The sequence below is a fragment of the Lactuca virosa genome, chromosome 4, assembly GCF_052849685.1.
Source record: "Lactuca virosa cultivar CGN04683 chromosome 4, Lactuca_virosa_CGN04683_v6, whole genome shotgun sequence".
In the NCBI taxonomy this organism is placed as follows: domain Eukaryota; kingdom Viridiplantae; phylum Streptophyta; class Magnoliopsida; order Asterales; family Asteraceae; genus Lactuca; species Lactuca virosa.
The window spans coordinates 369,286,988-369,431,166 of record NC_136429.1 but is presented as its reverse complement, the minus strand read 5'-3'; the positions used below and the strand labels follow the sequence as shown (position 1 = coordinate 369,431,166).

General features: G+C 39.8%; 1 long non-coding RNA gene across 1 annotated transcript; it reads left to right on the top strand.

The window, feature by feature from the left end:
* The first annotated feature begins 3,855 nt into the window (after positions 1 to 3,855).
* On the top strand, positions 3,856 to 6,282 carry LOC145168997 (uncharacterized). The gene is made up of 4 exons (XR_013742227.1): positions 3,856 to 4,332; positions 4,970 to 5,024; positions 5,288 to 5,344; positions 6,082 to 6,282. It is a non-coding gene; the product is annotated as an uncharacterized LOC145168997 (long non-coding RNA).
* The last annotated feature ends 137,897 nt before the right edge of the window (positions 6,283 to 144,179 follow it).

Genomic DNA, 144,179 nt, shown 5'->3' with positions numbered 1-144,179 from the left:
TACCTTTTCTAAGTTTTAGTAGAGCCATGTTTGGGATATTGTGGTTCTAAGAGGAATGACTTCAGATCTGGAACCATTGAGGGTTCCCATGGCATAAAGGTGCCAACTTTATGGCCATGGGAGTCCCATGCATCATATAAACCTCATTTTAGAGCCTTTTGAGCCAAAAACCCCATGCATGATTGTCAAGTTTGTAGCTTTACGTGTAATATGGACCCTAGGAGGCCAGATATATGTTTTGGATGGATTAGGACCATCTGAAATCGACTAAATAACTTTGGACATAGGAGGACTCGGCGAGTCGCTTATGTGACTCGAAGAGTCAGGTAGCATTTTCCCTAAAACCCCCTTCTGAATCAAGTAGTGTGTTGAGTTGGAAGAAGATTTAGCCAGTTGGGTCCATTATGGACCTGAAGATCATCGTACTCGACGATTTAAAGGATGAACTCGGCGAGTCCAAGGCAATATCCCAACTATATGAAGATGAACTCGAAGAGTTCAAGGATGAACTCGGCGAGTCAAGGACTAAACACCTTAACACAGATGAATATGAAGTCGACGAGTTCAAGGATGAACTCGGCGAGTCAGTTGTAGCAGGTCCCGACTTTGTTTAGAGGAAAACTCGGTGAGCCCTTGTAAGGCTCGGCGAGTAGGGTCGAAGTCTTGGCGTTTCATGATTACGGAACTCGATGAGTTGTGGGGCCAACTCGGCGAGTTGAGTCAACTGGATGTTGACTTTGACCAAGGTGTTGTCCTTGACTTTGACTTTGACCTGAGTTGACCAGAAAATGGTAATTAAGGAAGATTGTTATGTGTAGGATCTGAGAGGGGTTGATTCCGGCAGCAAGGACAGTTCGGACACTTTACAACATTGAGGTGAGTTACCTTCCAGTAGGATTGGGTCTACGGCCACAATGTCGACCCACTAGTAGGAGTTGGTTGATAGATGATTGTCTTTGTGCTAATTATATGGGTTTGCTACTACCTGGTATGTTTTAGGTGATTAGCTTGATATGATATATGTGATAGTGGTAGTACGTGGATTAGTCCCGGTTACCGGTTGAAAGACACCGAAGGGGTCGTCAGAACCCACGCATGTCTACTAGTATGTTTATGATATGTTCTTATGTGGTAGTGGTCGGGGTGAAATAGTCCCTGGTTACCGGTTGAAAGATACCGAAGGGGAGGTCAACTCCCGGTTACCGGTTGGAAGATACCAAAGGGGAGGTCAGCTCCCGGCTACCGGTTGAAAGATACCGAAGGGAAGTCCAGCTTCCGATTATGCCAGTCTGATGTCGGTTGAAAGATACCGAGGGATAGGCAGTATATGTTTATGGTATGTGGTATGATGGGGGAACTCACTAAGCTTCGTGCTTACAGTTTATGGTTTTGTTTCAGGTACCTCTTCATCGAAGGGGAAGGAGCCGTCACGGTAGCAGCGCATCGCACACACACCCGGTTTCCGCATTGTGATGTCCTTGGGATTGTACTCTGACATTATTATTATTTCATAACATGTTTTTATGACATTTGACTTATGGGTTATGAGTTTGATATGATATTGATGTCGTTTTTCAGTAAATGGTTTTATAAATTACTTAATTAAAAACGATATTTTTGGTCTTGAAAATTGAGATGTTATATATATATATATATATATATATATATATATATATATATATATATATATATATATGGCTAGGTTAATGTGTTTCTTACATTTATTGTGTGCTACCATGCACCAATATGAATTTAGTAAAATTAAATAATTATTAATTAAATAAAGATAGATATTAAATGATTTCTATAATTATATGTATATTAAATGATATCGATAATTATAATTCTCCTTTTATGGAAACTAATTAAATTTGTAATTTATGTCAGCAATAACATTCTTTCAGAATTAATTCGCATCTAGGGTTTTTTTGTATAGGTTCGTCTTTTGTTTCAGGACTCACTCAGTTAAAATAAAATAAAGTTGTATGAAATATGAAGAACAAGAGTGTATTATACTAGAATACATTCTTATTCTGCTAGAATACACTCTCATTTTTCTAGATACAAATTCATTCTGAAATAATATTATTATTGACATTAATGACGAATTTAATTGGTTCCATAAAAAGGAATTATAAGTATGGATATCATTTAATATACATATAATTTTTACAAAATTCTTATTGGTGTATTCTAGCACACAATAGATGTGACAAACATTTGAACCTACATCTCTCTCTCTCTCTCTCTCTCTCTCTATATATATATATATATATATATATATATATATATATATATATATATATATATATATATATAGGAGGGTTCAATTGAGAAAAAAAAAGTTTAGATTGAGGGAATCATTCTCAGCCACAAATTTATTTCGCCGCAAAACACTTACACGCACCGACGGAAATGGGTAACAGAGACACATGTGTTTTCCAACCAAACATGTTTCCTTAAACTATGCTAATGATTACATTAATAATACACAAAAACATACTTTTTTTTTTGCTTTTTTTAGAAAGCTATTTTTATCGAAAAATTATTTTAAATATATCAAAATTTATAATTTTTTATTCTCTATAAATAGACATCCATATTGATATAGTTTTAAGATAAAATAAAAAATTTATTTTTTTTAGAGTTTCAGCTCTCGTTATTCATAAGTGAGTACAAATGCATTAGATTTTTATTACAGTACATTCGTTATTCAGTTATGAATAAAACGTATTCTTAACTTTTTATAGTTTAAGTATCGTTCATATATTAATATAACACATAATAAAGTTTTCTTACCTAAAATATATTTTTTTTACATCATCTTTCGTCATATATTATATTTATATATGAATAAAACGTGTATTAGTTGTCGTGGTATGTTATATTTATATATGAATAAAACATTTATCAGATTTTTGTTACAGTTAATTTGTTATTTATATATATGAATAAGTAGTATGTTAATAAAAGACGAAGTATTTTGAAAATTTGAACTACTTATTCATATATAAATAACAAATGAACTGTAACAAAATTATGATAATTGTGTTCTTCGTATATGAATATAACTTGTGAGGAAAACTAATACATGTTTTATTCATATGTGAATATAACATGTGACGAGAGTTAATGTAAATTGTAAAAAGTTTATTATATGTTAAATTCATATATAAATGATATTTAAACTATAAAAAAAATCATATTTTTTTTATTCAAAAGTGAATAACGAATTTACTATAGTAAAAAATATGATGCATTTTTATTTACTTATGAATAACGATAGATGAAACTATAAAAAAATAAAATTTTTATTTATCTTAAAACTATATCAATATGGATGTCTATTTATAGAGAATAAAAAATTATGAATTTTGATATATTTAAAATCATTTTTCGATAAAAATAGCTCCTTAAAAATTAAAAAAATGAAAAAACTATGTTTTTGTATATATTAAAGTAATGATTAGCATAGTTTAGGGAAACATTTTTTTGTTGGAAAACACATGTGTATTCCTTTCCCATTTACGATGAAGGCTTTTGCGGCAAAAATAAATGAGTGACTGAGAATGATTTCCCCATTCTCAACCTTTTTTATTTTCTCAATTGAACTTATATATATATATATATATATATATATATATGATCATTTGAGAACTTATAGTTTCCGGAGAACCCGAGAACTAAAAATGAAACGTTGGATCAATTATTTAGATGGCTTAGATGCTCGGTGGCGAACTTTGTAAATATAACTAAAATAAGTGCTATATTAGGTTTTATTAAGAATAATCAGGGGGTAATATCGGTATAAAAAATTGATCTTAAACAACATCAAACCGACGTCTGATAGTTTCTTTTCCCCAAAATTCAGACTTTTTTATCCCCAATTCTGTCCCTCTCTCTCTCTCTCTCTCTCTCTCTCTCACACACACCATCATCGTCGATCATTCTTTCAATCCATCACCATCCTGAGGAATACATTCTCGCCTCCATTGTCGTCCCGCCATCGATTCATCGCCTTCATAATTTTCTCCCTTCTGTCTCCGTCGATCGTCCTGATTCTCTAAACATTTAGCCAAACGAAAAGCGATTAATTTGTTCAACAACATTGTCTCTTCAGATGTCGCAATGTATTCCTTATCTCATTCATTTACTTTCATAAGATGATTCGCGTCAGGATCCAATGAGAACGACGTTGTTCTCGTTGGATAAGGTCTCGGTGGATACATCGTCGCGATTAAGGCTGCTCGTTTAGGGCTTAAAATTACCTGTAATAAGAAGCGTGGTGCTTCTGTTGGTACTTGCATCAATGTTGGTTGTATTCATTCTAAGGTATTGCTTTTATTCTTTTCATCGATATGTTTTTTTTTCTACTATTAATTTCATGTATCTGTGTTTTGTCTCTATGAATGATTGTATCTACTTTCGTCTATATGTTTCTATGTGATGTGTTCTGATGTCTAGGTTTTTGCATTTCTTAAGTGATTAATTTATGTGTCTTTGATGGTATGCCAGTGTCTTAAAGTCAAACCTGAAATTGAACTTACAAATCCCTAATTCATATGAATTTATAGCCTACACTCTTTTTTTATTGCTTCTAAAACATAATTCATTTAACCGTACTAAATTAGGGTGACTAGAATTTTTGTTTTTGATTTGGATTTGAGGTGTTTCTTTGTTATAACAAGTTTTTGTATGTTCATCTGATCTATTTCTTATACTAAGCTTGTGTATTAGAGATTTGTGTATTTGATTGTTGAAAATAATTATACGTGGAGATCTTAAACTCATCATAATCTAATAGTTTCATTGATTCATTTATTTGATTTATTTAATTTATTTTGTTTGTGCTAAACGTGATGTTTATGGTTGAAAAGGCTTCAAAGAATCACATACGGTATTTCTTTTTATATTATTAAATTTATTAATATTTTCATTTTCTAACACATGGACTTATTATTATTAACAGGAAAAGTAAGACATTGTCACCACAAAACCTGGATAAACATGCTAAAATATTAAAGGTATGTATAAAATAAATCAATTTTTGTAACAGGTGTGTGTATATTTTTTATATTAGTTGGGAAAAATATGTTATACTCATAACTGCGATTGATAGCAAAAAATGTTTGGTTGCTATGTCGAAATGGAATGAATTTTATTATAAAATTTGTATATTATGAAAAAAGTTATATTTGTCATTCCAATGGAATTAGTAATTCAATTCCTTTGCATAATTCCATCATACCAATTACCTAAATCCTCCCCTCTTGTTGTTGATGACTAGCTGAGCTGAGCTGCAACATCTAAATGTTGAAGAATCAAGACTTGATAAGTGTATAAGGTAAACACAACAACACCTTAACTCTATGGAATTTGATCATAATACTCGAAAGTGTGTATCTTTATGTTGTTTTTTTATGTGGTATATTCACATGTGAAAATTCACATGTGAATATTCAATGTGAAAATTCACATGTGAATATTCAATGTGAAAATTCAAATGTGAATTTTACGTAGTATATTGACATGTGAATATTACATGAATTATATATAATTCACATGTAAATCACAAGTGAATCACATATGAATTACATGCGATTCACATGTAAATCACATGTAAATCACATGTAATTCACAAGTGAATCACATATCAATTACATGTGATTCACAAGTGAATCAAATATGAATTATATGTGATTCATATGTAAATCACATGTAATTCACATATTAATTACATGTAATTCACATGTAAATCAAAAGTGAATCACATATCAATTACATGTGATTCACATGTAAATAATAAGTGAATAACATATGAATTACATGTAAATCACAAGTGATTCACATATAAATTACGTCTATATGCACACATGCATTTTGTGTGAGTGTTCTTCGTTAATTATTTTTTAAAACTTTCTTGTAAATTTCACATTTGAATTTTAAAAGATACAATCACATTATATAATCATATGTGAATCTTATATGATATAATCACATGTGAATCTTAAATGATATATACATGTGCATTTTTGTGAGTGTTCTTGATTTAATCAGTTTCTTTTTTAAATTTTCTTGTAGATTTTGAAGAATTTGTAGAAAATATTGAAGAGGTGAAAAGTGATAAATTGAAGAAAATATGGAAATCTTGATATGAAGAAATAATAACATTGTGTATCTTCGTAGTATTTTTTATTTTTTGTACTTTATTTTGTATCGAATAAAATATTTGTACTATTATGTTCACAGATTGATTAATAAAAATGAGATTTTTTATGATTACTTACGAATTTTATAGTATAAGAAATATGCATATATACATTTGAAAAAAATATGCATATCTGCACCTAAAATGCTGATTTTTTTAGTTAAAAAAATTAGAGTTTTTTTAACTATTTTTTTTTAATTTACTGATTTTTAAAAATTTACTTTTTAAAAAAATTGCAGTTTTTTTTTGAAAAAATTACAGATTTTTTTAAATGCATATCTTTAAACAAATTGCAGTCTTTTTTTTTTAAATGCGTTTTTTTTAAATTGCAGTTTTTTTTTTTTTTGAAAAAATTACAGTTTTTTTGGAAAAAATGCAGTTTTTCTAAAAAAAAATGCAGTTTTTCTTTTTAAAAAAAAAGATTGTAGTTTTTTTTTTTTAAAATTGTAGTTATTTTTAAAAAAAAAAATTTCATTTTTTTTAAAAATTCATGTTTTTGAAAATAATTCAAAAGTCTCCATTTTTTTTAAAAAAAAATCGAAAATCATTTTAAAAAAAAATCGGAAATTTGATTTATTATGTTTATTTTTAGAACTTTTTATTAATATTTCCAATAACAAAAAAAATTAAACATTAAATGAAATCGGTAAGATGACGATCATGCCCTTAATGAGTTAATTTTGATCTAACGTTCCACCTTTAGTTTTAGTTTTTCTCAGGAAACAATGAGTTCTCAACCACCGTTATATATATATATATATATATATATATATATATATATATATATATATATATATACACACGTTCAGGTTAATTTGAGACCATGCTAATTTTGTGAGACAATGAGACTAAATCTAAAAATAATTTTAAAATCCAAAATAAAAGGAAAATACAAAAATTCTTTTTTTTTTTTACTATTATATTTGTCACTTTAATTACCTAAAAAAACATTAAATGAAAGGGTATATTCACTTTATTTATATATATATATATATATATATATATATATATATATATATATATATATATATATATATATATATATATATAATGGGAATATATTCAATCCTATCAACACTTTGCCGATGGCAACTTCTTTTCACTCCATTATAAACCATAACTATTAAAAAAAACATTATAATCAACCTAGATATCAAAAGATAATCTTGTGATCTAAAATGTGATCCCGTATATGGATAACAATTAAAAAGGTGGCTATCGGAAATAAAAGATATTCTTTATAAGCAAGTAACTTAATTAACTGAGACTCTTTTTTCTCTAAAGATTTTGCTATCATTAGAAAACAATCCATCAAATTTATACAAACTATTACTTAGTTCTCGAGACCTGCTTAAAAAAGACATAAATGGAAATTTATGGAACTAAGAAAGAGAAATTAGTTGATATTCTTGAGTTTTATTAGTGGAAAAAATAGAGAAGAAGAAAAAATGAGTACGAAGGATAATCTTTTTCCTAACTACTGCATTCTAATTTGGAAGAATTTATATAAAAGAAAATTGAATCTTAGAAATAAGACTTGAATATAATTGATTTTCTTTTCATCTTAACTCAAGAAAATATAAAAGATTTATTACCCTATCATTTCTTTGAAATTTGGGAACATGAAATTCAATCTATTTTGTATTTATAATTTTTTTCCCTTGGTTCTTTCTCGTTCTTTTTTCTTATATTTGCTAAAACTCGACTACACAAATTAAATGTTGTTAGGTTCTTGTACTTCTATTTGATCCTCTACTTTCATTAAGAATATTAACTGAAAAAAAAAATTGGCAAAAGGGTAATGCAAAAAGGTAAAAGGGTTCCCTTTTTTCTAATAATTATTGATAGACTCGGTGAAGTGGAGCATAAATGTCATGGATGTGCCAACATTAAGGAACTTTAACATAGAAAAAGCGAATGAAAAGCGATGACTCATGCTCACACCACTGTTGATGTAAATTTTATATTTTACCAAACAAAAAGAGCTTGATTTGGCAGGATTTATAGATCGCGTTTGGGATACAATGTAATTTTTAATTATATTTAGATAAAAGTTGTTATAATTGAGCTTGAAGATACAATCAAAGGTCGTATAGGTATTGAGCTTTCGGATTATGTTTGCAATAACTACGTGTTAGTCGTTGATTTTTTAAACATTGAACTTGTAGATGCAGTTTAAGATACAATCAAAAGTCGTATGGTATTGAGCTTTGGGATTAAGGTTGCAATAACTTATTTTTCTTCCGTTTGAGCATTCCTGCTTGACCAGAACATTAAACAACAGGTATTAAATATATGTTGGAAATTATGAAGGTATAATAGCAAGTTGGCATACGCAATTGTCTATAGCTAGGAGAAGAATCCTCTTTAAAAAAAAATCATGCGGGGAAAAACGCTCTCTAGGGCAGACAGATGGTCGGAAGTAATCCGACGAGGGCAGAAGACTCACGGAGCAACAACAACAATGTTCGTCACAAACTTACCAGAAAGAATAAGAAAAGAGGAGCTGTGGAAACTATTCGCAAAGCATGGAACGATTAGTGACATATACTTTGCAAGGAAGAAGGATTCAAGTGGGAGATGGTTTGCCTTCATCATATTCTCCGGAGTAAGAAACGAGACAGACATGGAAGCTAGGCTACAAGGAATCTCACATGGGGAAAATATTGATGATAAATATTGCAAAGTTCGAGAGGAAGGAGACGCATAAGAACAATAGGGAGGAAACATACACAAGGAGGAATACATATATACATAGAGTTTCAACCGCCGCCTGGAGGGACGGAAGAACCTTTGCAGCAGTGACGGCGGGAATAAACACATCCTCACCACAAAATAATAAAACCACACCCCCCCCCACTACACTCTTCTCTGATCCCGCTTCGAACAAATACTTTTATGGAGCATTGGCTGAAAAGTGAATTAACCCTAGTGGATGAAGTCTGAAGTTATGATCATCTGACAAGCCTAATGGCCTCAATTTTGAATGGAGACGATGGGAGTGATAACGGTCACATTTACACAGTCTATCACACGTGTACACACGTGTCCCTGAAGAGCTGGAGCATAATGCTCAGTCAATTCCATATTCCATACAATTAGAATTACCGTTGTATAATGCTTTATATATAGGATTACTATAACTCTATGCAAATGTATTCATTGATAAATTACAAATAGAAGTTGAGAGCATTACAACTTACATGGTATTAGAGGTTCAGTGATTATTATTATTATAATTTTTTTTTTCGATCTCTCTTCATGGCTACAAATCAGCTTCTTCTTGGTCTGGCGACTACTTCTACCCCCCTCAACCTTCAATTTCCATCGCTCAGTAGCTAATTTGATCCAAAGGTTTATCGACAAACTACACTCTGTTTTTGCGCTAAAGGACTTGGGTAATCTGCATTATTTTCTTGGAATTCAAATTCAGCAAACATCAGATGGTCTATCTCTGAATCAGACCGGTTACATTCGAGATATTATTGATCGGACACACATGACTAATGCAGCTCCCATCTCTACTCCAGCGGATTCTAATTCTAGATTAGTCCTTGCTGGTGAACCTTTTTCAGATCCCAGATTGTATCGTCAGGTGGTAGGTTCCCTGCAGTATGCCACCATCACGAGACCAGATATAGCATATGCGGTAAACAGGGTATGTCAATATATGCATTCTCCAACCACTCAACACTGGCAAGCAGTCAAGCGCATACTTCGATATCTCAACGGTACCCTCGAACACTGTCTCCACTTTAAGCCAACGTCCAAGAACTCTCTACATGCTTTTTCTGATGCGGGTTGGATGTCGGACAAAGACGATAGTCGTTCGCAATATGGGTTTGCCATATATCATGGCTCTAACTTGATAAGTTGGACCTCAAGGAAGCAACGTGTTGTAGCGCGTTCCAGTACGGAAGCTGAGTACAGATCCATGACTTATACAGCGGCTGAATTACTTTGGTTGAAACAACTGTTACATGAGTTAAAACAGCCGCTACTGCATCCTCCATTGCTCGTTTGTGATAATGTTGGCGCAATTTTCATGACCAAAAATCCAGTAATTAGCACTAGATCAAAGCACATTGCATTGGATTTTCATTTTATAAGGGAACAAGTTGACTGTCAACAACTCAAGATTGCACAAGTGTCTTCTAGTGATCAATATGTTGATATCTTCACCAAGCCTCTTCATAAAGACCGCTTCTCTTATCTTCGTCTCAAGCTTCAAGTTCGTCCCTCACATGAGCTTGCCGGGGGGTGACAACGGTCACATTTACTCAGTCTATCACACGTGTACACACGTGTCCCTGAAGAGCTGGAGCATAATGCTCAGTCAATTCCATATTCCATACAATTAGGATTACCGTTGTATAATGCTTTATATATATAGGATTACTGTAACTCTATGCAAATGTATTCATTGATAAACTACAAATAGAAGTTGAGAGCATTACAACTTGCAGGGAGATACATAGCATAATATCTAGGAGGATTAAGAATTGGTATAAGATTCAGGAATCCTTCTGATGTGAGGAACTTCATGGAGAATATGGGATTTTGGAGACTATGGTTCAAATGGATCGATAGAGGTGATAACGTAGAAATTAAAGAGGACGTGATCGCATGGTTAAAAGTGGTAGGACTCCCTCTCCATCTGTGGGATGAAGGAAATTTTTGAGCCATCACTCGGAAATTGGGGGTGATATCCAACTCGATAGAAATAAGCATGTCAAGGATGGATGTTTCACACATGAAGATATGTGTCCTTACTACGTCACTGAACAGAATAAACGAAGAAACCTCAGTTGTTGCAGACAATAGAATATTCAAAATTGGAGTATATGAGGTTGATGACGACTTGAAACCCTTTTCGACATATCAAGATGACAGTGACTCTGAACCAGAAGACGAAGACGATGAGGATGTCATCTCTAATACTGTGATTGATGATGACGAAACCAAGTCAGTTGCTATGGAGGAGATGTTGGACGAAGGAGAAATAGGTACAGATTTCGAGTCGGAAAGAGTTCCTGAATCGTAGTTCAAAGATAATACTCAAGCAACCATAGATGAAGAATCTTCGGCAGCCTTACTGGCGGGCATTCCCGGTGTAGTGGAAGACGATGCAATCATTAATGATAATAGGGGACTGGGAAATCAACATGGGGAATCGGTCCAGAGTGACGAAGACCAACAGTCACAAATAAATATGTCTCCTGGAAACCTGGATGGCTTGATGGATGAAAATGGAAAGGTTGATGGAGATGAGCCTAGGACCCCACAAATGTCCCTTGGAAAAATAAGAGAGAATTACTTCCGGAAGGAGGTTTTGGACCTTTTCCAAATTTGGGCCTGAGAGTGACAGATGAGCTCAATAGTTTAATGAACATAGAATAGACCCTAATAGATCATATTTAAAACGAAGAAAGGTCTGGCAGGTCTCGGTGAACCCAAATAATATCCAATCCTTCCCTACCCACAATAATGATCAGATAAACCATGAGGTTCCAAGTCCCGAGTCGCGTCAATCTTCCTCCCTGGACCTCAATCGAACTCCTTACAACGCATCGTTTCCCACTCAAATTATTAGACCCCCCATCATTCCCCCTATCTCAGAAATTGAGAAAACTGTTGAAGTAGGCCGTCTAGTGGGATTTGAGATAAATGTGGGAAATGAGATTTTGACTGAAGTCATGAGTGTGGATGGAGAGCAAATCGTTGATCAAGGAAGTTAATGTCTATCAATATTTTGGGCAGAGGAGAGAAGCACAAACTCGATTGGGTCAGGAAATTAAGGAAGAAAAACAAATTGGCATTAATAGGTATCCAAGAAACGCCACTTCAAGATGGGGTGGACGAAATAACTGTAGCAAATGGATGGGGTGATGACAATTATGGTTTTGAATGTATTGAAGCAACTGGTAGATCGGGGGTATTCTTACCATATGTGATAAGTCTTATTTCTATTTTACAGAGTCAGTCAAATCAAGATACTTTTTGGTGATTTTTGGGAGATGTCAGGGTTTGGGTCTGAACATTGCAATTGTAAACATATATGCTACACAAAGTATTATTGAAAAGCGAAATCTATGGGAGAGTTTGCTACAGTTAAAGAGGTCAAGGGAGATGATGTGGATATTCATGGGGGATTTTAATGCAGTGAGATGAAGAGATGAAAGGGTAAACTCTAGCTTCTGCATTAACTCTGCCCGAGACTTCAATAAGTTTATTCAGGAGAGAGGACTGCACGATTTAAAAATGGGTGGATTCAAGTTTACATACTTCCAACACTTTGGAGCAAAACTAAACAAACTGGATAGGATCCTCGTATGCCCGGAATTTGTAAAAAAGTTCTCGCAAGCTTCACTGCTCTTCCCAGGGAACAATCTGATCACTGCCCAATCCTCCTTGAATTGAGCTCTTTGGATTTTGGAACTATCCCATTCAAACTATTCAACTCATGGATCCTCCAACCAGGGTTTAACAGGGTCGTGTTACGGGTGATCTCAGAATTTATTGGATATGGGGCACCAGACTTATATTTTCTTAGCAATTTAAAATTCATAAAAAGTAGAATTAGAAGTTGGAGGGCGATGGAACATCTAAAAGAGACAATGGAGATAGCGAAGACCAAAGAAAGAATGATTGAATTAGATAAAAAGGCTGAAAGAAATTGTTTGCAGGAGAATGAAATCAACGAGTGGGCTAGAATATCTAGCAAACTCGCTGAACTGCAGAAACTGGTGAGTATGGACATAGACAAAAATCAAGAGTAAAATGGTTGGTAGATGGGGATGAAAATACCCGATTCTTCCACAGGTTTGTTAACAATCGAAACCGGAAAAATAACATAAATGGTCTCTTGATAAATGGTATTTGGTCAAGTCAACCGTGTGAGATTAAGGATGAAGTTCTTAATTTTTTCTCTTCAAAATTCAAGGAGAAATGGAAACAAAGACCGGAATTCAGAAGTGACAAATTCAAAAAACTCTCCCCTGCTAGCAACGTGTTTCTGGAAGGTGACATATCGATAGATGAAATGAAAAGGGTTGTGTGGGATTGCGGAAACGATAAGGCTCCGGGACCGGATGGTTTCACCTTCAAATTTATAAAAAAATATTGGGAATTTTTTAAGGCGGATATTATTGCATACGTAAAACATTTCGAACAGTGGGGTAGGCTATCCCGGGGATGCAACTCTTCGTTCATAACATTAGCGGCTAAGATCAAGGATCCGTTATCCCTTGGGGACTTCAGACCCATTAGCCTTATCGGATCTTTGTATAAAATAATTGCAAAGATCCTAGCATCAAGAATCCGGGTGGTGATGGGGGAATGTATCGATGAAGTACAAACTACATTCGTTGAAGGACGTAATATTTTATAAGGGCCTCTTATAGTTAATGAGCTATGTTCATGGGGGAAGAAGATCAACAAGAAAATTTTACTCTTCAAAGCGGATTTTAATAAAGCTTTTGATTCGGTGAGTTGGAATTTCTTGGATTCCATGATGCGACAGATGAACTTCGGAATAAAGTGGAGGATTTGGATAAAAGGATGCTTGGAGTCGGCTAGAGCCTTGTTATTGGTGAATGCTTGTCCAACAGCGGAATTCCAACTGGAAAAAGGAGTTAGCAAGGAGACCCTTTATCACCATTTCTCTTTATATTGGCCATGGAAGGTTTAAATATCGCCTTAAAGGAGGCAATCACAAAAGGTGTTTTTCAAGGTATATCTATTCCGAACTCCAACATTAAACTATCGCATCTATTCTACGCTGATGATGCCATTTTCATTGGGGAATGGTCCAAATAAAATATAAAAAACCTTGCAAGGATACTTAAGTGTTTTCACGTGTCTTCCGGATTAAGTGTCAACTTCAATAAATCCAAAGTTTTTGGCATAGGTGTTAATACCCAAGAGCTTGAAAATTGGGCACTACCTCTAGGATGTGAGCCTATTACATTGTCATTCACATATCTTGGGATGCCTGTGGGGGCAAACATGAATCGGAAAATCTCTTGGAATCCGATAATTGAAAATTTCAGCAACAAAATTTCTAGTTGGAAATCAAAGACCTTGAGCTTTGATGGGAGGGTGACTCTTGCAAAGTCGGTTCTTAGGAATCTTCCCACATTCTATTTATCAATTTTTGCTGCCCCCTCGGGGGTTATTGAGGCATTGGAGAGAATAAGGAGAAACTTCATATGGGGAGGCCCAAATAATGAATCAAAAATTTGTTGGGTAGCTTGGGACATATTTCTTGCCCCTAAGGAGGTGGGAGGTCTAGGCCTTGGATCTATTAAGGCAATGAACTTAGCCTTGTTAGCAAAATAGAAATGGAAATTCTTCCATGAGCGAAACTCGTTATGGGTGGGGATTATAAATGGTATTCACAATATTGGTTTGTTCCCTTCGATTCAGATGTCATCCAGGTACCTAGGTGGTGTATGCAAAAATATTGACAAATGTAAAAATACTGTTGGGATTTTAAACATTGCAGATACTGATGTTATACGGCGAAACCAATGGGGGACTGGATAGGATTCTGACTTCGCAATAGATGGAAAATTTCTTGTTGCAGCCTTAAGAGGAAGGATTGATCGGGCAACCCATTTGATCCCTGACGGAGCTTTCATGTGTAGTAACTAGATACCTGCCAAGGTGAGCTGTTTTGTATGGCGAGCAAGAATAGATCATATCCCATCAGCGAATGCTCTTATTCAGCGTGGAGTCCAGGTTCAGGATTTAAAATGTAGTGCATGTATCTCAGGAAATGATTCAGCAGATCATATGCTGGTCACTTGCCCTTCTACAACTACACTTTGGAACCGGTTATGGAATTGGTGCAGTACATACCTCACCAACTGTCTAGTATCAAGGAGATCTTAAACTTTGCATCCGCGTGTGGACACTACCCAAAAAGAAGAGAACAATAAACTCAATCATTTTCGGAGCACTGTGGGGTATGTGGAGAGCAAGGAATGATCGAATTTTCAATTCAATGTTTACCACCCCGGAACTTGTGTTTGAAGGTGTTAGATAAATGGTTTATGTATGGATTAAACATAGGTTGGGGAAAATAAATTTTGTATGGGGGGAATGGATAAATTCTCCGTTTTCTTTTATATAATCTTGACTGTAATGCCTTTGGCTCTCACTAGTTCCTTTCTAGTGAGTGCCTTTTAATAAAATTGTCGGTTCCAAAAAAAATAGCAAGTTGGGTATTTTCCTTTCTCCCACATTGCTGGAGGAAGAAACCTTCTGTAGGTTTATAAGTATTTTCCCTTGCTAGACTTCAAGCGCTTTAGTGGAACAAGGGAATGAGCCAAGCCTATTCACATGCGTCCCCAGACTAAAACTATCCGATGCTATGAGTGCGCATTGGTCGCTGAGAGTTGATGAGCTTTTAGTTTTAGCAGTTTCGAGATCGGTCGAGTCGGACCGAATCCGGTTTGTTCGGAATATTCTGGAAGGCCCGGTAAATGGCTTGATTGGAGAGCAAGGCGTTGCCCCAGTGTTTCTAGGGGCCGGCCCAAGAGAGTTTTTTGCTGCCTTCTATGTTTTTCGAAATCTATAATTACAACTCTCTAGGAGTCGTATTTTCTGCTTGAAAATTAACAGCTCTCTCTCTCTCTCTCTCTCTCTCTCTCTCTCTCTCCCTCTCTCTCTCTTTCTATCTTGGCGATTTTTTCTACTTTCTGAGTATTCAATTTGTGTTTATCATTTTCCATTGTTGTTGGAAACTCGGTAAATCTACATTAAATCCTGGGGTTTTACTATATTGCTTACAGTCAATAGAAGCGAAATAAAAACCTTTAAGGATAGGAGTTCGATCCGTGCAGTTATTCCACGGTCAAGATCAGCCGTCAACATGTCGGTTTTACATTATTGTCTTGTTTTTAATTTCGTCCAACAATAGGATAGTCTGCTTCTACACCTTTCTTATAATCAAATCTGATCGAGAATGATTGATTTGATTTCTAGAAGAAACTTGGTAATTATAATAATAATAATACAATTATTTATCGCAATTAATCAACATATAATTCTCAATATTATTTGTCTGTTTCCTTACGTGTCTATTAGATTTGATTTTCATCTTAAAGGTTTTTCTTGTTTATCATTAATAGACTAATGGAAACACAAATCCCATGCAAGTCTCCACTTCATGAACCAAGACTAGTTTGCCAAACATGTCCAATTCAATGGTCAGAACTACACCCGTTGGGCCAAAAAGGTCAAGTTCATGCTTTATGTGCTGAAAATGTGGAGGTGTATTGCTTATTATCAGACTCCTAATCCTAAGCGAACCAAATTAGGAGCACGAGCTAATAAGAGTATGTTTATTGGATATGCTCACAATAGAAAGGCTTACCAATTATTAGATATTGAATCAGGTGTTGTTGTGGAATCCAGAGATGTGAAATTCTTTGAGGACATGGTTTCTAGGGATGATGAAAACTCTAGTCATACAACACCTACAAGTACTTCTCAAGAAATACTCCTACCTAACTCCTATTGTGGATGAACCAAGGAGAAGTACTAGGGCTAGAATAGAGAAAAGTTTTGGAGACGGTTTTCGAAGGAACACAAAAGAAGTGACAAGAGAGGTCATCTTTTCCATTAACTTGGATGATGATCCTAAGACCTACCTCTAGAGATGCACCTTTGTGGAAGGAAGCCATCAATGATGAAATGGACTCAGTTATGTGTAATGGAGGTTGGGAGTTAGCTGATCTACCCAATGGGAGGAGACCCGTAGGATCCAAATGGATATTCAAGAGAAAATATCATCCAGATGGATCCATATATGGCTATAAAGCAAGATTAGTTGCTAAAGCCTACGGGCAACAAGAAGGGATCAATTATTTCGATACATATGCCCCAGTTTCTAGGATTAGTTCTGTTAGAACTATCATAACAATATTAGCTTTGAAAGGATTGTATATTTATACAATGGATGTGAAGACAGCCTTTATGAATGGTTATCTCAAGGATGAGATTTACTTGGAGCAACCTGAAGGTTTCGTGATACCACTGTGAATGCTTTTGGATTTCAACACAACTGTGCTGACAAGTTTATTTATTCCAATTACACATCCGATTGCATAGCAGTAATATGTCTTTATATTGATGATATGTTGATCATTGGCACTCACCTAGAAGGTATTCTTGAGACGAAAAATACCTATCCTCGAACTTTAAGATGAATGATCTTGGAGAAGTTGTTACAATTCTTGGTATCAAGGTGAAAAGGACAGGCGGTCAAATTTCTCTGAGTGAATCTCATTAAATAGAGAACATTTTGACAAAGTTTCAACATTTGAATATTAAGGAATTAAATACTCCTGTTGATTCAAGTGTGAAACTAAACGTGAATTGTAGATGAGCAGTGGCTCAACTAGAATATGCAAGTGCAATTAGGAGCATGATGTATGCTACACATTGCACTCGACCTGACATCATATTCGCTCTAAGAAAACTGAGTCAGTATATTGTCAATCCAGGGACGGAGCACTGCAAGGCAGTGGGTAGAGTATTAGGATACTTGAAAAGGACAAGTACTTTTGAGTTGACGTATTCGTCATGAAATGGAATACTAGAAGGGTATTCTGATGCTAGCTAGATAGATCTAACCAGTGACTCTAAATCTGCAAGTGGTTGGATTTATACTCTAGCTGGCGTTGCTATTTCTTGGGTGAGAAAGAAACAAACATGCATAACTCATTCAACGATGGAATCAGAACTAATTGCCTTAGCAGCAGCTGGAAAAGAGGCAGAGTGGATTTAAGATCAACTTATGGATATTCATCTGTGGGATATTCCAATGCCTTTAATACCTATGAACTGTGACAGTGAGGCCATACTTTCTAATGTATATAATGCAGTATATAATGGGAAGTCGAGACATATAGGTCTGCGACACAATTTTGTGAGACAACTAATTGAATGTGATACTATCACAGTTGTCTATGTCAAAACAAGTATGAATATCACATATCTGTTTACCAAACCTCTGACGAGAGATTTGGTTACATCTACCACAAGAGTCATGGGTCTAAAACCAAAATAGAAACGCTTAGTGATGGAAACCCAACTTGGTATTAGTGCTCCTAATTCTCAAGTTTAAAGTGTAACAACGACGTCACTAACGATAGAAGGTACTATCATTAATGATAGATCCATGTGAGGTAGGATCGCATGTCACTGCCGAGAATGAGGTGGACTTACAACTCTTAACAAAGTTTTGGAGATATCTAAGCAACACAGATGTTGTAAAAGTTTTCCTATATGATCTAGAGTTGGTGCCACCTCAAGTGACGATTATTGGTTTATCTTCTAAAGGATTATTAAAAGGATTTATAGCATATAACCTTATTAGTGCCCAGGGAGAGCGCAAAGACAACACATGATGTGTGGGGGAAAACCGGAGAGGTCACAAGGTTCATGGTTTAAACCTATAATTAGATTGATTTATCGTAATTAATCGACATATAATACTCAATATTATTTTTCGGTTTCTTTGCGTGTTTATTAGATCCAATTTTCAACAATGTAAAAGGTTTTTATTGTTTATCATTAACAAACTAATGGACACACAAATCCCAACTGCTAGTCTCCACTTCATGAACCAAGAGTTTGCCAAACTTAACCAATTTGATGGTCAGAACTACACCCGCTGGGCCGAAAAGGTCAAGTTCATGCTTCATGTGCTGAAAGTGTGGGGGTGTGTTGCTTATTATCGGACTCCCGATCCTAAGCTAACCAAAATGGGAGCACGAGCTAATAAGAGTATGTTTATTAGATATGCTCACAATACCAAGGCTTAATGATTATTAGATATTGAATAAGGTGTTGTTGTGGAATCTAGAGACGTGGAATTATTTGAGGACAAGTTTTATAGGGATGATGAAAACTCTAAACATACAACACCTACAAGTACTTCTCGAGAAATATTCCTACCCCTCCTATTGTGGAGGGACCAAGGAGAGGTACTAGGGCTATAATAGAGAAAAGTTTTGGAGATAATTTATATACTTATTTGGTCGAAGGAACACAAAAAAGTGATAAGATAGGTCATCTTGGCTATTAACTTTGATGATGATCCTGTTGGATTAGGTGTTTAAGCCCATAACTATATTTGGTATGTACATAAATTGATTGTAGCACAGTCCTTTTGGGTTGCCCTCAAGAGTAGCAACTGGGAAGAATGATTTTAGAGAAAGAGGTTGATTTTTTAATTTGATTAATAAATTGTATTAAGTAATTTATTAATATATTATGAGAATAATATATTAATTAGAAATAGTATTATTTAATTAATATTTAATAAAAAACAATTATAATTAATTTTGGAATTAAATGAATTAATTAAAAGTGCAGGGACTAAACTACAATTTTTCAATAGTTGAGCAAGAGACATTCTAGAACCCTCCATAGGCATGGACAGTTTTGAAATGCCTTAGGGTTTCTAGAATAGTCCTTATTGTATAATCATGAAAGTGGATAATTACCCGGTTTAAGATTATCTTGGACTTGAGCTTATCTAGAATTTCCTGACTGTAGTATATAAAGGGGTTTACCCTAAGGATTTTGGCCACTGGTTATTAGAGAACCTTAGCCGAAATTTTGCCTCCTCTCTCCTTCTCCTTAATCTCCTTCAGTTGCTAGTGTTAGGTGTGATCCATTAAAGGTGTGAGAATTGTGACACTTGTTCTCAAAGCTTCAACAACATCAAGAATTAGATTGTTATTGCTTAATAACAATCAAGCTATGTTTTGTATCCCTTTATAATGTAATTTTTGATTATATGCTAGTATCCTTGGGTTTACTTATTGTTGTTCACATGGTATGTTCAATTAGAGAAAACATAGATCAATTTTTAGGGTTGCATGCACACATAGGATTATTGGTATGCTCAAAACCCATCAGTGGTATCAGAGCGTAGGTTTAGTTTTCTATTGAGATGATATTAATGTGAACTTGAACAAAGAGGTTTTAACAGAATTGTGTTGTGCTGTCAGATCCTAAAATGCGATTTGCATTTTCCAACTCGACACAGCGTGGAGCTCCTCCAACACGGCGTGTTGATCTGCACTTTCCAACGGTACACGGCGTGATGATTGCTCACCACGGCGTGTTATGCTGTCAGATCCTAAAAATTCAATTTTTTCAAATATCTCATGGATTGATAAAGATAATTACCTTAATATTGTTTTAATTGGATAAAACTAAATGTTTTAAAATGTAATTTGATGTCCATATCTTGAATTCATGATTGGTTATATTAATTTAATTAATTGAACATTAATTTTGAAATTTTAAAATATAACCTAGTATTTTTGAAAAGTTTTAAAAATACACCCTTATATTATATGTAACATTAAAAGTTTAATATTACTAAATATAAGACAAGTCAGTCGAACCGCTAGTACGCCTCATTCACGAAGTCGATCTATAAGGGGAGTTTAAGAAAACGGCCTATAAAATGACCGTCATTGGGTATCCACTCTTACCCACCGCTCCCTTGATTGGTGTAAGGTCGTTAGCCGAACGGGTTTGATATGACACTTAATCATCATTAATAAGTATACTGAACTATAAAGTAACCAAATACATTTTACAATAATTCCCAATCTTAGTTACTTTAGGAAAAATGTGAAATTGTATGCTAACCCATGAAATTACACATTACACCTTATTGGTCTTTAGTGGAGCGCGTGTGGTTAACCGAAACACTAATATGGACTAATAATGTTGGTAATAGGTATCTCGTAAATTATCGTTGATTAATGGAGCGCGTGTAGCTAACCGACACATTAAAATGAGATGATAAATGACATCGAGAGTACCAAGTTAATTTTCATGGTTATTCACATCTTGTTTGTGATCCTCAGTATCCTAGTCACAAATAGAAGAGCATAATCGAGATTAAACACAACATTGAAAAGTTCAATGATTCTCAAAAGATGTAGGAATTTCATTCAAAACTTAATTCGTTAAATTTTTGTTTTTGATGGTGAAATTTGTAAATCGTCATTTACCTACCTTTATATAAGTTGCAATTAGATTACGACATCCCTTTTCTAAGTTGTAAATTATTTAGTTGGATCCTAGCCTTGATATTTCATTTGGGTGTTATATTGAGGAATTTTATTATCTAACTAAAACGTTTTTTTTCAGATTTGTACTCTACTACTGATGCTTTTGGTTCCTCCTCCAACAACAACAACAACAACAACTTCTCTCTCTTGAACATTTGCGCAAAGGTGCAATTAGATGGAACCAACTACAATGACTGGATGTGCAACATAAAGATGGCGCTTCGCTTTGAGCATAAGGAATACGTCCTCTAAAAGCCACTCAATGAGGTCGATGAAACGAAGGCCACTCCTGAAGAGATAGCTGCCTATGAAAAACACTACAAGGATGCAATGAAAGTTTCTTGCATCATGGTGGCTAGTATGACCCCATAATTGTAGAGACATTATGAGGATTACTGGCCGTACGAGATGAACAAGGACCTTATGGAAAAGTTCCATAAGCGAGCTTGTCAAGAAAAGTACGAGGTGGTAAAGTCCCGCATGGCGTGCAAGATGAAGGAGGGTGAATCTGTAAGTAACAACGTTTCAAGAATGCAAAGATACGTGGATAGACTTATCAAACTAAATGTGAATTTTGATGAAGAGTTGGCAATCGACATTGTGTTGAACTCCTTGCCAAGTTATTATGATCAGTTCATTTTGACCTATCATTTGAACAAAAATGAAACTACTTTGTCATAATTGCACAACCTCCTGAGAACAGCTGAGGAAGGAAGGAATGAAGGGAAAAAGTGTTGCCTCCTCACCTCCTGCTGCTCCGGTTTTGGCCATTGGTCAAGGGAAGGGGATAAAGAGGAAAGGCCCTCCCAAGCAGAACTGGAAGGGAATGTCCCAAGCTAGGTCATCTAGTAATGGACCCAAAGGAAACTCCAGTTCCGCTGCTCCCCTTGTTTCCGACCCAAAGGAGGCCACTTGATTTTACTGCAACGACAAGCGGAATTGGAAACGAGGCTACCCGAAATACTTGCAAGATATCAAGGATGGAAAAGTGAAGCCAACCTCGGAAGGTATTTACACTATCCTATCTTAAAAACTCATCATATTCTCATTCTTGGATCCTTGATACAGGATGTGGTTTTCACATTTGTTCTGATTTGCAGGGGCTAAGAAGAAGTGAGGACATGGAGCATGGGAGAATGAACTTGATCATGAGCAATAGGGGATCGTCACCTGTTACCAAGATTGGAGTTTATAACTTATTGCTTAGTAGTGGGTTATGTTTAGACTAAAATAATTGTTGCTACTCGTCAGAAATGACACGAAACATCATTTCATTTTATGCTTTATATACACAAGGTTTTAGATATTCTTTTGATAATGAGAATGGATCTGTTTATGCTTATAAAAATGGTGTATTTTATTTTGAATCTTTACCTTGTGATGGTGTGTATGAAACTATGATGGTTGTAGACAATTTAGGAAATAGTGTTTTACAAATTGATTCTTCTAATGGATGGAGTATTGGAATCATTTGACTTAAGGTCGAATGATACATGCGAGTCTTGTTTTCTAGGTAAGATGACAAAATCACATTTCACTGGTTCAAGTGAAAGAGGTGAATGATTGTTGGATCTCATACACACAGATGTGTGTGGGCCCTTCAGATCCACCACAATGGATGAAAATCGATTCTATGTGACTTTTACTGAGGATTATAGCAGATATGGTTATATCTACTTAATCAAGCATAAGTCAGAAACCTTTGAAAAATTCAAAGAATTCAAACAAGAAGTCAAGAATCAATTGAGAAAGAAGATAAATTTGCTTAGATCCAATAGAGGCGGTGAGTATTTTAGTATAGAGTTCCACAAATACCTCAAGGAATGTGGAAGAGTTTCACAATTGACTCCTCCTAGAACACCACAACTTAATGGTGTGGTTGAGAGGCGTAATCAAAACTTGTTAGACATGGTTCGTTCCATGATGATTCGAGCTTCACTTCCAATCTCCTTCTGGGGGTATGCCTTAGAGACTGCCCCCGTTATTCTTAATCTTGTCCCAATAAAGAAGGTTGCCAAAACACCTCACGAAATGTGGACGGGAGAAATTTCCCTCGTTTGGACACATCAAGGTTTGGGGTTGTGAAGCTTTCGTTAGACGAGAGACTCACGGCCAGCTTGAACCTAGAACTGAGAGATGTATTTTCATCGGCTATCCACAGAAGTCCTTTGGATATTTTTTCTATAGACTTGGTGAGAACGTGGTCTTTGTAGCATGAAGGGGAGTCTTTCGAGATAGAAAGCTCATATGCAAAGAAGACAGTGGGAGTACAATTGATCTTGAAGAAATTCAAGAGGCAAACAATGAAGGAACCTCTAAAAATACTAGCACTCAACCTGAGGAAGAAATTCCAGTTGAACCTGTTGATGAGTCATTACCTCTTAGGCGTTCTGGTAGGGTTAGCGTTCCACCTGTGTTGTATGGTTTCCATATAACAACATAAGGTGATACGTTTATCAGTGATAGTACACTGGTAAATTTGGATGAACCTGCTAACTACAAGGAAGCAAGGGCAGGCGCTGAGTCTACCAATTGGAAAGAGGCAATAGACAGCGAGATCAAGTCCATGTATGACAACGAAGTTTGGAATTTGGTTGACAATGTACCAGGTCGTAAGACAGTTGGGTGCAAATGGATCTCCGAGAAGAAGACCGACATGGATGGAAAGGTACATACATTTAAAGCTTGACAGGTGGCGAAGGGATTTACTTAAACCCCAGGGGTTGACTATGAAGATACATTCTCACCAGTAGCTATGATAAAATCTATTAGGGTAATGCTTGCCATAACTGCGTTTCATAACTATGAAATCTGGCAGATGGATGTCAAAACCGCTTTCCTTAATGGGAAGTTGGCTGAAGATGTTTACATGAGTCAGCTAGAGGGTTTTGTGGATGCAAAGTACCCCAATAAACCGTGTAAGATTGAGAAATCAATCTATTGATTGAAACAAGCTTCTCGCAAATGGAATATTTTGCTTTGACGAGAAAGTAAAAGAGTTTTGTTTCTCTAGAAGTGAAGATGAATCTTGTGTGTATGTCAAAGGTAGAGGGAGTATAGTAACCTTCCTGTTATTGTATGTTGATGAGATACTTCTTATAGGAAACGACGTTCCAACCATGCAAGAGGTTAAGTCTGGGCTTGGAAAGTGTTTCGCTATGAAGGATCTGGGAGAGGCTGCTTATATTCTGGGAATAAGGATTTTGAGAGATAGGAGTAAAAGGCTAATTGGACTTAGTCAATGTAGATACTTGGATAAAGTACTTAAACGTTTTAGTATGGAAAATTCCAAGAAGAGAGAATTGCCAATACAGAGTAATACCAAACTGAGTAAGACTTAGAGTCCGAGTACCGATGCCGAGATAGCAGAAATGAGTAGAGTTCCATATGCTTCCGTCGTTGGATCGATCATGTATGCTATGACATGTACTCGTCCTGATGTGGCTTTCGCTTTGAGCATGGTTAGTCGTTATCAGGGAAATCCGGGTAGAGCTCATTGGATAGCGGTTAATAACATTATTAAGTATCTGTAAAGAACTAAGGATTGGGTCCTTGTGCTTGGTGGCAGTGATGACTTGAGAATAACTAGGTATAGTGACACCAGTTTTCAGACAGACAGAGAGAATTTTCGTTCTCAATCTGGTTGGGTGTTTACCCTAAATGGAGGAGCTGTAACTTGGAAAAGTTCCAAACATGAAACAGTGGTTGATTCTACTTGTGAATCAGATTACATTGCAGCAAGCAAACCATCAAAGGATGCCATATGGTTGAAGAACTTCATCGGAGACCTTGGAGTTATGCCAACCATAAAGGAACCAATGGAGATTTTCTGTGATAATGAAGGAGCAGTTGCCTTAACCAAGGAACAAAGAGATCATGACAGATCAAGGCATATCGATAGAAAATACCATTTCATTAGACATAGAGTGAAAGAAGGTCACCTCATCGTGAAGAGAGTATCGTCCGAGGAGAATCCAACAGATCTCCTCACAAAGGGTCTGAGCAAGATTAAGCACATTCAACATGCAAGGAGCATTGGTCTGAAGGATGATATTAGTTTTAGTAGTTAGATAGATATTTGGAAACTTGTAACCAAATAAATGTAATTGACATTCGATGATTGAATAATGGAGAATTATTTATGAGCATTGTTTACTATCTTTTGTTGATTGTTTATTATTGTGTTTCATTTTTTTTTGCATGTTTTACTTCTAGAATAACTAGATTATTCAAAACATCCACAGTCGATCATACTTTTGGAAGTAAGTAGTGAAACAAGACTGTCATAAATTGGATTGTAGATTTTCTAAAGGGTTTTGACATAGTAATAGTTTGTTGCAACATTCATGAGTGCTTTAACATAGAGATTTAAGTATTGGATTAACCCACGCTCAGAGAATTACTTCATGGAATCTTATCACGAGTAATTCTGAGACGATAATATCTTATAATATTTAAACGGAGATATATGAGCTGTTGTTTACGAATTGGTTGTGAATTGATAATGCATAAATGCATCAGTAACTTGATGTTATAAAACGTATTGTTGTGCATGATTTGATGAGTAAATAGTACAAGCATATGAGTCAAAGTTTATCTGTTCCTTTTTTCCTTTAGTGGAAAAAGCGATATCTTGGGCCCCTTGATGATTTGGTGTTGACTTATAGTGACGAGCCCAACCAGGACTAGATTGATGTGTTCGATTAGTAGTTATTTGTCCTTACAAATCAGAAATCAGGAAACAAAATATCGGATGATGAGAATAATTTTTTTTCCATGTCATTTGTCCACATGATATCTTGCAGAAAAGAGGATTATATGATCACTTATCTTAGGACACATAACTGACTAGGCCATAGTTCAACAACGGCTTTGAGAGCTACAATTTGCTTGTCAATTTTGGAGGATATATTGGCAACTATAGTTATTGGACGTATCCACGTGGGAGACTGTTGGATTAGGTGTCTAAGCCCATAACTATAAATGATATGTACTTAAATTGATTGTAGCACTGTCCTTTTGGGTTGCCCTCAAGACTAGCAACTGGGAAGAATGATTTTGGAGAAAGTGGTTGATTTATTAATTTGATTAATAAATTGTCTTAAGTAATTTATTAATATATTATGAGAATAATATATTAATTAGAAATAGTAATATTTAATTAATATTTAATCAAAAACTAATTAGAATTAATTTTGGGATTAAATGAATTATTTAAAAGTACAGGGACTAAACTGCAGTTGTTCAATAGTTGAGCAAGAGGCATTCTAGAAACCTCCATAGGCATGGACAGTTTTAAAATGCCTTAGGGTTTCTACAATAGTCCTTATTGGATAATCAGTAAAGTGGATAATTACCAGGTTTAAGATTATCTTGGACTTGGGCTGGTCTAGGGTTTCCTAACTGTAGTATATAAAGGGGTTTACCCTAAAGATTTCGGCCACTGGTTATTAGTGAAACCTAGCTGAAACTTTGCCTCCTCTCTCCTTCTTCTTAATCTCCTTTAACTGCTATTTTTGGGTGTGAGCCATTAGAGGTGTGATAATTGTGACACTTGTTCTCAAAGCTTCAACAACATCAAGGAATTAAATTGTTATTGCTTAATAACAATCAAGGTATCTTTTGTAACCCTTTATAATGTAATTTTCGATTATATTCTACTATCATAGGGTTTACATATTGTTGTTCACATGGTATGTTAAATTAGAGAAACCATAGATCAACTTTTAGGGTTGCATGCACACATAAGATTGGTGGTATGCTCAAAACCCATAAGATCCTAAGACCTTTATTGAAGCCATGACCTCTAGAGATGTTCCATTGTGGAAGGCATCCATCAATGATGAAATGGAATCAATGATGGGTAATGAAACTTGGGAGTTAGTTGATCAACCCAATGGGAGGAGAGCTATAGGATCCAAATGGATATTCAAGAGAAAATATCATCCAGATGGATCCATATCTGCCTATAAAGCAAGATTAGTTACTAAAGGCTACAGGCAGCAAGAAGGGATCGATTATTTTGATACCTATGCCCCATTTTCTAGGATAAGTTCTAATAAAACTCTCATAGCTATATCAGCTTTTAAAGGATTGTACATTCATCAAATTGATGTGAAGATAGCCTTTCTGAATGGGTATCTCAAGAAGGAGATTTACTTAGAGAAACCTGAAGGTTTCATGATACATGTGCAAGAAAATAAAGTGTGTAGACTTATTAAATCCTTGTATGGGTTGAAGCAAGCACCCAAACAATGGCATGAGAGATTTGAAACCACTGTGACTACTTTTGGATTTCAGTACAACAGTTCTGAAAGGTGTATTTATTCGAAATACAAATTCGATTACATAGTAGTAATATGTCTTTATGTTGATGATATGTTGATGATTGAGACTCACCTACAAGGTATTCTTGAGACGAAGAAATACCTATACTAGAAATTTAAGATGAAAGATCTTGGTGAAGTTGTTACAATTCTTGGTATCAAGGTGAAAAGGACTGGTGGTCAGATGTCTCGTAGTCAATCTCATTACATAGAGAAAATTCTGATAAAGTTTCAACATTTGAATATGAAGGAATTTAAAACTCCTTTTGATTCAAGTGTGAAACTAAATGTGAATTCTAGACGAGGAGTGGCTCAACTGGAATATGCAAGTGCAATTGGGAGCATGATGTATTTTACACATTGCAGCTGACCCGACAGCGCATTCGTTGTACGCAAACTGGGTCAGTAGACTGTCAATCCAGGGACGGAGCACTGGAAGGCAGTGGGTAGCGTACTAGGATACCTGAAAAGGACAAGTACTTTTGAGTTGACGTATTCGTCATCAAATGGAATACTAGAAGGATATTCTGATGCTAGATGGATAGATCACACCAGTGACTCCAAATCCGCAAGTGGTTGGATTTGTACTCTAGATGGTGGTGTTATTTCTTGGGTGAGCAAGAAACAGAAATGCATAACTCATTCAATGATGGAAGCATAGCTAATTGCCTTAGTAGTAGCAGGCAAAGAGGCAGAGTGGATTCGAGATCTACTTATGTATATCCGTCTATGGGATATTCCAATGCCTTTAATTCCCATGTACTTTGATAGTGAGGCCATACTGTCTAGAGTATATAATTCGGTATATAATGGGAAGTTGAGACATGTGGGTATGCGACAAAATTTTATGAGACAACTAATTAAAAGTGGTACCATCATAGTTGTCTATGTCAAGACAAGTAGGAGCTTGGTAGATCTGTTTACCAAACCTCTGACAAGAGATTTGGTTACATCTACCACAAGAGTTTAGTGCTCCTAATTCTTAAGTTTAAAGGGTAACAACGAAGACACTAACGATAGAAGGTACTATCGATAATGATAGATCCATGTGAGGTAGGAAAGTATGTCATTGCCGAGAACTAGGTTGAGTTACGACTCTTAACAAAGTTTTGGAGACATCTAAGAAACAAATATGTTGTAAAACTTTGCGTATATGATCTAGAGGTGGTGTCGCCTCAAGTGAAGAATAGTAGTTTATCTTCTAAATGGTCATGAAATAGATTTATAGCGCATGGTCATATTAGCGCTCAGGGAGAATGCAAAGATTACATGTGATGTGTGGGGGTAAACCGAAGACGTCACAAGGTTCACGGTTTAAATCTATAAGGATACCATTGAATTGGTCTCCTTTTGTTTGTTCTCATTAAACTAGGGTTTAATCTTCGTGACACCCAAGTCAAATCATCCGTTTGAGTGAAAGGAAACTTTCCAACTTGGTGGCGGATTGTTGGAAATTATGAAGGTATAATAGCAAGTTGGTTATTTTTCCTTTATCCCACATTGGTGGGGGGAGAAACCTTGTGTAGATTTATAAGTCTTTTCCCATGATAGGCCTTCAAAGGCTTTAGTGGATCAAAGGAATGGGCCAAAACCACACATGCGAGCCTAGCCTAGCCTCGCACTAGCCGACGTCACGAGTGCGCGGAATGGAACGATTTAGGCACACTTGGCACATCGCACGACACTTCAGTCGCTAGGAGATGAGGAGCTTTCATTTTTAGCAGTTTCGGGATCGGTCGAGTCGGACCAAATCCAGTTCGTTTGGAATATTCTGGAAGGACGGTAAATGGCTTCCTTGGAGAGTAAGGCATTGCCCTAGGCTTTCTAGGGGCCGGCCCATGAGGGTTTTTTGTTGCCTTCTAGGTTTTTCGAAATCTTTAAATATAACTCTCTAGGAGCCGTATTTTCTGCTCGAAACTTAACTGCTCTCTCTCTTTCTCTCTTGGTGATTTCTTCCACTTTTTGTGTATTCACTTTGCATTTATATTTTCCATTGTTGTTGGAAACTCTGTAAATCTACATTAAATCCTAGGATTTTTCTCTATTGCTTACAACTAATAGAAGCGAAGTAAAGACCTTTAAGGACAGGAGTTTGATTCGTGCAGTGATTCCACAATCAAGATCAGCCATCAACATGTCAGTTTAATATTATTTTCTTGTTTTTAATTGCATATAACAACAAGACAGTCTACTTCTACTCCTTTCTTATAATGAGATCTGATCAAGAAGGATTGATCTGATTTCTGGACGAAACTTGGTAATTATATTAATAACAATTATATTTATTTATCGCAGTTAATCTACATATAATTCTCAATATTATTTGTTGGGCTTTTTGCGTCTCTATTAGATATGATTTTCAACAATATCAAAGGTTTTTATTGTTTATCATTAACAGACTAATGGAAACACAAATCCCAACTGCTAGTCTCCGCTTCATGAACCAAGAGTTTTCAAAACATGACCAATTTGATGGTAAGAACTACACTCGCTGGGCCGAAAAGGTCAAGTTCATGCTTCATGTGATGAAAGTGTGGGGGTATGTTGCTTATTATTGGACTGTCGGTCGTAAGTGAACGAAATTGGAAGCACGAGCTAATAAGAGTATATTTATTAGATATGCTCACAATAGCAAGGCTTATCGATTGTTAGATATTGAATCAGGTGTTGTTGTGGAATCCAGAGATGTGGAATTCTTTGAGGACAAATTTTCTAGGAATGATGAAAACTCGAGTCATACAACACCTAAAAGTAAGTCTCAATAAATACTCCCACCTCATCCTATTGTGGAGGAACCAAGGACAAGTACCAGGGTAAGAATAGAGAAAAGTTTTGGAGACTATTTCTATTCTTATTTGGTCGAAGGAACAAAAAAAGAAAGTGACAAAAGAGGTAATCTTTGCCATTAACTTGGATGATGATCTAAAGACCTTACTAAAGCCATGTCCTTTAGAGATGCTCATTTGTGGTAGGAAGATATCAATGATGAAATGGACTCAATTATGGTTAATGGAACTTGGGAGTTAGCTGATCTAACCAATGGGAGGAGACCCATTGGATCCATATGTATATTCAAGAGAAAATATCATACAGATGGATCCATATCTGCCTATAAAGAAAGACTAGTTGCCAAAGGTTACATGCGGCAAGAAGGGATCGATTATTTTGATACATATGCCCAGTTGATAGGATTAGTTATATTAGAACTCTCATAGCAATATTAGCTTTGAAAGGATTGTACATTCATCAAATTGATGTGAAAACAGCCTTTCTGAATAATTATCTCAAGGAGGACATTTACTTGGAGCAACCTGACGGTTTCGTGATACCTGGATAGGAAAATAAAGTACGAATACTTATTAAATACCTATATGGGTTGAAGCAATCTCCCAATAGTGGAATGAGACATTTGACACCACTGTGACTGCTTTCATATTTCAGCACAATGGTGCTGACAAGTGTATACATTCCAAATACACATCTGATTACATAGTAGTAATATGTCTTTATGTTGATTATATATTGATCATTGGCACTCACCTAGATGGTATTCTTAAGATGAATAAATACCTATCCTCGAACTTTAAGAAGAAATATCTTGGTGAAATTGATACAATTTTTGGTATCAAGGTGAAAAGGACAGGCAGAGAGATTTCTTTGAGTCAATCTCATTACATAGAAAAAATTCTGACAATGTTTGAACATCTGAATATTATGGAATTCAACACTCCTTTTGATTCAAGTGTGAAACTAAACATCAATTCAAGAAGAGCAGTGGCTTAACTAGAATATGCAATTGCAATTGACACCATGAAGGTTGTATGCAAACCGAGTCAGTATATTATAAATCTAGGGACGGAGCACTGGAAGGAAGTTGGTGGAGTACTAGGATAACTGAAAAGTACAAGTACTTTTGAGTTGACGTATTCGTCATCAAATGGATACTAGAAGGGTATTATGTTGCTAGTTGGATAGATCACACTAGTGACTCAAAATGCACAAGTGGTTGGATTTATACTCTAGCTGGTGGTGCTATTTCTTGGGCGAGCAAGAAACAGACATGCATAGCTTATTCAACGATGGAAGCAAGGCTAATTTCCTTAGCAGCAGCAGGCAAAGAGGCAGAGTGGATTCGAGATCTACTTTTGGATATCTATCTATGGGATATTCCAATGCCTTCAATACCCATGTATAGTGACAGTAAGGCCACAATATATAAAGTATATAATGAGGTATATAATAGGAAGTCGAGACATGTAGGTTTGCGACACAGTTTTGTGAGATTGGTAATTGAAATTGGTACCATCAAAGTTGTCTATGTAAAGACAAGTAGTAACTTGGCATATCCGTTTGTGTTAACTTCTGAAGAGAGATTTGGTTACATCTACCACGAGAGTTATGGGTCTAAAACCATAATAGAACCGCTTAGTGATGGAAACTGTAACACCCCGACTCTCAGGTATGAACTTTACAGCCTTATGTTCATTTTGAAAGGTCTACTTGACGAGTTGGATGCCATGAATCGTCGAGTAGGAACGAATTTGGATGCGTTTCTTAAGTGACCAACTCGACGAGTTGGAGGACGCAACTCGACGAGTTGGAGCTGGAGGATGAAACCCTAATTTCCAGGGTTTTGCACCCTATTTAAAGGGTCATTAGCCTCCCTTAGCCTCCCTTACCCCCCCCCCCCTTTGAGCTCAGAAACCCTAAATCATATTTACCCTCCATAATTGTGTGTTATTAAGCTTGGAAGGTGGATTTTGGTAAGAAGAGCTTGAAGTCCAAGGAGCTTGGAACAAGGAGAAGTTGTGGATCCGAATTCTACCCCATCTTAGCATCACTTTGATGGTAACAAGTCCTTACCTTGGCTCTCCCTTAGCTAGATCTCTTCATACATGGGTTTAGAGCCATTTTTAGTGTATTGTTGTGGTATTTCCGGATTTGGGGCAAGATCTGAGGTTGTAACTTTAGATCTGGACTCCTTTAGCCCCTTATTGTAACAAAGTTCTAGTCTTTGTCAAGCTATGGTGTTCTCCTTGCCTTGAGCTTCTTCTTTATCTTAGTTTTGGCTTTTAAGACCTTGCATGCACGTAAAGTTTGCAACTTTACGTGGTAACTAGGCCCTAGGAGACTAGATCTACCAACTGGAACTGTGGAGTAGCTTAAAAATCATCTGGACAAGAAATGGCTTGCATGAACTCGACGAGTCGCATAGACGACTCGGGGAGTCCAATGAAGGTTTACCATGGTTAGCTTCTGCATTGACTCGGCGAGTCAGTTGGGGGACTCGACGAGTCAGTAGGGGTTTTCCCCGACTTCTGGACACGCATGGACTCGACGAGTTGGATGGAAAATCGATGAGTCAGTTAGGGTTTCATGACTTCCTGAGTTCTTAAGGAACTCGACGAATTTCTAGCTCCACTCGACGAGTCAGGTCAACATGGACCGTTGACTTTGACCAAGGGTTGACCAGTTAGACTTTCAGGGTATTTTGGTAATTAGGATTTTGATGGACTTGGTCCTATGGTGGTGGTAGGTGGTTGAGTTCGTGGCTACGATTCGAGAGTTTTTCCTTATCACTACAGTTCAACATCTGTGAGGTGAGTTTCCGCACTATACTCAAGGGTATAAGGCACCAAGGCCGGCCTTTTGGATTGTTATCCTGATATGTTATGCTAGTATGAACTGTTAGATTAGTATCCTGGTAGATTGGATTTTATTATGTTGCTATGATCTGTTAGATCAGTATCCTGATAGATAGGATGATGTTATGCTAGTATGATCTGTTAGATCGGTTTGTTTGTCTATAGACTCCTATGTGATTATCTGATATATGTGCACATGTTTGATCGGTGGTTGAGTTTCATCTACTTTGTGCGAGAGCCAACAGACCTGGGCATTCCAACCCGATGGTTGTGGGTCGTGAGTATTCCATCCCAAGGATGATTGGACTCGTAGTATGAGGGCATTCCAACCTGATGGTTGTGGGCCTGGGGTATTCCATCCTGAGGATGACTGGACCTATAATATGTTGGCATTCCAACCCGATGGTTGAGGGCCTGGGGTATTCCAACCCGATGGTTGAGGGCCTGGGTTATTCCAACCCGATGGTTGAGGGCCTGGGGTATTCCAACCCGATGGTCGATTGGACCAATAGTATGCTGTTTGTGTTTGTGTTATGTTGATGTGTGTATGGGTATTTTGGGGGAACTCACTAAGCTTTGGGCTTACAGTTGTTGATTTTGTTTCAGGTACTTCTGATGATCACGAGAAGGCGAAGGCGTGATCGTATACCTCCTATTGTTTATGATTTGATTCTGGGATATTTTGACACTGAACTATTTTGAAACAACTTTTGGTAATAATCAATGGTTTTGAAATGTTTTAAAAAGTCTAAATTTGGCTTGATTTTTTATGGATGTTACAAGTTGGTATCAGAGCCTTGGTTTGAGTGAATTGGAGGAAACACTCGTGTGTCTGCAGTCTCAAACCGAGGACAAGATTTTTAAAATGATTTTCTTAAAATGTTTTCAAAATAATAAAGGGGGATGTAAGTGTACGATCAGCCGGAGCTTGCAGATAGACCCCAAAATACCTTACGAATCAGTTGGTTTATGTGATATGTTAGAACATCATGCTAGTACTAGGCTAAGGATCTTCAGGAATTGCGTGATAGAATTGCCTGTTTATATGATGCCTGATAGCCTAGGGTCTTTCCGTATATGAAATTGACATCATTACTGTAGTTGCTTAGTGTATGCATCACGGCCGTACATGATTAAGATCTTATAGCCTGAGAATGTTTGGTTTGGCCTTATTTCCTGTTCTTGTTTGATGAAGGGCTTAGGGTAGGATCAGGTATTTGAAAGTCTATAGGGTCCAGTGTTATATATGACTAACATATACGAGTACTGTAGGGTTGGTGGAGGTTTCATGGATGGGCTGTTCGGGATGAGTCTGCCAGTTGTGAGATAGTTAGCCTTCCTCTAGGAGCGAGGCTTGAGCGATCACCATGCATATGTATATTGTTGGGGTGTTGTGATGATACTTGAGACAAATATGGGTAGGTGTGGAAGGTAGTATGGGCCCGTACTACTGAAAGCACAGGACCCATACGCGTAGCAAGGAAGTCACAACCCCTAGGGTTTAGTTGGGAGTTGGTTCCTTATTATTTATGCGGATTATTTGATATCTTCCTGGTATATTTTTAGTATGGTGGTTACGAGGCGTTTTGTGACTAGATCCGGATCGGGATCAGGGCAGGCAGATCAGGATGCCCGACAGCGCCCGAGATTATCAGCCAGGATGGGCCAGCGTTGATAGAGGATCATGTCAGGGAGATCATCCGCAAGGAGGTAGTCGAGATTGTCCGGGGTCAGATTCCGGAGATGTTTGGGTCTATTAAGACCGCTATGATAGAGTATTTTGATGACAGATATGCAGCCCTAGGTGAGACGGCTGCCGCTGCAGCTACAACGACTGTAACAGCAGCAGGGGGAGGAGCCAGTCGGGCTTTTCAGTATCGGGACTTTGACAACACGAAGCCCCCTTCTTCTGATGGGACTCATGACCACATCAAATCCATGAGGTGGCTATCTGATGTGGAAGGGTGTTGCTTCACGTGTTCATGTCCTACTGACCAGAAGGTCAGATGTGCCCTGAACCTGCTGAGGTCTGGGGCAAAGGACTGGTGGTGGTTGATGACTGAGTCGTATTCTGATGACCAGAGGGCTGCGGTTACTTGGGAGCAGTTCAGGGATATGTTCTGCACTCGCTACATCCCACGGGTCGAGCGAGAGCGGCTAGCTCAGGATTTTCTGGACTTGAGACATGATGGTGAGACAGTGGCGAAGATCACCCACATGCTCACAGAGAGGGCGATATTCTGCACGGAGTTTTCTTCTGAGCAGGCTCAGATGACACGTTATCTGAGCATGCTCAAGACTGATATTCGACAGTTTGTGGCGACCCAACGTTGTGATATGCTTCTGGATTTACAAGAGGCCGCTAGGCGGCGTGAGTTGGAGATTGAGATGCAGTTTAGGGAGCAGCGGCCGGCCCCGACACAGTCACAGCCGGCGCCAAAGCGGTCCAAGACCGCTGATACTAGGTCTGTAGGACAGTCGGGCCACACTTGTGGGAAGTGCGGGAAGGCTCATTCGGGGGTTTGCCGATCGGGGAGCGGGTGCCACAAATGTGGAAAGCAGGGCCACATTGCTAGGGATTGTAGACAGCAGACTCCAGCTTCTGGGGTCAGATTATGTTATCATTGTGAGCAGATGGGCCATATGAAGGCCGAGTGTCCCCTACTAGCCGCCAAGCCGGCGCAGGCTCCTACGCCGGCTACACTAAGGATTACTGACAAGAGTCAGGGTAGAGCAGCGCCTCCGAGGGCTCAGGGACGCGCCTTCCAGCTTACAACAGAGGAGGCCAGGGCAGCACCAGACGTGGTTGTTGGTATGTTTCTATCCCTTATCTTACTGATTTTATCAGTTTTATGCTTATATGGTTGTACTTGTGATTAGGTACGTTTTTAGTAAACTCCTTACCTGCTTTGGTATTATTTGACTCGGGGGCGAGTCGGTCGTTTGTTTCTCAGTCTTTCGGTAGGGAGTTCGGGTTGCCAGTGGGAGAGTTAGAGTGTCCGTTGCGAGTCTCCATCGCCAACGAACATGGAGTTTCCGCTTCTTCGGTCTATCGGGGTTGCATATTGGAGATCTTCGAGGTATCTTTCTCGATAGACTTGATCCCGATTCCCATGGGGGCTGTATGTGTGATTGTGGGTATGGACTGGCTTAGTCGCTTTGGTGCCATGATCGACTGCGACGGTCAGCGAGTGGTAGTTAGAACCCCAAGTGGGGGAGAACTGATTGTTTATGGCGAGGGCACCAGATTGGGATCAGGATTTTGTTCGGCTGACAGGGCTCGACGGTACATTCAGCACGGGTGTGCAGGTTATCTAGCGTATGTGGTGGATACGCGGGTCAGGGATCAGGTTTCAGTATCAGAGGTTCCAGTGGTCAGAGAGTTTGCAGACGTGTTCCCGGAGGAGTTACCAGGAGTGCCTCCGGAGAGGCAGGTCGAGTTTAGGATCGACCTATTGCTAGGTGCGGCCCCTATCGCCAAGGCGTCCTACCGGTTGGCACCACCATAGATGCAAGAGCTGTCATCCCAGCTGCAGGAACTGTTGGGCAAGCAGTTCATTCGTCCGAGCAGTACTCCGTGGGGAGCACCTATTCTCTTCGTCAGGAAGAAGGATGGTTCACACCGGATGTGCATTGTTTACCGGGAGTTGAACAAGTTGATGGTGAAAAACCGTTATCCACTCCCAAGGATAGATGATCTTTTCGATCAGTTGCAGGGAGCATCTTGGTTTTCCAAGATAGACCTGAGGTCCGGGTACCATCTGGTCAGGGTTAGAGAGGAGGACGTGGAGAACACCGCATTCCGGAATCGTTATGGACACTACGAGTTTGTGGTGATGCCGTTTGGGCTCACTAACGCGCCAGCAGCATTTATGGACCTAATGAATCGGGTCTGCAGACCGATGCTCAACCGCTCGGTCATAGTGTTCATAGATGATATATTGGTGTACTCCAAGACTCGAGAGCAGCATGAGGAGCATCTTCGGGAGCTATTGGGAGTTTTGAGACGAGAGCGGTTGTATGCCAAGTTCTTGAAGTGCGAGTTTTAGTTTCAAGAGGTCCAGTTCATGGGACACCTCGTTAACCAGGAGGAGATTTTGGTCGATCTGGCCAAAATCGAGGCGGTTATGTAGTGGGAGGTTCTGAAATCTCCCTCAGATATCAGGAGCTTCTTGGGATTGGCAAGATACGACTGGAGGTTCATACATGATTTCTCCAAGATTGCAGTACCCCTCCCTCGTCTGAAGAGGAAGGGGGTGGATTTCCGGTGGGGCCCCGAGCAGCAGAGGGTGTTTGAGACCCTCAGACAACGACTATGTGAGGCACCAGTCTTGACTCTTCCAGAGGGAGTTGAGGACTTTGTAGTTTTCTGTGAAGCATCCATCACAGGACTCGGAGCGGTCCTCATGCAGAGAGGATGGGTGATACCCTACGCATCGCGACAGTTGAAGCCGCATGAGACGAGATACCCCACTCACGATCTGGAGTTGGGAGCGGTGGTATTCGCTCTCAAGATTTGGAGACATTACCTCTATGGGGTCCGTTGTACCATCTATACGGACCACAAGAGCCTGAGACACATCATGGATCAGCTAAACCTGAACACGAGACAGCACAGATGGCTGGATGTAGTCAAAGACTACGACTATGAGATCCTTTACCACCCATGTAAAGCGAACGTGATTGCGGACGCTCTGAGCTGCAATTTAGCTGGATCTCCTACTCCAGTGATATGCATGGGGATAACAGTGGATTCTCCACTTGTGGGCTTGATTAGGGAAGCCCAAGCAGAGGGTATGTGTGACAACCGTCAAAATTCGAGTCGGTTCTAGATTTGACTAGACTTAGTTGCACATATAGGCACTACACATACTAGACTTAGTAACTAGAAGCTAAGTTATAACCTACTAGAAACTTGGAAACAATTAGAATCAATGGATAGTGTACTTAGATTTCATATTGATATGTGAATTCTACATCTACTAAGCTGTAGTGACTATCCATATTTGGGTCACTCTTTGACTCGAACAACATTTCATGAATCATATACGCACATCATGCACTTGACCTAGAAGTAGAAGTTAGTTCAAAGTCTCATAGAAACTTAAGTCAAAGTTGAAGAGTAGGACTAGTATACTTGATTCCTCAATTTCGCTTGAATCTCGGAATCACTACATAGAATGCCAATAAACCGCTAAAAATAAATTACAAACATTATTTATAACTATAAAAGAGTTATAATACCATAAAATAATTTGAAGTCTCAAAAATACAATTCACTTTGATATCCAAAGATTTATTAAACTCCAAAAACCCTAAAAACCCTAAAACCTAAATTTTATAAAGTTTAACATCAAGAATTATATAAATTTTTTTATGAAACTTATAATATTATCTTAAAATAATCAAGTTGGGAAATATAACCAAGGAGAAATAAAATTTAAGTCATTAGTATTTAACCTTATTTTCTAAGCCAAAAATCAAGGTTTTGTGAAGGAAAATTAGGATAAAGCACATATTTTATAAAAACTTGATATTTTTATAAAATAAAGCTATATTTTATAAAATTTAAAAGAGGGAGACCCTCTCTCCATTCAAAATTCGGATTCCTCTCTCTCTCTCCTCTCTCCCCTCTTCCCAAAACACTCAATCAATTCCCCTCCACACTCCATTTCTCCATACTTCACTTTCTCTCTCACACTCCCTCACTTTATTTTCTCTCTATTCTCTCTTCCTCTCTCTAGGAACCACGAAAACTTCCAGAAAACAAGTCCAAGAACACACCTCAAACACAAAATCTTCATCATCTAGTGGTGTTCATTAAGGTAGAACACGATTTCCTTTCATTTTCCTTCAAGTTTTTAAGGTTTTTCTTGCATTTCCTTCTTCTTCTACACCTTTCTCTTAGAAAATTTGTGTGAATATTCATTCACTTCAGTTTTGATGATGATGGTGGTAGGATTTCATCCAAAAACAACATGCATGTTGTAGATGGTGAAGTCCCATGACCTAAACCTAAGTCAAAATCAAGGAAATGCACTTTTCTACATGTTTTGGTGGAAAAACACCACATGCATCCAAAGTTTTCTTTCAAAAAAGAATTTTGAACATTTCAAACTCATGAATGGTCTTCAAACAAACATGCATGTGATTATCTTCAAGCTTAGAAGCTAGATCATCAAAGTATGTTGTTAAAAGCTTTCAAAAATGTTCATGAAGGATTTATTTCCAAATAAATATCTAAAACTCCTTTTCTGACCAAATCCGATTTTTCCCAGATTCCCACCAACAAAATGAGATGTTCTACAAATTTTCAGAAAATAATTCATTTTTTTCGAATTACTATAATTAATGCAATAAATTAGGGCAATAATTCATATAAAATACTTTCTGAGGTCTATAAATCCTAGCTAAATTCGTGGATGACCCCTATGCTAAATCAAGACTTCTCATTAAGTTTCATCGGTTTTTGTTACTGATTAGCGTGGTTTTGAATTTTCTTTTTGTTTAGCCCCAATAAATCATAAAACCACTTTAGACAATTTGAAAAGGCTATCTAATAATTTTCGCAGCTCTTACCCTATTATTAAGACTCAACAAAATATTTTCAGAATTTTTAATAATGCATTCCTATTTTTCCCCGATTTTTGTATTTATAATGGCCTAAAAATAGAAAAAATAGTTCTGCTCATCCAAAATTCATGAAACTTAACCCGAACACCTTGTAATACATTTTAATGCTACATACAAATTTTGATGATTTGTCTCTTCTGTATACTATTTTTCTCCTATTTTCTAAGATTAAATACACTTAAATACACAAAATCGGATTCCAGAAGATAAAAACCACCTTTGGGATTTTTCCCAGATTGTTTACACTGTAAATGAACTTTACAAAAATTTTGGTAATTTACTTTAACTGTTTAATAATTATTCTCCAATTAATGATTATTTAAGAGGATTAAACAAGGAAAAATAGCAACACTAATTGAAAAATATCTTTTATATCTTTCACAGCTTCTATATATGTAATAACAGTGTTACAAAACTTTTGGACAATTTTGGAAACTGTTTTCGATTTATCTCCATCTTTATTAGAATAAATGCACAAAAATCATAAAATTGGGTTAAACAGTTTATAAATCCATTTTTATATGTTTCCCAGATTAAGTATGTGTAATCGCAGTAATATAAGAAGTTTGGGGAATTTTCTTAACTGATTGCTATTTTTCATGAATTTATCTCTATTTAGAGAATTAAATATAAGAAAATTGGTTATACATATCTATAAACCATGAAAATTTATCTGGAAGTCTTTTAATGTAGTTAGAACCAAAATCTGAAGTTTGGTAATTTTTATTAACTTTTTACTATTTTTCCATGATTTTATGATTATTCAAGGAATTAAATGGTGAAAAATAATTAGACAAATCAAAAAGTCAAGAAAATTTATCTTAAGGTCTTTGACTTTAATTAAAACTGAAATGCAAAGTTTGGGAAAGTTTAGAACTAAATTGATTTAGTTTTTGAATATTTAATCATTGGAATACCTCTTAAAATGTTAAATATTAACATTTCAATAATGAGAATTTTCCACTTAAATTGTTATATAACAATTGATTCTTTGAAACTTAATTTCCATAGAAAAATGTTTGTAACTTATCAATATTAAATTTTGACACAATATTGGCATAATTCTATTGTAGTAGTATGTATACTAGTATTAGATTTCAATTAGGGACTCATTAGTGTGTAACATCGTTGTAGGAAAACGATAGTGGTACCAGCGGAGCGTAGATCAATGCATCATTTGCGTCATCTCAATGCATATTGTGAGTATTCACGCACTCCCCTATTTTCAGTTTTTATGTTTTGGGGTGGAAAAGCATGTCCCGGAAAACTATTATTTGGTCGTTGTATTTAAATTGATTTGTATCAAACATGATTGCTATTTTATTGCTATATCTCTCTCTATGTATGTCTATGCAACACGGAACATGAGAACTTATCGTCTTAAGGCCCTTCCCTTACACTTTTCTCTAACCATTAACTCTTTGAGCCAATGGTCATTGTGGATAGCGCTATTAGGAATTGACAACTCCTCACTCGCCCGATTGCTGGAGTGCATGATACCATATAATCTATGGAACGATAAGCATAGATCTTGATAGGGCTTCAGTCATAGGCTTGGTTGAGAACTCATTGTTTGCTCATACAAATACAAACTTGTTATTTATTATGGCAATAAACTCGTTTATCAATTATAGCAATCAACTTTGTTTCTCATTATAGCAATGAACTCTGTTTCACATTATAGCAATAAACTTGTTTATTAATTATAGCAATGAACTTTGTTTCTCATTACAACAACGAACTTTTATTACTGAAAACTTATATACATGTTTTAGCAATGAAATTGTTTGCTCCTTGTAGCAACGAAATTGATTGCTCATTTTAGCAATGAAACTTGTTTACTCGTTTGAGTAACGAACTTTATCTTCCATGAGGATATGAATGTTGCATCTTATTTGGGCAACATACTTTATCTCTCATGATGACAAAGAACTTTGTTTTTTTTTTTACAAACTTATTTACTCATTTTAACAATATACTTTTATTATTGGAAACTTTTATCAAAACTTTGATTTCAATTCATGAAACCAATATTATTTTGTTTATCTGTGAGTACTCACCAACTATTTTTATAGTTGACGCTCGTTTTACATGCTTTTTCAGGAATCATCGAGTAAGTGGCACTTAGGGACACTTCACTTTTAGGAGCATTCGCATGTGTTGTATTTCAATTTACATTGTAATTTCTTTTAAAAGTTATTCAAACCCATCGTAAATTTGTAATGATTTTTAATACTATGGTTGGTGTTGTCTTTTAACTTTTGCTATGAAACCCTTTATACTGCCACGCCTCGTGTTTTCGCTTTAGCGGGGTGTGACAGTATGCGTCAGGAGAACTGGAAGCTTGAGAGGATTAGGGGTTAGAACACCCGGTTTGTGCATGATGGTCGGGGATTATTGACCCGTTGCGGTCGGGTCTTGGTTCCGATATCTGGAGGGGTCAGACAAACTATTTTGGAGGAGGCTCATAAGTCTCGCTTCTCTATTCACCCGGGGGCCACCAAGATGTACCGGGATTTGCGATTGAGTTACTGGTAGCCGTGCATGAAGCGAGATATCTCTTGGTACGTGGAGAGATGCCTGAACTGCAGGATGGTCAAGGTCGAGCACCAGAGGCCGCATGACAAGCTGCAGCCTCTGGAGATTCCCATGTGGAAATGGGAGCAGATCACAATGGATTTCATCACCAAATTGTCGAGGACGGAAAAGTAGTTCGACGCTATATGGGTCATCATGGATCGATTGACCAAAAGTGCTCACTTTCTGCCCATTCGGGAGAGCTCATCGGCCGAGAAGCTGGCCGATGTGTATATACGTAAGATTGTCGCTCGCCATGGGGTTCCGGTCTCCATCGTTTCAGACCGTGATGTTCGGTTCACCTCCCGTTCCTGGAAGGAGTTCCATGAGGAGCTGGGCACGCGACTGCACTTCAGTACATCCTATCATCCGCAGACTGACGGCCAGCGTGAGCAGACCATACACACTCTCGAGGATTTGTTGAGAGCCTGTGTTATTGACTTCGGTGTGAGTTAGGACTCTTACCTACCCCTTGCAGAGTTCTCCTATAACAACAACCTTCACTCCAGCATTGGTGCTTCACCTTGTGAGTTGTTGTATGGATGGAGATGCCGCATCCTAGTGTGTTCGGGTGAGGTTGGTCACAGGGTAATGGGTCAGACTGAGGTAGTCCTGCAGACTACCGAGATGATTCAGCAGATTAGACAGCAACTACAGACCGCACAGAGTCGGCAGAAGAGCTATGCCGACCAGCGCCGATCTGAGTTAGAGTTCCAGTTCGGTGACATGGTACTCCTGAAGATCTCACCCTGGAAGGGAGTGATTCGCTTCAGGAAGAGGGGAAAATTAGGTCCCCGGTATATCGGACCATTCATGATCGTCGCCAGGGTTGGTAAGGTGGCGTATAGATTGGATCTCCCTGAGGAGCTTAGCCAGATCCACAACACTTACCATGTATCACATTTACGGAAGTGCATTCTGGATGAGGAGGCAGTAGTGTCATTAGATGATAGTCAGATCGATGAGCGCCTGAATTATGTGGAGAGGCCGGTGGCTGTTCTTGAGAGGAAGGTGAAGGTTTTACGGGACAAAGGAAGTACCCTTGGTAAAGGTACAATGGGAGCACCGGAGGGGATCTAAGTGGACTTGGGAGCCGGAGGCTGAGATGCGGGAGCATTACCCGCAGTTGTTCACCGCAGCGGACTTCGAGGATGAAGTCTAGTTCAAGTGAGGGAGAATTGTAACACCCCGACTCTCAGGTATAAACTTTACAGCCTTATATTCATTTTGAAAGGTCTACTCAACGAGTTGGATGCCCTGACTTGTCGAGTAGGAACGAACTTGGTCGTGTGTCTTTAGTGACCAACTCAACGAGTTGGAGGACACAACTCGACGAGTTGGATCTGGAGGATGAAACCCTAATTTCTAGGGTTTTGCCCCATATTTAAAGTGCCATTAGCCTCCCTTACAACCCCCCCCCCCCTTGTGCTCAGAAACCCTAAACCGTATTTAACCTCCCTAACTGTGTGTTATTAAGCTTGGAAGGTGGATTTTGGTGATAAGAGCTTGAAGTCCAAGGAGCTCGGAACAAGGAGAAGTTGTGGATCCGAATTCTACTCCATCTTAGCATCACTTTGAAGGTCACAAGTCATTACCTTGGCTCTCCATTAGCTAGATCTCTTCATACATGGGTTTAAAACCCTTTTTAGTGTATTGTTGTGGTATTTCTGGATTTGGGGCAAGACCTGAGGTTGTAACTTCAGATCTGGACTCCTTTAGCCCCTTATTGTCACAAAGTTCTAGTCTTTATCAAGCTATGGTCTTCTCCTTGCCTTGAGCTTCTTCTTTAGCTTAGTTTTGGCTTTTAAGACCTTGCATGCACGTAAAGTTTGCAACTTTACGTGGTAACTAGGCCCTAGGAGAATAGATCTACCAATTGGAACTGTGGAGTAGCTTAAAAATCATCTGGACAAAAAATGGATTGCATGAACTCGACGAGTCGCATAGACGACTCGGCGAGTCCGATGAAGGTTTACCATGGTTGGGTTCTGCATGGACTCGACGAGTCAGTAGGGGGACTCGATGAGTCAGTAGGGGTTTTGCCCGACTTCTGGACACGCATGGACTCGACGAGTTGGTTGGATACTCGACGAGTCAATTAGGGTGTCATGACTTCCTTAGTTCTTAAAGAACTCGACGAGTTGCTAGCTGCACTCGACGAGTCAGGTCAACATGGACCGCTGACTTTGACCAAGGGTTGACTAGTTGGAATTTGAGGGTATTTTGGTAACTGGGATTATGATGGACTTGGTCCTATGGTGGTGATAGGTGGTTGAGTTTGTGGCTGCGAATCAAAAGTTTTGCATTATCACTATAGTTCGACATCTGTGAGGTGAGTTTCCTCACTATACTCAAGGGTCTAAGGCACCAAGGCCGACCCTTTTGGATTGTTATCCTGATATGTTATGCTAGTATGAGTTGTTAGATTAGTATCCTGGTAGATAGGATGGTATTATGTTGCTATGATCTGTTAGATCAGTATCCTGATAGATAGGATGATGGTATGCTAGTATGATTTGTTAGTTCGGTTTGTTTTTCTATAGACTGCTATGTGATTATCTGATATATGTGCACATGTTTGATCGTTGGTTGATTTTCATCTGCTTTGTGCGAGAGACAACAGACCTGGGCATTCCAACCCGATGGTTGTGGGCCGTGAGTATTCCATCCCGAGGATGATTGGACTCGTAGTATGAGGGCATTCCAACCCCATGGTTGTGGGCCTGGGGTATTCCATCCCGAGGATGACTGGACCTATATTATGTTGGAATTCCAACCCGATGGTTGAGGGCCTGGGGTATTCCAACCTAATGGTTGAGGACCTGGGGTATTCCAACCCGATGATTGATTGTACCCATAGTATGTTGTTTGTGTTTGTGTTATGTTGATGTGTGTATGGGTATTTTGGGGGAACTCACTAAGCTTCGGGCTTACTATTGTTCATTTTGTTTCAGGTACTTCTAATGATTGCAAGAAGGCGAAGGCGTGATCGTACACCTCCTATTGTTTATGATTTGATTTTAGGTATTTTGACACTGAACTATTTCGAAACAAGTTTTGGTAATAATCAATGGTTTTGAAATGTTTTAAAAAGTCTAAATTTTGCTTGATTTTTTATGGATGTTACAGAAACGCAACTTGGTATTAGTGCTCCTAATTCTCAAGTTTAAAGGGTAACAATGAAGTCACTAACGATAGAAGGTACTATCATTAATGATAGATCCAAGTGAGGTAGGATAGAACATCGTTGCCAAGAACGAGGTTGAGTTACGAATCTTAACAAAGTTTTGGAGACATCTAAGCAATGAAGATGTTGTAAAACTTTTCCTATATGATCTAGAGGTGGTGCCGCCTCAAGTGATGAATAATGGTTTATCTTGTAAAGGGTCATGAAAAGGATTTATAGCGAATGGCCATACTAGCGCTCATGGATAATGCAAAGACGACATGTGTTGTTTGGGGGTAAATTGGAGAGGTCACAAGGTTCATGGTTTAGACGTATAAAGATACAATTGAATTGGTTTCTTTTTTAATCTCAGTGACACCCAAGTGAAATCATCTGTCTGAGTGAAAGGAAACTTTCTAACCTGGTGGGGGATTGTTGGAAATTATGAAGGTATAATAGCAAGTTGGCTATTTTCCTTTATTTCGTATTCGTGGGGGAAGAAACATTGTGTGAGTTTATAAGTCTTTTCCCTTGATAGGACTTCAAAGGCTTTAGTGGATCAAAGGAATGGTCCAATCCCACACACGCGTGCCTAGCCTAGCCTAGCACTAGCTGACACCACGAGTGTGCGAAATGGCGTGATTTCGGTGCACTTGGCACTTTGGACGACACATCGGTCGTTCGGAGCTAAGGAAATTTTATTTTTAGCAATTTCGAGATCGGTCGAGTCGGACCAAATCTGGTTCCTTCGGAATATTCTGGAAGGTTCGGTAAACAACTTGCTTGGAGAGCAAGGCGTTGCCCTAGGGTTTCTAGGGGCCGACCCATGAGGGTTTTTTTATGGCTTCTAGGTTTTTTAAATCTATAAAGATAACTCTCTAGGAGCCGTATTTTCTGCTTGAAAGTTTACAACTCTCTCTCAATCTCTCTCTCTCTCTCTCTATCTCTCTCTCTCCCTCCCTCTCTCTCTCTCTTGGTGATTTCTTCCACTTTTTGAGTATTCACCTTGCGTTTATCGTTTTCCATTGTTGCTGGAAACTCGTTAAATATGCATTAAATCATGGGGTTTTACTCTGTTGTTTACAACCAATAGAAGTGAAGTAAAAATATTTAAGGACAGGAGTTCGATCCGTGTAGTTATTCCATGATCAAGATCAGCCGTCAACAGGTCAGTTTTACATTATTGTCTTGTTTTTAATTTTGTCCAAAAACAGGATAGTCTGCTTCTACTCCTTTCTTACAATCAGATCTGATCGAGAATGATTTATTTGATTTCTGGACGAAACTTGGTAATTATACTAATAATAATTAGATTTATTTATCGCAATTAGTTGACATAGTTCTCATTATTATTTGTCGATTTCCTTCAGTGTCTATTAGATTTTATTTTCAACAATCTTGAAGGTTTTTATTGTTTATCATTAACAGACTAATGGACACACAAATCCAAAGTGCTAGTGTCCATTTCATGAACCAAGAGTTTGCCAAACTTGACCAATACGATGGTCAGCACTAAGGATGCGAATTTGGCCCTGAAAATTGAACCGAACCGAACCGAATTAGGCCCAAATAAGCAATTCGATTCGGGTTGCAGGTATCTATATTATACTTATTCGGTTCTCGGGTTATTCGGTTCAGATTACCCAAATAAGATCTTATTTGGTTCTAAATACCCGACCCGAATAAGCATTCCTCGTCCCCTTTCTCTTATCGACAAAAATCAAATCACGATTCAAACTTTTGTCCTTGTTGTTCATAATAGAAAAAAACCTACCCTCATTCTCGTCATTTCAAAATCGACCAATATTATCTACTATTTCCAAACTCGAAATCACATCTGTCAAAATCGACTCTTCCTATTTTATCTAAGGATTAACGAATTCCTAATTTGTCTAGTCATGGAAAATTAGGCTTCAACTCAAGAAAATCAAGTAAGAAGTTAATTCTCATGATGTTAATCTACTACATAAATGCTATTCTTTTAATGTGTTATTGTGTTATGTTATTCTTTGAATGTTTGACGTTGGTGTATAAAAGTACATTGCTATTCTATTATTAGGGTTGTTCGGGTTATAAAATCCTAATACGGTTTATTCCATTTTTTTCGGTTATATTAGGTCCTTAATCATATTGTACATGTTATTCATGTTATTCCGGTAATAATCGAACCGAACCGATTAATACACGAATCGAAACGAACCCGTATTGGTTAATCGGTTCGGTTTTTGGTTCATGTAATTACCCTTATTCGGTTTTTTAGGTTATTCGGGTTCGGGTCGGTTCGGTCTGGGTCCAACCTGAATAACATACCTACTCAGCACTACACTCGTTAGGCCGAAAAGGGAAAGTACATGCTTCATGTGCTAAAAGTATAGGGGTGTGTTGTTTATTATCGGGCTCCCGATCCTAAGCGAATCAATTTGGGAGCACGAGCTAATCAGAGTATATATATAGGATATGCTCAAAATAGCAAGGCTTACCGATTATTAGATATTGAAGAAAGTGGTATTATGGAATTCAGAGATGTAGAATTCTTTGAGGACAAGTTTCCTAGGGATGATGAAAACTCTAGTCATACATCACCTACAAGTACTACTCGAGAAATAATCCCACCTCCTCCTATTGTCGAGGAACCACGGAGAAGTACTAGGGCTAGAATAGAGAAAAGTATTGGAGACGATTTCTATTCTTATTTGGTCGAAGGAACACAAAAGTGACAAGAGAGTCATCTTTGCCATTAACTTGGATGATGATCCTAAGACCTTTACTGAAGCTATGATCTCTAGAGATGCTGTTTTGTGGAAGGAAGCTATCAATGATGAAATGGACTCAATTATGGGTAATGGAACGTAGGAGTTAGCTGAGCTACCCAAGGGGAGGAGACCCATAGGATCCAAATAGATATTCAAGAGAAAATATCATCCAGATGGATCGATATCTACATGTAAAGCAAGTTTAGTTGCTAATGGCTACAAGCAGTGAGAAGGGATCAATTATTTTGATACCTATGCCCAGTTGCTAGGATTAGTTATATTAGAACTCTCATCTATCTTAGTGAAAGGAAACTTTCCAACTTGGTGGGGGATTGTTGGAAATTATGAAGGTATAATAGCAAGTTAGCTATTTTCCTTAATCCCATATTGGTGGGGGAAGAAACCTTGTGTAGGTTTATACGTCTTTTCCCTCGATAAGCCTTTAAAGGCTTTAGAGGATCAAAGGAATGGTGGGATTTAGGCACACTTGGAACTTCGCACGACGCATCGGTTGCAAGGAGCTGAGGAGCTTTTATTTTTAGCAGTTTGGGGATCGGTCGAGTCGGAACGAATCCTGTTAGTTTGGAATATTCTTGAAGTCCCGGTAAACTGCTTGCTTGGAGAGAAGGACGTTGCCTTCGGTTTCTAGGGGTCGGCCCATTAGGGTTTTTTTCTGCCTTCTAGGTTTTCCGAAATCTATAAATACAGCTCACAAGGAACCGTATTTTCCACTCGAAAATTAGCAGCTCCCTCTCTCTCTCTCTCTCTCTCTCTCCCTCCCCCCCTCTCTCTCTCTCTCTCTCTCTCTCTCTCTCTCTCTCTTTCCCTCTTGGCGATTTCTTCCACTTTCTGAGTATTCACTTTACGTTTATCGTTTTCCATTCTTGTTGGAAACTCGGTCAATCTGCATTAAATCCTGGGGTTCTTATAGCCAGTATAAGTGAAGTAAAAACCTTTAAGGACAGGAGTTTGATCCGTGCAGTTAGTCCATGATCAAGATCAGCCATCAGCTGGTCGGTTTTACATTATTGTCTTGTTTTTAATTTCGTCCAACAACAGGAAAGTCTGTTTCTACTTCTGTCTTATAATCATATATGATTAAGAAGGACACGTCTGATTTCTGGACGAAACTTGGTAATTATAATAATAAATAGATTTATTTATTGTAATTAATTGACATATAATTCTCAATATTATTTGTCGGTTTCCTTGCGTGTCTATTAGATCTGATTTTCAACAATCTTAATGGTTTTTATTGTTTATCATTAACATACTAATGGACACACAAATCCCAGCTACTAGTCTCCACTTCATGAACCAAAAGTTTGCCAAAATTGACCAATTCGATGGTCAGAGCTACACCCGCTAGGCCGGAAAGGTCAAGTTCGTGATTTCATGTGATGAAAGTGTGGGGGTGTGTTGCTTATTATCGGACACCCGATCCTAAGCGAACCAAATTGTCTGATGACCCTAAGAGAGGTTATCTTTGCCATTAACTTGGATGATGGCCCTAAGACCTTTACTGAAGCCATGGCCTATAGAGATGCTCCTCTGTGGAAGGAAGACATCAATGATGAAATGGACTCAATTATGGGTAATGGAACTTGGGAGTTAGCTGATCTACCCGAGGGGAGGAGACCCATAGGATCCAAATGGATATTCAAGAGAAAATATCATCCAAATGGATCCATATCTGCCTATGAAGCAAAATTAGTTGCTAAAGGCTACATGAAATAAGAAGCGATCGATTATTTTGATAGTTATGCCCCAGTGGCTAGGATTAGTTCTATTGGAACTATCATAGCAATATCAGCTTTGAAAGGATTTTAGATTCATCAAATGGATGTGAAGACAACCTTTCTGAATGGTTATCTTAAGGAGGAGATTTACTTGGAGCAACCTGAAGGTTTCGTGATACCTGGACAGGAAAATAATGTGCGTAGACTTATTAAATCCTTGTACGAGTTAAATCAAGCTCCCAAACAGTGGCATGAGAGATTTGACACCACTGTGACAGCTTTTTGATTTCAGCACAACAATGCTGACAGGTGTACTTATTTTAAATACATATCCGATTAAATAATAGTAACATGTCTTTATGTTGATGATATGTTGATCATTGGCGCTCACCTAGAACGTATTTTTGAGTCGAAGAAATACCTATCGTCAAACTTTAAGATCAAAGATCTTGGTGAAGTTTATAGAACTCTTGGTATCAAGGTGAAAAGGACAGGTGGTCAGATTTCTCTAAGTAAATCTGATTACATAGAGAAAATTCTGACAAAGTTTCAACATCTGAATATTAAGTAATTCAACACTCCTTTTTATTCAAGTGTGAAACTAAACATCAATTCTATAAGAGCAGTGGCTCAACTAGAATATGCAATTGCAACTGGCAGCATGATGTATGGTACACATTGCGCTCAACCTGAGATTGCATTCGTTGTAAGAAAACTGAGTCAGTATACTGTTAATCTAGGGACAGAGCACTAGGAGGTAGTGGGTAGACTACTAGGGTACCTGAAAAGGACAATTACTTTTGAGCTCATGTATTTATCATCAAATGGAATACTAGAATGGTATTTTGATGCTAGCCGGATAGATCACACCAGTGACTCGAAATCAATAAGTGGTTGGATTTATACTCTAGCATGCGGTGCAATTTCTTGGGCGAGCTAGAACAGAAATGCATAGCTCATTCAACGATGGAAGCATAGCTAATTGCCTTTGCAATAGTAGGCAAAGAGGCATAATGGATTTTAGATCTACTCATGGATATCCGTCTGTGGGATATACCAATGCCTTCAATACCCATCTACTGTGACAGTGAGGCCACACTATCTAAAGTATATAATTTGGTATATAATGGGAAGTCAAGACATGTAGGCATGCATCACAATTTTGTTAGACAACTAATTGAAAGTGGTACCATCAAAGCTGTCTATGTCAAGACAATTAGAAACTTGGCAGATCCGTTTACCAAACCTCTGACGAGAGATTTGGTTACATCTACCAAGAGAGTCAAGGGTCTAAAACCATAATAGAATGTCTTAGTGATGGAAACCCAACATGGTATTTGTGCTCCTAATTCTCAAGTTTAAAGGGTAACAACGAAGTCTCTAACGATAGAAGGTACTATCATTAATGGTAGATCCATGTGAGGTAGGATAGTACGTCGTTGTCGAGAAAGAGATTGAGTTACAACTCTAAATAACATTTTAGTGACATCTAAGCAAAGAAGATGTTGTAAAACTTTGTCTGTATGATCTAGAGGTGGTGCGGCCTCAAGTGAAGAGTAATGGTTTTATCTTATAAATGGTCATGAAAAGAATTTCTAGCGCATGGCCATATTAGCGCTCGGAGAGAACGCAAAGACGGCATGTGATGTGAGGGGGTAAGCCGGAGAGGTCACATGGTTCATGATTTAAACCTATAAGGATACAATTGAATTGGTCTCTTCTTGTTTGTTATCATTAAATTAGGATTTAATCTTTGTGACACCCAAGTGACATCATCTGTTTGAGTGAAAGGAAAGTTTCGTACTTGGTGGGGGATTATTGGAAATTATGAAAGTATAATAGCAATTTCGCTATTTTCCTTTATCCCAAATTAGTGGCAGAAGAAACCTTGTGTACGTTTTTAAGTATTTTCTCTTGATAGGCCTTCAAAGGCTTTAGTGGATCAAAGGAATGGGCGCCAATGATCAACATATCATCAACATTCTAGATGGCCCGGTAAACGGCTTGCTTGGAGAGCTGAGGAGCTTTTATTTTTAGCAGTTTCGGGATCGGTTGCGTTGGATCGAATCCGCTTCGTTCGGAATATTCTAGATGGACCAGTAAACGGCTTGCTTGGAGAGCAAGGCGTTGCCCTAGGGTTTCAAGGGGCCAGCCCATGAGGGTTTTTTGCTGCCTTCTAGTTTCTTGAAATCTATAAATACAACTCTCTAGGAGCAATATTTTCTGCTCATAATTTAATAGCTCTCTCTCTCTCTCTCTGTGTCTTTCGCTCTTGGCGATTTCTTCCACTTTCTGAGTATTTACTTTGCATTTATCGTTTTTCATTGCAGTTGGAAACTCGGTAAATCTACATTAAAGCCAATAGGAGCAATATTTTCTGCTCATAAGTTAATCTCTTGGCGGTTTTACCATGTTGCTTACAGCCAATAGGAGCGAAATAAAAACCTTTAAGGACAAGAGTTCATGTAACATCCCAAAAATACGGATAAAATTTTGTTTTTAAATTCATTTGAATCATATGATACTAGTAACAAAATAGTAAAAAGTGTAAGATAGAAACATGTTATAAGAGTACAAATTCCCAAAATCTCAAAATGTGAAAACCATAGGGTGATGCGGTGCGATCAGGCCGGGCACTTCCCCTGTGAACTGGAAGTACCTGAAACATAAACTGAAAACTTTAGGCACAAAACTTAGTGAGTTCCCCCAAAATACCACATACCATACAAACATAAAACCAAGCGTATATGGGTTCTTACAATCCCCTTCGGCCTATTTCAACCGGATACTATCATGCATTTTTGGTTGCTTTCAATTGTAACGCCCGTAGATCAGGGCTAGTCAATTTAGAGGCAATGAGTGTCGAAAATGAATTTTCGGCAAAAGATTATTTATAATAAATAATCTTAACCAAGTTGTAGAATATTTTTCAAGGTTTCCGTACATATAAAGAACTCCGAAATCTGAGTTATAACGAAGAAGTTATGGCCCGTCGAAGTTTTACGGCAAAACCGGCACGGCACCGGGAAGCGTAAATAGTGAACTTACGATGGAGCGACTTTTAGCCTTAGTGATCTAAACAAAAGTCGTAGAAAACATTAAACTGAGAGCGTCCATAAAAAGAACGCCCAAATCTGACTTCGTATGAGGAACTTATGATTTTTCGAAGTTTCGGCTTAGCAGTGTACAGCCCGAAACTCGAATTTTAGTTCGAGCGGTTTTTGGCTTACGCGACCTAAATGAGAGTTGAAGATCTCATTAATAGGAACTCAACGGTAAAAAGACAGACAAAAATGGAGCTCGTATGCGAAAGTTATGGACGAAGCTTAGTCTCTACTTTTCGAGCGCGACGAATTCGATACAGTTTTGTAAATCCGAGATAGAATGAGAATTAGCCAACGAGGTCTAAATGAGAGTTGAAGATCTCATTAATAGGAACTCAACGGTAAAAAGATAGACAAAAACGGAGCTCGTATGCGAAAGTTATGGACGAAGCTTAGTCTCTACTTTTCGAGCGCGGCGAATTCGATACAGTTTTGTAAATCCGAGATAGAATGAGAATTAGCCAACGAGGTCTAAATGAGAGTTGAAGATCTCATTAATAGGAAATCAACGGTAAAAAGACAGACACAAACGGAGCTCGTATGCGAAAGTTACGGACGAAGCTTGGAGACTACTTTACTATACAATTCCTATAAATAAGAGATGAACTCTTCATAATTTCCTCATACCTTCAAACCTTTCTTTCTCTCTCTAACTTCTCTCTAACCTCCCTAAACCCCTCCCAAGTCTAGGGAACCTCCCTAGCACGAGAAGAAAGCCCCGGAGCGCCCGACGGCTCCGAGAAGAAAAGCTTTCGGCTCGGAAACGCTACTCCAGTGAAGACCGGTTTTTAATAAAAACTCGTTGTAAGTGAGCTACGCCTACACTATATTTAATATAACTTCTAATTAATTATAGTAACATTATTAGGACCTTAAAACAATTATTTGGGATATTATTATGAGTTATATAAGAGTGTTGTTTAACGCTTATATAATAATAATAATAATAATAATAATAATAATAATAATAATAATAATAATAATAATAATAATAATAATAATAATAATAATAATAATAGCTAGACTATTAATTAGTCGCGGTTAACGTTAGACTAAACCCTAGTGGTATTGATACTAGGTTTTGTCGAAGGAAATTGTTTTAAGAGTAATGAAGCGCTGTCTGAGTTTGGAATCATCACTTTAACAGGTGAGTGCATTGTCCCTTTCATCTTACACATAGATATGAAGTATTTTATATAAATTACGTGCTATGTGTGCATATTATCTGAATACTTGCTGTCTATGATGGATGAATGATTTTATACATGTTTTAAATGATTTAAATATATATTTATTTTATATCTACAAATACGTTGGGATAAAACATGGGTAGATGAAATAGTTGGTGTGTGATGAAATAAAATGATGAGAGATAGGTGATGATAGGAAGGTGATGATAATTAGGTGATGGATAGGTGATGATGAATCGGTGATGTAGGATGAAAGATACTATAACCTTGTCCGACAATTTGGAGATGTAGTCATCTACTAGAGTATAGATGGCGACCACGGAATATTCTAGACAACCCATGGAAACACCAGCAGACTTATAACCTGTAGGTGATGAATTACGAGTCCAGGTGATGTGGTGACTGTATATTCATGCGATGATACTCTAACCCTTACTATGAATTACGAGTTCAGGCGACGTTGTAACTACGTATTCATGTCTTAAGAACGAGCATATAAGGAAATGTGAGGTAGAAAGATGAGAGGTAAATATGATATAGGAGATGACCCTTAAGATAATTCTTTAAGGAATATTAAAGAAGATAACGGGGATGGGTAATCGGGTTGATTGTTTGATGTTTAAATATAATAATTATATTATTGTGGGTTGAAAACCCTATGTACTCACCAGGTTTCCCAACCTGACCCACTCCAGCTTATTTGTATCACAGGTGTCGATACGAAGCTACTTTGCACTGAGAGATTTAAAAGAGATGTAGATCACTAGTGTAAATGAATGTAAGTTCTGTTTATGCTTATGTTTTTGTATTGACGATGACATCCAAAATGTTTTAAATGAATAAAAATACATTTCTTCGGAAATGCTTTGATAACGTATTTATCATGTTTTCTGGGAACAAATTCCGCAACATTTTAATTAAAAGAAGTACTCTGATTTTTATAAAGCATAAACAAAAATCGGTCTTTTCTGGCCGTGAAAATGGGGATGTCACAGTTGGTATCAGAGCATTAGTTTAAGCGAACTAGGAATAAGGATTTATTTCTAGACTTAAACTTAGAATGCTAAGCGATGATCGTGAGGAGTGTGTCTAATATATTTTAGGAAGTACACCTGAATAGACACGGGCACTAGCTCATTTAGGGAAGATGTCTAAATTGCTTTTATGTGCTTAATAATTTGTGATGCTTTATGCTATCGTTTGATCGGATCTATGGTCTGTTGCCGACCGGATCTGGAAATTTTATGTGTTCAGATTTCTAAACGTTTAATTACGATATTAGAACTGACATATAATTTTTTTTGAAGTAATAAGGAGGAATACGCGTATAAACCTTCCTCTATATATATTCTCGTCTCGATACACCAAACGACTGCTTTGGTGTGCAAAACATCATGGTGAAGACTCGTAGTGAATTGAGTAAATGGAGGAAATGAGAAGGCTTACGATACTTAGTGGTACCTATCAGAAGATATCGTAAGAAAGATAGCTTGCCTTTAGAACGCGTCTAAGAAATAATACGTCTAGTACGGGAGAAGTACACTTTCGATTAGCAGAAATAAAGATTTTTTGTATAATCCATGAAGTTATCCCATCGTCTGACATTTCCATTACCAACCGAGTTGAAGCAGAATTGATGATTGAAGATACGCATGGAAGAAGTCATAGTAGAGTCTATGGGAAATTTTATGATTGTTTGGACACATTTTTATGTGTTAAATTGTTTTTGTGATAGTAACTTGGAAAGCTGCGAGACAATACTTGGGACGAGTATGAGTAAGTGTGAATGGTAGTAGAGGCCTATACTACCGGAAGCACAGGACTCACGCTTGGATCAGGGAAAGTCACAAGGTTACCAAGAAGCTAGTAATTGATTTCGTTTTATTCGAGTATGTCGTTACCATCGAAGATGATTGTTATTCCGACCCTAGTGGTCATATCAAATTGAGTTCGACTACGATAAGTAGGTTACATGGTTCAGAGAACCAAGTTTGATGTAGCGTCCGACTTAAACCAAAAGATTGAAATCAAAGCGATCAATAGAAGTATCGCGATTGTCGCTAAAAAGGCTTGTAGCTAGAGATACTAAGTTTTAAGATGTGATTATGTCACATTAGAACATGAAGGAAGGTATATTCTGTTCTGGAATTTAACTCTAAGAGATTTGAGTTTAAGCACACGATGAGAGGTCATTAGAATATGACACATCGGTACGTTGTAGTAACAGAGGAGCTTATCTTAAGCTTTCTAAGAAGAAGAAGGAGTCTCCAGTAAGGATCGAGATTGTGACTTGAAGGTCATAATTTGGAGTCCAACGTGAGATAGGGAGCAGGTGCAAGTTCGAGCACCGCTTGCAGTCAAGAAGACCAAGAGTTAGATACACATTTGAAGGAACATAGAAGTTACGATTAATACCTAGGATGAAGAGATAACGTATGGAGTCATTATACAACCCTGTTTCGTTGATGATTCCGGGACGTAATCATCCTAAGGGGGAGATAATTGTAACACCCGTAGATCCGGGCTAGTCAATTTAGAGGCAATGAGTGTCGAAAACGAATTTTCGGCAAAAGATTATTTATAATAAATAATCTTAACCAAGTTGTAGAATATTTCTCAAGGTTTCCGTACATATAAAGAACTCCAAAATCTGAGTTATAACGAAGAAGTTATGGCCCGTCGAAGTTTTACGGCAAAACCGGCACGACACCGGGAAGCGTAAATAGTGAATTTACGATGGAGAGACTTTTAGCCTTAGTGATCTAAACAAAAGTCGTAGAAAACGTTAAAACGAGAGCGTCCATAAAAAGAACGCCCAAATCTGACTTCGTATGAGGAAGTTATGATTTTTCGAAGTTTCGGCTTAGCAGTGTACAGCCCGAAACTCGAATTTTAGTTCGAGCGGTTTTTGGCTTACGCGACCTAAATGAGAGTTGAAGATCTCATTAATAGGAACTCAACGGTAAAAAGACAGACAAAAACGGAGCTCGTATGCGAAAGTTATCGACGAAGCTTAGTCTCTACTTTTCGAGCGCGGCGAATTCGATACAGTTTTGTAAATTCGAGATAGAATGAGAATTAGCCAACGAGGTCTAAATGAGAGTTGAAGATCTCATTAATAGGAACTCAACGGTAAAAAGACAGACAAAAACGGAGCTCGTATGCGAAAGTTATGGACGAAGCTTAGTCTCTACTTTTCGAGCACGGCGAATTCGATAAAGTTTTGTAAATCCGAGATAGAATGAGAATTAGCCAACGAGGTCTAAATGAGAGTTGAAGATCTCATTAATAGGAACTCAACAGTAAAAAGACAGACAAAAACGGAGCTCGTATGCGAAAGTTATGGACGAAGCTTAGTCTCTACTTTTCGAGCGCGGTGAATTCGATACAGTTTTGTAAATCCGAGATAGAATGAGAATTAGCCAACGAGGTCTAAATGAGAGTTGAAGATCTCATTAATAGGAACTCAACGGTAAAAAGACAGACAAAAACGGAGCTCGTATGCGAAAGTTACGGACGAAGCTTGGAGACTACTTTACTATACAATTCCAATAAATAAGATATGAACTCTTCATAATTTCCTCACACCTTCAAACCTTTCTTTCTCTCTCTAACTTCTCTCTAACCTCCCTAAACCCCTCCCAAGTCTAGGGAACCTCCCTAGCACGAGAAGAAAGCCCCGGAGCTCCCGACAGCTCCGAGAAGAAAAGCTTTCGGCTCGGAAACGCTGCTCCAGCGAAGCCCAGTTTTTAATAAAAACTCGCTGTAAGTGAGCTACACCTACGCTATTTTTAATATAACTTCTAATTAATTATACTAACATTATTAGGACCTTAAAACAATTATTTGGGATATTATTATGAGTTATATAAGAGTGTTGTTTAACGCTTATATAATAATAATAATAATAATAATAATAATAATAATAATAATAATAATAATAATAGCTAGACTATTAATTTGTCGCGGTTAACGTTAGACTAAACCCTAGTGGCATTGATACTAGGTTTTGTCGAAGGAAATTGTTATAAGAGTAACGAAGCGCTGTCTGAGTTTGGAATCATCACTTTAACAGGTGAGTGCATGGTCCCTTTCATTTTACACATAGATATGAAGTATTTTATATAAATTACGTGTTATGTGTGCATATTATCTGAATACTTGCTGTCTATGATGGATGAATGATTTTATAAATGTTTTAAATGATTTAAATATATATTTATTTTATATCTACAAATACGTTAGGATAAAACATGGGTAGATGAAATAGTTGGTGTGTGATGAAATAAAATGATGAAAGATAGGTGATGATAGGAAGGTGATGATAATTAGGTGATGGATAGGTGATGATGAATCGGTGATGTAGGATGAAAGATACTATAACCTTGTCCGACAATTTGGAGATGTAGTCATCTACTAGAGTATAGATGGCGACCACGGAATATTCTAGACAACCCGTGGAAACACCAGTAGACTTATAACCTGTAGGTGATGAATTGCGAGTCCATGTGATGTGGTGACTGTATATTCATGCGATGATACTCTAACCCTTACTATGAATTACGAGTTCAGGCGACGTTGTAACTACGTATTCATGTCTTAAGAACAAGCATATAAGGAAATGTGAGGTAGAAAGATGAGAGGTAAATATGATAGAGGAGATGACCCTTAAGATAATTCTTTAAGGAATATTAAAGAAGATAACGGGGATGGGTAATCGGGTTGATTGTTTGATGTTTAAATATAATAATTATATTATTGTGGGTTGAAAACCATATGTACTCACCAGGTTTCCCAACCTGACCCACTCCAGCTTATTTGTATCACAGGTGTCGATACGAAGCTACTTTGCACTGAGAGATTTAAAAGAGATGTAGATCACTAGTGTAAATGAATGTAAGTTCTGTTTATGCTTATGTTTCTGTATTGACGATGACATCCCAAATGTTTTAAATGAATAAAAATACATTTCTTCGGAAATGCTTTGATAACGTATTTATCATGTTTTCTGGGAACAAATTCCGCAACATTTTTATTAAAAGAAGTACTCTGATTTTTATAAAGCATAAACAAAAATCGGTCTTTTCTGGCCTTGAAAATGGGGATGTCACAGCAATCCCCTTCGGTCTATCTCAACCGGATATTGTCAAGTATATCTCGGAGCTTGCAATCCCTTTCGGTCTATTTCAACTGGATACCGGGTCTATTTCATCCCCTACCACTTCAAATTAATATCATAACAAAGAATCACAGAGTCATCAAGCAAATACATGCATAACTAATAGTTGTCACGAAGAGAATCATCATACTACATAATGAACTAGTGGGCTGACATTGGTGTCTTTGACCCACAGATACAGTAGAGGAAACTCACCTCTCGACCGATAATCAACTACTACTGCTCACACGATCAGCTACACCAGTGCTACTCCACACCTAGATCATCATACAAGGTAGCCCTAGATTTACCCTTCAAAGCCAAGAATTGAACAAAAGTCAACTTTGATCCAAAGTCAACGCCTAGGGTCAAAGGTGAACTTTCCCTTAGTTCACCTTCACGTCGTGACCACCAAGGATCTTGGACCCACTCAGCGAGTCGACTCTGTTTCTCTCGTCCAACAGGATCCTCGGATCGGGACAACCACCCTGATCACGTCATGAGATTCCATTTCTCACGTCATGAGGTCGGTTCTTACCAACTTTGAGCATTAAGCTCTTAGTCCTTTAAGACATACTTTGGGACTTTCTATAACACCTTCCTCGACTCTAAGGACCATAAAAATTGTAACTTTTCAGTCATGCATGTCCAATGCATGAATTAGACACGAACTAGGTCAAAAGAGGGGTATTAAGATCAAGACTCAAGCTTGGAGTCCAAAACCCATACCAAAACTCGGATCCAAGGGCTCACATATAGAAGATGTCTCAATGATCCATAAAGTTGCCAAATTTATGGATCTCATTCATGTTAAACAACCCAACCATGCGAAGAAAGGTTCCAAAGCCTAGATCTAGCAGGCTTAAGGAAAAAAAGATGAGAGCTTTATGGTTTACAAATGCTCACAAGCTCAGCAATTCCAAGTGGTAGAAGCTAGATTGCCAAAATGAAGCACCATAAGAGCCTTCTTCCACTTCAAAGCACCAAAAACCTCCAAGTAAGCTCTTGAAAATCACCAATATTTTCCCAAAGTCTCATAAAGGTCGAAATTAGGTTTTTCAGGGGGCTAGAGAGTGAAAGAGGCTGAGGATGGGCGATCCTAGCCCTCTCATTCTATTAAATACTCGAAAATTAGGGTTTTTGGTCATTAGGCCTGCCTCACGTCGTGAGACCGTATGCCTCACATTGTGAGGTTAGAGAATACGGGTCAAATGGTTGATGGGCACTCTCACGTCATGACCACTAATGCAAAACTCAAGAATTTAAGTACCTTAAGGATTCGAAAATTAGTGTTTTTGGTCATTAGGCCTGGCTCACGTCGTGAGACCGTATGCCTTACTTCGTCCTCGAAGTCCACTGCTGGAAATAACTTTGGGTAATATTCCATCATAAAATACTCAAGCTCCCACGTTCATTCTGAACCCTTTCTGTGATGCCACTGCACCTTCACTAAATCTACGACCTTCTTCCTCGATGCCTTCGTCTTCCTGTTGAGGATCGCTACTAGTCTCTCAATGTAGTTCAGGCGATCAGCCACCTGTATATCCTCCAATGGAACCATTGCATAATCATCAACCAAACACTTCCATAGCTAAGAGACGTGAAAAGTACTATGAATTTGACTGAGTTCCTCCGAGAGAGCCAACCGATACGCTACCCTGCCCACCCAGGCTATAACCTTGAAAGGATCGATATACATGGGGCCCAACTTGCCCCGCTTCCTGAATAGGATTAAACCTTTCCAAGGTGACACCTTTAGGAGAACTATATCCCTAACCTAAAACTCTAGGTCTGATCGGCGCCTATCGTGTAACGCCCGCAGATTCGGGCTAGTCAGTTTTGAGACAATAAGCGTCAAAAAAATGAACTTTTGATAGAATATTATTTAGAATAAATAATCTTAACTAAGTTTTAGTATATGTCACAAGGTTTCTGTACATATAAAGAACGCTGAAATCCGAGTTATAACGAAGAAGTTATGACCTGTCGAAGTTTCGCGACAAAACCGGCACGACACCGGGAATCATAAAAAGTGAGTTTATGATAGAGTAGTTTTTATCCTTAGGATTCTAAATTAAAGTTGTAGAGTACGTCTCCACCTTCGGGTGGATATAAAGAACATCAAAAACGGAGCTCGTTTGCAAAAGTTATGGCCTTCCGAAGTTGTAGCTGTCTGAGAGCATGCTAAAATGTGATTATATCACATTAGAACATGACCCATCGGTCTGTTATGATAATTGAAGTAAAGAACTTCTCTTAAGATTAGTTTGTTTAAGAAGAAGTAAGAGTTTCCAATAAGGATCGATTTTGTAACTCGAAGGTTACGATTGAAAGTCCAATATAGGATATAGAGCGGGTGCAAGACTGAGCATCGCATGCAGTCAAGAAGTCCAAGAGTTAGAAACTCATTCGAAGAAACATAAAAGTTATGGTTATTACCTAGGATGAAGAGAAAATGCATGGAGTCATTATACAAGCCCTGTTTTGTTGATGATTTCGGGACGTAATCATCCTAAGGGGGAGATAATTGTAACGCCCGCAGATTCGGGCTAGTCAGTTTTGAGACAATAAGCGTCAAAAAAATGAATTTTTGATAGAATATTATTTAGAATAAATAATCTTAACTAAGTTGTAGTATATGTCACAAGGTTTCTGTACATATAAAAAACGCTGAAATCCAAGTTATAACGAAGAAGTTATGCCCTATCGAAGTTTCGCGACAAAACCGACACGGCACCGGGAATCATAAAAAGTGAGTTTATGATAGGGTAGTTTATAGCCTTAGGATTCTAAACAAAAGTTGTAGAGTATGTCTCCACCTTCGCATGGATATAAAGAACGTCAAAAACGAAGCTCGTATGCAAAAGTTATGGCCTTCCGAAGTTGTAGCTGTCTGAGAGCATGACACGTGTCAGAAACCCTAATCTGAATGGGATCACAACGTGAGCACTAATTCTCACGACGTGAGGAGTCAAAACGCCACATTTCAAGGCTAGAATGCAGATGGCAAGTCTACGGAACGGGCTCACGACGTGAGGAGTCAAACGGACACCATGCAAGCCTAGAACGTAGGTGGCGAAGCTACAGGGTGATAAGGCATGGCTCACGACGTGAGCAATGAACTCTCACGACGTGAGAGGCCAAAAATCACCCTATAAATAGCAAGTTCAGCCCTTCCTCTTCTTACACCAATTCCTTTCTCTCTCTCGCTCGTTTGCTGAAGCCGTTTCCGCTTCCCGAGCCTGGCGATCACGAACCGCTGACCGTTTCTAGTTAGATTCTATCAACTCATGCTACTAAGGTGAGTGCATATTATTTTCATCTTACACATAGATATGAAGTATCTTATATAAATTACGTGCTATGTGTGCATATTAGCTGTATACTTGCTATCTATGATGGATGAACAATTTTATACATGTTTTAATTGATTTAAACTGTATATGTATTTTATATATACAAATATGTTGGGTAAAACATGGGTAGATGAATTAGATGATGTATGATGAAATAAAAATTGATGAGAGGTATCGATGATAAGATGATCTAGTCATCTAGCAGAGTATAGACATAGTTATTTTTTATTAATCCGGGAGTATGGATTAGGTATTTTTGAACTATGTGTTCATCCGATAAGTATCATGTACAAAGTTCTTCTTTTTGACACTATTGTGTGTCGGGGTACGGGAGCGTACGGGAGTAATTTATTAGTATTTTCCCTATACTTTTTATTTTGAAGAGCTTTGGAGTCTTCGTTTCTTTTATGAAGTGATCGGACGAGCTTCATGTGTCAGCGTTTCCGTTCAGGATATTCAGACCACTGCTAGGCAAAGTTCGATGCTGGATTGGGTGAGTCTGGGGGTAAAATACCTCACGTTATTCAGACCACTGCTAGGCAAAGTTCGATGCTGGATAGGGTGAGTCTGGGGGTAAAATACCTCACGATATTCAGACCACTGCTAGGCAAAGTTCGATGCTAGATAAGGTGAGTCTGGGGGTAAAATACCTCACGATATTCAGACCACTGCTAGGCAAAGTTCGATGCTGGATAGGGTGAGTCTGGGGTAAAATACCTCATGATATTCGGACCACTGGTAGGCACTGTTATCTAGATAACTACCCCTGACTTAATTGTCTTGTGGTTCTTTCTTTTATGAACGAAGGTTCGTGGTGAAACTTATTCCATTCCCCTCATTTGATGTCTTTATCGATCCTCGTTTGCTGCTAGGGAATTTCCGAAGCACCTTCGTCAGTTTGTTGTTCATATCGATCCTTTAGGCTAGATCTTGTAAGATCATTGTATAGGATTAGTACGTGGGGATCGACGTACGTTAGTGCTTTTAGTATAAACCTTGGGCAGCAATGGACTTCGTGCTTATTCCTTAGGATAATCCTTAGGAATGAAGGATAGATGATTCTTAGGGTAGATCTTTAAGATTAAAGAAGATAACGAGGATGGGTAATTGGGTTGATTGTTTGATGATTAAATATAATAATTATATTATTGTGGGTTGAAAACCCTATGTACTCACCAGGTTTCCCAACCTGACCCACTCAAGTTTATTTGTATCACAAATGTCGATACGAAGCTACTTTACACTGAGGGGTTTAAAGGAGATGTAGATCAATAGTGTAAATAAATGTAAAGTTTGTTTATGCTTATGTTTCAGTATTGACGATGACATCCCAAAGTTTTAATATGAACAAAATACATTTCTTCGGAAATGCTTTGATAATATATTTATCTTGTTTTTCTGGTAACAAATTCCGCAATATATTTATTTAAAAATATACTTTGATTTTCAAATAAAGCATAAACAAATCGGTCTTTTCTGGCCGTGAAATTTGGGGATGTCACATATCGATATACCTCTTCTGATGACTATGAAATGTCTGAAATCCACTCTGAACCTACTGAATCAACCCTGTGGTCTTGGTACCACTTCAATTCTCCCCATGACTCACTGAACGACCTCAACCCATCATATCGAGGTCCCACATTTCCTCCCATAGAGCATCCCAAAAGAAGGTCGATCGATACTGGCGTGATAGCTATTATTATATGAAAATTCTGCTAACAGAAGATACGTATCCCAACTACCGCCGAAATCCAGAACACGCACCCATATCATATCCTCTAATGTCTGGATGCTCCGCTCGCTCTGACCATTCGTTTTCAGGTGAAAGGACGTGCTGAAATGCAGACGATACATCACACAATTCGAATTGCATGACTTCAACTTTCTATCCAATTTGAAACTTGGCGATGAAAACTCTTTTCACTTGGTTAAATATGACAATACCACAAACGATATCATAAGATTCGTATCCACAAATAATGTTGTTATTATTAGAAATGTAACCAACACTTTCATAAATGCCATTTTCAATATAAACTAAGGCAACCAGATGTACCAATATTTCACTTTTATTGAAAATAAATGAAAATTTGTAACTTGTCCTTACAACGCATAAATGAAAAACTATGTTTCTAGACATTTCTTGAGAGTAATAGTAATCTATTAAATTATCCTAACTCCCAAGTAGTAGCTCCAAATTCCGATCATCGAACCATGTAAGCGAAGTCCACGATCAGATTTAGCTCACTCTGCTTAAGCTTCCTTCTTTCTCTTGATTCTGCAAAAACATCAAAATGTGATCATAACATCATGTATTAAGAGTCTATGAATAGGAACCTTCTAAAAAGTGGAGTTAGATACTGGATGTACCTGAGGTAGAGTCACAGAACTTGACTTTACTATCTATGCGATCTTTCAGGTACTTTGGGCAGCTTCACAACCAATGTCCCTTTAATTGGCAATAGAAACAAATTGACTATTTGGAGTTAACACATGAAACTATCTCAGAACTCACCTTTCCCTTTACCATACGATCAAACTGTTTGACCTTGGCCAACCCATTTCCATTGGGAAGAGAAATCTTTTATGGACCGCCATTTGTCACCATTGTTAATATGCATGGAAATTTTGGAATCAGACCTTATAAGAATCTCTGCTTCAGATGTGTTCTTAAGCATTTCTAATTTAGCAACAATCAACATTTGGGTAAGATCAATTAGGGTCACGTCGAGGTTCCTCATATAAAAGTTCTCAATGAACTATTCATATGAATTTGGAAGAGAAAGAAGAACCAAATCAATGGCTTGCTCCTTTTGGGAAAACGACATCCATCTTATCCAACTTGTCAATGTACGACTTCATTTTCAGAACATACGCACACACAAAATTTCCATCTTGATGTCTACATGCCAATAGGGCTTGAGTAGTTTCGTATCTTTCACCTCGAGGAAAACGCGACGTTGGGAGAGTCACTGGAGGTGGAGGTGGAAAGGTTGAAGAAGCATGACATCCAGTTCCACCATTTCCTGAAGAAGGGAGGACACTTTCACCTTGATCAGAATGTGGAAGATCATCTTCAGAAGGAAGAGGAAAACCATTTCCAAAAGAATAAGGAAGACCATTATTATCTTCGTAAGACATCTAATGTGGGAAACAAGAGAATTCAAGTTAGTTGATTTAATCCTTAATTATTAACACAATTTTTTTTTAAATTAAGGCTAGGATCCATATTTTCGATTCGAACTTTGAAAAGGGATGCCGTAATCAAATTCGAATCTATTTTAGGTAGATAACGCTTTTACCAATTTCAATATTATGAAAATCCTAGATCTTTTTAGATTAATTGAATCTTATCAATGACATATTTAATCTCTGATTATGCTCTCACTTTTGTGACTAGGATGTCGAGGATCACAAACGAGATGTGAATAACCATGCAAACCCGCTTGGCAACCTTGATGTCATTTATCATCTCACATAGGTGTGCCGATTAACCACACACGCTCCATCAAGAATGAAAATTTTCAAGATGCCCATCATATCTCTTTTATAGTCCCTATTAGTGTGTCGGTTAACCACACACACTCCACTAACGACATAGAAATCATGATGTGTGTTTTTCATGGATTAGCATACTTTTCACATTTTTTCTAAAGTAACTATATTTGGGATTTTGATAAAAAAAAAGTTCTAGTACTTTTAATAACATTTTACTTTAAATTGTAACATCCATAAAAATTCATAAAATTTAAACTTTTCAAAACAACCGTTTTTTCTAAAGAAGTGTTTACAAAAAGCATTGTTCCCAAAACATTATTTAAAATCGGAATCAATTTCCACATAGTTTTCAAAACATTCACATTATTAGAGTTTCCCAGAAATCATAAGTCCAATAATGCGAGGATGTGTATGGTCACGCCTTCACCTTGACATGATCCACTGAAGTACCTGAAACCAGAATCGCTTTCCACTAGGGCTTCCCATGGCCACTTCTTTCTAATCCAAGTACCAAAAAGACATAATTTAAACCCCAGGGATGAATTTGAAATTTCTTGAAAGCTTGGGTGTTACAACTCTCCCCCACTTAAATTCAATTTCGTCCTCGAAATCATTCCTTACCATCCCCGGCAAGCCCGAAATCCTAAGGGGCATACCCACAACCATGAACATACAACGACCTTCCAAAGGCAACTAAACCCAAAAGAAATATTTTCAACCCGAAAAAGATGAATCCATAATCCCATGCAACAACCGAACCCTACTCCATCTGAAACCTCAAGACTCGAAATGGGTCTGACTCCCTGGCAAACCACCTTTATTGAACCAATGCTAAATCCATTTCACTTATCAATCAAACTATCTATTCAACTCCTGATGATAACAAATCAATGAACATAATGAGATACATGATACAGATTTCCTTAACTGTCGGAACGATACCCGACTGCTATAATTTTGAAACCCCGCGACCTATCCGACCTTCATACCGATAGAACCGTTCCAGAGCACAAACACATGAACTAAGTACTGATCCTCTAGATGATGCCTTTGACATAACAATTTCTTAACTCACATCTCCCTGACTTACAGTCCTTGCACGGATACACTCGCAATTCTCAACGCGAGTTCCCACCAAAAATCATCCCGAAATGACCATCCTTAAAATTTCTCATAAGTTCTTCCCTAAGACTGATGAGCGTCCATCCATGAATCTACCCCCAGTCCCTGACTGGAGCCACCAAAAGCCATGCAGAAAAGATCCTAAAAACAAGTCGATAGCGAACCTCTCTTCCATGCTATTACCAACCTCCGATCCGATGAGAAAAGATGATCAATCCAAGAATTTTCGCATTTCATCCAACCCTTAACAGCAATTTGCGAACAAACGGAAATACGATTCATACATTCCACAGATACTTTCTGATACCTGACTAATACCCCCAACAACCCTTGACCACTCCCTATCTAAACCAACTAATTTATGGGTCTTCCGATCCTCCATCAACGCGTCAATACTGAGAGTATCACAAACAAAATAAATGAATAATCATGTCCATTAGGCCCACAACCTATGACTGGAATACCCCTATCAGGTCCTCACATTAGGTCTGGATTGACTCCGAGCCCACAACATGTGTCTAGAATGCCCTCCCCGGCCCTCAGCCCATGACTAGAATGCTCCCGATCTTATACCGACCTTGTCGGCATTACATCGTTTTCCCAACACTCTGGGCCTAAAGATACTCACCTCCTTCCATTTCCTTTAAGGGACCTAATCAATGTCCCACACAACACCGAACGAGCAAAACAATGTTGTAACCCTACCACGCACGACTCACTTTATAGAACAAGCTGCTACCCAAGCAAAAACTTATGAAAACATGGTCGCACACGACCCGAGGATAGGATAATGGTCGAACTCTTGATCCAATTCGAAGGCTATAACCCCGCCGAACCACACACCTAAGTCGAACCAAACACCACTGCTACCTTTTACAACCCACAAATACACACAATGAATTACCGCTATGCAAATTCTTAGGAACCCCTAAAATCAGTATTGATCGCAAGAAGATCCCATACTTGATTGAGACTGAACAGATTCTACCAACACGAAACTAGATTGAGAAGGCTTCCATGGCGATCCCGAAGGTTGCCAAAACCTGAGTCTACTACGAATCAGAATTCCACTCCACCATTGAGACTAAACATACCCAAGGACCAAGGGAACATAAACACACTGCACAGGAGGGTAGGTGACGCATTCCTTGATCTTAAACTGTCACCACTTGACTCCTTCAGAGAATTCCTGCTGAATGACAAATTCAACGACCAATGGTCTAGGACACCTTGACACCTAAACTAGAGAAACATAAACCCACTTGGAGCTAAACATACACGCTTCTGGAAAGGGTTCACCGATCAACATCTGCCCAACAAATCTGAAAGCAGCAATCCAAACAGCGAAATGACAAACCCTCAATGACTGACACTCAACCTGTCAATCCCAGTTCTCTCCCACGTAAAACTCAAACCAGCACCCACTGGTGGTGAAACCAAAACATAAGCCAAGTGGCCCAACCAGGTACCACGATACTTGACCATGGAATGAATAACATACGCAGAATAGTCCTCCAGATACGGATCAAACAAACCCCTAGAGAAGTCTGAATTCTAGCTAAAGACCTCTGAATTTCCCAATTATAACCACTTACAAAGCATAAGCAACTACCGATTTACAATCCAGACATTACTTCCTTGCCTACAACCCAACTACAATCTGACACCTGGTTTTCCCGTCTCCCAATAATACAGGCCATTGCTCGCATCGCTATCGTACTCATGTCACATTAATCCATCTGCGCACACCGGCGCTGACATACTGTTGTCAACCACTATGACCAACAAACCCCAAGCTGAGAATCCAACCTAACTCGGGAGGTCACAAGCCTGCCCACACCTTCTAATTTGGAAAACTGAAGGGCAAGATGCTTGCCACAGATAACAATAATCCAATCCGATAATCCGTCACTTAAATCCCATATGCAATTTCCAAGCCGATCATATCAACCGCTTCCTCCCCGTGTCTCGAGGCCTGCGGCACGACCTCTAACAAAACTCTCGAGACTTCCAACCAACACACTTATTTGGGTCTGAACGACTCAACCCACATCGACATCGCCATAGGGTCCTGAACAAACACACAACCCATCCTCGCCTGAGTAGCCCAAGCCCAAAAGATCGACAAATACGAAACCACTGCCTCGAACAATTGTATCCAACCATGCTATCTTGCTTGACCAGTCCTTAGAATCCCCAAAATCTTCCTTGAAGCAAGTATGGATCCTCTGCTTCTAATAGTACGGGACCAATACTACTTTCCACACATATCCATACTTTCCTCAAGAATCATCTCGGGTCCTCTAAGACCTAGTCACAAAATACTGCTGAAACCTGCTCAACAGCGAAACAATTGCACTAGAACACTCCCTAGGCTATCCTAGGGTTCCACACTTCTCTGCCATCAGCTGCTGAAGAACTCCTCACAATGTCAATTAGCTATTCTATGAATACAATCATATGCAACAAAGCTCAGATGATCCTTTGAGTAATAGACTCATCCTTACAATGGTTGGATTCAAACAAGAGCTGCACAGCAGGGTCAAATCCGCCACTCTGAGATTATCCCACCCTTTTCACATGTGACTTGACATATTCACTTAATAGCTAACTCACATCACTCATGAGTTCCACAAAGCACAAAGCAAGCAACATTCATGCAAAGGAGCAGACTGGCACTAAAATGCAATAAAATCAGACAGATCCTCATACGCAATCCTCAATCTTTAACTCCCCGAACCACGGGTGCACCTTCGCCCTGCTCTCACTCTCCCCAGAGTGGCTAATCATTGCTTGCCCTGACCCGTTAAAAACTGCACCCACTCATGAAACTTCCACCAACCCTGCAACACTCGTGTATGCTAGCCATACATAGCACTGGATCCTATAGACAGTCGAATACCTTATCCTACCCTAAGCCCTTCATCAAACAAGAACAGGAAATAAGGTCAAACCAAACATTCTAAGGCTATAGAATCTTAGTTATGTACATCTATGATGCATACATACACTAAGCAACTACATTAATGATGTCAATCCCATAAAATAAAGGTCCTAGGCTATCAGGCATCATACAATCAGGAAACTCTATCATGCAATTCCTGAAGATCCCTAGCCTATCACTAGCATGTTGTTCTAGCATATCACAATATCAAATAACAGTGTGGTAATTTAGGGTCTACTTACTGGCTCCGATTGATCGTACACATCACCTCCTCTTTAGTTTGAAAGCGACTTTGAAAGTTACTTTTTTTAAAACCCGTTTTCCTTAGTTTCAGACTAGATTCATCCGAGTGTTCCTCCAATTCACTCAAACTAAGGCTCTGATACCGACTTGTAACATCCATAAAAATTCATAAAATTTAAACTTTTCAAAACAACCATTTTTTCTAAAGAAGTGTTTACAAAAAGCATTGTTCCCAAAATATTATTTAAAATCAGAATCGCTTTCCACATAGTTTTCGATGTCAATCCCATAAAATAAAGGTCCTAGGCTATCAGGCATCATACAATCAGGAAACTCTATCATGCAATTCCTGAAGATCCCTAGCCTATCACTAGCATGTTGTTCTAGCATATCACAATATCAAATAATAGTGTGGTAATTTAGGGTCAACTTACTGGCTCCGATTGATCGTACACATCGCCTACTCTTTAGTTTGAAAGCGACTTTGAAAGTTACTTTTTTTAAAACCAGTTTTCCTTAGTTTTAGACTAGATTCATCTGAGTGTTCCTCCAATTCACTCAAACTAAGGCTCTGATACCGACTTCTAACATCCATAAAAATTCATAAAATTTAAGCTTTTCAAAACAACCATTTTTTCTAAAGAAGTGTTTACAAAAAGCATTGTTCCCAAAATATTATTTAAAATCAGAATCGCTTTCCACATAGTTTTCGAAACATTCAGATTATCAGAGTTTCCCAGAAATCATAAGTCCAAAAACGCGAGGATGTGTACGGTCACGCCTTCACCTTCACACGATCCACTGAAGTACCTTAAACCATAAACCAAAACTGTAAGCACGAAGCTTAGTGAGTTTCCCCCAAAATACCAATCACACCCCCATGGGTCCATAGCTAAAAGATTGGATTACCCCTGAGCCTACAGTATGAGTCTAGATTGCCTATCGGGCCCACAGCTCACCTCCGGCTTGATTCTGAGCCCACAACATAAGTCTGGCTTGCCCTCGGGGCCCAGAGCTTATGTCTGGCTTGCTCCGTGTACCGATCAGTCATCAAACTGAAGTATCAATGTTCAACTCTTAGTATCAGTGTGGCATACCGACTAGTCCACAACTCGTATATGGAATGCTACCGATCCCTCAGTATGAGTCTAGCATACCGTACCCGGTCCCCAGCTCATATCTGGATTGCTCCAATACCCTCAAACCCTCAGTACGAGACTGGCATACCAACCTGGTCCTCAGCTCATATCTGGAATGCTACTGAGCCCTCAGTGTGAGTCTGGTATGCCCTACCCGGCCCTCAACTCATATCTGGACTGCTCCAGAGTTTGTTGGCTACAACACAAATCATTACAACCTGAACCCAACACAATATGCCGACAGATAACAAACATATACAGATAATCGTACAGACAGAATCATATGGAGCCCTACAGATCTACCAGACTAGCATATCGAAACTAGCATGCATATATATATCCCATATTTAACATATAAACAATATCAGATTATAAAACCAATGAGCCGACCTTGGTGCCTTCGACTCGAGAGTACAATGAGGAAAACTCACCTCACAATGTCGAACTACGCTGAAAACCTCGGAATGCTGGCTCACGAAAATCCCGAACTATCACAACAAAACAAACATCCAATTAACAATTGGATTACCATCCTTGACTAATGATCCATACTTAGGTTAAATGTCCATTTTACCCTTTCCCTAATTGGGCCAAGACCCAAGCCCAATTCTTGATCCAAAAGGCCTAAATTACCTCAAGGCCCATAATTGGCCCAATTTTCCAAGTTGGGACTAAACTCCTTATCGGGCCTTATCCAAAGATCCAATCCTCTAGTTAGCCCAAAAATCCCTTATCCAGATAGTCCATTAGGACCCAAGCATCAAAGCCCAAATAGATGGCCCAATAGCCAAAGCCCAAAGTCCGAAACCCAAACAAAAGGCGTACGCGGGGTGTACCCCTTTGGTATGTTGGGCATACCTTGCCTCGCATTGACCACCTACGGGGTGGTTGACTCAGTACGCAGGGCGTATGTTCCCTTACGTAGGTCGTATCCTCGTAGGGCTTAAAACTTCCATAAGTGCTTAATGGATTAAGCACTTAAGCTTAACCTTCAGATCCATGACTCAAAAGCACACTAGAACCATAAATTATCAAACTTTAAGAGTTTGGTAATCCAAGAAGTCCTTAATACAAGGTCTGAATCCATTAAGACCTCATTTTTATGTCTTAGGACCCCTCCTTCGGTCTGAAAAGACAGTCAAACACGTCCAAAACAAAGCATACACAATATTGGGAATTTTGTGACTAGAAGAACACCATAAAGCTACCAAAACAAGATCTAAACCATCCAAGCGTAAAGGTAGATGCTTTTTACCTTCTGGAGCTTCCCAAGAAGATGATAATCCGAGATCTACAAACTTGCTTTCCTTCCTTAACTCCTTGATGCAACTTCTTCTTCTTCAACCACACAAGAAACACACTCTTAGCTCACACACCCACACTAGAGAACATAGGGTTTGCCGAAAACGATCCCAGAACTTGGAGGCTGGAGAGATGGGAGTAAATGGTCCATAAAGATGCTTAAATACACCACAAACCCTAAAAATTACGGTTTTCACCCGGACACACGTACGCCTGGCGTACTACGGCGCGCCCTAGTACGCTTAGCGTACTCACATGTACGCCCAACGTACTACTCATGCTCCGAAAATCACCATTTTTCCACTAGGGCTTCCCATGGCCACTTCTTTCCAATCCAAGGACCAAAAAGAAATAATTAAAACCCCAGGGATGAATTTGAAATTTTTGAAAGTTGGGTGTTATGACTCTCCTCCACTTAAATTCGATTCCGTCCTAGGAATCATTCGTTAGCATCTCCCGCAAGCCCGACATCCTGAGGGGCACACTCACAACCATGAACATACAACGACCTTCCAAAGGCGAATAAACCCAAAAGAAATCTTTTCAAACCCGAAAAAGACGAATCCATAATCCCATGCAACAACCCAACCCTACTTCATCTGAAACCTCAAGACTTGAAATGGGTCTAACTCCCTGACAGACCACCTTTACTGAACCAATGCTAAATCCATTTCACTTATCCATCAAACTATCTATTCAACACCTGATATAACAAATCCATGAACAAATGAGATACAAGATACGGATTTCCTTAACTGACCAAACAATACGCATCTGCTATAATTTTGAAACCCCATGACCTGCCCGACCTTCATACCGATAGAACCATTCCAAATCATGTCCATTAGGTCCACAGCCTATGACTGGAATACCCCTATCAGGTCCTCAACATAGGTCTGGATTGCCTCCGAGTCCACAACATGAGTCTGGAATACCCTCCTCGGCCCTCAACCCAATACTGGAATTCGCTCGATCTCATACCGACCTTGTCGGCATTACATCGTTTTCCCAACACTCTGGGACTAAAGATACTCACCTCTTTCCATTGCCTTGAAGGGACCTATTCAACGCCCCACACAACACCGAACGAGCACAACAATGTTGTAACCCTACCACGCACGATTCACTTTATAGAACAAGTTGCTACCCAAGCAAAACCTTACGAAACCATGGTCGCACACGACCCGAGGATAGGATAATGGTCGAACTCTTGATCCAATTCGAAGGCTATAACCCAGCCGAACCATGCAAATAAGTCGAACCAAACCCCAATGCTACATTGTACAGCCCAGAGATACACACAAAGAATGATCGATATGCACACTCTTAGGGAACCCCTAACCTCAGGATTGATCGCAACAAGATCCCATACTTGATTGAGAATGAACAGATTCTACCAACACGAAACTAGCTCGAGAAGGCTTCCATGGTGATCCCGAAGGTTACCAAAACCTGAGGCTGCTACGAATCAGAATTCCACTCCACCATTGAGGGTAAACATACCCTAGGACCAGGGGAACATAAACACACTGCACAAGAGGGTAGGTGACGCATTCCTTGATCTTAGACTGTCGCCAGTTGAATCCCCCATAGAATTCCTGCTGAATGAAAATTTCAATGACCAATGGTCTAGGACACCTTGACACCTAAACCAATGAACCACAAACCCACCTGGAGCTCAACATACCCGCTTCTGCAAAGGGTTCACCGATCAACATCTGCCCAACAAATCTAAAAGGAGCAATCCGAACAGCGAACTAACAAACCCTTAATCACTGTCACTCAACCTGAGAATTACAGTTCTCCCCTACAAAGAACTCGAACCACCACCCACTGGTGGTGAAACCAAAATATAACCCAAGTGCCCCAACCATTTACCACTATACTTGACCATGGAATGAATAATATACGGAGAATAGTCCTCCAGATACGGATCAAACAAACCCCAAGAGAAACCTAAATTCCAGCTCAAGACCTTTGGATTTCCCAATTATAACCACTTACAAAGCATAAGCAATTACCGATTTTCGATCCAGACGTACCTTCCTTGTCTACAACCCAACTACAATCTGACACTGGATTTCCCATCTCCTAAGAGTATAGGACCTTGCTCGCATCGCTAAGGTACTCATGCCACATCAATCTATTTGGGCACACCGGCGCTGACATACTGTTGTCAACCATTCTGACCAACAGACCCCAAGATGAGAATCCAACCTAACTCGGGAGGTCACAAGCCTACCCACTCCTAATTTGGAAAAACTGACGGGAAAGATCCTTGCCACATATAACGATAATCCAATCCGAAAATCTGTCACTTAAATCCCATATGCGATTTTCAAGCCGATCATATCAACTGCTTCATCCCCATGTCTCGAGGCCCGAGGCACGACCTCCAACAAAACCCTCAAGACTTCCAACCAACATAGTCATCTGGGTCTGGACCACTCAACCCACATCAACATCGCCACAGGTGCCTGAATAAACAAAAAACCCATCCTTGCCTGAGCAGCCCAAGCCAAAAGATCGACATATACGGAAGCACTGCCTCGCACCATAGTATCCAACCATGCTATCTTCCCTGACCAATCCTTAGAATCCCCAAAATATTCCTTGAAGCGAGTATGGATCCTCTGCTTCCAGTAGTACGGGCCCAATACTACCTTCCATACCTATCCATACTTTCCTCAAGAATCATCTTGGGTGCTCTAAGACCTAGTCACAAAATAAACCTAACCCTGCTCAACAGCGAAACAACTACACTAGAATACTCCCTAGGCTATCCTAGGGTTCCACACTTCTCTGCCATCAGCTGCTGAAGAACTCCTCACAATGTCATGTAGCTATTCCACGAATACAATCACATGCACCAAAGCTCAGATAATCCTTCGAGTAACAGACTCATCCTTACAACGGTTGGACTCAAACGAGAGCTGCACAGCAAGGTCAAATCCGTCACTTTGAGATTATCCCACCTTGTTCACATGTGACTTGACATATTCACTTAATAGCTAACTCACATCATTCATGAGTTCCACAAAGCACAAAGCAAGCAACATTCGTGCAGAGGAGCCGATTGGCACAAAATTGCAATAAAATCAGATAGATCCTCATACGAAATCCTCGATCTTCAACACCCCAAACCAAGGGTGCACCTTCACCCTGCTCTCACTCTCCCCAGAGTGGCTAATCATTCCTTACACTGACCCGCTAAACACCGCACCCACTCATGAAACTTCCACCAACCCTGCAGCAATCGTGTTTGCTAGCCAGACATAACACTGGATCCTATAGACAGACGAATAACTGATCCTACCCTAAGCCCTTCATCAAACAAGAACAAGAAATAAGGCCAAACCAAACATTCTTAGGCTATAGAATCTTAGTTATGTACAACTATGATGCATACACTAAGCAACTACAGTAATGATGTCAATTCCATAAAAGAAAGGTCCTAGGCTATCAGGCATCATATAATAAGGAAACTCTATCATGTCATTCCTGAAGATCCCTAGCTTATCACTAGCATGTTCTTCTAACATATCACAATATCAAATAACAATGTGGTAATTTGTGGTCAACTTACTGGCTCCGGCTGATCGAACACATCGCATCGTCTTTCGTTTGAAAGCGACTTTGAAAGTTATTTTATTAAAATGCTTTTTTCCTTAGTTTGAGACTGGATTCACACGAGTGTTCCTCCAATTCACTCAAACCAAGGCTCTGATACCAACTTGTAACATTCATAAAAATTCATAAAATTTAAACTTTTCAAAACAACCCTTTTTTCTAAAGAAGTGTTTACAAAAAGTATTGTTCCCAAAACATTATTTAAAATCAGAATCGCTTTCCACATAGTTTTCAAAACATTCACATTATCAGAGTTTCCCAGAAATCATAAGTCCAAAAATGTGAGGATGTGTACGGTCACGCCTTCAGCTTGACACGATCCACTGAAGTACCGAAAATCATAAACCAAAACTGTAAGCATGAAGCTTAGTGAGTTTCCCCCAAAATACCAATCACACAACCGTTCACATATATAAAACAACAGCATGCAATGGGTCCACAGCTAAAAGACTGGATTACCCTTGAGCCCACAGTATAAGTCTGGCTTGCCTATCGGGCCCACATATCACATCTGGCTTGCTCCTAAGCCCACAACATAAGTCTGGCTTGCCCTCGGGGCCCAAAACTTATGTCTGGCTTGCTCCGTATGCCGATCAGTCATCGAACTGAAATATCAATGTTCATCCCTCAGTACGAGTCTGGCATACCGACCGGTCCACAGCTCGTATCTGGAATGCTATCGACCCCTCAGTATGAGTCTGGCATGGCCTACCCTGCCCCTAGCTCATATCTGGATTGCTCCAATACCCTCAATCCCTCAGTACGAGACTCGCATACCAACCAGGTCCTCAGCTCATATCTGGAATGCTACTGAGCCCTCAGTATGAGTCTGGCATGCCATACCCAGCCCTCAGCTCATATCTGGAATGCTCCAGGGTTTGTTGGCTACAGCACAAAGCAGTACAACCTCAACCCAACACAATATGCCGATAGATAACAAACATATATAGATAATCGTACTGACAGGATCATATGTAGTCCTACAGATCTACCAGACTAGCATATCGGAACTAGCATGCATATCTATCCCATACTCAACATATAAACAATATCAGGTTATCAAACCGATGGGCCGGCCTTGGTGCCTTCGACCCGAGAGTACAATGAAGAAAACTCACCTCACAATGTTGAACCACGTTGAAAACCTCCGACTGCTGGCTCACGAAAATCCCGAAGTATCACAACAAAACAAACATCGAATTAACATTTGGATTACTGTCCTTGACTAATGATCAATACTTAGGGTAAATGTCCATTTTACCCTTTCCCTAATTGGGCAAAGACCCAAGCCCAATTCTTGATCCAAAAGGCCTAAATTACCTCAAGGCCCATAATTGGCCCAATTTTCCAAATTGGGCCCACATTCCTTATTGGGCCTTATCCAAAGATCCAATCCTCTAGTTAGCCCAAAACACACTTATCCAGATAGTCCATTAGGGCCCAAGCATCAAAGCCCAAACATATGGCCCAATACCCGAAACCTAAAGTCTGAAACCCAAACAGAAGGCGTACGCGGGCGTACCCCTTCTGTACGTTGGGCGTACCTTGCCTCGCATTGACCACCTACGGGGTGGTTGACTCACTACGCGGGACGTACGCTTCCTTACACGGGGCGTACCCTCGCAGGGCTTAAAACTTCCATAAGTGCTTAATGGATTAAGCACTTAAGCACAAACTTCAGATCCATGACTCAAAAGCACTCTAGAACCATAACGTCTCAAACTTTAAGACTTTGTTAGTCCAAAAAGTCCTTAATAAATGGTCTTAATCCATTAAGACCTTCTACAAAGAACATGGAACCAAACTAGCTAAAGAGACCTCATTTTTATGTCTTAGGACCCCTCCTTGGGTCTGAAAGGACAACAAAATAGGTCCAAAACAAAGCATGTACAATATTGGGAATTTTGGGACAAGAAGAACACCATAAAGCTACCAAAACAAGATCTAAACCATCCAAGCATAAAGGTAGAAGCTTTTTACCTTCTGGAGCTTCCCAAGAAGATGTTAATCCTAGATCTACAAACTTGCTTTCCTTCCTTGACTCCTTGATGCAACTTCTTCTTTTTTAACCACACAAGAAAAACACTCTTAGCTCACACACCCACACTAGAGAAGATAGGGTTTTTCCATAAACGATCCCAGAACTTGGAGGCTGGAGAGATAGGAGTAAATGGTCCATAAGGATGCTTAAATACTCCACAAACCCTAAAAAATTGGGTTTTCACCCGGACACACGTACGCCCAACGTACATATGCGTACGCCCGGCGTACTAGGGCGCGCCCTAGTACGCTTAGTGTACTCACATGTACGCCCAACGTACTACACATGCTCCGAAAATTACCATTTTGCCTCTAGGGCTTCCCATGGCCACTTCTTTCCAATACAAGGACCAAAAAGACATAATTAAAATCCCACGTATGAATTTGAAATTTCTTGAAAGCAGGGGTGTTACAACTTTTAATGTGATTTAGTTGTCCTATCAAATCTGCTCTGCTAAGGACCCTCGCTAATCAATGGAGCGGTGGGTGAGAGTGGACACCCATTAAACTACCATTTTATAGGCAGTTTCCTTATACCCCCCCCCCCTTATAGACTAGCTTCGTGAATGAGACAAACTAGCGATTCGACTGACTTAGTCTTATACATATAGTAATTAAACATTTAATATTATATATAAGGTGTATTTTAAAACTTTTCGAAATACTAGTTTTATATTTTAAATTTTGAAATTAATATCTTAATTAATTAAATTTAAAATAAACAATGATTTAATTATTATGTTTTAATTAACAATTAATTAAATCAAATAAGGATTATCTAATTATATTAATCAAATAGTTTAATCCTAATCATTACCTTCTAATTTTTTTGAAAATTAGGGTATCCCTTTTAATCAAATTAAATTAACAATTATCCAAAATAGGAAAACCCTAACAACCTACTATTTTCGAAAACATGGGGAGGAAGGCTAGAGTTTCAAAAACCCTAGCCCTAAATTTCGAATTAAGTGGGACGGAGGCTAGGGTTTCAAAAACCCTAACCCTAATTTCAAAATTCATTGCCTCTTAGGGTTTAATTTCTATAAACCCTTATTTGATCAATTCTACTATTATAGCTATTCAATTGAAAACAAGCCAACGCTCGGATACCACTGATGGGTATTTTAGCTAACGAAAATTTCATGTAGCGGAAAAACTTAACACTTAAGTTCACATGCAACCTATAAGGATATATGTTTTATCTATTGAATCTATAACTAAGAACATCAAACAAGAACCCTAGAAACCCTAAGGTATTTTCCAAATACATAAGAAAAGGGCTTAAGATTACATACCTTTTAGTTATTATACTAAACAACTATAATTCCTCTTTATTGATCTCTTGGAAGCAAGCACCACAAGTGTCGTGCCTCTAATGGAATCACACCCAAACTAGCAAGAGGATAATATAAGAGAGAGAGAGAGGGGAATTAAGAGAGGCAATTTTCGTCCAAGCCTTGTTGAAGGAAGCATGGGACGAAAATAAGGCTAGGGGACTCCTTATATAGTTGAGGAAACTTGGTGCCAAAGCTAGGGTTAAGGGATATGCCCTAGATCCTTTCCTTGGTGACCAATTAGCCCAAAACCCCCTTTTCCAAGGGGCATTGGACGAAATCTCCTAGGGTTTCCTTGGGGATTTTTGTCCACATCTTTTAAGAGGTTTAGAGCCTTCATTTCTCAACTATTAACAATTAACAAAACAGTCCATGTACTTTTAATTAATCCAATTAATCCCAAAATTAATTCCAATTAATTAATAATTAAATAATATGATTTCTAATTAATATATTATTTTCATAACACATTAATAAACCATTTATTTAATTTATTACTCACGTAATAAATTAATCTCTCTATCTAAAATCATCATGTTCTGTAACACCCAAAAAATTCAAACCAATTTAAACTTTTAAAAATGTCAAGTTCATCAAAACATTACAACTTTGTTTTCAAAATATTATTCATCAGAATATTCGCAGAAACATAAACGTAATATGAGGAGCTGTACGATCATGCCTTCGTCTTGCCGCGATCCCCAGATGTACCTGCAACAATAAACTGAAACTGTAAGCCCGAAAGCTTAGTGAATTACCCCCAAAATACCGATACACATACAGTCCACATAAACATATCATAACAAACTGAACAACATGTAATAGATCCCCAGCTTTACATACTGGATTACCCCTGAGCCCACAGTACGAGTCTCCCTTTAGCTCGTAACTGGAATGTTCCCGAGCCCACAATACGAGTCTCCCTTTATCTCGTAACTGGAATGCTCCCGAGCCCACAGTACGAGTCTCCCTTTAGCCCGTAACTGGAATGCTCCTAAGGTCTGTTGGCTACCGCACGGAGGAGTACAACCTTAACCCATCCCAGATAACATATAACATACCACATAACCACTGAGCATACAATAATCATATAACATCACAGGTAGTCCTACAGGTCTACCTAACTGGCATAACCACTAGCATGCAACACTAACTCATACTCAACATCTAACACTGCGAGGATAACATATCCAATGGGCCGGCCTTGGTGCCTTAGACCCCTTAGTATAGTGAGGATAACTCACCTCACAACTGTCGCCTGAAACTAGAAAGCTCAACTCCCGGATCACCAACACGAACTCCACCACCTATAGTTACCATAAAACCCATTTTCATAAATCTCCAAATTACCAGAGTAACCTCATAAGTCAACTGGTCAACTCTTGGTCAAAGTCAAAGTCCACAGTCAAAGTCAACAGTCCGTGTTGACTCGACTCGTTGAGTGTAGTTCACCGACTCGTCGAGTCCTTCCTGAACTCGAGAAGTCGTGAAATCCTTGATTGGCTCATCGAGTTCCCTTTTAACTCGTCGAGTTCATACGTGTCCAAGAATTGGGAGAAACCCTAGCCGACTCACCGAGTCTTCGAACGACTCATCGAGTTCAAGGCAATCTTCGACGGACTCGCCTAGTTTGTTCATCAACTCGACAAGTTCATGACCATCTTCATATGACTCGCCGAGTTGACTATGCAACTCGCCGAGTCCCTACATATCTTCATCCATGTAGACACTTTTTAAGCCATGCCAAGGTTCCAGATTACAGATCCAAGCTTCTAAGGAATGTTTATCACGTAAAGTTGCAAACTTTACACGCATGCAAGGCCCTAACGGCTCTAAATGACCAATCTAAGCTTCTAATGGAGCTTTACACCATAGGAGAGTCTCATCCTTGCAAGAGCTGGAAACTTTATGGACTTAGGACTCAAAAGAGGTTCAGATCTGAAGTTTCAACTTCAGATCTAGCTCCCAAACCAAAATCCCTTCATGAATAACTAAAGAAAGCCCTAGTTTCCACATATGAATGATTCTAGAAGAAAAAGAGGTTAAGGTAACAGCTGGCTACCTCCAAAACATGCCCAAACTGAAGTAGACTCTGGATCCACACAGAAGTCTTGATGCTAGCCTCTTGATCTACAAATTTCCTTCACAAAAGTCACTTCCCAAAGCTCCAATACACTCTCCAAGCTCTCACTCACGGAAATTAGGGTTTCTGGGTCTCAAGAGGTGATAGAGGACAGTGGGAGGCACTAATGGTCCAATATATTGGGTGCAAAAACCCTTAAATTTAGGGTTTCCACTGCCAGCGCCTACTCGTCGAGTCCCCCATGCCGACTCGCCGAGTCACTCATTAAATGACATGTCCTGGCCCGCTGCTACTCGACGAGTCACAGCGTCGACTCGTCAAGTAGACCTTAAAACATGAAATCTAAATGGAATAGAAATGATACCTGACGGTTGGGATGTTACAATTCTCCCCCACTTAACTTAGAATTCGTCCTCGAAGTCTGCTGTAGCGAATAACTCTGGGTAATGCTCCCGCATCTCCGCCTCTGGCTCCCACGTCCACTCGGACCCTCTCCGATGCTCCCACTGTACCTCCACCAAAGGTACCTCCTTGTTTCTCAGAATCTTCAACTTTATCTCCAGTACGGACACATGCCTTTCTATGTAATTCAGGCGCTCATCGGCCTGAATATCATCCAGCGACACCACCACCTCCTGATCCGTGATGCACTTTCGCAGCTGTGAAACGTGGAAAGTGCTGTGGATCCGACTAAGCTCTTCCGGCAGCTCTAACCTGTAAGCCACCTTGCCAACCCTGGCAATGATCCTGAACGACCCAATATATCGGGGACCCAATTTTCCCCTCTTCCTGAAGCGGATCACACCCTTCCAGGGCGAGACCTTCAGGAGTACCATGTCACCGACATGAAACTCCAGCTCGGATCGGCGCCGGTTGGCGTAACTCTTTTGCTGACTCTGAGCGGTCTGCAGCCGCTGCCTAATCTGCTGAATCTTCTCGGTAGTCTGCAAGACCACCTCCGTCCGACCCATCACCCTGTGACCAACCTCACCCCAACAAACCGGGGTGCGACATCTTCGCCCGTACAACAGCTCGAATGGCGGGGCGCCAATGCTGGAATGATAGCTGTTGTTGTAGGCGAACTCTGCAACCGGTAGGTGGGAATCCCAGCTCCCACCAAAATCAATGACACACGCCCTCAACATATCCTCGAGGGTCTGAATGGTCAGCTCGCTCTGACCATCAGTCTGCGGATGGAATGCTGTGCTGAAGTGCAACCGCGTGCCCAGTTCCTCGTGGAACTTTTGCCAGAAACGGGAGGTAAATCTAACATCCCAGTCGGAGACAATGGAGACTGGAACCCCATGGTGAGCCACGATCTCGCGGACGTACACGCCGGCCAACTTCTCGGCCGATGAACTCTCCCGTATGGCCAAGAAATGGGCACTCTTGGTCAATCGATCCACGATGACCCAAATGGCATCAAACCCCTTTGCCGTCCTCGGCAGCTTGGTGATAAAGTCCATCGTGATCTGTTCTCATTTCCACATGGGAATCTCCAGGGACTGCAGTTTTCCATGCGGCCTCTGATGCTCAGCCTTCACCATCCTACAGGTCAAGCACCTCTCGATGTACCAAGCGATCTCGCACTTCATGCACGACCACCAATAGCTCAAACTCAAATCCCGGTACATCTTGGTGGCCCCCGGGTGAATAGAGAAGTGAGACTTATGAGCCTCCTCCATAACCGTCTGCCTAACCCCACCAGCCATCGGAACCCAAACTCGAACGCATCGGGTCAATAATCCCCGACTATCCTGCTCAAACCGGGTATTCTCACCCTTGATCCTTTCCAGCTTCCAATTCTCCGGTCGCATGCCCTTAACCTAGGCATCTCTGATCAGACTCACAAGCGGAGACTCCACTGCTATCCTCATACATACCGCTGGGGTGGAAGACCCAGCTGACTTACGGCTTAAAGCATCCGCAACCACATTCGCTTTACCAGGGTGGTAAAGGATCTCGCAATCGTAGTCCTTGACTACATCCAGCCACCTACGCTGCCTCATGTTCAGGTTCAGCTGATCCATGATATGTCTCAAGCTCTTGTGATCCGTGTATATGGTACAACGGACCCCATATAAGTAATGTCCCCATATCTTGAGGGAGAAAACCACCGCCCCCAACTCCAGATCATGAGTAGGATACCTCGTCTCACCCGTCCCCTCTGCATGAGGACTGCCCCTAGTCTCGTGATGGACGCATCATAGAACACCACAAAATCCTCGACTCCTTCTAGAAGAGTCAAAACTGGGGCCTCGCACAATCGCTGTCGGAGGGTCTCAAATGCCCTCTGCTGCTCAGGGCCCCACCGGAAATCCACCCCCTTCCTCGTCAGACGAGTGAGGGGTACCGCAATCTTGGAGAAATCCTGAATGAATCTCCGGTAGTATCCCGGTAATCCCAAAAAGCTCCTGATGTCCGAGGGAGATTTCGGAACCTCCCACTGCATAACCGCCTCGATTTTGGCCGGATCGACCAAAATCCCCTCCTGGTTAACGAGGTGTCCGAGGAATTGGACCTCTCGTAACCAAAACTCACACTTCAAGAACTTAGCATAAAGCTGTTCCCGTCTCAGAACTCTCAGTAACTCCCGTAGATGTTCCTCGTGCTGCTCTCGGGTCTTGGAATACACCAAGATATCGTCTATGAACACAATAACCGAACGATCGAGCATCAGCCTGCAGACCCAATTGATCAGGTCCATAAACACTGCTGGCGCGTTGGTGAGCCCAAACGGCATCACCACGAACTCGTAATGTCTATAACGCGTCCGAAACGCGGTCTTCTCCACGTCCTCCTCCCTCACTCTAACCTGGTGATACCCAGACCTCAAGTCTATCTTGGAAAACCAAGATGCGCCCTGCAACTGATCGAAGAGATTGTCTATCCTCGGGAGTGGGTAACGGTTCTTCACCGATAACTTATTCAACTCCAGGTAGTCAATGCACATCCGGTGCGAACCGTCCTTCTTCCGGACAAAAAGAATCGGTGCTCCCCATGGAGAACTGCTAGGTCGAATGAACTGCTTGCGCAGTAGTTCCTGAAGCTGTGATGACAACTCATGCATCTCTGGTGGTGCCAACCAGTACGACGCCTTAGCGATAGGGGCCGCACCTGGCACCAGGTCGATCCTGAACTCAACCTGCCTCTCCGGAGGTACTCCGGGTAATTCCTCCGGAAACACATCAGCAAACTCTCTAACTACCGGAACCTCTGAAACTGATGTCTGATCTCTCACCCGCGTATCTACCACATACGCTAGATAACCCGTACACCCGTGCTGAACGTACTGTCGAGCCCTGGCAGTTGAACAAAACCCTGATCCCACTCTGGTACCCTCGCCGTATACAATCAGTTCTCCCCCACTTGGGGTTCGAACTACCACTCGCTGGCCCTCGCAATCAATCATAGCACCGAACCGACTGAGCCAATCCATGCCTACAATCACGCACACCTCCCCCATGGGGATCAGAATCAAATCTATCGGAAAGGACACCCCGAAAATCTCCAAATCACACCCTCGATAAACTGAAGAAACGGAAATGTCACACCCCCGGACCAGATGGCGGAAACGTCCGGAGGCGGGTGACTTCATTGTGCAGTATCATAACAATTGAATATAAATGAAATAAATCAATCCAAACATCATACATTGAGATAACAAACTTACATTGTTTACATATTGTATTTGTTCTTTGAGTTACATAAAAGAGACATAAACAAAAAAATCCAAGCTATAGCTAAAAGTCTTGCATCCGCGTCCCTTGTTACCTGCTTACTAGATCCCTGAGAATACAAGTCGCTTTGAAAAGCGTTAACTAAAAAGTTGGTGAGTTCATAAGCATTTTTGTATAAAATCGTTTACACTTGTTTAGAATCGTTCTCATTGTACTTTCAGAAAATCTGATATTTTCTTTGAAATCGTTTGAAGTCTTGCCTTGAAAATCATGGATATATGTGTGCATGTCATTACTTTTATTCATCCTTATAAGGAGTGATTTGAAAAGTAGTGTGATTTGTAAAAGCGAGCTGTGTATGAGAATAGCTCGTTTGAATAGTAACAATCAATCGTTTCAAGAAAAATCTCTTATTTTCAAAAAAGGAAATAGGGTTGAAAATCCTGTTCCTCTTATCGAATAAAATTGAGTGTGTGCGTTCTAGTTCATCGTTATCGAAATCGTAGAAAATTGTTTTCTCCAGAAAATCCTATATTTTCTACTATAAAATATTCGTAAGTTCTAGTTTCCAACTATGTATATGTGTGGGTTAGTTTATCGTTATCAAAATCGTTTACAAACGTTTTCCGTAGAATCCTACGCTTTTTAATTTGTAAAAATAGCAGTATTACGACTCTATACTTGTAGGAGAAAGAATCAACATGGCTATTGTGGACATTCTACGCGATGAAGAAGGACAGTCAACACAACAAATGCGGACCATCACCTATCACGTGTAGGACAGTCAACACAACGTGCCAAAGTTTATTTATGAGGTTTTCCTTACATAAATTTCTAGTTAATATAACATATCTAGTGAGTCGTTATAACCATACTAATCTGACGAAGTGCCTGTTTTGGCGTTTCTCAGGGGCCCTCGTTTCTCAGGACTTAGACGTACACTAATATTTTTATATTTAGGTACTTTTGAGATTTCTCTGACTAGAATATTAACAACCTTTTGAGAAATCGTTAGAGATCCATTATTTGTTAGATAAATAATGAAACTCGTACTTATTGAATAGAAATATCGTTCTCGTTCCATATCGTTGATTGTGCTCGTTAACTAGGTGCTCGTGTTCGTTCTTTTCGTTTATTGAAAAATAAGTCATTTTAGTCAAGAGAGAAAAAGTGTCAAGTTATAATTTGTATAAATTTGAAACTGCCGGTTATGACACGCATTTTCTGTTTTATGACATACAAGACATTACTTATGTTCTTGGAGGTTTTATGACAGCAGTTTATGACATGCGAATATTTCTGTCATAAAGGCTCTATTTGTGTATTTTCTTGACGCAACTTTTATATTGAATATTTATAAAGTACCCCTAACAGTTTGCAAAATAGTCACAAAGTTCCCATTTTCGAAAATCACTAGAATAGTGTCAACTTATCAAGGTTCCTTTTTATAAGTTTTATTTCTAGACATGAAAGCATAGATAAAGGGCTTAAGTTGGACACATCCAATAGTTGGGAGGCTCTTTTGTACACAAAGTATCTTCTGTTTCTTATAAAGTGGTGAAATCATACGTTCATGAGGATATTACTAAAATAATAATTTAATAATATTACCGCACACATACAAACATACGTATAGATGCAAGTATGCAAGTATTTAGGCAAGATTTGACTTGTACTCTCCCCCAAAAACATTAAAATATTGAAAAAGGTGGGGTATGAAGCTCACCTTGAGTTGGTTGAGGAGTTGTTTGGAGTTATGGAGTGAAGATCTCAAGCTTAAACTCTTGCTGAGATGAGGAACTTCCCTGGGAGGGATGTTTTCCTAAGGATGATCATCACATATTATTCTGAATAAAATAATATGGATTCATCTTGAAATACAATAAAATATTAGGTGGGTGGAGGAATTTACCTTTCAACTCCAGGGAGAAATTGAGAATATTTTCCCTTCCAGCAAGATCATTGTTCTTGCCTTGAAGATGAGTTTTGAGAGAAAATGGGAAAAGTGAGAGAGAGAGAAAGTGGAGTCTAAACTCCTTTACTGTCGTGGTTTTGGAGTATAAGAAAAGGAAAGGAATCTTTTATGCATGGGGATCTGGTGGTCCATGCATGGATATTTGGTGGGTAAAGCATGGAATACCGTGATTTGCATGGGAAATGAGGAATTTCATCAAATCATAAAGTCAACTTCCTTGTCCTCTTCTTGATTTAGGATAAGGTTTTCCTAAATCCCAAACATTTATTTTTATGAAAAATATGCTTAAAATAATTAATTTTAGCATAAAATAATGGTTTTAGGGGTCATAGTTAAGAAAAAACACGAGTTGGGTGGGATTCCCGACCTCAAAATACCTTAAAATGATAAAAAGGTCAGGAATAGTCCAAAATCCGGGGCTATATAGTGAATTCCGGAGCTCTAGGGCAATTTCCGAAGTTGTAGCTCAAATTCCGGAGTAGGGCTACATGCTTGCGAGGTTCCGAAGTGGCAGCATGGGAGTTCCGTAGTCACATGCGAGTTCCGAAGCTCTTCTGTTTCCGGAGCACTTCCTTCTCGGATCCGGGGTCAGGAGGTGATGTCCGGAAGTCTGATCCGGATATGCGAAGTCGGCTCCTAATTCTGAAACGGCGCGAGGCGAGGCAAGAAGCTTCCGGAGCTGCGAGATTTTCCGGATGGGAGGAGAGGATCCGAAGCTAGGAGGGTTCCGAAGATGCGGCTCCTCTTTGTTTCTTTGAAGGTGTCCGGACCAAGAGGTTCCGGACCAAGAGGGTTCCGGACCAAGAGGGTCCTTTTGGGGTTTCCTCTTCCGGTTTTGAACTGTTTTCGACTAAGGAAGGTACTTAGGGAGATTTGAGAGAGATTTGAGATACGAGGAGAGATTTGGGAGAGATTTCACATACTTGGAGAGATTTGGGAGATATTCACTATTCTGGGAGAGATTTTGCATTCTTGGAGAGATTTGGGAGAGATTCACTATTCTTGGAGAGATTTCGCATACTTAGAGGGATTTGGGAGAGATTCACTATTCTTGGAGTGATTTCGCATACTTAGAGGGATTTGGGAGAGATTCACTATTCTTGGAGAGATTTCGCATACTTAGAGGGATTTGGGAGAGATTCACTATTCTTGGAGAGATTTCGCATACTTAGGGAGATTTGGGAGAGATTTCACATACTTGGAGAGATTTGGGAGAGATTTCACTTACTTGAAGAGATTTGGGAGAGATTCACTATACTTGGAGAGATTTGCATTCTAACGCTTTATGGCTCCTTAGGAACTCATATTGAACACTTAGGAGTGTTAGCACAATCTCACAATAGTCCTTGCTTACCTTAGGACATAATTTCCTAGCCAAATTTGCTTGCTGTGACATTATCCCGCCGTTAGAAGGAATTTCGTCCCGAAATTCTTTCGAAAGATAGAGTCATGAATATGGGAATAGATGAAGGTACTTTCGATTTATTTGGTTTTCGCGCTCCCAAGTTAATTCCGGTTCACGCCTAGCGTTCTCTCGAAGCTTCACAATCGGGATGCGTTTTTGTTTTATGTACTTAACTTTTCCGTTCATTGTCTCGATAGGCGGATCAATAATTAGGAGGTTCTAGTTCGCCTTAGTCTTGTCTAGTGGGACTGGGAGAGTTGTCCGATAGACACTTTCTAGGTTCGATACATGGAATACAGGGTGTATGTTACTAAGCTTGGAGGGTAGTTGGAGTTTGTAGGTTACCTGGACCGATTCGTGCGAGGATCTCGAATGGTCTGGTGCATCAGAGAGTTAGTTTACTTTTCCTTTTAACTCGAGTCACTCTTCCCCGAGGGGAGTTCTTAAATAATACTCTGATCCCTACTTGGGATTTCAAGGTTTTTAAGATGTTATCTACATAGTTCCTTTGTCGGTGTTACGATGTTTGAGGTCGTGTTTGGGTTTTCACTATCCTTCTTGTGGTTTCTCGAGTAATCTCGGGTCTAGTGAGTGTGCTATTGGGCGTTTGTCATCTTGTTGGCTGGGTATCTCCCATCTCAGCCTAACAGAGGATGATCTGCACCTCTGGCCACACAGGGCCTCGAAGGGTGCAACTCCTATGCTCGAGTGGTAATTGTTGTCATATGAGTACTCGATTAGAAGAAAGTGGGCATCCAACTTTTTCAATGTCCACTGCACATGCTTCTCTTCGGGGTGTGGGTTCGTGTTTACCTTGACCTCGACAGGTGGAATTTCTAGAGTTTCGGGTGTCTGACACTCATGAGCGCGGAGCATATGGAAGGAGAAATGTCCTAACCTGGGTCCTTTGGTTAATCGGAGACTATGAGTTATCGGGCCCTTTCTTGGCGAGGCCTTTTGAATGGTCTTCTAGGGATAGGGATCCTGGTGTCCTAGAAGTTGAGTTTTCTGGGTCTTAGGAGTTGGTACTATGGTCACCAAAGTTGTGTTTGCGTGATATAGTTGACCTTATGAGCCTTAGATTATCTTAGGAGTTTTCTCCCTAAGGTTTTTCCAAGTTAATGGTAGGTCGGCCTTTGCCAGCTCCTTGCTGGTGGTTGAGCGAACCTCCTGTAAGTCCCCAAATATGCTTGTGTATCAATCAGATCCGTTTGATGGTGCGGAATCCCAATCAAACGGATGGTGTCAGATCAAAAAGAAGAGAAGGAGAAGAAGAAGATGATGAATCTTGTATGTATTGATATGAATGAAGAACTGAATACAAGATTCACACACACTAACACACACTCTCTTTTCTCTCTCTCTAGAACACCTTCAAATGCACACACTTAAGCTCCTCTATTCTATGTGTTCATCCTTCACATGCACTCCTCACCCTATATATATATGGACCTAAGGCCAGGCTTAAAATACAAATAATCTAATGCTCGGTCCAAGCTACAATTAATCCTATACTATTTTTGGCCCAAATAATAAAAACAATAAATGCTTAGAAAAGCAAAGTATAAACCATATTTTTGACCCAACAATCTCCCCCTTGGTTTATAGCTTTCTTTTCTTTTCTTAAATGACCCAACAAGCTCCCCCTAAAAAGTAGCTGGCTTTTCTTGTTAATCTTCATTGGGAGCTTTGGCTTCAACTTTAATCTTCAAATTCTTCACAACTTCAAGATGAACTTGATGAATCTTTAATGAGTGACTTCATCTTGAGCAGTTGGGCTTTTCTTCAGAATTTGACATTGAACGCACATTGGGTGAGGTGGCTTTTTGTACTGATTCTTGAAAGATAGCGCTTTCAGTTTGAGAATCTTCAGAGAGAACATCAGAGAGAACAAATCTTCTGGATCACTTCAGCAGGTTCATAGATAGCAGCAGACTGATTGAGGAGGCTTCAAAGCAATCTGTCACCTAATCTTCAAGTGCAGCTTCACCTTGCTTCTGGGGTTGAAAGACTGAATGTCGAAAGAGTAATCTTCATTTCTTGCTCCTTCGAATGAGAATTCTTCGATGCTCACGGATGAAGCCTTGGCTCAGAAATCTTCGACACAAACTCCATGAGTTTCATCTTCACCTGAATTCACTTTTCAAGACAAAACAAAACTAAAAGAAAACTTAGCACACAATATTTTCGGATTTTTCATATTTTCTGAAAAAGAAATAAAACAGAACTAACACTACTTTTGGATTTTTAATTTTCTGATTTTTGTTTGTTTTTTTTTTAATTTTTAATTCTTCCCTAATATTTAAATTAGAAGAAAACAATGAACAAATTTAACAAAAATAAAATGATATCTAACTTTAAGAGTGATTTGGGATCAAAGTTTTTAAACAGCCTTTATCCGTTTATCAGTACCTCTCCCTTCATGAATAGATCTGGTCAATCGCCGGTATTGTGGTCCACTTAAACACGAGAGATTGTGACAAAATTAGGACATACTATAAGTGACAAGACAATGTGATCCTATGTTCTTAGATAATATTCCTAAAGGACCATTTAGCTGACGACGACCAAAGATATTGTTGTCCACCTAAATTGAGCAGCGAGATCTACAGACAACCTAGTGATTGTTCAATTTTAAATGTACTAGAACATGTTTCCCGCTTCCTGACATACCCCAATAATCAGGAACTTCCAAAGTACTCCTTACTTTAGGTGAGCAGACAATTATTATGAGAGAAGTCAGATTTGGAATGCATATGCTATACACCCAGGTCGGATCTCTTCCAATCACGCAGAGGGTGAAACATATGACTAACTGAAGTTTTAGAGGGATTGAGAAAAAGAATGATGCATATACTGTGTACCAGGTCGGATTGTGAGTCACGCAAAGGAGACAGTATATGGCTAACAGATAGAAAGAATTGCATAGAGAGAGGATGCAGAGAAATAGAATTGCATATGTTGTAGTCCAGGTCGGATGTATTTCAATCACGCAGAGGAGGCAACATATGACTAATAGAAAGAAAGCAAGAAAATAATTTCCTACAGACCTACTTTATCGGAATTCCCCAGTCGCCCCATCAGTACCGGAATTAAGGACAAAGTCCGTACATCGAGGAAGAGTTAAACCACAGTTCTAGATACGGATTAATTTAATGTGACTGGTGGATTATCATGTATATCTCCCTGCTCAACCTATCTGAGCGTCGTATTGTCAGGCTAAATGGATCTATCTAGGTCAAGATTTTTCAAGTCTCTAGATTCCTTAAGTTCATTAATGCCTAGTCAAGTCCATTTTAATCTTTCGTGCTTACCAGCGCATCGAACACAGAGCCTAGACAATTCAGATTCAGTCCCTTACACAGATTCAGATTGTCTGCTATCACATGATTATATCACTTCCCAAAACATCTCCCTCAAGCACATTCCATTAACAACATATTTTTGTATTTTCTGATTTTTTTTAATGCTTTGGATTCTTTTAAAACTTTCTAATTTTTGTTTTGTTTTTGGATTTTTTTTTGTTTTTATTTCTAAATTTGTGCAAATTTAAACTATCCTAAAACAAAAATTAGTCTTTAAAGCGAATTAGCTTAAGAAAAACTCAGGAGTATAGAGAGGAAAACTCAAACCGTACGTCACCGATTGAATTTGCATCCAGAAGGTCTGAGAACAACACGCGTAATCTCAGAACTGATCTGAAAATTCTTCATGTCATTAAGCACTAACCCCGTTTGTGATCTCTTCCTCTCTTCCTTTCCAGAAAAGGACACATACTCCCAAACAATGTTCTGAGTGTTGTACAGTTGAGAGATGTCTCCTATCATGTGCCAGGAACACCCACTACCAACAAACCGAAGTCTGATGATATGCCTCCATATCTGCTCCGACACAGAGCGGGATCAGTTGGTCTTTGGAACCCAGTCCATTTTGAAACTGGGTCGACCTTTGTCATCCTTGCACGGTACTCTCTCCCATGACATATCCTGTTTATCACAAACAGAAGATGAAGAAATATTAGAGTCATTAGTTGATTGGGGAGAGTGAGCCTTTGGAACCCATTTGTAGTTGGGTTTAACCCATTTCTTTTTCGATCTGATGGGTGGCTCGGTACTTGATTTTGAACTTGATGTCGGCCGTTGAGATGACTTTGATTTTGGCTTCACGGGAGCATCTCTTGGATTTGGCTTCTTGGCCGGCATTTCCTTCTTGACTTTGGGATTTTGATTCTTGTCCTTTGGAGTTTGATTCTTGCTCTTCTGCGCATTCCAGTCATCATTGTCTGAACGTGACCTTGAGGGGTTTCTTTTGAAGTATCTCCCTCTTGCCGCGTTCTGCCAGCCTTGTGCATAGTAGGGAACATATGCGCGATTAGGACAATTTCTGGCAATGTGTCCAAGTGTTCCACAGTGAAAACATGTCTTTTTCTTCAGTGTGAAATTGTTTCTTCCTGCCCCTGGTGGCGTGTCTTTTCCTTGTCTCTTGCTTTTCCCACACGCACAGTTGCATCATGCATTCTGTTTAACTTGATTTGGTGGCCTGTACTTCTCAACAACAGGTTGATCAGAAGCAACTGAGTTTGAGGCAATAGATTCATAGCTCAAGGAGATGTTGGTTTGTTCAATGGTTTTCTCCTTGTTCTCATCTTCTGCTACTTTACAATCAGGCACACTCTCTTCAGCTTCTTGCTTGGATTAATTTAAGGATTGATCTGCAGGGGAAGTAGAAACATTAGCATTTTCAACATTAATAAATCCTCCTGAAACAAAACCAGATGGCTTGCCATAAACCATGAATGGTTCGTTGGTAATCTCCTCTTTAGACAAAGGTTGATACTGATATGTATGATTAAAAGGAGGAGGTACATTATCGTATCCTAAACCCTTTGATTGATTATGTTTAAATTGCATGCAATGGTCTATCATGTTGGCAACTACTTCGCTTGATACATCAAACTTTTTAAAATCAAAATTTGCAGTTTCAAATTGCCCTTTTAATGTATCAAGCTCAGTAATTAACTCAGCATTCTGTCTCTTGATATAATCATAATGTTCACATTTTTTACTGTAGTCTTGCTGAATTCTCTTAAAGTCCTTTATTTTTGTTTCTAATTCAGCCTTCAGGGGTTTCTGTCCTTTCCTGAGTTGATATCCTTCATATCTCAGGTCCTCAACTTCTCTTTTTAATAAATCAATTTGTTCCCGAAGAAATTTAATCGTATCTTCACTAGATAGTGTACATGAAACTTCACATGATTGAGAACATGAAACTTCATTGACCGGGATGTTTGCGGAACTCATTGTTTTTCGACAATTCAAAGCGTCAAGTTCTTCAATTATATCAGCAAGACTAAGACGATTGAGATCTTTTGTCTTCTTGATAACAGCCACGTTCATATCCCACGATTTCCGAAGTGAATTCAATAGCTTTTTGTTTATCTCAGATTTGGTCAAGAAGATCCCAGCTATATTCATCTCAGTAGTGAGTGTGGTAAATCGCTGCAACTGAGCTTCCAGGGTTTCTCCAGAGATATAATCGAACATATTGAAATTTTGTCTTAACATCTCCTGACGACTCTCTTTCATGTCTTCAATTCCCTTGTAGACCTCAAAAATCATTAAAACTCAAATTTAAAGAGTCAAACTTAAAAGTCAAACTTAAAATTAACAAATGTCCTTTGACTATAAACCTCAAAAGTCAACCTTAAAAGTCAAATTTAAAAAATCAAACTCAAAAGTCAAACTTGAAAAGTCAAACTTAAAAGTCAAACCGAAAAGCTAAATTTGAAAATTTAAAAGATAAACGAGAAAGTCAAAGTTTAAAGTCAAAGGTCAAACTTTAAAAGTCAAAGTCAAAATTTTAAGTAAAAAGTCAAAAATTAAAGTGAAAAATTAAAAACTAAAATTTTTGGATGAAAATGGAATTTTAAAATAAAAGAAATTGAATTTTGGGGTTAAAAGTGACAAAATTTCGAAACTGGATGCGACAGCGAGTGTTTATGAATTAAATTGCGAAGGTTTGTAGCATGTGATATGTTGGTTCAACTGGTAAGGCGGAGGGCTAATGAAGTAGATGTCGCGAGTTCGAATCCTAGCAGGCGCAAAAACTCTTCCTAATTTTTTAGATGCGAAGGCGAGGCTGCTGCTTGCGAGGACGAGGTGTGAGGCGCGAGACCGAGGCTCCTGAACGAGGCGAGGTGCGAAGCGATGCGAGGTGCGAAGACCGACGACGCGATTCGAGGACCTGGTGCGAACCGGAAACTGCTGCTGACCGAGCCGTCCTTCAAGCCGTTCACCGAGCCGAATTCCGAGCCGAGGCCGCAAACTCTAGCGACCGTAAACCGCCGGCCGTAAACTCCGGCGACCGTAAACATGTTTACGGCCGTAAACTCCGGACCGTAAACCTCGGACCGTAAACCCTTCAAAGACCGTAAACACAGCTTCAGATCGCGAAAAAAACGACGTTTTTCACGATTTTTGCTCCAAAACTCGATCAAAAACTCGTTTTTACGAAAAACGCGAAGAATAAACCCCCCCTAATTTTCAGAGATCTATCCAAAACGCAAGAATATTTCCAAAATAAGATTAAATCGGCTCCAGATCTGACAAAGATTGACTGATACAATCCAAGCTCTTATACCAATTGTAAGTCCCCAAATATGCTTGTGTATCAATCAGATCCGTTTGATGGTGCGGAATCCCAATCAAACGGATGATGTCAGATCAAATATAAGAGAAGGAGAAGAAGAAGATGATGAATCTTGTATGTATTGATATGAATGAAGATCCGAATACAAGATTCACACACACTAACACACATTCTTTTTTCTCTCTCTCTAGAACACCTTCAAATTCACACACTTAAGCTCCTCTATTCTATGTGTTCATCCTTCACATGCACTCCTCACCCTATATATATATATATATATATATATATATATATATATATATATATATATATATATATATATATATGAACCTAAGGCCAAGCCCAAAATACAAATAATCCAATGCTCGGTCCAAGCTACAATTAATCCTATACTATTTTTGGCCCAAATAAAAAAAACAATAAATGCTTAGAAAAGCAAAGTATAAGCCATATTTTTGACCCAACACCTCCGATTCAGGGTAGGGAGTATCGATCCTTGATGATGGGTTTGTTTGGCTTACTCGTGGTCAGTGGTGCTTCATGTGTTTAGGAATTAGGTCTGATGTTTCCTTTACATAATATACCGATCTTATGATCAGACACTATTCGTTCTTGTGACCGTGCTAAGTGGTGTCAGGTGTTTGGTCATTGAGGTGGTTCCTGGAGTCGAGGTGATTCTATCTCCGCTTAGCACTTGGTTGAGGTTTCCAAGAGGTTTTGGGAACCTTTGGAGGAAGGTTGGAAGCCTTTCGGATTCCTTTAATGCCTTTTGCTCCTTGATTTTTAAATCTTTATCGGGGCTAGGGAAAAGCGTGTGGCAATTCTTACACCAGGACTTAGGTGTCTAGTTGCTAGGGATTTGTCGTCATCGGCTGAAAGAGTTTCGTTACCCGGTGGAGTAGGACGAAAGTCTATTTGTAGTGCTCGGGGTTTGTAAGGTGAGGATCAAGCCTGTCCGTGTCAATTAATGGCATTGGACTTCTTATTGTTACGTCGATTCGAGGAGCACTGGTTGCTAGAAATGACAGGGTGTTCTATGTTCATGTTCTTATCATTGCTAGTTTTTTTTTTCGTTGTTACCATTTCGGTCTATCTCGTTTCTGCTTGTTAGGAGTTCTAGTGTTTGTGTTCTTATCATTGCTAGTTTCGTTTTCGTTGTTACCATTGGGTCTATATCGTTTCTGCTTGTTAGGTGTTCTAGTGTTTGTGTTCTTATCGTAGCTAGTTTCGTTTTCGTTGTTACCATTGGGTCTATCTCGTTTCTGCTTGTTAGGTGTTCTAGTATTTGTGTTCTTATCGTTGTTAGTTTCGTTTTCGTTGCTACCGTTGGACCTATCTCGTTTCTGCTTGTTAAGAGTTCTAGTGTTTGTGTTCTTCTCGTTGCTATTTTCATTTTCGTTGTTACTATTGTGTCTATATCGTTTCTGCTTGTTAGGTGTTCTAGTGTTTGTGTTCTTATCGTTGCTAGTTTCGTTTTCGTTGTTACCATTGGGTCTATCTCGTTTCTGCTTGTTAGGTGTTCTAGCATTTGTGTTCTTATCGTTGCTAGTTTCGTTTTTGTTGCTACTGTTGGACCTATCTCGTTACTGCTTGTTAGGAGTTCTAGTCTTTGTGTTCTTATCGTTGCTAGTTTCGTTTTCGTTGTTACTATTGGGTCTATATCATTTCTGTTTGTTAGGTGTTCTAGCGACACGAGGGTGCTACGATAAGGCAAGGGAATTAGTAATCTGAATTCTGTCGGGTCCTTCCACTATAGATGGAGGTGACCTAACCGTACATACTTAGGATCTTTAGAGATGGTTGACTGTAGGGTTCTGTCACAATCGCTATTTAGCCCAGGGACAGAAAGTAAGGCGGAATCGCACGTTCTCAGTTTGCGGAATCCTAATCATAGGTGATACTAACGTTCATATGGGACCATCATGGTCCATTCGTAAGGATCCCTAGCTTCCCGTAATTTACAAGATTTGCTCTAACGAGACAATAGTTTTTGGATTATGTTTTTAATTGACAAAAACTTTTGTGATTGATCGATGCTTAAGTTTATCGTGGAACGTACCAAAAGCTGTGGCAGGGTTCCTTGTCGTCAACTCTTGTCTAGTCGTCGACTCCTTCGTTAGTCATATCTGTTGGACAATCTCTCATGAAATGTCCTGTTGCACCGTACTTGTGACAACTGGACTTACTTCTGGGTTGAGGGGTATAGCAACGTATGGGGCCGGAGCCCTACAGTAGCGGGAGGTGTGCCCCCATCTTGTTGTACCTTTTGCAACAAAATGTCTGGCACGCTCCCCAATGATGGTATTTGCACTTGTTGCAGGGTGGATTGTTCCCAAGGTATGATTGTCTCGATAGGGGAGGTGTAGGGTTAATAGGGGTAGGGACTGGTCCCACTTGTTTCCTTTTAGTAAGCCTTTGAGTCGAACTATCTCCTTTTTCGTTCCCGAACTTTCGTTGCTTGTTCTTAGGTTTAGGTTTTTCAGTGCATGGGTGGGTCGTTCTTCGTTGGTTTCCTTGGTTGTTGTTAGGGTTGGAGTTACCAACACTGCTTTCAACTTCTATTGTGTCGTTGGCATTGAAGTATGCCATGACGGCTGCCACGGCCGCTGTTACCGTGGCTTGGAAAGTGGCAGAGTCTATTCGTAAGACCGGTGCATCGTTAGGGTACTGGTTGTCTCCATGGGAAGACATGACCCTGTTGCACACGAAATCTGAGCTTGTAAGTACTTGTAGCTAGTTTCAAGTGGGTTTACTCCTATAATCTTATTGTACCAGTGCTAATTATGTCAACCTACATCCCCATGATGCAGTTATGGTATTGAGTGGGAGCATGTATTGTCTGACGTAAAGTCCGTCAAAATAGCACATAGCTAGCACTATAGTTAACGGATTCGGTTGTATGGATTCTTGGAGGATGTACTCCTCTTGGTTTACTACTACTGGTTGCGATTAAGGGCATTATGAACCTAAGGCGAGTAGTGTGGTGATCCTCTTTTGGCGCACAAAGTGCTTGGCCATTTCACTCATATTAAGGGTGCCCTTTTTGTGTTCCTTACGCTGCTAAGGTTGTCCTAGCCTTGGTTGCTATGAGTTGTGGTCTCCACATGACCATTTCCTCTTTTAAGGAGTGCACATGGTCTGCCTAGTTTTCTGGTCCTACTTTTGGGTTTCGCAAGGCATTTGGAATGGTGTTGTGGTTACTTGTTGGGGGATCGGATTTACATTCCCATATATCGGGCTTTGTTTATGGTCTCCATTACTCCATGACAGAGGGTTGGAAACCGGGAGTCACTTTGGGTTACTTATGGTTTAAACGGATGTCTGCTTCGTGAGGGCGTTGGCTATCGGAGTTCGGTGCACGTCGATTGTGGATCGGGTTGTCTTTTGTGGAGATACGCCCTAAATGGGATAGGAGCCAATTTCTCAACTTGTGTTTGCGCGGGTATCATTGTGTTTCTAGGTATGTCTATTCCAGGAGTACCTATATCGGGTGTTTATGTATCTGGGAAAAGAAAGGTGAAAGGGTCTCGGGTCTACTCTCAGTTGGGAAAAGCTTATCAAGGGTTTCCTTGGCACTTTTATCCTTGTTGGGTTCTTAATCGGAATTCTCCCTTTCACGATTCATCCCTTGGTGTTCCTTAGGATCCACTTCTGGATTTTTCCTCATGGACTTCCTCTGGTCTCTTCTTGCCCCATCCGTAATTTACCGTGACAGGGTAGTAGAAGTCTTGGCGAGGAATTTCAACTACTAGTTTGTGCGAGAATCGAGATACGAGATATACGGGGAAAGTTTTGGTGTGGGAGGGGTTTATAGTATCCTAAAATACTCCTATAGTATTTTAAACTTGATGTTCGATTCCAGTATTCTCTTGTACTCATAGTTGGTAGGTTTTATGTTTGTTGCAACACCACCATCACTCACAAGCACATGTTGGTCATATCTCAAATAAATATAGTTGATCAGGCTATATTGATCCCAGATATGATTAAATAACTGCCCAGGTTTGACTGCAGTGTTCAACCTCTAGTTACTTTCGGTTTCTTCTCGTTATGATACTGTGTTAGTAGATATGTATACTTTTATAAAATACTTATCTTTTTAAAGTATACTTTTAAGCAGAGTGTGTTTTAGTCCCATTGTATTTATAGTTGTATATCTTGTATGGCTAGATATACCAGTTCACTATAAACAATGCTCTGATACCAATCTGTCATACCCCCGGACCAGACGGCGGAAACGTCCGGAGGCGGGTGACTTCATTGTGCAGTATCATAACAATTGAATATAAATGAAACAGAGCAATCCAAACATCATACATTGAGATAACAAACTTACATTGTTTACATATTGTATTTGTTCTTCGACTTACATAAAAGAGACATAAGCAAAAAAATCCAAACTATAGCTAAAAGTCTTGCATCCGCGTCCCTTGTTACCTGCTTACTAGATCCCTGAGAATACAATTCGTTTTGAAAAGCGTCAACTAAAAACTTGGTGAGTTCATAAGCATTTTTGTATAAAATCGTTTACACTTGTTTAGAATCGTTCTCATTGTACTTTCAGAAAATCCGATATTTTCTATGAAATCGTTTGAAGTCTTGCCTTGAAAATCATGGATATATGTGTGCATGTCATTACTTTTATTCATCCTTATAAGCAGTGATTTAAAAGTAGTGTGATTTGTAAAAGCGAGCTGTGTATGAGAATAGTTCGTTTGAATAGTAACAATCAACCGTTTCAAGAAAAATCCCTTATTTTCAAAAAAGGAAATATGGTTGAAATCTTGTTCCTCTTATCGAGTAAAAAATTGAGTGTGTGCGTTCTAGTTCATCATTATCGAAATCGTAGAAAAATCGTTTTCTCTAGAAAATCCAATATTTTCTGCTATAAAATATTCGTAAGTTCTAGTTTCCAACTATGTATATGTGTGGGTTAGTTTATCGTTATCAAAATAGTTTACAAACGTTTTCCATAGAGTCCTACGCTTTTTAATTTGTAAAAATAGCAGTATTACGACTCTATACTTGTAGGAGAAAGAATCAACATGGCTATTGTGGACATTCTACGCGATGAAGAAGGACAGTCAACACAACAAATGCGGACCATCACCTATCACGTGTAGGACAGTCAACACAACGTGCCAAAGTTTATTTATGAGGTTTTCTTAACATAAATTTCTAGTTAATATAACATATTCTAATGAGTCGTTATAACCACACTAATCTGATGAAGTGCCTATTTTGGCGTTTCTCAGGCGCCCTCGGTTTGGATAAGACATTTGTCACCCTAGACTAGCCTGTCTAGCTGTAGCGAACAACGAAGGTGCGGGGTGTCAACCCTGTATAGATCTATACACAAATTCCCGCTCTCCCTCGAGGAGACTCTGGCTATAACTCCTGACAGGACTTAGACGTACACTAATATTTTTATATTTAGGTACTTTTGAGATTTGTCTGACTAGAATATTAACAACCTTTTGAGTAATCGTTAGAGATCCATTATTTGTTAGATAAATAATGAACCTCGTACTTATTGAATACAAATATTGTTATCGTTCCATATCGTTGATTGTGCTCGTTAACTAGGTTCTCGTGTTCGTTCTTTTCGTTTATTGAAAAATAAGTCATTTTAGTCAAGAGAGAAAAAGTGTCAAGTTATAATTTTGTATAATATAACTGCCGGTTATGACACGCATTTTCTGTTTTATGACATACAGTTTGCAAAATAGTCACAAAGTTCCCATTTTCGAAAATCACTAGAATAGTGTCAACTTATCAAGGTTCCTTTTTATAAGTTTTATTTCTAGACATGAAAGCATAGATAAAGGGCTTAAGTTGGACACATCCAATAGTTGGGAGGCTCTTTTGTACACAAAGTATCTTCTGTTTCTTATAAAGTGGTGAAATCTTACGTTCATGAGGATATTACTAAAATAATAATTTAATAATATTACCACACACATACAAACATACGTATCGATGCAAGTATGCAAGTATTTAGGCAAGATTTGACTTGTACTCTCCCCCAAAAACATTAAAATATTGAAAAAGGTGGGGTATGAAGCTCACCTTGAGTTGGTTGAGGAGTTGTTTGGAGGTATGGAGTGAAGATCTCAAGCTTAAACTCTTGCTGAGATGAGGAACTTCCCTGGGAGGGATGTTTTCCTAAGGATGATCATCACATATTATTATGAATAAAATAATATGGATTCATCTTGAAATATAACAAAATATTAGGTGGGTGGAGCAATTTACCTTTCAATTCCAGGGAGAAATTGAGAATATTTTCCCTTCCAGCAAGATCATTGTTCTTGCCTTGAAGATGAGTTTTGAGAGAAAATGGGAAAAGTGAGAGAGAGAAAGTGGAGTCTAAACTCCTTTACTGTCGTGGTTTTGGAGTATAAGAAAAGGAAAGGAATCTTTGATGCATGGGGATCTGGTGGTCCATGCATGGATATTTGGTGGGTAAAGCATGGAATACCGTGATTTGCATGGGAAATGAGGAATTTCATCAAATCACAAAGTCAACTTCCTTGTCCTCTTCTTGATTTAGGATAAGGTTTTCCTAAATCCCAAACGTTTATTTTTATGAAAAATATGCTTAAAATATTTAATTTTAGCATAAAATAATGGTTTTAGGGGTCTTAGTTAAGAAAAAACACGAGTTGCGTGAGATTCCCGACCTCAAAATACCTTAAAATGATAAAAAGGTCCGGAATAGTCCAAAATCCGGGGCTAAATAGTGAATTCCGGAGCTCTAGGGCAATTTCCGAAGTTGTAGCTCAAATTCCGGAGTAGGGCTACAAGCTTGCGAGGTTCCGAAGTGACAGCATGGGAGTTCCGGAGTCACATGCGAGTTCCGAAGCTCTTCTGTTTCCGGAGCACTTCCTTCTCGGATCCGGGGTCAGGAGGTGAAGTCCGGAAGTCTGATCCGGATATGCGAAGTCGGCTCCTAATTCCGAAACGGCGCGAGGCGAGGCAAGAAGCTTCCGGAGCTGCGAGATTGTCCGGATAGGAGGAGAGGATCCGAAGCTAGGAGGGTTCCGAAGATGCGGCTCCTCTTGGTTTCTTAGAAGGTGTCCGGACTAAGAGGGTTCCGGACCAAGAGGGTTCCGGACCAAGAGGGTCCTTTTGGGGTTTCCTCTTCCGGTTTTGAGCTGTTTTCGACTAAGGAAGGTACTTAGGGAGATTTGAGAGATATTTGAGATACGAGGAGAGATTTGGGAGAGATTTCACATACTTGGAGAGATTCACTATTCTTGGAGAGATTTCGTATTCTTGGAGAGATTTGGGAGAGATTCAATATTCTTGGAGAGATTTCGCATACTTAGAGGGATTTGGGAGATATTCACTATTCTTGGAGAGATTTTGCATACTTAGAGAGATTTGGGAGAGATTCACTATTCTTGGAGAGATTTCGCATACTTAGAGGGATTTGGGAGAGATTCACTATTCTTGGAGAGATTTCGCATACTTAGGGAGATTTGGGAGAGATTTCACATACTTGGAGAGATTTGGGAGAGATTTCACTTACTTGAAGAGATTTGGGAGAGATTCACTATACTTGGAGAGATTTGCATTCTAACGCTTTATGGCTCCTTAGGAACTCATATTGGACACTTAGGAGTGTTAGCACAATCTCACAATAGTCCTTACTTACCTTAGGACGGAATTTCCTAGCCAAAATTGCTTGCTGTGACATTATCCCCCCGTTAGAGGGAATTTCGTCCCGAAATTCTTTCGAAAGATAGAGTCATGAATATGGAATAGATGAAGGTACTTTCGATTTATTTGGTTTTCGCGCTCCCAAGTTAATTCCGGTTCACGCCTAGCGTTCTCTCGAAGCTTCACAATCGGGATGCGGTTTTGTTTTGTGTACTTAACTTTTCCGTTCATTGTCTCGATAGGCGGATCAATGATTAGGAGGTTCTAGTTCGCCTTAGTCTTGTCTAGTGGGACTGGGAGAGTTGTCCGATAGACACTTTCTAGGTTCGATACATGGAATACAGGGTGTATGTTACTAAGCTTGGAGGGTAGTTGGAGTTCGTAGGTTACTTGGACCGATTCGTGCGAGGATCTCGAATGGTCTGGTGCATCGGAGAGTTAGTGTACTTTTCCTTTTAACTCGAGTCACTCTTCCCCGAGGGGAGTTCTTAAATAATACCCTGATCCCTACTTGGGATTTCAAGGTTTTTAAGATGTTATCTACATAGTTCCTTTGCCGGTGTTACGATGTTTGAAGTCGTGTTTGGGTTTTGACTATCCTTCGTGTGGTTTCTCGAGTAATCTCGAGTCTAGTGAGTGTGCTATTGGGCGTTTGTCATCTTGTTGGCTGGGTATCTCCCATCTCAGCCTAACAGAGGATGATATGTACCTCTGGCCACACAGGGCCTCGAGGGGTGCAACTCCTATGCTCGAGTGGTAGTTGTTGTCATATGAGTACTCGATTAGAAGCAAGTGGGCATCCAACTTTTTCAATGTCCACTACACATGCTTCTCTTCGGGGTGCGGGTTCGTGTTTACCTTGACCTCGACAGGTGGAATTTTTTGAGTTTCGGTGGTATGACACTCATGAGCGCTGAGCACATGGAAGGAGAAATGTCCTAACCTGGGTCCTTTGGTTAATCGGAGACTATGAGTTATCGGGCCCTTTCTTGGCGAGGCCTTTTGAATGGTCTTCTAGGGATAGGGATCCTGGTGTCCTAGAAGTAGAGTTTTCTGGGTCTTAGCGGTTGGTACTATTGTCACCAAGGTTGTGTTTGCGTGATATAGTTGACCTTATGAGCCTTAGATTATCTTAGGAGTTTTCTCCCTAAGGTTTTTCCAAGCTAATGGTAGGTCGGCCTTTGCCAGCTCCTTGCTGGTGGTTGAGCGAACCTCCGATTCGAGGTAGGGAGTATCGATCCTTGATGATGGGTTTTTTTGGCTTACTCGTGGTCAGTGGTGCTTCCTGTGTTTAGGAATTGGGTCTGATGTTTCCTTTTCATAATATGCCGATCTTATGATCAGACACTATTCGTTCTTGTGACCGTGCTAAGTGGTGTCAGGTGTTTGGTCATTGAGGTGGTTCCAGGAGTCGAGGTGATTCTATCTTCGCTTAGCACTTGGTTGAGGTTTCCAAGAGGTTTTAGGAACCTTTGGAGGAAGGTTGGAAGCCTTTCGGATTCCTTTATTGCCTTTTGCTCCTTGATTTTTAAATCTTTATCAGGGCTAGGGAAAAGCGTGTGGCAATTCTTACACCAGGACTTAGGTGTATGGTTGCTAGGGATTTGCCGTTATCGGCTGAAAGAGTCTCGTTACCCGGTGGAGTAGGACGAAAGTCTATTTGTAGTGCTCGGGGTTTGTAAGGTGAGGATCAAGCCTGTCCGTGTCAATTGATGGCATTGGACTTCTTGTTGTTACGTCGATTCGAGGAGCACTGGTTGCTAGAAATGACAGGGTGTTCTATGTTCATGTTCTTATCGTTGCTAGTTTTGTTTTCGTTGTTACCATTTGGGTCTATCTCGTTTCTGCTTGTTAGGAGTTCTAGTGTTTGTGTTCTTATCGTTGCTACTTTCGTTTTCGTTGTTACTATTGGGTCTATATCGTTTCTGCTTGTTAGGTGTTCTAGTGTTTGTGTTCTTATCGTTGCTAGTTTCGTTTTCGTTGTTACCATTGGGTCTATCTCGTTTCTGCTTGTTAGGTGTTCTAGTATTTGTGTTCTTATCGTTGCTAGTTTCGTTTTCATTGCTACCGTTGGACCTATCTCGTTTCTGCTTGTTAGGAGTTCTAGTCTTTGTGTTCTTATCGTTGCTAGTTTCATTTTCGTTGTTACTTTTGGGTCTATATCGTTTCTGCTTGTTAGGTGTTCTAGCGACACGAGGGTGCTACTATAAGGCAAGGGAATTAGTAATCTGAATTCTGTCGGGTCTTTCCACTATAGATGGAGGTGACCTAACCGTACATACTTAGGATCTTTAGAGATGGTTGATTGTAGGGTCTGTCCCAATCACTATTTAGCCCAGGGACAGAAAGTAAGGCGGAATCGCACGTTCTCAGTTTGCGGAATCCTAATCATAGGTGATACTAACGTTCATATGGGACCATCATGGTCCGTTCGTAAGGATCCCTAGCTTCCCGTAATTTACAGGATTTTCTCTAACGAGACAATAGTTTTTGGATTATGTTTTTAATTGACAAAAACTTTTGTGATTGATCGATGCTTAAGTTTATCATGGAACGTACCAAAAGTTGTGGCAGGGTTCCTTGTCGTCAACTCCTGTCTAGTCGTCGACTCCTTCGTTAGTCATCTCTGTTGGACAATCTCTCATGAAATGTCCTATTGCACCGCACTTGTGACAACTGGACTTACTTCTGGGTTGAGGGGTGGAGCAACGTATGGGACCGGAGCCCTACAGTAGCGGGAGGTGTGCCCCCATCTTGTTGCACCTTTTGCAACAAAATGTCTGGCAGGCTCCCCAATGATGGTATTTGCACTTGTTGCAGGGTGGATTGTTCCCAAGGTATGATTGTCTCGATAGGGGAGGTGTAGGGTTAATAGGGGTAGGGACTGGTCCCGCTTGTTTCCTTTTAGTAAGCCTTTGAGTCGAACTATCTCCTTTTTCGTTCCCGAACTTTCGCTGCTTGTTCTTAGGTTTAGGTTTTTCAGTGCATGGGTGGGTCGTTCTTCGTTGGTTTCCTTGGTTGTTGTTACGGTTGGAGTTACCAACACTGCTTTCAACTTCGATTGTGTCGTTGGCATTAAAGTATGCCATGACGGCTGCCACGGCCGCTGTTATAGTGGCTTGGAAAGTGGCGGAGTCTATTCTTAAGACCGGTGCATCGTCAGGGTACTGGTTGTCTCCATGGGAAGACATGACCCTGTTGCACACGAAATGTGAGCTCGTAAGTACTTGTAGCTAGTTTCAAGTGGGTTTACTCCTATAATCTTATTGTACCGGTGCTAATTGTGTCAGCCTACATCCCCATGATGCAGTTATGGTATTGAGTGGGAGCATGTATTGTCTGACGTAAAGTCCGTCAAAATAGCACATAGTTAGCACTATAGTTAACGGATTCGGTTGTATGGATTCTTGGAGGATGTACTCCTCTTGGTTTACTACTACTGGTTGCGATTAAGGGCATTATGAACCTAAGGCGAGTAGTGTGGTGATCCTCTTTTGGCGCACAAAGTGCTTGGCCATTTCACTCATATTAAGGGTGCCCTTTTTGTGTTCCTTACGCTGCTAAGGTTGTCCTAGCCTTGGTTGCTATGAGTTGTGGTCTCCACATGACCATTTCCTCTTTTAAGGAGTGCACATGGTCTGCCTAGTTTTCTGGTCCTACTTTTGGGTTTTGCAAGGCATTTGGAATGGTGTTATGGTTAATTGTTGGGGGATCGGATTTACATTCCCATATATCGGTCTTTGTTTATGGTCTCCATTACTCCATGACAGAGGGTTGGAAACCGGGAGTCACTTTGGGTTACTTATGGTTTAAACAGATGTCTGCTTCATGAGGGCGTTGGCTATCGAAGTTCTGTGCACGTCGATTGTGGATCGGGTTGTCTTTTGTGGAGATACGCCCTAAATGGGATAGGAGCCAATTTCTCAACTTGTGTTTGCGTGGGTAGCGTTGTGTTTCTAGGTATGTCTATTCCAGGAGTACCTATATCGGGTGTTTATGTATCTGGGAAAAGAAAGGTGAAAGGGTCTCGGGTCTACTCTCAGTTGGGCAAAACTTATCAAGGGTTTCCTTGGCGCTTTTATCATTGTTGGGTTCTTAATCGGAATTCTCCCTTTCACGATTCATCCCTTGGTGTTCCTTAGGATCCACTTCTGGATTTTTCCTCATCGACTTCCTCTGGTCTCTCCTTGCCCCATCCGTAATTTACCGTGACAGGGTAGTAGAAGTCTTGGCGAGGAATTTCAACTACTAGTTTGTGTGAGAATCGAGATACGAGATATACGGGGAAAGTATTGGTGTGGGAGGGGCTTATAGTATCCTAAAATACTCCTATAGTTTTTTAAACTTGATGTTCGATTCTAGTATTCTCTTGTACTCATGGTTGGTAGGTTTTAGGTTTGTTGCAACACCACCATCACTCCCAAGCACATGTTGGTCATATCTCAAATAAATATAGTTGATCAGACTATATTGATCCCAGATATGATTACATAACTGCCCAGGTTTGACTGTAGTGTTCAACCTTTAGTTACTTTCGGCTTCTTCTCGTTATGATACTGTGTTAGTAGATATGTATACTTTTATAAAATACTTATCTTTTTAAAGTTTACTTTTAAGCAGAGTGTGTTTTAGTCCCATTGTATTTATAGTTGTATATCTTGTATGGCTAGATATACCAGTTCACTATAAACAATGCTCTGATACCAATCTGTCACACCCCTGGACCAGACGGCGAAAACGTCCGGAGGCGGGTGACTTCATTGTGAAGTATCATAACAATTGAATATAAATGAAACAGAGAAATCCAAACATCATACATTGAGATAACAAACTTACATTGTTTACATATTGTATTTGTTCTTCGACTTACATAAAAGAGACATAAGCAAAAAAATCCAAACTATAGCTAAAAGTCTTGCATCCGCGTCCCTTGTTACCTGCTTACTAGATCCCTGAGAATACAAGTCGTTTTGAAAAGCGTCAACTAAAAAGTTGGTGAGTTCATAAGCATTTTTGTATAAAATCGTTTACACTTGTTTAGAATCGTTCTCATTGTACTTTCAGAAAATCCGATATTTTCTATGAAATCGTTTGAAGTCTTGCCTTGAAAATCATGGATATATGTGTGCATGTCATTACTTTTATTCATCCTTATAAGGAGTGATTTGAAAAGTAGTGTGATTTGTAAAAGCGAGTTGTGTATGAGAATAGTTCGTTTGAATAGTAACAATCAACCGTTTCTAGAATTCCTTATTTTCAAAAAAGGAAATATGGTTGAAATCTTGTTTCTCTTATCGAGTAAAATTAAGTGTGTGCGTTCTAGTTCATCGTTATCGAAATCGTAGAAAAATTGTTTTCTCCAGAAAATCCTATATTTTCTGCTATAAAATATTCGTAAGTTCTAGTTTCCAACTATGTATATGTGTGGGTTAGTTTATCGTTATCAAAATCGTTTACAAACGTTTTCCATAGAGTCCTACGCTTTTTAATTTGTAAAAATAGCAGTATTACGAATCTATACTTGTAGGAGAAAGAATCAACATGGCTATTGTGGACATTCTACGCGATGAAGAAGGACATTCAACACAACAAATGTTGACCATCCCCTATAACGTGTAGGACAGTCAACACAACGTGCCAAAGTTTATTTATGAGGTTTTCCTTACATAAATTTCTAGTTAATATAACATATTCTAGTGAGTCGTTATAACCACACTAATCTGACGAAGTGCCTGTTTTGGCATTTCTCAGGCGCCCTCGGTTTGGATAAGACTTTTGTCACCCTAGACTGGCCTGTCTAGCTGTAGCGAACAGCGAAGGTGCGGGGTGTCAACCCCGTATAGATCTATACACAAATTCCCGCTCTCCCTCCAGGAGACTCTGGCTATAACTCCTTACAGGACTTAGACGTACACTAATATTTTTATATTTAGGTACTTTTGAGATTTGTCTGACTAGAATATTAACAACCTTTTGAGCAATCGTTAGAGATCCATTATTTGTTAGATAAATAATGAAACTCGTACTTATTGAATAGAAATATCGTTCTCGTTCCATATCGTTGATTGTGCTCGTTAACAAGCTGCTCGTGTTTGTTCTTTTCGTTTATTGAAAAATAAGTCATTTTAGTCAAGAGAGAAAAAGTGCCAAGTTATAATTTGTATAAATTTATAACTGCCGGTTATGACACGCATTTTCTGTTTTATGACATATAGGACATTACTTATGTTCTTGGAGGTTTTATGACAGCAGTTTATGACATGCGAATATTTCTGTCATAAAGGCTCTATTTGTGTATTTTCTTGACGGAACTTTTATATTGAATATTCATAAAATACCCGCTGACGGTTTGCAAATTATCACAAATTTCCCATTTTCGAAAATCACTAGAATAGTGTCAACTTATCAAGGTTCCTTTTTATAAGTTTTATTTCTAGATATGAAAGCATAGATAAAGGGCTTAAGTTGGACACATCCAATAGTTGGGAGGCTCTTTTGTACACAAAGTATCTTCTGTTTCTTATAAAGTGGTGAAATCTTACGTTCATGAGGATATTACTAAAATAATAATTTAATAATATTACCACACACATACAAACATACGTATACATGCAAGTATGCAAGTATTTAGGCAAGATTTGACTTGTACTCTCCCCCAAAAACATTAAAATATTGAAAAAGGTGGGGTATGAAGCTCACCTTGAGTTGGTTGAGGAGTTGTTTGGAGTTATGGAGTGAAGATCTCAAGCTTAAACTATTGCTGAGATGAGGAACTTCCCTGGGAGGGATGTTTTCCTAAGGATGATCATCACATATTATTATGAATAAAATAATATGGATTCATCTTGAAATATAATAAAATATTAGGTGGGTGGAGGAATTTACCTTTCAACTCCAGGGAGAAATTGAGAATATTTTCCCTTCCAGCAAGATCATTGTTCTTGCCTTGAAGATGAGTTTTGAGAGAAAATGGGAAAAGTGAGAGAGAGAAAGTGGAGTCTAAACTCCTTTACTGTCGTGGTTTTGGAGTATAAGAAAAGGAAAGGAATCTTTGATGCATAGGGATCTGGTGGTCCATGCATGGATATTTGGTGGGTAAAACATGAAATACCGTGATTTCCCTGGGAAATGAGGAATTTCATCAAATCACAAAGTCAACTTCCGTGTCCTCTTCTTGATTTAGGATAAGGTTTTCCTAAATCTCTCCAAGAATAGTGAATCTCTCCCGGGGTAGGGCTACAAGCTTGCGAGGTTCCGAAGTGGCAGCATGGTAGTTCCGGAGTCACATGCGAGTTCCGAAGCTCTTCCGTTTCCGGAGCACTTCCTTCTCGGATCCGGGGTCAGGAGGTGAAGTCCGGAAGTCTGATCCGGATATGCGAAGTCGGCTCCTAATTCTGAAACGGTGCGAGGCGAGGCAAGAAGCTTTCGGAGCTGCGAGATTGTCCGGATGGGAGGAGAGGATCCGAAGCTAGGAGGGTTCCGAAGATGCTGCTCCTCTTGGTTTCTTAGAAGGTGTCCGGATGAAGAGGGTTCCGGACCAAGAGGGTTCCGGACCAAGAGGGTCCTTTTGGGGTTTCCTCTTCCGGTTCTGAGCTGTTTTCGACTAAGGAAGGTACTTAGGGAGATTTGAGAGAGATTTGAGATACTAGGAGAGATTTGGGAGGGATTTCACATACTTGGAGAGATTTGGGAGAGATTCACTATTCTTGGAGAGATTTCGCATTCTTGGAGAGATTTTGGAGAGATTATCTATTCTTGGAGAGATTTCGCATACTTATAGGGATTTGGGAGAGATTCACTATTCTTGGAGAGATTTCGCATACTTAGTGAGATTTGGGAGATATTCACTATTCTTGGAGAGATTTCGCATACTTAGAGGGATTTGGGAGAGATTCACTATTCTTGGAGAGATTTCGCATACTTAGGGAGATTTGGGAGAGATTTCACATACTTGGAGAGATTTGGGAGAGATTTCACTTACTTGAAGAGATTTGGGAGAGATTCACTATACTTGGAGAGATTTGCATTCTAACGCTTTATGGCTCCTTAGGAACTCATATTGAACACTTAGGAGTGTTAGCACAATCTCACAATAGTCCTTACTTACCTTAGGACGGAATTTCCTAGCCAAAAGTGCTAGTTGTGACAAGAAACCCCGTGTTCGTTAGCGATAGACACTCGCAATGGACACTCTAACTCGCCTACCAGCGCATTGAACTCCCTACTAAATGACTGAGATACGAAGGACCGACTCGCCCCCGAGTCAAATAAGACCAAAGCAGGCAATGAGTTCACTAAAAACGTACCTAATCACAGGTACAACAGATAAGTATACAACAGATATAGAAAATGAGATAAATGATAGAAACATACCAGCAACCACATCTGGTGTTGCCTTGGCCTCCTCTGCGGTCAACTGGAAAGCACGACCCTGAGCCTTCGGAGGCTCTGCCCTGACTGGTCTTCCATCCGTGATCCTCAAGGTAATCGGCGTTGGAGCATGCGCCGGCTTGGCGGCTAGCAACAGACAGTTGGCCTTAATGTGGCCGACCTGATCGCAGTGATAACATAACCTCATACCCTGAATCGGGACTGCCTGGCGGCAGTCCTTCGTATAATGCCCCTCCTTGCCACACCTGTGGCATCCACTATCAACTCGACACACACCAGAATGACCCTTGCCGCACTTCCCACAAGTGCGGCTGACCCCCGGTCCTAGTATTAGCGGTCTTAGACCGCTTCGGCGCCGGCTGAGACTGTGCCGGGGCCTGCCGCTGCTCCCTCAACTGCAGCTCAATCTCTAGCTCACGTCGTCTGGCGGCCTCCTGCAACTCTAGAAGAGTATCACATCGCTGGGTAGACACAAACTGACGGATATCCGTCTTGAGCATGCTCAGATAACGGGTCATCTGAGCCTGCTCTAAAGCAACCTTCGGGCAAAACATCGTTGTCTCAGTGAACATCCGGGTGGTCTCCGTCACCGACTCCCCATCCTGTCTCAAACTCAGAAACTCCTGTGCCAAACGTTCCCGCTCAACCCGCAGAATGTAACGGGCGTGGAACATGTCCCTGAACTACTCCCAAGTAACAAGAGCTCTCTGATCATCAGTGTACGACCCAGTCGCAAGTCTCCACCAGTCCTTGGCCCTAGACCTAAGTAGGTTCAGAGCACACTTGACCTTCTGCTCAGCAGGACATGAGCAGGTGAAGAAACACCCCTCCACATCTGAAATCCATCTTATAGCCTTGATGGGATCCTGCGTCCCATCAAAAGTAGGGGGCTTCGTGTTATCGAAGTCCCTGTACTGGAAGCCCCTACCAACTCCTCCCCCTGCCAATGATACAGCTGATGCAGCTGATGCGGCGGTTGTCTCTACAAGGGATGCATAGCGCTCATCAAATTACTCCACCATGGCGGTCTTAATCGACCCAAACATCTCTGGTAATTGTGCCCGGAACGCAGCAGCAACCTCATCACGCAGGATCTCTCGGATCCTGGCATCCAACTCCTCTGTACCCATCTGCACCACCGGCTCAGGTGTTGTCGGCCCCTCCTGGCCTCTGTCCCCTGATCCTGATCCCGAACCGGATCCAGCCACAAAGCGGCTCGTCATCACCATTCTGAAACATACCACAAGATATCAGATAATCCATATAAATAACTGGGAGCCAACTCCCTACTAACCCTAGGGATTGTGACTTACTTGACACGCGTATGGGTCATGTGCTTTCAGTAGTACGGGCCCATACTACCTTCCACACCTACCCATATTTGTCTCAAGCACCATCACAATGCCCTAACTGAATACACAACATGGCGAGCGCTCAATCCTCACTCCTAGAGGAATGCTATATATCTCGTAACTGGCCTCCCGGCCTCACTCAACCCACCCATCCTTGAAACTTCCACCAACCCTGCAACGCTAGTGTATGATAGCCATACATAACGTTGGACCCGATAGACTTTCGAATATCCAATCCTACCCTAAGCTCCCAATCAAACAAAAACAGAACATAAGGCCAAATCAAACATTCTCAGGCTATAAGATCTTAATTATGTATAACCATGATGCATACACAAAGCAACTACAGTAATGATGTCAATCTCATATGAAGGAAACCCTAGGCTAGCAGGCATCATGTAATCAGGCAATTCTTATCATACAATTCCTGAAGATCCCTAGCCTAGTACTAGCATGTTGTTCTAACATATCACGTAATCAAATAACTGTATGGTATTTTGGGGTCTACTTACTGGCTCCGGCTGATCGTACACCCTGCATCCTCCTTTACTTATTTTGAAAACCATTTAAAACCATTTTGAAAATCTTTCCTTGATTTGAGACTGGATTCACACGAATGTTCCTCCAATTCACTCAAACCAAGGCTCTGATACCAACTTGTAACACCCAAAAATTTCAAACCAATTTAAACTTTTAAAACATGTCAAGTTCATCAAAACATTACAACTTTGTTTTCAAAATATTATTTATCAGAGTATTCCCAGAAACATAAACGTAATATGAGGAGTTGTACGATCATGCCTTCGCCTTGCCGCGATCCCCAGATGTACCTGAAACAATAAACTGAAACTGTAAGCCCGAAAGCTTAGTGAGTTACCCCCAAAATACCGATACACATACAGTCCACATAAACATATCATAACAAACTGAACAACATGTAATGGGTCCCCAGCTTTACAGACTGGATTACCCCTGAGCCCACAGTACGAGTCTCCCTTTAGCCCGTAACTGGAATGCTCCTAAGGTCTGTTGGCTACCGCAAGGAGCAGTACAACCTCAAACCATCCCAGATAACATATAACATACCACATAACTACTGAGCATACAATAATCATATAACATCACAGGTAGTCCTATAGATCTACCTAACTGGCATAACCACTAGCATGCAACACTAACTCATACTCAACATCTAACACTGCTAGGATAACATATCCAATGGGCCGGCCTTGGTGCCTTAGACCCCTTAGTATAGTGAGGATAACTCACCTCGCAACTGTCGTCTGAAACCAGAAAGCTCAACTCCCGGATCACCAACACGAACTCCACCACCTATAGTTACCATAAAACCCATTTTCATAAATCTCCAAATTACAAGAGTAACCTCATAAGTCAACAGGTCAACTCTTGGTCAAAGTCAAAGTCCACAGTCAAAGTCAACAGTCCATGTTGACTCGACTCGTCGAGTGTAGTTAACCGACTCGTCGAGTCCTTCCTGAACTCGAGAAGTCGTGAAATCCTTGATTGGCTCGTCGAGTTCCCTTTTAACTCGCCGAGTTCATACGTGTCCAAGAATTGGGAGAAACCCTAGCCGACTCGCCGAGTCTTCGAACGACTCGTCGATTTCAAGGCAATCTTCAACAGACTCGCCGAGTTTGCTCATCAACTCGACGAGTTCATGACCATCTTCATATGACTCGTCGAGTTGACTATGCAACTCGCCGAGTCCCTGCAGATCTTCATCCATGCAGACACTTTTTAAGCCATGCCAAGGTTCCAGATTACAGATCCAAGCTTCTAAGGCATGTTTATCACGTAAAGTTGCAAACTTTACACGCATGCAAGGCCCTAAAGGCTCTAAATGACCAATCTAAGCTTCTAATGGAGCTTTACACCATAGGAGAGTCTCTTCCTTGCAAGAGCTGGAAACTTTATGGACTTAGGACTCAAAAGAGGTTCAGATCTGAAGTTTCAACTTCAGATCTAGCTCCCAAACCAAAATCCCTTCATGAATAACTAAAGAAAGCCCTAGTTTCCACATATGAATGATTCTAGAAGAAAAAGAGGTTAAGGTAACAGCTGGTTACCTCGAAAACGTGCCCAAACTGAAGTAGACTCTGGATCCACACAGAAGTCTTGATGCTAGCCTCTTGATCTACAAATTTCCTTCACAAAAGTCACTTCCCAAAGCTCCAATACACTCTCCAAGCTCTCACTCACGAAAATTAGGGTTTCTGGGTGTCAAGAGGTGATAGAGGACAGTAGGAGGCGCTAATGGTCCAATATATAGGGTGCAAAAACCCTGAAATTTAGGGTTTCCACTGCCAGCGCCTACTCGTCGAGTCCCCCATGCCGACTCGCCGAGTCACTCATTAAATGACGTGTCCTGGCCCGCTGCTACTCGACGAGTCACAACGTCGACTCGTCGAGTAGACCTTAAAACATGATATCTAAATGGAATAGAAATGATACCTGATGGTTGGGATGTTACATGTTCAATTACTAGGTTTGAGGGCAACCCAAAAGGACTGTGTGACTATGAATTCAAGTATATACCAATTATAGTTATGGGCTTAGACACCTAGTCCAATAATATGATAAAAGAAATCGTTTACCACCTTGAACCTAATGATGTTTGGATACCTAAGTGATATGTGATTAATGATTTCTCTATGAACATTTTCATCAATATGAAACAAGAACCGAGGTTATTGAGTGAAAATTAGTTATAACAGAAGTTAGAGTGTAATTTGATTAACATGAAAATTCCTAAAGTGGGAAGTTTTCAGCTTCAGCTTATCTATATGTTTGTTATCATGATCACTAAATAACTTGATATTAAGATGGGTATACTAGATCTAAATGTGTTTACTAAAGAGTATTTCACCAAAAGGCCACCCAAGTTTTCTTTTTTTAGCTATGAATAGAAGGTGTAAACCAAATTCATATCTTATTTTTTAGATAATGATTAATAAGGTTAATACGTACATATATCTATGAGTTAATAATTTTTTTAGTGTAAATTATATTATTTGTTAGTATATCAAATTTAAATTATCTATTATTTATGTTAGTGTTTGAACATACTTTCAACCAATAATTTGGACAGACAATAAAACTTCAAAACCAAGTATTGCATTAGTTGAGAAGTAATTAGCAACATTTTTTTCATAAATCTTTCTTGCTTTTCCACCTATAAGATGGTATATATGCTTTAGATTTTGTGAGTGGAGGCTTCTGGATTAATATGGGATTTTGTTGGATCAATGTGGAATTTTTGTTAGATTTTTTTAGGAATATTTGAAAGAGGCCTGGCCAAGTCATACAGGTGAAAACCTCTTGAAAGTTAGACCATTGAGTGTGGACAAATAGTCATAACTTCAAATTGGTGTCACCTCACGTGCCACATAAGCAATGGTGTTATAATACCAAGTGGGGAAATGGTCACCATGTTATAACAAGATGTAACACCAAGTTTTTTCCATGTCATCATTTTTTTTGGAGTTTCTTTTTTTTAGTTAAAACAAATATATATTATATAAAGCATAATATATAAATAAAACATAATGTTTAAAAAAAATAACATAGCATTTAAATTACACATAACATTCAAATTGAAAAAAAACACATTCCAATAAAAAAATATTTTATTTTTCCTAAACAACGCTATTCATTATCATTACCGTGGAAGATATAATCCGCCAAGTCCTCTCGAAGTGGTCTGTGTTTATTTGCGTGTAACGCCCTATTCCTGGTACGTGTTTAATAATAATTTATTCATTTTTGAAGAGATACTCAACGAGTTAGGTGCCCAGACTCATCGAGTAGAAACAAGATTACATGCGGGATCTTAAGCCACCTACTCGACGAGTTGAGAGCCTCGACTCGGCGAGTAGGTCTGCCAGAATAAAACCCTAATTTCGGGGTTTTGCACCCTATTTAAGCATCTTAATCCCCACTTTATGGCCTCATTTCCAGCCTCCAAGTCCCAAACCCTAATCCACGAAACCCTAGATCCTTTTGTGAGTTTATGAGCCATTTGTTAGTGAACTTTGTGTATTTGAAGCTTGTGAAGAAGAGAAGAAGCTTGGGGTCTCAGAAGGAAGCTAGTAGATCCACAAACAACTTCTCATCCTCTTCATTTCCTGGTAATCAAGTCTCAACCTTGCTTAGTAGTTTGTTAGATATCTTCTTTGTCACTTTATGGGGTTTTTGGTTCAAGAAACTTGGTCCTTGGGAAATGGACGTCCCAAGTGACCTATCTTTCAGATCTGGGGTCTAGAAGGGGTTTCATGGCATAAACGTGCAAACTTTCACTACAAGAAAAATACCCTTTAATGACGTGCAAACAATGACACTCGCAGATTTACGATACGTATTTTTGTGTGTCCTTAAAAATAATGTCAGGTTTCCAAAAACTGAAGGATAGAGGACACGCATTTTTGCGTACCCTTAAATTAGTGTCTCAAGAAAAAAAATTAAAAACACGGAGGGCACCTAACGAAAAAAGTGTGTCCTCTAAAGGTCTTGTTTTATATTTTTTGAGGAAGTCGCGCGTGTTCTCCATTTTTTTAATAGCCTATGGGGGGAAATGAAATCCCAAAAAATTAAACACCCTGTCATGTATCTCCTTCTTCTCCTTCTACAATCCTCTAGAAATGAACCCTAATAGAATTGTTAGGCTGTCAATCCATTTGAAGCAGTCGTCTGCCTCTACCTCTGCACTCTCTATCCCTTCCTTTTGGAAGCCCTAACCGCCACCACTAACATCGACTCTCTAATTTCCCTTATTGTCTCTCTTTTTTGTTATCCCATATCTCCACTTCCTAACATGCCTTCGTCTCCACCCTACATCCACTTCCACCGCCTCCAACCCTCACAGATTTAACTCTCACTCTCAATCTCTCTTATATCTTAATCTTTCTAGGTTTTCGAGAAAAGCTTTTTTCTATAATCGGAGTTAAGGTTTACGCCACAGAGCTATACATAGATCATAAAATTATGGATAAATTAGAAACATGGAAAGGATGAACAACGTCTCAGATCCAAGACGATTCTTCTGTATTCGACTTAATATGTCAAGGTAAATATCAATTTTCTTATGTGAGCTTTTGTGAAAACTGTTGCAGATCCTTGAAGAAAGGAACGACCATTGAAGAAAGGAACCTTCATCTTCTTAACCTGGCTCGATTCCTCCAAAATTTTGGTTCGTTTAAACTTATATTTGAAGGAAAATCACTAACATGGATTTACTTGATTAATTCTCCTATTCAAAGAAACCAAGCATCTTCTTCTAACTTTTTTTAGTCGATTTAATCTATTCTGAAGCTTTTTTTTTTACTTTTTTTTGGTTTTTCTATTCCTTCTGCTTCCTGATTGAGTGAAAGTCGCTTGAAATTGAAGCTTTTCTTTCATTCATGAACTAAGATGTGAGGTTGCTACATATGTTTCTTTTTGTTGTGTTAGCTAACCAAGGATCAAATGTTAGGGTGCTTTTTGAGCTGATTCCTTTTGATCAGAGTAGCAGCAAGAGGCATAAGGTTTAATCATTACGGGAAAGCATTAGAGAATGATATATACACCCTTAAATACAGGGATATCATTTGGTAAGCTAAACTCTATTTTTGCTAATTGTGTTTTCCTTTATTCCTAGGTGAAATATAACTAAAGACATAATTCGTTTTAGGAAATGTTGACTTGTGTTTCTAGGTTGGTTGTCACAAAACAAAAAAAAATTGGAATAGGATAACTAGATGATTACAATTAGGATAGTTAAGTAATTCTACATCTGTCTTATTATTAGTTTTCCTGCCTGACATATCATTCTAATGAGTTGTTTAGCTTATTTTTGATTAAAAACTCTTGTTTTACCAGCAGAATTTCCTAGAATGTGATTACTCCCATAAAAAAGTTTTCACAGGTTCATCACTTTACTAATGTGGTTGTTTATTAATTATTACTGTTGTATTCCTTTCAACACCTGGTGGGTCGGAGTCGATCTATGATGTTGACAGAAGAGTGAGTGAACAATCACTTTGCTTTGCTTGCACAATCAACAAGTATGTACCTGTTATCCCAACCCAAATTAACCTTTAAATAGCAGAAGGAAAATGTTGAGAGGTATATTATAGATGGATGATGGATGATACATTTGCTTTGCTTGCACAATCAACAAAAACTAAAAATCTCACTTTTACAATGGTTGCTTAACTTTTGGTTTGGTGTTTTTTCAATCTATTTGGTGGTGCTTATTTGTTGTTTCTTTCACTTTGGTGGTGGAAATGGAATGGAGTCAAGGACTACTACCTGCTTCATTGTTTGCTCAAATGGGATGCCATTTGACCAAACAAGAGGAAAAAAATTATAATTTTTTTCTCATTGAAAGATCGAGAACAAATCCCTATCCCACCTTTTTGGGTGGGAAAAAAATTATAATTTTTGTCTCATTGAAAAATGTGGCCTAACAAGAGCACATATAACATACCTATTCTCTCTTGTTGCAGAATATGACATCAGCTTAGGTCTCTCTGTTGGAGCCATTGCTGGAATTGTGATTGGGTCATGTGCATTTGTAGTGCTGATTTTAGCTCTACTTTGGTGGAGAGGCTATATAGGAGGAGACAAAGAAGATAAAGGCAAGACACAATATATACAAAAAAAAGATTTTATATAGTTCTAACAGCTTTTAATTGTTGTAATAACAGAGCTTCGAGCGCTTGAATTACAAACAGGGTATTTTAGCATGCGACAAATTAAAGTTGCTACCCATACCCATAATAGCAACGTATTTTCGATTTTTCTTCAAAAAATAATAATTTTTAACGTGGAGAACCAGTAACTGATTATCATTCGAATTTGTTTCAACTTGTTGCTTATTTGGCATTATTTGAAGATTTGACAATTGTTTGCCACATCATCATTGGTTTCATGCCAAATATGAAAAGGTGTAAATTAAAATTTTGGTCTAGGGGTGTAGCTCATTTTTCAGTTTTAGTCCATGAAGTTTCTTTTTTTTCAATTTTGGTCCTTATTTAAGGTTTTCATAATGCTTTTGGTCCTTGCTCCAAGTGAAATGACTATATTACCCTCCCTTCCTTTCCTCTTGTTCAATTTACAATATACTAACAATATAAATTTAAAACAACATTTAAAAAAATCAGAGAAAAGGTAAATATAGACATAGTCATTTTACTTGGAGCAGGGATCAAAAGTGTTACAAAAATGTCAAATAAGGACTAAAAGTGAAAAAAATACCTATTTATCTTTACATTAATTCATCCGGAACACAGGTGATTTTTTTTCTTTTTTTTTGTTTCTTTTAAGGTCAAATTACTAAATACAAGAAATAAGTCAATAAAGATTTTGATTTTTTTTTCTTTTGTAGAATGACAAAATGGAGACAGTGGGGTCTGAAACAGAAGCATACGCCATTGCTGACATCATGGCTGTAAGAAATTAAAATCATTCATTTTATCTTTTTTAGGTTATTTACTGATATGATTTATTAATTTCCGAAATTGCCCTCAAGTACTGCAAGTCAGAGGTGTATACAGTCAACTGTGGGATGACATTTGGTCAATTATCATTCCTCTCATATGCTCTAAACATTGGTTGCATTCAAGAAATAACAACATACTTTCATCAACTTATTTACAATATCATTGTACTTTTTTTTTTCTTAAATTCTCCCTATTACAAGTTTGAAAAATCTACCTAGTTATAGGCATGCCATTGAAATATAAAGCAACTTTCTCTATGATACCTGAGTAAATATTCATGTGATTGATTAGTTGACATTTATATTTATTTCTTTTCTTGTATTAGGTACAAAGTACGATTTGGATTATAAATCTCCTAATAGATCAGGACAAAACTTCAAGTCAGGAGAAGATATGGTTGAGATGTTGAAGAAGGTTAGCACCATGTTCTGAAAAATAAGTCATAAAATTGTCTTGAGGTTTATTTAATGGTGGTTGATGGTTTTGTTTTGTTGATGGAGTTTAGAAATGGAAAGATAGTTTTGGCATTGCGGGGAGGATACAATCTCAACTCAATACTAAATTCAGTACTTTCTTGTGTATAGGTTCTATTAGAAGACAAACATATTTTTGAACCCTTTGAGATTTATCCATTTATCTACTATTGGACTGATTATTTGTATGACATTAACTTTTGTGCAATGGATTGTATTTTTTGTATATGGTATTTTATCTTCTATTATGAGACATGAAATGCAAATTTAATTTGAAAATTAGTAAATCTATAAATAATTTTTTTTTAAAAAAATTAAAATTACGATACGCAAAAATGTGTGTCATCTTCATTTATGGCATGGCCTTTCTTGACAGCAGCTTTAATGATACGCATTGTGTGTCATTAATGCGCGTCGTCTATAGACGACGCGTAAAAGCTTGTCGTCTCTCGTTATGACAGGGCCTTCCTTGACACGCATTTGCGCGTCGTCTGAGTGTTTTACGACACGCATTGCGCGTCGTAAAAGGTTGTTTTTCTAGTAGTGTTTATGACCATGGAAGCCTCATGCAAGCTTTAAGGTGTTTCTTTGGCCTTTTAATCCCCAAAAGGCCATGCATGGAAGGAAAGTTAGGAGCTTTACGTGTCCAAATGATGTCTAAGGCCTAGATTATGTTAGTATGCTTTAGTTTGGAATATTATGGCTTTTGGACCAAGATCCATGTCTTAGAGAGCTTGGGTTTGAGCTAAACCCGTTAAGAAGGACTAATAACAGGTAAAGTTGGAAACTTTACCCTTAAAAGGGCATTCCCAGTACGTAGATGAAGTATGGAGTTTGGATCTGAAGTGTAGAGGCTTAATCCTTTAAGATGGCCCTAACAGACTGAGGAACTCGGCAAGTCCAGAGAGGGACTCGACTAGTTAATATCGTTCTGTCCCGATTTTGTACAAGGTAGAACACCGCGAGTCTGCGAGGGGAATCAACGAGTTGATTCGCCAAATCGCAGCTATAAGTAGCCAGGAAACTCGACGAGTCAGGGGGATGACTTGGCGAGTTGGATCGCGATTTCAGGATTTTTGTATTTATAGAACTCGGCGAGTCAGTGGGATGACTCGACGAGTTGGGTCAACTCGGATGGTTGACTTTGACTTTGACCAGGGGTAAAATGGTCATTTTTGTAACGCCCATAGATCCGGGCTAGTCAATTTAGAGATAATAGGGGTCGAAAACGAATTTTCGACAAAAGATTATTTAGAATAAATAATCTTAACCGTGTTGTAGTATATGTTACAAGGGTTCCGTACATATAAAGAATGCCGAAATCCGAGTTATAACGAAGAAGTTATGGCACGTAGAAGTTTTACGACAAAACCGGCACGGCACCTGGAAGCGTAAATAGTGAATTTAAGATAGAGCGACTTTTAGCCTTAGTGATCTAAAAAAAGTTGTAGAATACGTTAAACCGAGAACATACAAAAAAAGAACGCCCAAATCTGACTTCGTATGAGGAAGTTATGAATTTTCTACGATTTGGCATAACAATGCACGGCCCGAAACTCAAATTTTAGTTCGAGCGGTTTTTGACTTACGCAACCTTAATGAGAGTTGAATATCTCATTAATAGGAACTCAACGGTAAAAAGACAGACGAAAACGGAGTCCGTATGAAGGAGTTACGAATTCTTCGTGGTCATTTAACAGTCTAATCTCCTCCTACTGTTAAATTTAAGATCGGTCAAGAATTAGCCGACGGAGTTTAAATGAAAGTTGTAGATCTTGTTTTTACCTACGCGTGGAAAAAAAGAACGTCGAAAACGGAGCTCGTATGCGAAAGTTACGGGGTTTAGAAGTCGGCAGGGTGCTGCTGCAAAATGGGTGACGTGGCTGAATATGGGCCAAGGCTTTCTCCCCAAGGAAAGCCACCAGAAGGTGACATGTGGCATGGACTCGACAAGTAGGAGGACCTATGCGACGTGTAGATCAGGATTTCAGCCTATAAATAGAGGTGTCGGGTTCCCTCATTCTTCACACCATTCCAACTTCTTCTCTCTCTCTCTAGAACCTCTCTCTCTCTAGCTCCTAAACCCCCCAAAAAGCCTAAGGAACCTCCCTAGCACCCGAAGGAAGCCCCGAGGCTCCTGGAGTCCCGAGAAAAGAGCCTTTCGGCTTGGGAACGCTGCTCCGGCGAAGCCCGGTTTTAGAGAAAACCCGCTGTAAGTGAGCTACGCCTAACCTATCTTTAGTATAGCTTATGATTCAATATAGTAATGTTATTAGGACCTTAAAATAATTATTTGGGTTATTATTATGAGTTATATAAGAGTGTTTTTTAACGCTTATATAATAGTAATAATAGCTAGACTATTAATTAGTCTCGGTGAATATTAAACTAAACCCTAGTGGTAATGATACTAGGTTTTGTCGAACGAAGCTGTTTTAGGTAAACGAAGCGATGTCCAAGTACCGAGTCACCACCTTATCAGGTGAGTGCATAGTTACTTTCGACATAGATATGAAGTATTTTATTTAAATTACGTGCTATGTGTGCATATTGTCTGGATACTTGTTGTCTATGCTGTGTGAAAGATTTTTATACATGTTTTAAATGATATAAACGGTATATGTATTTTATATCTACAAATATGTTGGGTATAACATGGGTAGATGAATGATGAGGGACGAAAGCTGATATAGAGGAACATTGGTAGTGTGGACATAGTGCCCTATAGGTGGACATTGGCAGCAATGGACCTAGTACCCTATAGATGAGCATTGGCAGATGCGCCATAACCTGTAGATGTTTTTGGATCTACGAGGTACTCTAAACATCCTAGAAGATGCGCTCTAAGGATAGTATCGGCGGCTTCGCCGAATAGAGGACATTATAACCGTGACAGTAGAGTTTAAAAGAGAATACCGGCAGAAGCGCCTCATAGAGAATGTCACAATTCTAGTAGCTGCGCCTAAGTGATAATATTAGCAGCTATGCTTGTCAACTGTGGCAACGTTGGACTTCGTGCTATTTCCTTAGGATGATCCTTAGGAATGAATGAACGAGGAATAGCTGATTCTTAGGGTAAATCCTTAAGAAGATAATGGGGATGGGTAATTGGGTTGATTGTTTGATGTTTAAACATAATAATTATATTATTGTGGGTTGAAAACCCTATGTACTTACCAGGTTTCCCAACCTGACCCACTCCAGCTTATTTGTATCACAGGTGTCGATATGAAGTTACATTACACTGAGGGATTAAGGAGATATAAATCACTAGTGATAATGAATGTAAATTATGTTTATTCTTATGTTTCTGTATTGACAATGACATCCCAACGTTTTAAAAGGAATAAAATACATTATTCGGAAAATGCTTTGATAACGTATTTATCGTGTTTTTCTGTGAACTAATTCCGCAACATTTTTCTTAAAAGAGATACTCTGATTTTTATAAAGCATAAACAAAATCGGTCTTTTCTGGCCGTGAAAATGGGGACGTCACAGTTGGTATCAGAGCATTAGTTTAAGCGAACTAGGAATATGGATTTATTTCTAGACTTAAACTTAGAATGCTAAGCGATGATAATGAGGAGTGTGTCTAATATATTTTAGGAAGTACACCTAAATAGACATGAGCACTAGCTCATTTTGGGAAGCTGCCTAAATTTCTTTTTTGTTCTAAATGATTTGTGATGCTTTATGCTATCGTTTGATCGGATCTATGGTCTGTTGCCGACCAGATCTAGAAACTTTATGTGTTCAGATTTTCTAAACGTACGGCTACGATATTAGAACTAGCATAAAAACGTTTCGGAGTGATAAGGGTTATTTAAAAGTCAATCCTAAATTAAGATCTAGATTCACCTTATTTGGTGTATAGAACAAAATGGCAAGAACCCGCAGTGGAGCTGGGGATGCAAATGGGAATAGTAATCAACCCCCGGTGATTCAGCAAATGCATGTTGTAGTAGAAGTTGCACCCGAGCCAATCACAATGGTTGGAGTACAAGCCATGATTCAAGCTATGTTAGCTGAACAAAGGGAAGAAATGAGGCGGATGTTGAATAGCGACGAACCTACCATGCCCATGGAGCAACCTGAGCTGATTCCCGAGCAATCGGAGGAAGGGAACTATAGCCGCCAAACGAGTCAAGTTGAGACTCAAGGAGAACGAAGGAATGGCCCGAAAAAAGGAAACAACAAGGATGGGCGAATGTATAAGAATTTCTTGGGTGCCAAGCCACCAAGTCTTTCTGGAAGCCCAAAGCCGGTTGAAATTATGGATTGGATCTCCGAGATGGAGATGGTGTTTGAGAGCTGCAGCTGTAGCGAGAAACAGAAGACTGTCTTCGCAGTAAGACAGCTGAAAACTGGAGTCTTGAGCTGGTGGAAGCTATTGGCAGATACGATGCCACGAGGAGAAGCCCTAAAGATGTCATGGGAAGAGTTCTTGGAACAGTTGAAAATGCATTACTGCTCAGAGATAGATCTGATAGACCTAAACAACGAGTTTCAGAACCTGAAGAAAGGGAAGATGAGTGTTGATGAGTATGCCACTGCATTCACCGAGAGGATGAAGCTATTTCCCTACTTGGTTCCTACTGAACTCTCCAAGATTGATAGGTTTGCTAACGGACTGCCCATAGACTTTGGCCCAATGGTCAAAATGGCAACTACTTTGAAAACAGTCGTTAGAGCAGCTAAGAACGTAGAGACCCAGATAAGAGAAAAAGGTCTAGAAAAAGATAAGGCGGGAGAAAAGCGGAAGTTTGAAGGATCTTCAAGGTCCAATAAGGAGAGAAATTTCTCAAAGCCTGGAGAAGGAGGTGAAGCGAGATGGTGTGATAAATGCAAGAAGAAGCATTGTGGGAAATGCAACGAAGAAGTGACTTGTTACAAGTGTGGAAGGATTGGTCACTATTCCAAGGAGTGTACACATAATGATAAGGTATGCTACGGATGTGGAGGCAAGGGGCACCTGTCTAGAAATTGCCCAAAGAAAAACGAAGCAGCAAGGCCAGAAGCACCACTAAGGCCAAGGGCATTCCACATGATCCTCGACGAAGCAGAAAACAACGCGAGGAATCAAGGATGAGGACTTTATATATGAAAATAGAGTTATGCAGAAGCCATAGTATCATATGATGTAACCTATTAGAGGCATAGTCTAGGGTGAACTTGAACACCTATGTAATAGTTTCAAGAAATAATTAAGCCTTCGTTTTGTTATCTTATGTGTTAAATTGTTATGTGATTTTCTTGGTGACTTGGGGACTGCGAGACAATACTTGGGACGAGTATGAGTAGGTGTGAAAGGTAGTAGATGCATATACTACCGGAAGCACAGGACTCACGCTTGGATCAGGGAAAGTCACAAGGTTACCAAGGAGCTAGTAATTCATTTCGTTTTATTCAAGTATGTCGTTGCCATCGTTTTGGTAATGACTAAGAAGATGATTCTAATTCTGAACCTAGTGGTCATATCAAATTGAGTCCGACTATGCTGAGTATGTTATGTGGTTCAGAGAATCAAGTTCGATGTAGCATCTGACTTAAGACAAAAGATTGAAATAAAAGGCGATCAGTAGAGGTATCGCGATAGTTGCTTGTAGCTAGAAATGCTACCTTTTAAGATGTGATTATATCCCATTAGAACAATAAGGAAGGTATAGTCTGTTCTGGAATTCCACTCTAAGAGACCTAAGTCTAAGCGTTGCAACATACGATAATAGGTCATTAGAATATGACACATTGATCCATTGTAGTAATAATAGAACTTATCTTAAGTTTGTTAAGAAGAAGAAGGAACCTCCAGTAAGGATCGAGATTGTAACTTGAAGGTCATAATTTGGAGTCTAACGGATCAAGTGCAAGATCGAGCACCGCCTGCAGTCAAGGAGTCCAAAAGTTAGATACTCATTCGAAGCGACATAGAAGTTATAGTTATTACCTAGGATGAAGAGATAATGTAAGGAGTCATTATACAACCCTGTTTCGTTGATGATTCTGGGACGTAATCATCCTAAGGGGGAAATAATTGTAACACCCGTAGATCCGGGCTAGTCAATTTAGAGATAATAGGGGTCGAAAACGAATTTTCGACAAAAGATTATTTAGAATAAATAATCTTAACCGAGTTGTAGTATATGTTACAAGGGTTCCGTACATATAAAGAACGCCGAAATCCGAGTTATAACGAAGAAGTTATGGCACGTAGAAGTTTTACGACAAAACCGGCACGGCACCTGGAAGCGTAAATAGTGAATTTACGATAGAGCGACTTTTAGCCTTAGTGATCTAAAAAAGTTTGTAGAATACGTTAAACCGAGAACATACAAAAAAAGAACGCCCAAATCTGACTTCGTATGAGGAAGTTATGAATTTTCTACGATTTGGCATAACAATGCACGGCCCGAAACTCGAATTTTAGTTCGAGCGGTTTTTGACTTACGCAACCTTAATGAGAGTTGAATATCTCATTAATAGGAACTCAACGGTAAAAAGACAGACGAAAACGGAGTCCGTATGAAGGAGTTACGAATTCTTCGTGGTCATTTAACAGTCTAATCTCCTCCTACTTTTAAATTTAAGATCGGTCGAGAATTAGCCGACAGAGTTTAAATGAAAGTTGTGGATCCTGTTTTTACCTACGCGTGGAAAAAAAGAACGTCGAAAACGGAGCTCGTATGCGAAAGTTACGAGGTTTAGAAGTCGGCAGGGTGCTGTTGCAAAAAGAGTGACGTGGCTGAATATGGGCCAAGGCTTTCTCCCCAAGGCAAGCCACCAGAAGGTGACATGTGGCATGGACTCGACGAGTAGGAGGACCTACTTGACGAGTAGATCAGGATTTCAGCATATAAATAGAGGTGCCGATTTCCCTCATTCCTCACACCATTCCAACTTCTTCTCTCTCTCTCTCTAGAACCTCTCTCTAGCCCCTAAACCCCCCAAAAAGCCTAGGGAACCTCCCTAGCACCCGAAGGAAGCCCCGAGGCTCCCGGAGTCCCGAGAAAAGAGCCTTTTGGCTCGGGAACGGTGCTCCGGCGAAGCCCGGTTTTCGAGAAAACCCGCTGTAAGTGAGCTACGCCTAACCTATCTTTAGTATAGCTTATGATTCAATATAGTAATGTTATTAGGACCTTAAAATAATTATTTGGGCTATTATTATGAGTTATATAAGAGTGTTGTTTAACGCTTATATAATAGTAATAATAGCTAGACTATTAATTAGTCTCGGTGAATATTAAACTAAACCCTAGTGGTAATGATACTAGGTTTTGTCGAACGAAGCTGTTTTAAATAAACGAAGCGATGTCCGAGTACCGAGTCACCACCTTATCAGGTGAGTGCATAGTTACTTTCATCTTAAACATTGATATGAAGTATTTTATTTAAATTACGTGCTATGTGTGCATATTGTCTGGATACTTGTTGTCTATGTTGTGTGAAAGATTTTTATACATGTTTTATACGATTTAAACGGTATATGTATTTTATATCTACAAATATGTTGGGTATAACATGGGTAGATGAATGATGAGGGACGAAAGCTGATATAGAGGAACATTGGTAGTGTGGACATAGTGCCCTATAGGTGGACATTGGCAGCAATGGACCTAGTACCCTATAGATGAGCATTGGCAGATGTGCCATAACGTGTAGATGTTTTTGGATCTACGAGGTACTCTAAACATCCTAGAAGCTGCGCTCTAAGGATAGTATCGGCGGCTGCGCCTAATAGAGGACATTATAACCGTGACAGTAGCATTTAAAAGACAATACCGGCAGAAGCGCCTCATAGAGAATGTCACAATTCTGGTAGCTGCGCCTAAGTGATAATATTAGCAGGTATGCTTGTCAACTGTGGCAACGTTGGACTTCGTGCTATTTCCTTAGGATGATCCTTAGGAATGAATGAACGAGGAATAGCTTATTCTTAGGGTAAATCCTTAAGAAGATAATGGGGATGGGTAATTGAGTTGATTGTTTGATGTTTAAACATAATAATTATATTATTGTGGGTTGAAAACCCTATGTACTCACCAGGTTTCCCAACCTGACCCACTCCAGCTTATTTGTATCACAGGTGTCGATATGAAGTTACATTACACTGAGAGATTAAGGAGATATAAATCACTAGTGATAATGAATTTAAGTTCTGTTTATCCTTATGTTTCTGTATTTACAATGACATCCCAACGTTTTAAAAGGAATAAAATACATTTATTCGGAAAATTCTTTGAGAACGTATTTATCGTGTTTTTCTGGGAACAAATTCCGCAACATTTTTCTTAAAAGAGATAACCTGATTTTTATAAAGCATAAACAAAATCGGTATTTTTTGGCCATGAAAATGGGGATGTCACAATTTTACCCTATGAAGGATTATCAGGTTTTGACTAAGTGTTATTGTGATAATGATAGTCGGGGAGTCGTTGGAGCAGCCGTCAGAGATTCCTCACTCGAGACTTTAGCAGTCAGCTTTGCAAGGTGAGTTTCCTTCAGTAGGAACGGGTCTACGGCACCAAGGTCGGGCCATATATGTGATATGTTTAGTAGCTGAGTGTGGGCGGGGCCCGTATCTCATATATAGCACGATATGGTACAAATTTATATGCTTAGTTATACTTGTTGTTTGTGTGATACTTGTATGTTATTTTCATGACTAGCCGATTGTGGGCTGGGCCCGTATCTCCTCGTAGCTGAGTGTGGGCGGGGCCCATATATCATAGTAGTTGAGTGTGGGCGGGGCCCGTATCTCATAATAGCTGAGTGTGGGCGAGACCCGTATCTCATAGTAGCTGAGTGTGGGAGGGGCCCATATCTCATGGTAGCTGAGTGTGGGAGGGGCCCGTATCTCATTGAGTGTGGGCGGGGCCCGTATCTCTTAGTTGCAAGTTATGTATATGGTATGTGGTAGTTTGGGGAGACTCACTAAGCTTCGTGCTTACAGTTTACAGTTTTGATTTCAGGTACTTCCGATAGCAAGGGGAAGAGCTCGGGATGATTTCGATGCACACATCATTTGTTTAGCCTGGGATGTTTTTACTCTGATATGTTAGACAGATATTTATGATATTTTGAGATACATGATCTATGGTTTTATATGATGTGTGGATAATTATGGTTTTATTAATGATTTAAAATGAAATTTTTGGACCATATTTTTGGGATGTTTCAAGTTGGTATCAGAGCCTTGGTTTAAGGGATCCGGGCACACTCTCGGGTGTGTCTGAACTCAAATTGAGGACTTGGTATGAAAATTTTCAAAAGAAAATCATTTTTATAAAAAGGAACTTTGAAAAGAGAAAAGAATTTCGAAAAGAGAAAAGAATTTGAAAAGAGAAAAGGGTATGGTGCATGTAATCAGCCGAGCCCAAGTAAGTACTCCCAAATTACCCATACAAGTTTATGCTATGATATGTTTATGAGAACTGCATGCTAGATTGGGGCTAAGGATCTAGGAAGGATGCCTTATATGCCTGTCGTACGTGTATCAACTTTATGAACTGCATGCTAGTACATATTAGTTAGTGATATGATGGCCTGATTAGGATATGCTTAATTATGTTTACTTGATGCTCGAATGTTGCTTGCTTTGTGCTTTTAGGAGTTCTAGTTATCTTTAACTAACTAGAAAACGAATATGTTAAGTTACATATTGCAAGGATTAAATAATTTCAGAAGGTTAGGTTTAGCTCTATTTCGCAGCTCTCGTTTGAGTCTAACCGTTGTAGGGTAGGACCTCTCATTCGAATAATGATCTAGTCTTAGTGATATGTAATGGTATTTGCAAGATAGTTATGGGGAGATAGCAGGGACTTCTTATGCAGCTGATGACGGAGAATGGGTTGGTGATTACCCTAGGTCAAGCCTAGGATGAGATTAGCAAGTGTAGTAGTAGAAGGGAGTTGGTGGAGTCAAGGCAGTTCTTAAGGAAAGTACGGATAGATCTGGAAGGTAGTATGGGCCCGTACTACAAAAGCAGAGGATCTGTACTCGAATCAAGGGAGGATGATACGAACCCAGGGAACTTGTAGCGTGTCAGATCCCTCGAGTTATGATGAGTATTCTAATGTATGTTATGGGGTATTTTCATTTTGGTGACGCTATGCACTAGGCCAGTCGGCAGTTCAGGTGCCGATGAGGGATCAGGCTCAGGCTCTGGAGCCGGACAGCTAGATGAGCAGACGAAAGAGTTCATTTCGTCTGAGGTCACGCGCAGTATTCTGGATCAGACTCCTGTGATCTTCAGCACAATCAATGAGGGTTTTTTAGAGCTTTTGGATGAGAGACTGAGTGCATTCCGCACCGAGGTGGCGGCCATGATGGGGGTTGTGGACACTTACATTCAGGGATTTCAGGGCTTGTGGAGCTCTCGATTACCATGGGGCTCATGACCCCATTGCTAGCACTAGATGGTTGGCCGATTACCATGGGGCTCTGGAGCCGGGCAGCTAGATGAGCAGACGAGAGAGTTCATTTCGTCTGAGGTCACGCGCAGTATTCTGGATCAGACTCCTGTGATCTTCAGCACGATCAAGGAGGGTTTTTTAGAGCTTTTGGATGAGAGACTAAGTGCATTCCGCACCGAGGTGGCGGTCATGATGGGGGTCGTGGACACTGACATTCAGGGAGTTCAGGGCTTGTGGAGCTCCCGATTACCATCGGGCTCGGGACCCCATTTCTAGCACTAGATGGTTGGCCGATGTCGCCAATGCATTCCGTACGAGCCGATGTCCCGAGGGGGACATGGTCCGAATTCCGTCCTGTCTTCTGAAGGACAGGGGATGTGACTGGCGAGAGGAGGTCGGGCATGCCATTGGTGATGATGCAACTCTTGATGCTATGACTTGGAGTCAGTTCTTAGCCAGGTTCAGGGCCGAGTTCGCACCCGTGATTGAGGTGCAGCAGCCAGCTAGGGAATTCCAGGATCTCCAGCAGATGACTAAGACGGTGACCGAGATCATCGCTATGTTCAGGGAGAGGTCCCTTCTCGTTCCGCAGTACGTTTCAAACAAGGAGATGAAAAAGGCATGATATCATGAGATGTTGCGGAGTGATATCTGCCAGTTTGTGAGCCGATCCAGCTGCAAGACGTTGGAGGATATGATTGCCAGGGCTCTTGAGAGAGAGATCGATTTAGAGATTGAGAGGAAGAGGAAGCCAGAGGCGGTGTCTGGCATGGAGGGCTCGGGCAAAAAGCCCAAGGTAGATTCTCGAGGGAAGGGCCAGCAGGGGCGAGGCCATTATGGCAAGTACGGGTGGCTGCACGAGGGCACGTGCAGGGTGGATAGTTCGGGTTGATTCAAGTGCGGCCGAACTACACATGTCAGCAGGGATTGTACTGCTACCACCACCAACACAGTATCTGGTCTGATTTACTTTCAGTGCAATCAGAGGGGCCACAAGAGGTCCCAGTGTCCGAGTTTAGCAGCAGCAGGGAAGGTGGCGACACCCGCTCCTGGTACATTGAGGATTAGAGACAGTCGTCAGGGCTGGATAGATTCGTCAGTGGCGAAGAGCAGAGACTTCCAGTTGACAGGAGCGGAGGCACGTGCAGCCCCTGATGTCGTTACGGGTATGTACCTTTTCCTTATCTCTTTATGTATTTTGATTATTGCTTTCTTTTATGTGTTTCATTATAGGATCGTTCCTTGTGAACAGTATATCTGCTTTAGTATTGTTTGATTCGGGGGCTACCCGATCTTTTATATCGCTCGCGCTAACTAAGTGATTTGTTGGAGCTCTGGGAGAGCTAGACTGTCCACTGGACGTAGAGATAGTAAATGATAGGACCATTTGGGTTGCCAGAGTTCATCGAGGGTGTACACTGCAGTTGTTCGATGAGCAGTTTTCAGTGGATTTGGTCCCCATTCCCCTGAGAGGGAATAAGGTTATAGTTGGTATGGATTCGTTGAGTCCCAACGGAGCAGTGATCGACTGCGAGCAGCAGCTAGTGAGAGTTCGGACTCCTAGTGGGGGAGGATTAGTGATTCAGGGCGAGAGGCCGCAGGGTAGACCTATCCTATGTTCAGCCGCGAGAGCGAGGCGCTACCTTCAGTAGGGTTGTGCAGGTTATGTCGTGTATGTTATGGATACACGGGATAAGGGTAAGGCGATAGTGAATGACGTACCGATCGTGCAAGAGTATCCCGACCTGTTCCCAGAGGATTTGCTTGGGATACCTCGAGAGAGGCAGGTTGAGTTCAGGATTGACCTATATCCTGGCGCGGCTCCGATAGCCAAGGCACCATATCGGTTGGCTCCTCCCGAGATGTAGGAGTTATCTACGCAGATGCAAGAACTGCTAGACACGGGATTTATCAAGCCGAGTAGTTCGCCATGGGGAGCCTCGATCCTGTTTGTGAAGAAGAATGATAGCTCACATCGGATGTGCATAGACTACCGGGAGCTGAATAAGGTAACAGTGAAGAACCATTATCCCCTCCCGAGGATTGATGATTTGTTTGACCAGCTACACGGTGCATCTTGGTTCTCCAAGATTGATCTGCGATCGGGTTATCATCAGATGTGAGTCAGAGAAGAGGATGTACAGAAGACAGCTTTCAGGACTCGCTATGGTAACTATGAGTTTGTGGTGATGCCGTTTCGGCTCACCAAGGCTCCAGCCGCGTTCATGGACCTCATGAACCGCGTGTGCAGACCGATGTTGGACCGGTATGTGATAGTCTTCATAGATGACATATTGGTTTACTCCAAGACTCAGGAACAACATGAGGAGCACCTGAGGGAGGTGCTGGAGACAATGAGGAGGGAGAGACTTTTCGCAAAGTTCTCCAAGTGTGAGTTCTGGTCGCGCGAGGTGCAGTTTCTGGGGAACCTTGTCAAGAAGAAGTGTATTATGGTCGATCCGGCCAAGATAGAGGTTGTGACGCAGTGGGAAGTTCCGAGGTCTCCATCTGAGATTCGGAGTTTACTTGGTCTAGCGGGTTACTACCGGAGATTCATCCAGGATATCTCCAAGATCGTTGTTCCTTTGATCCTACTGACTAAGAAGTCAGTGACATTCCGTTGGGGGCCTGAGCAGCAGACAGCCTTCGAGACTCTCAGACAGCGGTTATGCGAGGCACCGATTCTGACTTTGTCGGAGGGTGTCAATGACTTTGTGGTTTACTATGAAGCTTCGATCATGGGAATGGGTGAAATGTTGATGCAGCGGGGTCACGTGATAGCCTATGCTTCGAGGCAGCTGAAGCCTCACGAGGCTAACTATCCGACACATGATTTAGAGCTGGGGGCTGTGGTTTTCGCCCTTAATATTTGGGGCCATTACCTCTATGGGGTCTATTGTACCATTTACACGGACCACAAGAGTTTGAGGTACCTCATGGATCAGCCGAATCTGAACATGAGGCAGCGTCTGTGGTTAGATGTGGTGAAATATTATGACTGTGAGATCTTTTACCATCCGGGCAAGGCCCATGTGGTGGCTGATGCTCTCAACCGCAAGGCAGTAGCGGCTCCGATTCGAGATATATGTTTGAGGATGACAGTGATTATTCCATTGCTAGAGCGGATTAGAGAAGCGCGGGTTTAGGGCCTGAAGGAAGAGCGCCAGAAGTGCGAGCGGATCGTAGGCCGGGTGGCCTCATTTGATTACGACAGTCGAGGGTTGTTGACCCTGCATGGGAGGGTCTGGGTTTCGTACTGCGGCAGAGTACGACAGGTTCTGATGGATTAGGCCCACAAGTCGAGGTTCTCCATGCATCCAGGGGCGACGAAGATGTATCGGGATCTTCACCCTGATTACTGGTGGCCTTACATGAAGTGGGACATATCATGGTATGTAGAGTGGTGATTGACCTGCAGGAAGGTCAACGTCGAGCACCAGAGACCACACGACAAGATGCAGCCACTAGACATTCCTGTGTGGAAATGGGAGGATATCACCATGGATTTCATCACCAAGCTTCCCAAGACCGCACCTAGAGTAGATTCGATATGGGTCATCGTGGATTGGTTGACCAAGAGTACTCATTTTATCCCGATCCAGGAGAGTATATCGGCCGAGAAGATGGCCGAGATCTACGTGTGTGAGATAGTGACATGACATGGAGTGCCTGTCTCGGTAGTGTCAGACCGAGATGTCCGTTTCACTTCTAGATTTTGGAAGCGGTTTCACGACGAGATGGGTACTCGTCTCCACTTCAGCACCGCTTTCCACCCTCAGACGGATGGACAGAGCGAGAGGACGATTCAGACTCTCAAGGACATGCTACGCGCATGTGTACTGTATTTCGGTAGTAGTTGGGATACGTATCTTCTGTTAGCAGAATTTTCGTTTAACAACAGTTACCACCCTAGCATAGATCGACCTCCCTTCGAGATGCTCTACGGGAAGAAGTGTAGGACCCCAATCTGTTGGGGCGAGGTCGGTCAGAGAGTCATGGGGAGTACTGAAGTAGTACTCAAGACTACTGAGAGGATCCAGCAGGTTCAGAGCAGGCTCCATACTGGTCAGAGTCGGAAGAAGAGCTATGACGACAAGCGGCGTTCAGACTTGGAGTTTCAGGTGGGCGACATGGTCCTCCTGAAGGTGTCACCTTGGAAAGGTGTCATCTGGTTCAGGAAGCGGGGCAAGTTGGGGCCCATATACATCGGTCCTTTCAGGGTTATAGCCCGGGTGGGCAAGGTGGCGTATCGATTGGATCTTCCAGCAGAGCTCAGCCAGATCCACAACACTTTTCATGTCTCCTAGTTGCGGAAGTGCTTAGTGGATGACTCAGCGATTGTGCCCCTAGAGGATATTCAGATTGATGATAGCCTGAATTACATCGAGAGACCGGTAGCTATTCTCGACAAGAAGACGAAATAGCTAAGGAACAAGAGGGTTGATCTAGTAAAGGTGCAATGGCAGGACCGCAAGGGCTCAAAGTGGACTTGGGAGCCCGAGGAGGAAATGAGGGAGCACTACCCAGAGTTGTTTCCCGACGCAGCAGACTTCGAGGACGAAGTCTAAAACAAGTGGGGGAGAATTGTAACGCCCTATTCCTAGTACACGTTTAATTATAATTTATTCATTTTTGAAGATCTACTAGACGAGTTGTGAGCCCGGACTCGTCGAGTAGAAACGAGATTGGACGTGGGATCTTAAGCCACCTACTCGACAAGTTGAGAGCCTCGACTCGATGATTAGGTCTGCCATAATGAAACCCTAATTTTGGGGTTTTGCACCCTATTTAAGCATCTTAATCCCCACTTTATGGCCTCATTTCCAGCCTCCAAGTCCCAAACCCTAATCTACGAAACCCTAGAGCCTTTAGTGAGTCTATGAGCCATTTTTTAGTGAACTTTGTGTATTTGAAGCTTGTGAAGAAGAGAAGAACCTTGGGGTCTCAGAAGTAAGCTAATAGCTCCAGAAACAACTTCTCATCCTCTTCATTTCCTGGTAATCAAGTCTCAACCTTGCTTAGTAGTTTGTTAGATCTCTTCTTTGTCACTTTATGGGGTTTATGGTTCAAGAAACTTGGTCCTTGGGAAATGGACGTCCCAAGTGACCTATCTTTCAGATCTTGGGTCTAGAGGGGTTTCATGGCATAAACGTGCAAACTTTATGACCATGGAAGCCCCATGCAAGCTTTATGGTGTTTCTTTGGCCTTTTCAGCCCCAAAAGGCCATGCATGGAAGGAAAGTTAGGAGCTTTACGTGTCAAAATGATGTCTAAGGCCTAGATCTATGTTAGTATGCTTTAGTTTGGAATATTATGGCTTTTGGACCAAGATCCATGTATTAGAGAGCTAGGGTTTGAGCTAAACTCGTTAAGAAGGACTAATAACGGGTAAAGTTGGAAACTTTATCATTAAAAGCGTATTCCCAGTATGTAGATGAAGTACGGAGTTTGGATCTGAAGAGTAGGGGCTTAATCCTTTAAGATGGCCCAAACAGACTGAGGAACTCGGTAAGTACAGAAAGGGACTCGACTAGTTAATGTCGTTTTGTCCCGATATTGTACAAGGTAGAACTCTGCGAGTCTACGACGGGAATCGACGAGTTGATTCGCCAAATCGCGACTATAAGTAGCCAGGAAACTCGACGAGTCAGGGGGATGACTCGGCGAGTTGGATCGCGATTTCAGGATTTTTGGATTTATAGAACTCGGCGAGTCAAGGGGATGACTCGACGAGTTGGGTCAACTCGGATGGTTGACTTTGACTTTGACCAGGGGTGAAATGGTTATTTTACGCTATGAAGGATTATCAGGTTTTAACTAAGTGTTATTGTGATAATGATAGTCAGGGAGTCGTTGGAGCAGCGGTGAGAGATTCCTCACTCGAAATTTCAGCAGTCAGCTTTGCGAGGTGAGTTTCCTTCATTAGGAACGGGTCTACGGCACTAAGGTCGGCCCGTATGTGTCATATGTTTAGTAGCTGATTGTGGGCGAGGCCCGTATCTCATAGATAGCACGATATGGTATAGATTTATATGCTTAGTTATACTTGATGTCTGTGTGATACTTGTATGTTATTTTCATCACTAGCCGAGTGTGGACGGGCCCCGTATCTCCTAGTAGCTGAGTGTGGGCGGGGCCCGTATCTCATAGTAGCTAAGTGTGGGCGAGGCCTGTATCTCATAGTAGTTCAGTGTGGGCGGGGCCCATATCTCATGGTACCTGAGTGTGGGCGGGGCTCAAATCTCATTGAGTGTGGGCGGGGCCCGTATCTCCTAGTTGCACGTTATGTATATGGTATGTGGTAGTTTGGGGAGACTCACTAAGCTTCGTGCTTACAGTTTACAGTTTTGGTTTCAGGTACTTCCGATAGCAAGGGGAAGATGTGACAACCCGAAAATCTTTTCCTTGTAAGTTCAGTCATTCAATCCAACAGTGTGTCAGACTCGTTTCTGCTATCAGTTAGCATTGTTTAGAGTCTGTTTAAGGGATGAAAGCTCAGTACATTCAAGCATTGAGTATAGGATTGGGTCGCCTAAGTTCCTAGCCTTGAAATCAAGCCCTACACTCTATTCGAGGGAGTGTGCGGCCGTACACATGAGTGTGCGGCCGTACACACATGTGTGTGTGGCCGTACACCCATGTTGGCCGTACACCCCCTCCCTAAGAGTGATATCCTTCCATTTCCAAGCCTTTTCCTCAGTTTCCAAGTCAAAAAATCGATTTCTCTCTCAACTATCATCGAGCCTTTCACCCGATCTTCAAGAATGTAAGCCTTTCTTCTGTTTTGATTTGTTGTTATCCTTCTTCACCTAGTAACACCCTTTGATTTCGTCCATGGAAATCATCTTTTGGCTAGATCTTCAAATCTTCATCCATTTCACCAAGAACACCAAGAACACACACTTGTTCTTGGTGATTGTGAACCTTCTTGTGCCTCCAGATCGTAAGTACTCCTTCCCTATGCTTAATACTTGATAGGAACACTACATTAACACCTTAAAAACGTCCAGAACTCAAAAACATAAGGAGTGTACGGCCGTACACCCCTCAAAACACCCCTAAAGGGCCTCCAAAGTGCATTTCTAGCTTCAACACTTGATGAGGAATTGTCCCACAAGCTTCCCTGTCATTAGAAAACACTTTTGTGCACTTGTTACCATGAGTGTATGGTTGTACACTCCATGGCCGCACACTCCTCATTGTGGTCGTACACTCCCCTTAGATGAATCACATGTGATTGTAACACTTGGTCCAAGTGTTTCCTAGTCCCTAAAGGTGTTTGATTGCATGTGGTTGCTTCTAAACACTATATTTATGCCAATATATGCCATTATATGTCATTTAGGACTCGTTGTGTCTCGGGACTTCATTCGTGGAACTTCTCATCCTTACGCGCATATTCGTTTGAATCACCCACATAAGGTGAGTTCATACCACTATAATGAATCTTTTAACTGTTTTAAATGCTTTTAAGGGGGGGAATACAAGTTGAACACAATGATAATTGTGTAAATGTTTGTTATAAAACATCTTTTAAAAGATTTCTTATGTCTTTTATAAGTGATCAAAACATTTCAAAAACTCTTTTAAAGTTATGTTACTTTATAGTTTATCAAAACTCCGTTTTTAAAGTACAATCATAACTTAGTAGAAAAATGAGTCTTTTCAGTAACATTTCAAATAAAACACTAGTAAACTATAAGTGGTATAGTTTAGAGGTTCAGTTCATACTAGATGCTAGAACATACTATAAACAGAAACAGGGAGGTAGATACAATACACGATAACATAGAGAACATACTATAAAGAGAAACAGGGAGGTAGATACAATGCATCAAAGAGACATACTATATACTATAAAAAAAAGAACATACTAAGATGCTATAACAGAACGAACATACTAAGATGCTATAGCATAAGAACAACTACAGGATCTAAGTATACCAATGAATCACTAACTCATTTTTCTAAAAAAAGGTGATAGTAAAATTGTGTATACATGATCATATAACTTTAATGTGAGCCTACTTCACGGCTCAGCAACAGGTTTGCTGAAGTCTCGTTTGGTTCCCAGAATCTCTTGCAGGGAGAGCGTATAGTATGGGGACTATTCATCACATTATGACCTTAATAAACCAAACATGTTTTAAGGTAATTAGTACTGCAGGATGTCAATTCAAAAGAAAACTGTGTACTTATAATTTCCCATTACTTTCATTTTGTGACAGTTCCACTTGAAAGTCAATGCAAACTATTTTCGAATCAAGATAGTTATAAACTAGGGAAAACTTACATTTTACAAACGACAAACAGAACAGTCGAGTCTAGTACATTCAGTAGAAAGGGGGCCTATAATGCTAACTTTATGATTCCTTAGTGTATGCATTCAGGGATATATATTAATCGGGTCCGACATGTAGTAGGATGTTTGCTTTCCGCTTCATTTCCTGTTCCTTGTTTGGTTGTGGGCTTAGAGCAGATTCACCCAGCCTACTATCTATCCGATCTTAGCTATATATATGTTCCGTATACACCAAGTAATCATAAGGGGTACCAGGTATGGGTCAGGTCATAGGACACTAATTCAATGCATAGTTTTCTAGTACAAAACATACTCTGCAAATAGAACATTGGTATTCAAAACTAGAAACTTAACCAGTAAAGGGTTTAATCCATTTTATTAAACCAGTATAACTTAAAGGACCTTAGGTGGTTAATTCTATAATACCTTAGTTTATACATCATGGTTATATATAATTAATACCCGATAGGTAGTTGAATGTGTGCTTTCCGCCTCATTTCATGTTCCTTGTTTGGTTGTGAGCTTAGGGCAGATTCACACAATTAACTATCTGTTCGATATTGGATTATATATAGCTAGTATAAACTAAGTGATTATAAAAGGAACCATTGTGGTTACCATTTTTACTAAAAGAAATAAGGGTTTTCTTAAAGAGTCTTTTCATCAAATATAAAGGAACTATTACAGTTAACTCTATGAGTACAAACTGAATACGCCAGAGTTATATACAACGATGATCTAACAACGAATGGGCTGTGTGCCTTCCGCCTCATTCCCTGTTCCTTGTTTGGTTGTGGGCTTAGGGCAGATACACACAATCGATTGTTTGTTTACTCTGGGTTTTATATAACTTGTATCCATTTAGTACTCATAGAAAGGATTGTAGAGTCATTTTTACTTATCTATCATCAAAGCAGGAAATATAGGATTTTCTGGAGGAACAGGCGAACTTTTCTAAACAGAACTTACAACTTACTATAACTTTCTTACAACTTACTTACATCACTAAAATCTTATGAACTCACCAGCTTAAATGCTGATCTACTCTTTCAAATAACTTGTATTCTCAGGAACCAGTAGATAGGTACGCACACTAGAATTCAGAAGATGGAGCAGTATAGCTTCATGTCTTATTTCGTTATTTGCTTTGTAATTTATGTTATGTGAACACATACTTTGTAAACACTTTCTTTCTAATGAAATGGTTGTTTATTACTTTGATTACTATGATGTATGTCTTGTGATACTAAACATGATGTCCTCCACCCCCGAACGTTTCCGTCGTTCTGTTTTTGGGGTGTGGCAGATTGGTATCAGAGCATTGTTTATAGTGAATTAAGTATATCAACCGATAAAAGATATACAACTATCAATACAATGGGGCCGAAGAGCTCTGGATAATAATATCTTTTAAATATATAACGATACCTTATAAAAGTATACATACATGCTTATACATATATACATACTAGAACAAGTATCACAAGAAGAACAGAACAGAAGTATTTAAAGGTTGAACACTGCGGTCAAACCTGGACAGTTATGTAATCATAGCTAGGATCAATATAGTCTGATCAACTATATTCATTCGAGATGTGACCGACATGTGTTTGGGAGTGATGTGGTGTCGCAACAGTCTTAAAACTTACCTAACTCTATTCAAGGGAATTCTTGATCAGAACATAAGGATAAGATACTATGGGAGTATTTTATGATACTATAACACGATAACAAGTTTAAAACATACCAAGTTCATTACATTAAAATACTATAGGAGTATTTTAGGCACTAGATAAATAACTTATGTGATAACTTAAAAAGACCCTTAAGGATAGGTCTATAATCTTGCAATGTATACTCCCAAGGTTATATATAATTGAGATTTTCTAGACTTAGAATTTGTGATCTACGCTTAACTACATGTTCCTTGTTTGGTTGTGGTTTTGAAGTAGGATCACTTATTCGAAGGTCTATTTAATCTTAAATTATATACAACTTGTATACATTGTGCAATTATAGGAGGACTCTGTAAGGATCACACCATAATGTTTCACTTAAATCTCATAGATTCTCTAGACACTTACATTCTCGCACGACAAACCCAGATAAATGTAACCACATAGCAGTCAACAGAAGAGTCAAGGAGGAACAAGAGCAAGTTCATGAGAAGTTTTCAAAGAAGGATCAACCGAAGTAACCAAAACGTCTTATGCATCACACTAATAAATAATAATCGTGGTTAACTTAATGAGTTAGTGGAAACACTGCTCACATTATGTGTTAGGATTATTTTCTTTCATGCAACTGGTAACATTTATTCAGGTCACAGATATTCATTCGAGGATAGCCATTTCTAATTCATAAAGTTTATTTGGTATAGACTCTTTTATGAATTGTTTCCAGAACCCTGTGGAAGTCAGGACCCGATACAATCAGAACTAGGACAACCTTGTCTTTCAACTTTCGGCTTATATCCACTGCTATAGACTTATTCCATCTCATCTTTGTATTCTTTTAGCAAAGATGCCTCCTCGCAGATCAAACAGACACACTACTCCGATAACTCCAACTCAACCGCCACTACCTCCGCCACAATTCGATCCTGCTGCTCTCCAAGCAGCGATATCCTCCGCAGTGGCAACTGCTCTAGCTCACTTCGGCGAAAGTGGTACCTTCGGATCTGGTAGCGGTACCCACTTAGCCAACCCCGGAGATTCTCACGGACACCCAAGGGAGTGTTTGTACAAGGACTTCATGAACTGCAAACCAAATTCCTTTAATGGAAATGGTGGAGTCATCGCTCTGATGCGATGGTTCGAGAAAACAGATTCGGTCTTCGAAATCTGTTTGTGCCCAGAAGGGAGCAAAGTGAAGTTTGCTGCCTGCACCTTCTCCGACAGAGCCCTGACATGGTGGAACAGCCATGTTAAGTCACTGACCCTATCAGTGGCTAACTCAATAGATTGGGAAAACCTAAAAGATTTGATGCTGGAAAAATACTGCCCGAGGGGCGAAGTTCAAAAGTTGGAACAAGAACTGTAGGAGCATACTATGGTCGGCTCAGACATAGTGACCTACACTGACAGGTTCAGCGACCTAGCAGCACTATCCCTCAGGATGGTTACCCCGGAGAGCAAGAAGATAGAAAGATACATCTGGGGTCTAACTGCCCCGATCCAAGGAGATGTGTTGTCTTCTGACCCAGCCACATTCGATAATGCCAAACGCCTGGCTCAGCGGCTCATCAACCATGGAGTCCGCCATGGTGTAGAAGTCCCCGTTCCCGAGCCATCAAAGGGAGACGACTATAAACGGAAGTCGGGGAACAAGAGGAAGAAGAAGCGAACTATATAGGAACCCCCGCAAGAGCAACAAACGAGTACTATGTACGCCGCCACAACACCTGCCACTCCAGCACCTACCAGTCGATATGCTGGAACCCTTCCGAAGTGTGGAAAGTGCAACTATCACCACACCGAAGTATGCCGGGAAATTCAGTGTCTGAACTGTCACAGAAAGGGACACACAGTCCGTTTCTGCAGGGCACCAGCTCAACCGATCTCCCAAGTCCCCGGAGCTGAAGAAAACCAAGCATGTTATGGCTGTGGTGAGAATGGACACTACTTGAGGGACTTCCTGATAATAAAGAACTCAGGAGCGGATGGACGAATTCTGATGATCACCGCAGGAGAATCAACCCCGGAGTCGCCAGCGAGCAGCGGTACGTCTTCGAAATAATAATTACTTTAGAAATTAATTCATATTTATATAAGATTAAAACTTGGGGAAAACACTTAAAAGTAATTATAATAACTCACTTATCGGAACAAGTCACAGTATTCAAGAGAACTAAAAGATTCGTTTAGAGAAGCTATGATGGCTTAGTATGTACATTAGGGTTGTACATAGCTAAGATTTTGCAGACTTAGAGTGAGTGACTCCGCCTTAATTCCTGTTCCTTGTTTGGTTGTGGATTTGAGGCAGAGTTACTCAGTCGACTATCTAATTCATCTTAATTATTCATAACTGGTATATTCCAGGCGATCGTAGGGGTACCAAGGAGGATCGTAGTAT